General features: G+C 51.4%; 3 protein-coding genes and 2 long non-coding RNA genes across 8 annotated transcripts; 1 reads left to right on the top strand and 4 right to left on the bottom strand.

The window, feature by feature from the left end:
• Positions 1-15,145: 15,145 nt before the first annotated feature.
• ZBP1 (Z-DNA binding protein 1) lies at positions 15,146-29,123 on the bottom strand. 3 transcript variants are annotated; one of them, XM_061437062.1, is made up of 9 exons: positions 28,882-28,970; positions 28,268-28,674; positions 26,096-26,305; positions 25,270-25,335; positions 24,698-24,871; positions 23,356-23,517; positions 22,095-22,298; positions 20,867-21,079; positions 15,146-19,584 (listed from the first exon to the last, which is right to left on the bottom strand). In XM_061437062.1, exons 2-9 carry the CDS (start codon positions 28,290-28,292, stop codon positions 19,433-19,435), a joined length of 1,206 nt encoding a protein of 401 aa, XP_061293046.1. In that variant the 5' UTR covers positions 28,293-28,674; positions 28,882-28,970; the 3' UTR covers positions 15,146-19,432. The 3 variants fall into 3 exon arrangements, with proteins under 3 accessions (XP_061293046.1, XP_061293045.1, XP_061293044.1); XM_061437061.1 differs by lacking the exon at positions 28,268-28,674 and having other exon boundaries at positions 23,356-23,514; positions 28,882-29,123; XM_061437060.1 differs by lacking the exon at positions 28,268-28,674 and having other exon boundaries at positions 28,882-29,121.
• A 19,422-nt stretch (positions 29,124-48,545) lies between these two features.
• On the bottom strand, positions 48,546-105,044 carry PMEPA1 (prostate transmembrane protein, androgen induced 1). 2 transcript variants are annotated; one of them, XM_061437059.1, is made up of 4 exons: positions 104,854-105,044; positions 56,340-56,494; positions 53,236-53,289; positions 48,546-52,733 (listed from the first exon to the last, which is right to left on the bottom strand). In XM_061437059.1, exons 1-4 carry the CDS (start codon positions 104,945-104,947, stop codon positions 52,185-52,187), a joined length of 852 nt encoding a protein of 283 aa, XP_061293043.1. In that variant the 5' UTR covers positions 104,948-105,044; the 3' UTR covers positions 48,546-52,184. The 2 variants fall into 2 exon arrangements, with proteins under 2 accessions (XP_061293043.1, XP_061293042.1); XM_061437058.1 differs by having other exon boundaries at positions 104,894-105,011.
• Positions 90,573-104,429, bottom strand: LOC133259490 (uncharacterized). Its single transcript, XR_009740425.1, has 2 exons — positions 97,508-104,429; positions 90,573-97,415 (listed from the first exon to the last, which is right to left on the bottom strand). It is a non-coding gene; the product is annotated as an uncharacterized LOC133259490 (long non-coding RNA).
• Positions 105,045-113,763: 8,719 nt separating the features above from the next.
• Positions 113,764-117,579, bottom strand: LOC133259488 (uncharacterized). Its single transcript, XR_009740424.1, has 2 exons — positions 117,073-117,579; positions 113,764-114,896 (listed from the first exon to the last, which is right to left on the bottom strand). It is a non-coding gene; the product is annotated as an uncharacterized LOC133259488 (long non-coding RNA).
• An 18,653-nt stretch (positions 117,580-136,232) lies between these two features.
• LOC133259487 (uncharacterized) lies at positions 136,233-137,435 on the top strand (the record flags this gene model as incomplete). The annotated part of the gene is made up of 1 exon (XM_061437056.1): positions 136,233-137,435. A coding segment is annotated over exon 1 (1,032 nt), but the record flags the coding sequence as incomplete, so codon positions are not given.
• Positions 137,436-141,659: the final 4,224 nt, after the last annotated feature.

The raw sequence follows: 141,659 nt of genomic DNA, 5'->3' as shown, positions 1-141,659 counted from the left end.
CCATTCTGTGCTTGCTAGAGTCTGAGGACAGAATGGTAAACACTGCTGTTTCTGGAATTCAGGGTGAGGTAGACAGTTGTCTCCAGTGGGAGACAGACTATGAACCAATAAACAAGGAAATGGATGTGGAGGTTCTAGAGTAGGTGGGTTAGGCTGGGAGTGAAAGGGGAATGGGAATTGAGAGGGATGTGTTGGTGGTGGTGGGCTTTACAAGAGCAGTAGGGAGGCACTCCCTGCGCAGGGGACGGTGTTGAAATGCAGGGAGGAGGGGAAGAGGGGCTGTGGGAGCTGGGAATGATGCTCTGGGCAGAGGTCGCAGCCAGGGCAAGGGCTCTCAGGCTGGGCATGTCAGGGGAGCAGGAAGCTGGCCAGGGAGGGGCAGCAAGCCTGGAAGGCGATTTGATTAGGGCTCAGTTCATGGGGGGTTACGAGGGGAGCTGAACTCCATGAGCTCTTCCCCATGCTCTGTCTGCCAAGGCTGGTATTTTCAGGATGTCCTCATGTGCCCCTAGCTCTCTCCCAGTAGCAGCTGTGACTCTGAGTGCTGGGGGCTTTCTGAGGCCACTGGAACTGCTCTTCCCACTGTGGGGCAGGCTGGTTAAACTGCCCCGCATCCTGCTGGGGGCAGCCATCAACCCACAGCTCCTCCTGTTGTTGGGTAAACCCCAAGTCTCCCTCACCTCCTGCTGGGAATAAACTCCATCTCACAGTTACCAACAGTGTGTCCTGCATGGGGTCCTGGAGCCCCACTCCCCACCACAGGGCCAAGTCCAAGCTGCCCCTGAGGATGACCTACCTCGTCCAAGCCCCTGCACTGCCTGCCTCCTGCTTCCGGTCTCCCTTCCCTACTCTTCCCCTGGGGCTTCCAGAGTCACTCCCATCCTTGTCTCTAGTCTGCTCTCGGGAGAACCTGACCCAGACATAGTGCTAGCTCATTCAATCCTCACAAAACCCTGGGAAGGAGATGCTATTATTGCTCCCATTTTGAAGAGAAGGAAAACGAGCTGAAGCACGGAGATGTTAAGCCATTTGATTAAGGACACACAGAAAGTGGCAGAGCCAGGGCTTGAGTCCAGACAGTCTGGTTCCCGAGTCTGTGCACTAACCCCTGCCCAGCGGGGTATTGGATGTATGGTTCTGCTTTTGGTTTGAAGTCAGCACAGGGCCCCATGCAGCAGCAGCAGCAGGACTTGGGGACTCGTTACCAAGGCGGTCTTGGGAGCCCCACTCCTGACATGCTGAATCAGAGACTAGAGGTGGGGCCCAGGACCACTCCCCCCATTCAGACTCTGGCCCACACTCAAGTTTGAGAACCACTCCCAGGTGGCGCTAGTGGTAAAGAACCTGCCTGCTGATGCCAACCCAAAGGACTCTGGTTTAACAGAGCAGGGCCTCCCTGGTGGCTCAGAAGGTAAAGAATCTGTCTGCAATGCAGGAGACCCGGGATTGATCCTTGGGTCAGGAAGATGGCTGAAGACAGGAATACTGGGCAACCTAGTCCAGCATTCTTACTTGGAGAATTCCATGGGCAGAGGAGCCTGGTGGGCTATAGCCCGTAGGGCCATAAAGCGTCAGACATGCCTAAAGCGACTGAGCACACACAGTGCAGACAGTAGTGTAGACGGTTTTCAAATGTTCCTTCTGGCTGTCATGTGAGAGATGGGTGAGGGGGACAGAAAGGGTCTCCATCCTATGGAGGAGGGGCTTCAGCAGAGAGAGGAGGGTAGAAAGAATGTGTCAGATTCAGGCTACCTCTATGGATAGGCTGATGGTGGGACACCAAGAAGGACCGAGGATGCTCCCTAGATTTTTGGCTTCAGCCAGGCTGTGGTGTAAGTTCTAGAGTGGAGAACACTGCAGGTGAGGCTGGCTGTACCCCTGCTCAGGAAAAAAACTCAACAGCTATGTCCCACAGTTGCATTCCAAGCTTTAAAGTGATGGTTGTCCACCCAAACGTGGAGCCCTCCAAGGATGACCACATCCTGGCAGTTCCGAGGTACGAAGGGGGCTTTGTCTGGGACACCGGTGGGCTCACCACAGTGTCCATGTCGGAGAACAGAGTTATCCTGATGTCAGAGCCAACTTAAAAACCAGATGATAACTTTTAATAAGCGCTGAAAAATAATTCCATTATCTACATGCTTAGGAAAACAATGTCTGATGCCGCCCGAGGATGTTCATGCAGAATGGAGAGGAGGGGAGAAGTGAGCGTATTTGGGACTTGCAGAAATCTGGAATTAAGTGGAGAGCGGTGACAACAGGCAGATGCGGCAGGAAGGAGCAACGTGGGAAGGACCACATTTGGGGACCGACTGGCCTGGTGGCACCCTGAGCTCAGAAGATGCCTAGGGTTGAGCTGTGGAGTAGCCCATCAGGCTGGGCAGAGAAGTTCAGGTTCACTGAACATAGGAGCTCAGAAATGTCAGATCGAGGACGAAAACAGATGCTTATCTCTGGACAAGGCTTTGATTGTGTGTAACCTGATCCAGCACATATTAACTGAGTACCCACCAACTTTACACACGTGTAGATACAATGGCGGAGCAGACAGACACAGCCCTGTCCCCATAGAGCACACAGTCCAGTGGGGTGGCCTAGCTAGGGGTCATCATATGAGGTCATCCTTGAGAAATTACTCCCTGGGGGCAGGTTGAGGGCACCCCAGGGGCCTCCAGTGTCTGCTGGGATAGCTGGGAGGTATCTCAAGCAAAGAGGACTGAACAGTACACCCTGTGGATTCTTCCAGAAGAAGGAGAGACACATTTTTGCTGCCATAAGGGACCTATCTGTCTCCCTGCCTCTTTCTCCATCCAAAAAGGAGGCTTCTCAATTTGGGACTGACTCTTGAAGAGAGAGTACAGCGGGCCCAGAAAACTCCTCCTCCTTGGGTGTCCCTGTGCCTGTTTCCTATGTTAAGACTGAGAAGGTGATGGATAGGATTTAACCTTCTTTTTTCATTGGAGCTATTCTGCTTCAGCTCCAAAGTGCAAGTGAAAGTGTTAGCCACTCAGTCATGTCTGACTCTTTATGCCCCCATAGCCCATACATAGGATTGTTTACATAGGACTGTAGCCCACCAGGCTCCTCTGTCCATAGAATTATCCAGGCAAGAATATTGGAGAGGGTTGCCATTCCCTTCTCCAGGGGATTTTTCTGACCCAGGGATTGAACCTGGGTCTCCTGCATTACAGGCAGTTTTTTTACCTTCTGAGCCACCAGGGAAGCCTTGCTCTGTTAAACCAGTCCTTTGGAGCCATGGCTGCACCTCTTTAGAAGCAGCTTTAGGGGATGCTTTGATCATCTAAACACATCTTTGGAAAAGAGTCTCATCTTCAGACCAGTCAGTCTGTCCTGAGATTTCTTGCAATCACAAACACACTCTTCCTGAGAGGAGCCCTAGTAAATATGGATTTCTCCAATTTGTCACATTCCCACCAAAGTTCTAGCACCTGGGGAGTTGAGGCTCAGAGATGTGTCTCAACTCACTCCTTAATTGGTTTCTGCTGCTGCTGCTGCTGCTAAGTCGCGTCAGTCGTGTCCAACTCTGTGCGACCCCATAGACGGCAGCCCACAGGCTGCCCCATCCGTGGGATTCTCCAGGCAAGAACACTGGAGTGGGTTGCCATTTCCTTCTCCAATGCGTGAAAGTGAAAAGTGAAAGTGAAGTCGCTCAGTCATGTCTGACTCCTAGCAACCCCATGGACTGAAGCGCACCAGGCTCCTCCATCCATGGGATTTTCCAAGCAAGAGTACTGGAGTGGGGTGCCATTGCCTTCTCCCAATTGGTTTCTGACTTAAACCTAAATCCTTCAGCATTTTCTCACCTGGTGTCTCTTCACCATGCTATGCAATTGGTCATATGTATCAATACAAAGGGCTTCCTAGGTGGCTCAGTAGTAAAGAACCCACCTGCCAATGCAGGAGACATAAGAGACACAGGTTTGATCCCTGGGTTGGGAAGATCCCCTGGAGGAGGGCATGGCAACCCACTCCAGTATTCTTGCCTGGAGAATCCCCATGGACAGAGGAGCCTGGTGGGCTACAGTCCATAGGGTTGCAAAGAGTCGGACATGACTGAAGCTACTTAAAACACAGCACACATCAATGCAAAGTCACAGACTCATGCAATTCAGGCCAGGAAGGGACATTTATGGAAAAACCAGCACATTAGGGTGCTGTAAGCTTGACGCTATGGTAGACACTTGACCTGGACTAACTCATTTATCCACCCACTCCCACTGTCAAACTGCCACCTGAGGGAACCATCAGTTCACCTTCTTACCCAGGGCAAGCCACTGCGAGACCATAGACAATGGAGTGTACATTCCTTGCTTGATCTCATCCCGGGATGGGAAGCTTCCTCCCTCTTTCCCAAGTAGCTGCAGAATGGCTATATCCAAAGGGGTCAAGAGCCAGAAGCCCCTCCGCGTCCTCAAGGGCTTTGTGTCTATGTCCCAGAAAACATTGAGCCCTGCAATTCCTCCTTAGATCCTGCTGCCCTGGTGTGGGTGGCCCCTCCCTTGTTTACCTCACACAATGCCTGAAACAGACCTGGTCTTCCAAGGAGGCTTCTGGGGTTTAGCCTGCAGCATCCCCGTGTTGCTTCACATCAGTCTGGGAGTTGGAAGAGGCAAGAGGGGAAGAAAGGCATCTACGACAGTGAGCTTGGACCCTCAGGCTGACTCTGCGGACACTGGTATGTCCTGGGGTGGGGCGAGGACATAAGTAAAACCTACAGTCCCACCTTGGGAATAGTAACACGGGTGCCCATACAAGGCACTCTCTGTTGCCAGGAGTGTTTTAGCTTCTTAGAAGGACTAAGCCACATTCTCTTCTTAGCAGCCTGGGGAGGTGTGGCCCTCCCTCCCCACACCTGCACAGACTAGGCTGTGGTGAGAATTAAATGAGATAAGACACTTTTGAGAGTCCCTTGGACTGCAAGGAGATCAAACCAGTCAATCTTAAAGGAAATCAACCTTGAATCTTCATTGGAAGGACTGATGCTGAAGCTCCAGCACTTTGACCACTTGATACTAAGAGCCAACTCATTGGAAAAGACCCTGATGCTGGGAAAGACTGAGGGCAGAAGAAGGGGATGGCAGAGAAAGAGATGGTTGGATGGCATCACCGACTCAATGGACATGAACTCGGGCAAACTCTGGGAGATAGTGAGAGACAGGAGGCCTGGCGTGCGTGCTACAGTCCATGGGATGGAAAGGAGTCGGATGTGACTGAGTGACTGAACAACAACAAATATACATGAACAGCTTAGAGCAGGGCCTGGTAACTTCTAAGCACTCGAGGAGTGCAGACTGTTACTATTTCTGTCTAACAGAAGAGGAAACCAAGGCCAGAAAGCACAGGTGGCTTATGATCAATATTCCTGAGCCCTGGGCTGAACCCTGGATATTAACCCTGGACACTAACCTAGACCTTCTAAGGAATCAAGTCAAGCACATGAATGGTGAAAACGAAGATGCTTCTGGCGACTGGCCCAGAGTCGCTTTCGGATCACCTCCCATAAGAGGAGCTGTCTTTGTCCTCATTACAAATGGGGACACTCTGACAAGGGAGACTAGACCTGCTTGAGGCCACATAGGGAGGCAGGATTTGAACTCAGGTCCCAGGAGGTGCTAGTGATAAAGATCTTGCCTGCCAATGCAGGAGACATAAGAGACATGACTTCAGTCCCTGGGTTGGGAAGATCCCCTGGAGCAGCGCATGGCAAGCCATTCCAGTATTCTTGCCTGGAGAATCCCATGGACAGGGAAGCCTGGTAGGCTATAGTCCATAGGGCCTCAAACAGTCAGACAGGACTGAAGTGGTTTAGCACAAACATGCATTCCCAAATAGCGGAGCCCCTGTAATTAATAACCACACAGTGCTATTCTTACTACTTCCTCCTCATGGACAGAAAAAGCAGGCTCCACTCTGAGCCAGCATCCTTTACACTGACACCCAGGGTATGCCTGGAAGTGGCTGTAGTTCAGACAGCATCTGCAGGAGGGCAGAGATTCTGGTGATGGCTGGGGGAGTCATGGATAGATATGTGGACAGCATTCCTACAGGGCTGTTTCCCAGCTGTGTGATCCGTGGCCAGTGGTCTCCCCGCTTCGAGTGCAGCTCCCTGAGATGGATTATTGCCCATTTTTCAGAGAACATCATGACACATCTGGGGTTGGACTCAGCTGGGAAAGGCTCCCAGTCTGATTTGGCTCCTCCCTACCACCCTTCTCTACCCTTGGGGCTGTAGGGAGGAGGAATTGGGGCATATCCCAGCTGGGCACACAGCTGGCCTGGCCCAACCTGACCCTAAGGGGCTGCACTCTGAATCAGGACTGTGGCCCCAGGGGAGAGCTCGGAGGTGGGCTTATCAGTGCAGAGGGCTGAGCTGGGGGAGCCAGGAGCCCCAGTCTGCAAACAAGCTACCCGCTCCCCAGGAATGGCTTCAGGTTCAGAGCCAGTCAAAGAGCACAGTCAGGACTGAGGACAGTCTCCCTGCCCCATTGCCCCTTGGATGCCACCAGTTCTGGGGAATTCTCCTTTCCTGGCAGGTGGGGGGAGTTTCCCCCCCCTACCCCGGTGTCCCCTGCACTGCCCCTGCCCTGCTAGGACAGGGTTTTGCATGCCTGATTTTGCTTTACCAAAGTCCTGGGCAGTGGGGTGCAGACCTGCTAGGGTAGGGGCGGGCTGCCACAGCTAATCCAAACCACTGTTTCAAAGAGCTTGGACGTTTCCAGCCAGAGATCCAGCCCTAGCCAGCTCCATTAATCATTCCCTGTCCATTGGAGTCCTGCCTGGAAGAACTTTCCAGGCCCCAGCTAGCCCAGGCCCCAGCATCATGCCTGGCTGTGATCAGTCCCGTGGGGTGTTTTGTGACCTGCCCGAGGAAGGGGGAACTTTGGGGTCTGCAGGGAAGGCCTGAGTTCCTATGGCTGGGGTCACACTGTCTCACACTCCTTCCAGAGCCAACAGGCGGTGGGATGAGATTAGATGAGAAACAGGGGCTGGGGCACAGGAGCTGGGCAGCTCCAGAGACCCCCCACTTCCTGCCACAGCCTATAAAGAGGGCCAGGGTCTCCTTGGAGCCCAGGAACCGTTGTTTACTCACTAAACACCTGCAGAACACCTGGTGGTATGAGACACCAGGGGCAGACACAAATGTGAAAATGAAATCTTGGTAAAAGGATGTTGAAATTAACAAGGAAATGCTCACATTTTTTGAGCTTTTACTACATATCAGGCTTATTTCCAGGCTCTCAACAACTGCCCAGCTCACCCTGGCCCCCTGTGTGGGGAGATTACCATTAGCTCCACTCCAGGGCAGCCTGAAGCTCAGAGGGGTCAGCCCCCTGCCGGGAAACGGCAGAGCAGGTAAGCTCTGAGCCCCTTGTCACCTGTAAGCCAATTGTGGGCAGGCCTGGGATGGATAGCGACACGGACATGTTCCCTTGGCCAATGGCCAGCTCCCCAGCAGGTTATGTGGGGGTGGCTGAGGACTCGCTGACTCGCAGACCCAGAAGGGCCACCCGGGGCAGGGCTGAGACCTGCTACCATTAGCTGGAGTGAAGAGCTGGGTGGGGGAGGCTTCGCTGGGAGGGGACCTGAGCAGCAGATGGAATATGTCCCCACGAGCGCCTGGCAGGAACTGGGTCCACCCACTCTGCTCTGTCCCGGGGATACTCACAGTCTCTGGTCATCCCAGGCCCACTCAGTGCAACACAGCTGCCTCCAGTGGAGGCCAAGTGCCAGTCCCAGGGCCACATGCAGGGCCAAGACAGCACCTCGACGGGGAGAGTGACAGGAGCCTCCTGCCTGCAAAGAGATGTCTGAGCTGAGCCACATGAAGAAGTGGGAAGGGCATCCCATAAGAGGGAATAGCCTTGTGCAGAGGCTTGGAGGCCAGGGTGAGGCCGAGGCATGTGGGGAAGAGAAGTGGTAGTTAGGGGTGGTGGGCTGAGCTGGGGGTAAGCAGTGGGGAGAAGAGGCAGAGGGGCTGGAGGGCCGGTTCTGGCTGGCCTGAGGGCCGAGTTTGAGGGGGCAATGGGGAGCCACTGAGGGCTGCAGTGGAGGAGCAGCAGAACTGGAGTAGCATTTTCCAAGTCTCTTGGATGCCGGGTGGAGAAGGGGCAGAGAGGTGAGAGAGGGGCGGTCAGTGGAGAGGCTCCTGCAGTGTTTGTAGAAAGATGGTGGCGTCCGGGCCGGGTGGATTTGGAAGCAGGAGGATCTGGTGGGTTTGAGGGCTCTACTGGGTGAAGGTTGTCTCTCTCCCTGGGGAGACTGCTCAAGAGAGATCTGTAGGGTCCTGGGAAGAATGTGATGAGCAGGGGTTGGGGATGCCTGGAGCCGCCTGGCCAGGCCCTCCCCTACTTCCGGGGCACTGGGAGGGCGGAGACCCAGAGTGCCAGGCCTCACCCTTCAGGACTTCTGTCTCACCCAGGAGGAGCCGGGACCACCTCAGAGCAGTGGAAGGGGCAGGGAAGACTGGCTCAGCCCACCCCCCCCATCCCTCACAGAGGAAGGGCAGGCTGGAAGAGGGGGTGGGGGATCAGCCTGGAGGAGAGAGACATGGTCAAAGGAGTTGGGGCAAGAGGGAGGGCAGCTTGACGCCAAGGGCAGAGAGGAGGTTTGGTCCGGGCTTTGAAAGCCAGAAAAGGAGAAGCTGGGTCTGGGGTGGGAGGGCAGCCCCCACCTCAGGTGGAAAGACTCTGAATCGTTTCTGTCATGTCTGGCCCCAGCAGTTCCCTTAGGCGTCCCCTGTCCAAAGCCGGAATCAGCCAGGACCATCAATGCTTAACCCAACAGGGACATCAGCCACGGTGTCAGCACTTGGACCAGGCCCGGGGTCTCTGTAAACACCCCAGACCAGAGCGAAGTCCCAGCCCAAAGTCCTGGCCCGCCAGTGGGGTTCAAGTCCACCTGCTCGACTCTGTGGGGTGCTTAGCAGCCAGGGCCCCAAGAGTGGTGGGTGCAGAGACTGGGGTTCCTGGGGCACCTGACCTTCCTGCATTGTGACTGTGGTCCCCTGAGGAATCTAAGATGCAGTCCTGCTGGGACGGACTCCCCTTATAGGGCGAGGGGACAGGATCGTCTGGGACTGCACACAGGGACAGGGTCCCCAAATGATGGCACAGTTGCTGTCTTCAGATCTCACTGTCCAGTGGAGAGAACAGGCGCTGAGCTAAGTCCCTCCCTGCCGTCCAGGTGGGAGGTGGATGGATGAGGGTCCCTGTTATGACCTTGGAGGGTCCCCAGCACACCCGCCCTTCTGCCTTGTGTGTTGTACGGGGACTGGAAGAGTTGCCCACTCTTTGGACTGTTTCTTCTTCAGTAAACGGCTCTTGCCTCTCTGTGTCAGGCTGGTTCAAGCACGTCAGGTGTCTGGGCTTCCTGAACCACCACAGCAGCCTGTGAGCTCAGTGCAGGCGGGAAGCCGGGCAGAGAGAGGGTGTGCATTTGCCCCGGGCTGCACAGCCTGGGAGAGGGTTTGAACTGCTGAGGCTGCTCTGGGACAAAGCGCCTGCCCTTGGGACAAGGTGGGCAAGGAGGCCTCTATTTCCCCTGCTTGCCCTGGGTCCTGCAGAGGGCAAAGGGCAGAGAGCAGAGGGCAAGAGCTGCTCCTTCTGGGTTTGGGCTCCTGGCTTGGTAAGACATGAGTCACTGAGCTCAGCCAACCACCAGCCCACATAAGGTCCCGGAAAGCAGGCTGCTGATGCTGATTCCCGGGCTACACTCATCTTGCCCCTCTTCGTCAGGGGCCCCTGAGCCAGCATTTCTATGGAACCCACACTGGGGTCTGAGGATGATCAATACAGGCCAGGTGCCTGGGGGTGCTGCTCCTGGAGAAAACAGCAAATGCCCTGAGAAACCCATAAAGCATGGGGTGGAGTTTATGGGACAGAATGATAAATATTGACTCAAGGAACAGTCCAGGAAGGCTTCTTGGTAGAGTCCAAAGTTAGGTGGGGCCTTAACAGTGAGTTCTATGGCAGAGTTGAGAGAGCACCCAGGTGGAGGGCACTGCCTAAGCCAAGGCTCAGGGGCTGGAAAGGGTGACCCTGGACTGGAGTGATCAGGTCTGGGAAGCACCTGGGGGAAAATGCAGGGAGTGAAGCCCTGACCTTCAAAGGCCCTGAAGGGCGGGCTAACTGACCAGGTTCCAGCCCTCACTGGGCATCAGTCACCTGGGGGTGTTCACTCATTCATTTATGAATTACAAACATATTGTGTCATATATGAGAGCCAGATATAGTTCTTGACACTGAGAGGATCTCAGACAAACTGATGGACGAGATCTCTACCCTGGTAGAGCAGAGAATGTGGTCCAGGGAGAGACGGTAATGAAAGAAGCAGGGACACAAGGTATGGCAGATCACTCTGGATGCTTAGGTGGAAATAGCTCAGCGAGTGTGGCAAAGAGGGCCTGAGGTTGGGGGGAGACTCTCTAAGGAGGAGACACTTGAACTGAGACCTGGAAGGCGAGCCAGGAAGACACAGAGACAGGATACTGGAGGGAGTGTGTGTGCACAGGCCCTGGAGCAGGAGGCCTGGGGTAAATTCAAGGCTATGCAATTTGAGGCCAGGGAGGGAGACAGAGGGATGTCAGGAGAGGAAGGCGAGGGGCCGGCAGAGCCAGGTCAGACCCACAGCCTAGGCTGGCAGGGATCTTGAGCAGTGAGCTCACCACGGAGTGTTTGCAGCTGATGAGATTTGCATGAAATGCTGATTCCAGGGTCCACCCGGACCTACTCACCTGAATTCTCAAGGGTGGGGTCTGGTAGTCTGCCTGTGCAGACACCTGGACTTTGCTGGACAGTAAGATTTCATGTGGTAGGAGCGGATGCTGAGAGGCAGACAGAGGCAGAGAAAGGAAATCAGATAGAAATGCTGAGAGACAGGCAGCCGAATACAAGAGCTGATGGGGCTTCAGGCCTGCATGGGGTGTGACACTGACCAGAATGAGGGGGTCAGTGAGGGCTGGGAAGGGGCCAGGACAGGTGGGATCCCTGTGGGGACTGAACACAAGGTCACCTGAAGGTCACTTTGAGGACACACACACCTCTGGGCAGAGGGAAGAGATGTGCAGGGTGGTCGCCTTGCTCTATGGAAGAACCACTGACTTGGGTGTGGCGAGTCCACAGAGACCTCCTACCCACGTCTTAGAGTCTGAAGCTCTGGATCTCAGGACCCAGTCCTGACCCTGGGTGTCCTGGGCTCACTAGAGGCAGAAAATTGGATCCCATGAGCACTTGCCCCACTGCCCCATTAATTCCAAACTTGGGCTTGATTTGCAAAAGAAGATCGGGGGCGCCACCTGGTGGTCAGAGCCCTGGCCATGGCCCACGTCAGGGCCCACAGGGTCGGGGGGGGGGGGCCCAGGAGGCCCTATGACAGATGTTTCCTGTCCTGTAAGACCCTCAGTCATGTCCAACTCTTTGCAACCCTATGGACTGTAGCTGGCCAGCCTCCTTTCTCCATGGATTCTCCAGGTAAGAATAATGGAGTGGGTTGCCACGCCCTCCTCCAGGGGATCTTTCCAACTCAGGGATTGAACCCGCGTTTCCTGTGTCTCCTGCATTGCAGGCAGAATCTCGACCACTGGTGCCACTTGGGAAGCCCATGTTTATAGTTACCCAATTAATGCACTCGCCCTGCAGGGAAAGCCGAAGACGCAGGTAAAGCAGAAAGAAACCAAGCACCTGGAGTTTCAGCCAAGGAGAGCCTTTCTTCACGTACACACATACACCGACTTTCTTCCGTCTCTTTCCCATGCATCCAGATACTTTTTATCCAAAAAGTGCATCACCCCCGACACGGAGCTCTGGGACCTGCCGGGATTGTCCCCACACACAAGATGCTGGGTCTCCTTCCGTGTCACTGAAGGTTCTTTCACAACATAATCTGAGCAGCTGCACATGCCCTCTGGGTGTGGCCAAGGGGTGATTCAGGCTGGCTGAGCACTGTAGGTTGGATTTATTAGGGCAAAGTGAGTTTTCCAGGGTTTCTCACCCCTTGAGGAAGATTGAAACTTCAAAGCCATTGGCTCTGTGATGAGAAGGGAGTTTTGGACATTTGGACACACACCTCATGGCTCTGGGGACCAGGCCCACCCAGCCTCCTAGCATCATCTATGAGTCACCCCACAACCTGCCCCAGGCTCTGCCTATAGTTGGAGGGTCCTGACCCACCAGGGGGCCGGTCAGACCGAGATATGATCTTTCCTGGGCCTCAGTTTCCTTATCTGTGAAGTGGGCAAAATCTCTTTGTGCATTTCTTAGGGCTGGTGTGAGGGCTGAACAGGTGACGTCTGTGTGGAGGGACAGCTCAGCATTCAAACGCAGAGTCACAGGCTATGGGATGAGGCCTGGCCTGCTCTCGTCCTCTGCAGACGGGGTCGGGATACCTCCTAGGAGGGGCCTGAGCAGCACATGGCATTAAGTCACAGCAGCTTAGGCTCGCTGTTTGCTGTCACTGTGGCCATGGCTGTGTGGGAAGCTGTGAGCACAGGATCACAGCAGCCACGTCCACAGATGTCCGCGGAATGCTCACTGCACGCTGGACACTGCCACGGAGCATGTGTTAACCTCTGCTTTGCAGATGGGGAATCCGAAGCTCAGAAAGACTGCACAGTGTTTCCAGGGCCAAGCCTCTGCTAAGAGTATGAGCCCTGATGGTCCCAGGCCTGGCTACCCCTGGGTAGGCAGGAGGAGGTGATATTGCCCAGAAGCGTGTGTGTGTGTGTGTGTGTGTGTGTGCGCACGTACCGGTGGGAGGGGGCTTCCCTGTCGGGAGGGGCACCCCTTCTGTCCTGGGCCCTGAGCTGTGTGTGCACTGTGGAGTTGAGGTGCTGAGGCCCGAGGTGGCAGATCACTCAGGGTGAGTCGTAGCCCAGAGGGTGAAGCTTCTGCCTGCTGGGCCTGACGGGGCTTGCTAGGGGCGGTGCAGCTTCTGACCATCCTGTCCACACTGATGTTGGAGTAAAACCAGGGGCTATACCAGGATTTGGAGGAGGATGGGGGCCTGGGGGTGGGCAACATGGAAAGGGGCAGCCTTTGAGATGTGGGTCTCCTAGGGGGCCATATGGGAGGGCCACACTTATCAACAGCACTGACACAGGGGCTTCTGGTTCCTAAGAACCAGACACTGATTTCATCCTGCAAACCATTTTGTGAAGGAAGAGCCATGATTAGCCCATTTCACACATATGGAATCTGAGGCACAGACAGACTAGACATCTGTCCAAAATCACACAGCAGGAAAGGGAGTGGCTGAACTCAGAAACGGGGTGCCCCTGAGCTTGTTCCCTTCAGCCCTATACTGTTGCAGAGACATGGGGGCATTCACCTGCGTGGTGGGCCTGCCTGAGGACAGGTGGCTGACTGCACTCAGGTGGGGGAAGGTGGGAGCCACCCCCACCTCCCAGACCAAGGCATTGCCCAAGCATGTGGGCCTGCCATGTACAGAGGTTTTCTTTTACACCCCGAGGGACTGTTTTCACCCACTTTGTCCCCTGGATTGGATGCTGGCTGTGTGATCATGGGCAAGCAGCTTAACCTGTCTGTGACTCAGTATTCCCACTGTGTGAAATGGGATGAGAATTCCCTTCTTCACAGGCTGGATGGAAGGATGAAGTGAGTTAGTGCAAGTAGGAGTTCCACAAACGTCAGGACTCAGAGCTGTGACGCTGTAGACCAGGTCCCTGGGATTCCCGCAGAAGTTGGGCTGGGATCTTCCAGGGGGTGGGGGTCGGTCTCCAAGCTTATAGGGGTATTCCTCTTGAGGAAAGAGAATCAGCTTTTGTGGGCACTGGGTTGTTGATTTTGGAGTGCTGGCAGCTGGGGGAAGGGAGGGCAGTGCAGGGACTTAATCTGGGGTCTGTGGACAAGTTTAGGTTGTGAGGCAGGGCCCCAGATGTAAGTCTGGCCACTTTAATGGGAGGGAATGGTCCCAGCCCACCCCACCCTAGACTGGGACCCTGGAAGTTCACAAGCCCAGCCTGGTGGGGGCTGCAGCCGGCCAGTGGCCAAGTTGTCTGTCGCCAGCAGGTGGCGCTCAAACCAAAGCAGTGAAAGGCTGAACCCGAATCCTCCACAGCCCAGACTGAGGGCCACCTGGGACCTGGGACCCTGAACCTGGCTGGGACGTGGCTCCCTCTAATGCTCTCCTGCACCAGCCAGAAGGTGATGCTGGGTGAGGGATTTCTGCGGTCCTAACAGCTGTGGTCTGTTGGTGTCCTGGGTATATCCAACTGGAGCCAGGCAGGGATATCTCAGCCCCCAAGGGTCTCCTTGGGATCACAGAGGAGCTTTAAAAAACATACCCCAGCCCAGGCCTCTCTCCCAGACTGTCATCAGTCGATTTGGGGTGGACTGGAACTCAGCATTTGTTAGATGCTCTGAGAATCACTGTGCATGATACCCTTTCATCCTTGCAGGGTGTGGAGGTGATAAAGGACCTTGAGGGGACCTTGATAAAGGACCATTATCCTGGATGGGCAGACAGTAATCACAAGGGTTCTTAGAAGAGGTGGAAAGAGGAGGGAGGGGAGAGAATCGAAGATGTGATGCTGCTCCATTTGGGGATAGAGGGAGGGGCCGTGAGCCAGGAGAGCAGGTGCCCCTGGAAGCTGGGAAAGGCAAGAGAACGGTTCTCTGCCGAATCTCCGGAGGAACCGACTTTGCTCAAGCCATGACTTTCACCCAGTCTGCCTCCAGGACCAGATGCTGAGTTTGTGTTGTTTTAAACCCCTCACATGCAGCAATTTGTTACAGCAGCAACGGGAATCTGCTCCCCCACGCCAACCACGACACATACTGCTATTTCCTTTCAAAACTAAAACTAGAGCTACCTTTTGACCCCACAATCCCACTCCTGGGCATATATTTGGAGAAAAACAAGATCCGAAAGGATACGTGCACCCTAACGTTCATTGCAGCACTGTTTCCAGTAGCCAAGACCTGATGCCACGTAAACATCCACTGACACGGGAATGGATACAGGAGATGTGGTGCACAGGTACAACGGAACGTTACTTAGCCATGTGTGCAATGGAACATTACTCAGCAAAATAATGCCACGTGCAGTAACATGGATGGACCTACAGTGCATCATACTGAGTGAAATAAGAAAGACAGAAAAAGACAAATACATAACATCGCTTATACTTGCGATCTAAAAGAAGGGAACAAATGAACTTATCCACAAAACAGAAATAGAGTTACAAATGTAGAAAACAAGCTAATGGTTACCAGGGAGTAAAGAGGGTGGGGAAGAAATGAATTGGGAGGCTGAGATTTACAAATACATGTCACTATACATAAAATACATAACTAAAAAGGACCACTGTATAGCACAGAGGAACTCTACTCAATATATTTTAATGGCTTATAAGAGAAAATAATCTAAAAAAGAGTGGGTATTTATTTATGTCTAACTGATTCACTGCTGTACAGCAAACTGACACGTTGTAAATCAACTATATTCTAATAAAATGTTTTTAAAAAGAAGGAAAATAGAATCATGTTTGTGAGCAGGTCATGGTGATTTTGGAAAATTGCTTTTAACTCAAGTAGGAAATTCTTCCTTCCCCATCCCAACCCTCACCCTATCCCACTCCAGAGGCTTCAAGTTCTGTGTGCATAAGAATCATTGAAAAACCTGGGGCAATGGATGAGCTAGTGAGAGCAAAAGGCTGGGGATAGATGGACTTAATCATTCTTTGTATTAATGGTAGCTAGTTAATTTCATTCCTGAAGAGACCAGCTTTGACCTTCACCTCCAGCCCCCATTAACTGCTAACAATGCTTTGTCAGCGTGTTTACACCAAATTAATCACAAAGAGAGGTGAAATCTCACAGGAAAATTGAGTGCTCTGGCCTGGGCTGCAGGTGGGAGCTGAAGTTGAGCTCTGAGATGATTTTGATCACCCGCCAGATACAGGCCTGGTTAACCACAGACACCGGGCAAACTTTGAGGCAAGCACTTAGTTTTCAGCTCACTGCAGAGGGAAGACAATGCCAGAAGCAAGGAGCCAAACCTGATTTCATGCCCCTGACATCCTGGTGGCATGTTTGCAAACCGGTTATCCCAGGCAGGAATGATTTTGGAGCCCTAGATCACCGGGGTGGTCGAGATAACTTTGTCCCCTTGTAGACAGAGCCATTCCAGTCCACCAGACAAAAGCCTGCCTTCCTTGTAATGAAGCCAACTTCCTTGTTCTCCCTGAATATTTGTGCAGGTGGAGCGGTGCTTGTTCAGAGCTCAGCATCAAGTCCAGATTCCCCTCCAGCTGATCTTCCAGTTGTGTTTTTTTTGCACTGGGTTTTTCAGCAACACCTACACTGCTGTGCTGCTCTGAGTAAGTTGTCTTAAGTAAGTTGAGGAAGTTCTGAGCATTGTGTCTTTGCTCAGGCTGAGCCCTTACCTAGAACATCATTCCCTTCCCAACCCCCTCCTTCTGCCAGGTGCTGCTTTCTAAGGCCCACTTGACTTCACATTCCAGGATGTCTGGCTCTAGGTCAGTGATCACACCATCGTGATAATCTTGGTCGTGAAGATCTTTTTTGTACAGTTCTTCTGTGTGTTCTTGCCACCTCTTCTTAATATCTTCTGCTTCTGTTAGGTCCATACCATTTCTGTCCTTTATTGAGCCCATCTTTGCATGAAATGTTCCCTTGGTATCTCTAATTTTCTTGAAGAGATTTCTAGTCCTTCCCATTCTGTTGTTTTCCTCTATTTCTTTGCATTGATCGCTGAGGAAGGCTTTCTTATCTCTTCTTGCTATTCTTCGGAACTCTGCATTCAGATGCTTGTATCTTTCCTTTTCTCCTTTGCTTTTTTCACTTCTCTTCTTTTCACAACTATTTGTAAGGCCTCCCCAGCCAGCCATTTTGCTTTCTTGCATTTCTTTTCCATGGGGATGGTCTTGATCCCTGTCTCCTGTACAGTGTAACAAACCTCAGTCCATAGTTCATCAGGCACTCTATCTGTCAGATCTAGTCCCTTAAATCTGTTTCTCACTTCCACTGTATAATCATAAGGGATTTGATATAGGTCTTACCTGAGTGGTCTAGTGATTTTCCCTACTTTTTTCAATTTAAGCCTGAATTTGGCAATAAGGAGTTCATGATCTGAGCCACAGTCAGCTCCTGGTCTTGTTTTTGTTGACTGTATAGAGCTTCTCCATCTTTGGGTGCAAAGAATATAATCAATCTGATTTTGGTGTTGACCATCTGGTGATGTCCATGTGTAGAGTCTTCTCTTGTGTTGTTGGAAGAGGGTGTTTGTTATGACCAGTGCGTTTTCTTGGCAAAACTCTATTAGTCTTTGCTCTGCTTCATTCCGTATTCCAAGGCCAAATTTGCCTGTTACTCCAGGTGTTTCTTGACTTCCTACTTTTGCATTCCAGTGCCCTCTAATGAAAAGGACATCTTTTTTGGGTGTTAGTTCTAAAAGGTCTTGTAGGTCTTCATAGAACCATTCAACTTCAGCTTCTTCAGCGTTACTGGTTGGGGCATAGACTTGGATTACTGTGATATTGAATGGTCTGCCCTGGAAACGAACAGAGATCATTCTGTTGTTTTTGAGATTGCATCCGAGTACTGCATTTCAAACTCTTTTCTTGACCATGATGGCTAGTCCGTTTCTTCTGAGGGATTCCTGCCCATAGTAGTAGATATAATGGTCATCTGAGTTAAATTCACCCATTCCAGTCCATTTTAGTTCGCTGATTCCTAGAATGTCAACGTTCACTCTTGCCATCTCTTGTTTGACCACTTCCAATTTGCCTTGATTCATGGACCTGACATTCCAGGTTCCTATGCAATATTGCTCTTTACAGCATTGGACCTTGCTTCTTAAAAATCGGCTATTAACCTGCAAAACCTGTCATCTCTCCCTGGCCTGTCGGGAGTTGTTGGCCCGCTGCACTTGCAGTGGTCACTTTATCTCTGCTCTTTGTTCTCAATGGATAATGCAATGGCAACCCACTCCAGTAGTCTTGCCTGGCAAATCCCATAGCAAATCCCTCCTACCAGGAGGAGCCTGGTAGGCTGCAGTCCATGGGGCCGATAGGAGTTGGACACGACCAAGTGACTTCACTTTCACTTTTCACGTTCATGCATTGGAGAAGGAAATGGCAACCCACTCCAGTGTTCTTGCCTGGAGAATCCCAGAGACGGTGGAGCCTGGTGGGCTGCCATCTCTGGGGTCGCACAGAGTTGGACATGACTGAAGCGACTTAGCAGCAGCAGCAGCAGCAATGCAGGAAACCCCAGTTCAATTCCTGGGTTCTGGAAGATCCGCTGGAGAAAGGATACGCTACCCACTGCAATATTCTTCCTTTGTGGCTCAGCTGGTAAAGAATCCACCTGCAATGTGGGAGACCTGGATTTGATCCCTGGATTGGCAAGATCCCCTGGAGAAGGGAATGACTACCCTTCTCAGGAGCCAAAGGAGACCCCACAGGGTGGGAAACCAGCACCATCCAGGCAAGTCCTTTTTTTTTTCCCCACTGCTGCCACACGACTTTATTTGTGAAACCCCGGGCACAGCCCAGACACACACAGAGCACATGGGAAAAGCACAGTGTGTCACGGGGCGCTCCCAGCCCAGCCCAGCCCAGCCCAGCCCACCCCCACCCCAGGTCCTCAGGCATGATAGGCCCTGTCCCTGCCCTCCTCGGCTGGAGATCCAGCTTGGGCCCACCCAGATGCCCCCTCCAGCATGGCTCGCAGACATCTCAGCAGCCAGAGGAGGCCCCACAGGGTGCAGGCCAGCACTGTCCAGACCAAGTCTAGTTTCCAGACCCCAGTGTCTGCCCCCTAGCTTCTCTTCCTGTCCACACGCTGTGGGTGCCAGTCTTGCCCTCTGCGCCCCCCCACCCCCACCCCATGGCCCCAACCAGAGCAGTCTCTGCCCATCAGGCTGAGGGGTCGCACAGCGGGGATGGATGTTAGGGGCAGGGGTGGCCGGAGGAACTGAGTCTGGTGACAGGAAGCAGAGCAGCCATCGAGCGAGCAGCCCCAGACAGGGCAGGACAAACCTGGCCACAACACAGGGAGGGGACAGCACTCGGACAGCAACTGCCCAGGCCTGTTGGGACTTGACGGCCCACTGTGATCGCAGTGCCCACATTATTTCTGGTCTTTGTTCTTAATAAACTCACTCCTTTTGGCAGTACTCTGGGTCTGGAAACTCTATTCCAAGCCGCACTCAGACTGCCTCGACATAGCCCTCACACCATGCCGGGTCCAGCCCAAATGCTGACCCACACTGGTCGTGTGTCCGGAGGCGAGAAGGTAAAAAATGACATTTATGGCAGCAGAGAGCTCACCCGCCCCCAGGCTCTTTCTGTGTGAGTCTGCCTCCAGGCTGTTTGCTCTGAGTCCCACCCCACCAACCCTTGGGGACACCAGCTCTTCGGGTCCATCACTCAGCAGGTGTCTTCTGTCCTTTCGGAGTCATGCCTCTCAAGGGTCATAGCTGTCAGCTTTTCTGAGATGAGCGTCTCAGCGCTGACGGGGTTGGCCTGACTGCCAACAGGAGGGACCTCGCTTCTGGATGGTGCATCTCGGTGGGGAGGCTCTGGGGAAGAGAGGGGACACCAGGAACACGTCAGCCGCCTCCCCATGAACAACTGAACAACCGAGGTGACTTGGTTCATGGTTGCTGAAGCCGCTGCCTGGGGTGCAGGCTTCATGGGTGGATGACCTCATGTCCCCATCTCCGAAGCCCCATCCTTTCTCCCCCAGACCACTGCTCCCACTTCTTCTGCCCCCTTTGATTTCAGATTATCTTTGGTCAGACTTTTAAATTGTGCCCCACATCATGTTGCCCCCTGCTCCAACCCCCCAGGCCACCCCAGCTTACTTCAGATAAGACCCAGACCTTTTTCTTGGGCTTCCCAGCAGGGAGAGACCCAGCCTTGCCCATTGGATCACATCCCTCTGCTCCCTGGGCTCATGTGTGTGCTTCTGGACCTTGTTCCCATCTCAGGGCCTTTGCGATTGCTGTTCCCTCTGCCTGCAGTGCTCTTCCCACATCTATGCTTGTCTGGTTCCTCCCTTCCTGCAGGCCTGGGCACAGATGCCACCTCATCCTGAGCTTCTCTGTCGGCCTGGCTAAGGCACGTCTACTAGGTCACACTGCTGCCTCCCGTTTTATAGTTCTTTTTAGTGCTGGTCTCAAAAGGCTAGTCTCTACTCGCTACTGGACTCTTATCTCGTGAGTGGGGTGTATTGGTCTCTTTGTGCTCTTAGCTGTATCTCCAGGGATGGGGAGAATTTGCGTGCAGGAGTGGGGCCAAAGTGGGTGAATGAATGAATGAATGAATGACTTCTTCCTAACAATTGAAGACGTGGGAGAAGCGTAAGGTGGCTACAGTGTTATTTGTGGGGAAGAATTAGTGAGCTGGGTGACTAAGAATAGAGGAGGGATCGTGTTCCAGAAGGTTCCAAGGCAGCCCAGCCTCATGGCATGTGGCTTGGGTGGCCACACAGGCCTTCAGACGGGCCTGTGTTCGGCTTACCACTCTCGTGTCTTTGTCTTGAAATTCTTCCTAAGTTTTAAACAAGGAGCCTTGCTTTTTCTTGCCACACCGGGCCCCACAAACATGTCACTGGTCTGGTCCAGGTGCCGCAGCAGTGAGTGGAGTGCATCCAGTCCTCCCCACAGCCCAGGGGCCATGGGCTCTTCTAACCCTCAACTTATAGATCGGGAAGCAAAGGCTCCCAGCTGAGTGATGGGTTAGGTGGACTCCACTTCTGCCATGACTCTCCTGCCTCCCAGACTCCAGGAAACGGGAGATTCATGACTGTTGAGTGAATGAGAGAAAGAGCATGGGGGCCCCGCCCTGCCCCAGGCTCACCTGCGTCCCCTCCTGTTTCCCCAGGCCTTTTGACTCCCTTGACATCAGCTGCCCCTGGGTGGACCATCATCCTGTTGCTGTTGCCGACGGTGGTGTCCTCGAGGAAGCAGGAGCGAATGTGGACTCTCTGGGACGTGACCCCTTCGGACTGAGGTCCTGGTTCAGGGATTTGAATTTCGATGGAAGCGTCTGGGCTGGTGCCCAGGACAGAGGCTGCAGGTCGGTCATAGAAAGGGATTTGGGGAGGGGTTGTGAGCAGCTGGACAGCAGGCCTGACCTCCGACCTGGCTCCCAGGTCCTGCACAGCTGACCATCCTCCTGGAGCCTCCCTGCAGTGGTCCGTGCCGTGCTCTGTCATGCGCAGACACGTGGCCTCACGTGGTGCCTCTGTATGTTCCTTTCATGTGCCTGGGCTGCCAGTTCTCTCGGCCCCTGGGTCTGCCAGCTTGAGTTCCCCTCCTCCTGCTGCCCATCCCCACTGACCTGGTCCTCTGTGCCTCCCTGGGCACTGAACCACTGCCCCCGCGGACCCTTGTCCCTGTCTCTCTGCTGTCTGCCTTCTGGCAACTCTGGAACACCATCACCATCTTCAGTTAGAATCTTCACGTGGCCCCCGGCCCAGTCCCCAGCCCCTGCCATCTTGCTCCTGCCTCCCCTGCCAAACTTCAGAAGAGAGCTGGCCACGCTCTGTCTCACCTCCTTCCACTGCCCTCACTCCTTCTGGCCCCTCAGGTCACTGCAGACCCCTTGTTGCCAGATCCCGTGACCCTCCTTTGATCTCACAGCCTCTTCTCTTCTGGAAACTTGTGCCCTGGCATCCCCAGGGCTCCTCCTCTCCCAGGCCTCTCTGCTGCATCTCCCCCAGCCTGGATGCTCAGTGCCAGCGAGGACTTCGCCTCAGCCCTCTGGTCAACAGCACCTAGGTGGCTCCTTAGATGCCTTTCCAGCCCAGCCATCTCCTTTGTCTCTGCTTCATCTGGCCCAGGAAATGATCCCTGCCCATTGTAGAGATGAAGACATCGAGGTTTCCTAGGTGGGTAGCAGGAATGGGAACCCTAGTGTTAACTCTGCCAGACCCCCTTGCTCTACTCTGTGGACAGCCTCCTGGTGGGATGGAAAGAATTTCCCATCATGCCTCTCTCCCCACAAGGACTGGCTCAAGTCCCATATATCGAGGAGGCCAGATGGGGTGGGGTGGGGGCAGGATGGCAGCCCGCTGTCCCATTACCTGGGGGGCTGTCACAGGCGCCGTGGGCAGAGCCCTTGGCTGGGTTGCTGTGAAGTCTCATCTCATTGCCATGTCCCATCTGAACTCGCCTGAGCACAGACTTCTCCATCCGGATGTCCTGGGGCCCCCAGGATCCAGCCTGGGAATCCAGAGTTGAGGGATCAGCAGAAGCCATTGGAGGGAGGTAGCAGGGAGCTGTGGAGCCTGGTAGAGGACACGGAAACATGACCCTTAACCCCCACCCTCTGATACCGCTCTTCCCACCCCCTCCCCACCATGCACACAGATAAATCCTAGCCAGACAGAGGAAACAAGACTCTGAATTCTTTCTGGACACCAGCAGACTGGAAGTGACTACTTTAGGCTCTGAATTGAAGAGCAGGTGGATCGGCAGAACAATTAGCATGGGTTTCCAGGGTTTTATAACTGGGATGCCTGGGGTGTCAATGGGGCATTGAAAACCCAAATACTGAGCTCGCCCTCTGTTCCTAGCCATTCTCACCCCTCTGGCCTATTGGGAAAAAGTCTCCTTGGGGTGACCTTCGTGGTTTTCAAGGAAATGCTGTAAAAGTTTACTTTAAAATGAATTTGAGTAGAATAAAAGGTAAACCATTTAGCAACACCAAGTAAACAGTCAGCCAGGGACTCGGCCAAAATTACAGAAGGTGGAGTTCAGAGGACTGAAGGTGGGGGAAAGGTTGATTTAGAGTCTAGAACAAAGTCCTCATTTCACAGTTAGGGAAATTGTGGCCCAGTTTGGGGAAGGGCTTTCTCGAGGTCAAGGGGGTGTCCCAAATTTGGGGTCAATGCTTTCACTCATGTCCCATAGCTGGACTGAGAGGTGGCCCTGTCCCCTCTCCCCACAGTGCCTGGTACGGAGTAGGTACTCACTTGCTTACTGTTATTTCATCAAAGCCAGGATGCACCCAGTAAGAGGGATCCCAGTTTGTGAAATGTTAACATGAGGGAAGAAACAGTGTCTTGGAACAAACACAATGTTACAATGATGCCTTGTGCCATCTTAGTGAGAGAGAATGAATGAAGTTGTTTCTTGTGGAAAATGTGGCAAAAGATGGCAGAGTAAAGGGAATGCAGGAAGGGTTTGATCCAGGCACAAGGAGAGACAGCCTGATTCTTGGGGAAGCCAGAAAGGACCTTGGAAATCTGATAGCTGCCCTTTCTCTCTGGAGACATGCACCCCCTGCTCCTCACCCCACCCAGATGGACAGGACCCCACTCCCAGGCATCTCAGAGGACTCACCGTTTTCCGCAGAGCCCATTTGTCTCACTAGGAGATTCCCATGTCCAATCTGGATATCTTCACAGTTCTGGATGGAAATGTGGCTGTTTGGTCCCTTCTGACAGATCATGTTGATTGGATTTTGCTGGTAAATAACTGGGGTGGACTGATTTCTAGAACCTTCTGCAAAATAATATTCTACTCAATCCTTTTGTGCCTCTCAAGGGGACAGAAGTTCCAAATACTAGTCTATAGCACCAGAATCTCCTGGGTGGGTGGGGCGGGGGTGGGGGGTGGGGCTGGTTAAAACTCGAATTCCCAGGGGCCCACCCTGGGGTTCTGAGTCAGTGGGCCCAAGTGGGCCCCAGGAGCCAGAGTGTTTACCAAACGCTGCAGGTAAACTTGTACTTTGTCCCACAGGCCACCCTACCCATGTGTCCTCTGCCACTGCGGGAGGGCAGCTGGTGCCTGCTTGCACCCTCTGCCCCCTCCCACTGCAAGGAAACCACAGCTCTAACCTCCGCTTTCCTATAGGGACCTTTCCTCTCGGGACCTTTGCTCTCTCCCTTTAGGGAGCTGTCCACGGGCTGCTTCTAACCATGGGAAAAGCTTTGTTTGGTTCACAAGGCATTTTTAATAATTTGGAGTAGTCACCACTGTTTAACATCTAGCATTTAAGATGCTGAGACTCTCCTTGAGTGCCATAAGCAGGGGTGTTAGCTCCACGTGGGCTCCACACAAAGGGCCACATTCCCACCTTCGTGGGCCCTTAGCTCTTGTGTCTTTGTGAGCCCTCAACTCCATAAAAAGTATTTAAAATTGCATTTAATGACTGTGTTTGGATAAAGGCAAATATAAATCAGCTGGAATTATTAGCTATTCATTCTTACTATGATATCCATTTTTTTCTTCCAATTTAAAGAGAAATTGAAGCATTTGGTGATCTCCTAAAAGTACTGGAGTCTCTAGGCCTTGGGCCTGCTGTTTGTAATGCCTAAGTCAGTTCTGGGACTCCACCTGTGGGAATGTAAGCCCAGCCTAGCCGACTCCTTCAACAACTTTAAAACTCCAAGTTGGGCAAAATGCTTACAGAAAACTGTTTGCAAACTCAAACTGAGACCTGTGTCCCAGGGTTGATACAGTCAGGGGTGGACCCCACCTCCAGGAAGCCCTCCTTGGTTACTCCCACCAGCATTCCCCTCCCTCCTGGAATCCCCTGCCAGGGACAGGTCAGCAAGACTCCAGCTTCTGACAAGGTGGGGCAGCCAGAGTACTTAGCAGGAGCCCGGCAAGGACCAAGGCTTGAGTGTTACAATTTCTCTTCACAGCTCTGCCCTCTACCCTGTCCAGAGTAAGGGCCTACCTGATCGATAAATTGTCCAAGAGTTTGATTTCTGGTCAAAGTCCAGGAGGTGCTTGTCCCTCATTGCATACAAGTCTGGGTTGACTTCCTTCGCTGTCTTCATCCCCAGGGCCTTGGCGATCATCAGGGCTTTATGGGGCCCATGGGCTTCCAGAAACTGGTAGATCTCTTCCTCTGGGAGGTGGGAGGCCAGTGGTTAAAGAGGACCCTGGAGGCTGGATCTACTCCCCTGCTTACCAGCCCCTGTGCCCATTTTCCTCATCTGTGAAATGGACACAATAATAATACTGCACCACAGAGGTCGTTCTGGGGGTTGGGAATTCTCTTCAGGGGCTCCGAACAGTGCCCGCCCACGCTAGGTACACAGCAAATGCTAACCATTCATCAGACAAATGATTTCTCAGTCACTTAGCCTCTCCCCAAGAGACAGAGCCTTGCCTCTGAACACTGTGTGCAGTGGAGGGACCTTTCAGTGGGTGTGGTGGTTGTCGCTGGACACATGTAGCTTCCTGAATGACCGTGAGAGTCTGGGGGCAGAGGGAACTGGTGCTGAATGAAACCAGGATGCTTACCCTGTTTACTGAGCTGGGGGCCTGGCTTCTTTGGAATTGCAACTGTATCTTGCTGGGGCCTCTCCGCTGGAGAAAGAAAGACAGTCAGAGGGTGAAGGAACGGGAGAGGGGATGTGGATTCTGCCAGACAAAGGCGGGCTGCTCTGTAGAGGACCCAGCACATGGGTCTCCAAACTCAGATTCTAGAGTTAAAGGAACTTAGCTTCAAATCCTGCCCCATCCACTTCTGGGCTTCCCTGGTGGCTCAGACTGTAAATATGGGAGACCTGGTTTCAATCCCTAGGTTGGGAAGATCCCCTCGAGAAGGGAACAGCTACCCACTCCAGTATTCTTGCCTGGAGAATTCCATGGACAGAGGAGCCTGGTGGGCTACAGTCCATGGTGTCGAAAAGAGTTGGACATGACTGAGTGATTAACACTTTCACTTTCAGCCCCCCCTCCCCCAACCCTGGTCCTGCAACAGCTTTTTGTAAGTACTTGACACATGTCAGCTGTTTAGGTCCATGGGCTGCAGAACCAGAGAAGTAGATCTCATGCGATGCTAAGACTGTTCAATTATTATTGTGTCATTGGTAGTGTCATAACCATTATTATTAAAGTTTTGTTGAGCATCTACTATGTGCTGGCATGGGCTTAGCCCTTTGCATCAAATCCTCTCGCCTCCATTGGCCAGAGAAAGAAATCAGGATGCAGTGAGAAGACTGCATGCACCCTCAAGGGCAGAGCCCATACTTGAACCCAGGTCCAAATCTGGGCTTGGCCGATACCAGGACCGCTCATGCTGGGTCCCGCACCCCCACCTCCCCCGCCTGCGGTGACAGGTTACCCCGCTCTGTGGGAACCACTTCTTTGGTCCCGCTGTCGCCCAAGCACCACGTCGCAGGGCCTGCGAGCATAACTCCTTTTGACTCCTGCTTCATCTTGTGGAGGAGCTGGTTGAGCTTCTTCTTGGGCACTTGGAATTTCTTTAACAGTTGGGCGGTCTTCACAGGGGAGCCAGCATCCCTCAACACCTCCAGAATCCTCTGCTCAAGGTCTGGGAGAGCAAGACAGGGGCAGAGACAGAACTGAGGTCCCCACGACGCAGCCTGGGCCGTCGGGAGCCCTCAGAGAGGGATCCAGGGCAGACGGAGGAACAGAGGTCAAAGTAGACATCCATCAGTGTCTCTGTTCAGGGAGGGGTGCGTGGGCTGCTCAGAAATGACCTGGGCCGGACAGTCTGGTGGCCAGAGGAGCCACCAGGCCTTCCGAGTGTCCCCCGCCTGTGTGAGCACTGGAGGACAGTTGGGAACGGTCAGCTCTCAGGTGTCCTCAGAGCAGAGGAGAGTGGAGGCCGCAGGATGCAGGAGGGTAAGGGCGGAGCAGAGGAGCGGGGGGAGTGAGGCCTGTCCCTGGTGCTCTCCATCCCCCATCCACCCTGCCTTGTGGAATCTACTCCTTGGGCTCACCATCCACAGGGGCGATGTCACTGTTCATCCCCATCAGAAACCCAGCAGGCGTTCAGAAACAGAGCTTTCACCCTGCTGCCCAACCATGGAGTCCTGGTGGTACTGCTCCAGACTCTCTCAACCCCTTCTTCTCCTTTTCTCTGCCTCCACTCCCCACTCCTTGTCAGCATCCCCTCAATGACAGCAGTTCCACCAACTCCAGGTTCCCTCCAGTCCACCCTCCTCTTGGCTGGTAAAACGGGTTCTGCCAGCCTCATCTTTACCCACCCTCAACTGCCCTTCAAGTGCCAACCTGTTTGAATTCCTTTCAGTCATACTCACCCCTGGGCCTTTACACATGCCGTTCCCTTTGCCAGGTGTGCTCTTCCCCCCCTTTCCACCTGTCCACTGTGAGTTCTCACTCAGACTCCAATGCTGGAAGGCTGTCCTGAGTTCCCTGATCAGGTGGGATGCTGGTCCTGTGTGGGTCCCCTGCAGAGTGTCCCCAGGGATCTGCTGCTGTGATTGCCAGATTCACTGTAGTGGTTCTGTGTCTAGCCATGGGCCAGGCATGCAGTAGGGTCTCAGGAACTATTAACAGCATTTGAGTGGAGGAGGGACTGGATGAAAGAGTGAGTGTCCACTACTGGGTAGTGTGTGCTCAGATGGCCTGGGCAGGGGATGGGCGCTCCTCCAAGGCCCCTGTTTCTGCCTCCCCTCTGCCAGAGTTAATGGTCCTAAGCAGGATGCCTCGAGGCTCAAAGAGGAACTTTCCAAATGGCCCCAGTCCTCGCAGGCAGGCTCCCATAAACCCAAGCCAGCTGCCCTGCGGGGAGTGAAAGAACTGGTGGACGCAGAGCCAGCAGTGCATGGAGCTGGGAGAGAAAGTGTCTGCCCCTGAGAACACCGTGGGAATGCAAAGCAGGGCCTTTCTTGGGAAGACCAAGTTACCCTTCCAGGGCAGCAGCCCAACCCTTTGACCTCTGGGTTCTTGCTGGATTCTGAGTGGGCAGCACTAGGGGATGACCTGTTTACCAGCTCTGGGCTGGGCAGTGTGGCTTGCTCTTATGAATGGAATGTTTGCATCCTTCTGGGGGCAGGTGATGGGTATTACAACCCCTGGGGTCACCCAGCCTGAACTTCACTCACTAAACACTACCCCCGAGACTGTCATACCCATCCAACCCACTGATGCTTTGCCTAGCCTTGAAAAGAGTTTTGATTCCTGAAAAACCTGCTCCTGGGTGAGCCTCTCTCTCTTCCTCCTCCTGCAGTCCCCTGACCTCAAAGAGGAAATGGGGTCCATGCAGTGAAGGCTGGGCTTGCCTCCCCCACTGAGTCTTCTGGCTGCTGAACCAGAAATTGAAAAATGGGATGAGGGATCAGTTAAAAGGAAAACCTGCTGGGGAACAAGTTAAATTCAGTTACCCAGTGCCCCTGACATGTCTCCTTTGGAAAATATAACAGGAACCTGGGAACCAACCAGCCTGGGATCCTGTGCCACTCCCAGTTAACCCCCCTCCCTGACACAGCATATTTTCCTGGGTTTGAGCCAAAACTCTGCCACCTACCAGCTGTGTGACCTCGGGTCTCCATTTCCCCTTCTTTGAAATGGTGAGATTCGTGACTACTTCAGATCGTGGTGAGGTTCAGATAGTTACTGATCACAGAACAAAGACAGACAAAAACCACCTCAGCCCCCAGCCCACATGCTTTCAGTGGGGACCCTAGAAAACAGCTCTGTTCAGTGTCAGTTAAGTTGCATGTGTGCTGTTCAATGAAAGAACAGTAGCAGGGGGAAAGCCACGTATAAGCACTTGCCACTCTTAGCAAAGCAACTTCTCTCCTTCTTCAAAACCAAAGTGAAGACGGGTGTTCAGGCCCCAAGCTCAGCCGTGGTCCCCTGAGTCATTTCACCTGTGCCGCCTGTGATTTCAGGAGTGAGGTGGGAACCTCAGCGGGCTTCCCCTGAGGGTTCCTGCAAAACGCACACGGAGCGTGTTGCAAGATGCCTGGTGTAGAGCAAGGCTCTGAACCCGATGCAATGCTCTCTCCCTCTCTTTCTTATGGTTGTGCCTTCAGATATTAGCCTATCGTGGTTGTCATCTGAACCAAGAAAAGGAACCAGAAGAAAATTTAAGTCCCACCCGGGCACTCCCATGGGTCCTTAGAGGGAAAAAAGTACCTGTGTCTCCTGGGTCAGCAGGGACCTCGGCCATTCTGGCAGCAGCTGCGAGGGGCCTGGGAGACTTGGAGTCAGCAGCAGGCTCTGACCCTGGAGCCTGCAGAAGGTGGGTCCGGTCAAGGCTGGGTGTACTCTTGTGGGCCAGGCTGGTGCTTCTGGCAGCTGTGAAGACACTCCAGCTTCATCCGGACAGCTGTCGGCTGTCAGCTGTTCACACCCCGGAAATGGGGCCCTAGGCAGCCAACCTTATCAGTCTCTGGAGAAAATGAAAATGAAACTTCTATGTGTGGTTTTTCAGAGAAACAAAACCGAAAGCTGAATTGAGCAAGACACAGGCCTTCTACTAGATATTGGTAGGGAGCTGCTGAGATGGAGGAGACCAGAGCTTCTTCTGGGGCTGAGGGGTTTCCCACTGCTGTCCACCTTGACTCCCCTAGCCACAGGCCAAGATACCTGGGTGGGTGGGTGTGTGGCTGAGCACCTGTGATCATCAAAACCACACAAGTGTGTGCATATCAAACCGACGACAGTGTTGATGTATGGCAGAGACCACAACTTTGAAAAGCAATTAGCCTCTAGTTAAAAAAAAAAAAAAAGGAAGACTCTCTTTAATGAGTACCTATTATGTACTTTCCAACCTCATGTGCCCCTGACTCATCTACAGGTTAGGGTCTAGTTAGGGTCTCTTTTCTCAGGAAACTGAGGCTTGGGTCAATGAGGCCACTTGTCCAAGGTCACAGAGATGCTCAGGTTCTAACTCAGCCCCACCATTTACTGGCTGTGGGACCTTGGGCAGGTTATTTTACCTATTTATGTCTTAGTTTTCTCATCTATGAAATGGGCTAATAAAAGGAGTGACCTCAAGAGGTGGTGGCGAGGACTAAAAGGGTTAATTCAGGCACCTCTACAGCCATGAACACAGCTGGGCACCCACTGACCTGGTTCTAGAAAAAAGACCCATCGCTTCTGAAACTTCTTACAGGGGCCACTGATCTCCCCAAACAGTTCAGAGACACTGCTCAGTCCAGGTGACGGAAGGGGAAACTGAGGCCAACAGAGGTGAAGGGCTTTGTGCGAGGCAGCCCAGAGGGTCAAGGGCTCAGGGTCTCAGCTGAGGCCAAGGAGTGGGTGCCAGGGGGACACCATCCCCAGCATTTCTGCAAAGGGAGGCACTTGGGAACAAGTACAGCCATGGAAAGGGCCCCGAAGGCTTATCTCAAAGTTGTCTTTGTGTTCCCGAGTCCAAGTTCTCCCGGCTCACTGCACAACCGGCCAATGAATCAGAGACGAGGCGTTGAGGCAAGAAATACAACTTTATTTGGAGAGCCAGCTGACCGAAAAGACGGCATACAATTGTCTTAAAATAACCATCTTATGGGGTCTGGATGCTGGGTTCTTTCACAGATCAGAGGTGGAGGGAGATGAGGAAACAAAGTAAAAAGGCCACTAATCTTGCAAACATCTCCTAGAATGGCAAGCCTCAGGCAGGGGATGTGTTTATTTTTTCCTTCCTGCCATCTACAGGTGGACAGGGTTCTGAACAAAGGCACTCTAGTTTAACAGTCAGGCAGAGGGGGCAGGATTCTGAGGCAGGCCAGTATGCGTGATTGTAACAACAAAAGCAACAGAGAGCAAACTAGAAACAGCTCCAACGTGGCGCCAGAAGTGGTTTATTCCTGCAACATTTGCAGAGCAAGCAAGAAAAATCCCGATGCCCTGTCCACTCTCAGACCAATTAAGTCCCCATCTTGGGAGGCAGGGCTGGAAGTCCTAGAGGACTTCACTTGAACCAGAGGTGAAGTGTTGGACAACTCAATAAAAATAGGAAGCCGCAATGATGTTTTTGCTCCTTTTTAATGTCAGGTGGAGAAGGGGACGACAGAGGATGAGATGGCTGGATGGCATCACCAACTCGATGGACGTGAGTCTGGGTCAACTCCAGGAGTTGGTGATGGACAGGGAGGCCTGGTGTGCTGCAATTCATGGGGTCGCAGAGAGTCGGACACGACTGAACGACTGAACTGAACTGAACGGAACTGAATGTAAAACAGAAGAAACGTGTGTCTCTATGTGCGTTGACAACGTTCATTTTAAATGAGGATTAATTGGGTGTTTTGGGAGAGATTGTCAGGTGTCTTCTGAACTCAGGCTCAGGCTGAGTCACTGTGGGCGGCTGGGAGGCGCCACGCCGGGACTGGCCACTAGGTGGCGCCCGTTCACTGAGTCCCGGCTCCCTTTGCCCAGTTCCTCTCATTTAGCGGGGGTGGCTCTCACCTGCCCCCATCCTAGGATAACCCCAACTCCATCTGACCATATTCTGGCTTCTCAGCCATGTGGTCCTTAGTGTGGACACTCCGACTTGAGCCTAGACCTGAGTGCCTGGGAGGTTTGCAGGTCACACTAGAGTCTGATCTGAGGGTCAGCTGCTTCTGGTGTGTGTCTGTATGCACATGTTCGGGTGGCCCTGTGTCCCCATAACCCACCTCTGAGCTGCAACCCTTCTTCTCCCTAACAGTGTGTCGCTTCCTCTCTGAGCCTTGGTTTAATTATAAAACAGAAATAACAGATAAGAAAAAGCATGTTTATCTGTCACTTAGTAGGTGTTTATAAAATTTGCATCATTTAGAAAGTGCCATGTGGTTGATAGATCTCCATAACATAACTTTAGACACTGTGCTGTGCTTAGTTGCTCAGTCGTGTTTGACTCTTTGCGACCCAATGGACTGTAGGCTGCCAGGCTCCTCTGTCCGTGGAATTCTCCAGGCAAGAATCCTGGAGTGAGTTGCCATGCCCTCCTTCAGGGGATCTTCCCAACCCAGGGATCAAACCCAGGTATCCTGAATTGCAGGTGGATTCTTTACTGTCTGAGCCACCAGGGAAGCCCAAGAATACTGGAGTGGGTGGCCTATCCCTCCTCCAGGGGATCTTTCTGACCCAGGAATTGAACCAGGGTCTCCTGCATTGTAGGCAGATTCTTTATGAGCTGAGATGCCAGGAGAGCCCAAGTTTAGACACTAGGCAAAAAAAAAAAAAAAGGCAAGTGAGAAAGAGGAAGGAAAAAAAAAACAATTTAATGTAGATGGGTCCTCCTTCCTTTGCGTTCCATGGTACACCTGGAATGGAAACCATGAACCTGCTGTGAACATCTTACCACATTGAATGGAGTTCTTACTTTTAAAGTTTTAATTAGCTTGCATTTCCTCTTCTCTACTTAAGAGAGTTTCAAGGTAATTTTGACTATAAGGATGGTCTTTCACTGAAATATCAGTGACTTACACTATACAGAAACTTCTTTCTTTCTCCTATAACAGTCTGGTAGGTAGCCCAGCACCACAGTGTTGAGACCCAGGCCCCTTCTATTTTGTTGCTCTGTCATTTGTGGGCTTTATGTTCTAAGATGGCTGCTCAAGCTCCAGCCATCACAACTCCATTCCTCACAGGAGGAAGGAAGCAAGGGAAGAAGAATAAGTATCTCTCCTTTAAGAACACTCACAAATTGCACAGACATTTTCCTGACATCCCTCAGTCTCAGAGCCCAAGAGGGAGGCTGGGAAAGGTCTTTATTCTGGGCTACATTGTTACCTAGCTAACACTGGGGGATTGATTAACTTCCAAATAGGGGATAAGATATTGGAAGATACTTAGCTGTCCCTGCCATTTTGAAGCTGTTTTCACCCCAAGAAAGGAGCAGGGAAACCTCCTCTATGCTTTGAAGCATATCTGTTCAGCGGAGCTTCTGTATTGAGCAGGTCTGAGGCTGGCTCACAGGTAGTTCCTACACTCTCAGAGACTCCCGTCCAGGGTGGAAGACAAAAGGGGAGAGGATGCTAGGGGCTCCCTGCTCTCCCTGGGAAGGACCTCAAAGGCCACAGGAATTTCAAAATGGTGCCACTGCCTGCTGGAGCCCAGGTCCCTTTTTGCCTTGAAAAGCACACTCCTTTTTCATTGCTTGTGTTTTTCTGGAAACTATTAGAATTCTCCACCCCAACCAGATGATAATTACATGTTACTGATCTTGAGTCTTTAAATTTCTCTCTCTTTCTCCCTTTTAAAAGAGAGATATTTTTGCTGCACATTCTGTTGGCAAAACGCAGTCTCCTTTCTACCAGGCAGCCTGAATGTTATGATCATGGTTTCTCTGTGAATTCACCTCACGGGGAGGGAGTGGAAAGGTCTGAAGGCACCAAGTGGGGACAATAATTACTACCTTTGTCCAGGGGCAAAGGTCAGAGGACCAGAGGTGGCCAGAGGGAGACAGAGATTACGCAAGATCTCAAGAGTTATGGTAGAGGGCGAGGAACAAAGATCAGACCAGGGGCTACGGGAGGCAGCACGTTCTCTGTGCAGCTTCCGAAGGTTCTGCCCCTAAAGGCGTCTTCCCCAGGCTACATTCACTGCCCTTCAAGGAACAGGTCAGGGAGGCTCCTTGGGCCATCACTGTCTCCTGGAGTTGGACAGACTTGGGATTCTGATCCGGGGTTCTGATCTCGTGGCTCTATGCCCTGAACCCCTCACTACTTTTTCTGGGCTTCAATTTCTCCCTTGGAGAAAGGGGATCGTAGCAGCTCTGCCAGGGGTCTTTCTTTGCAAGCTTCCCTAAGATCATCCCCCGGAAGGTCCCAGCAGAGCACTGGGAGCAAAGTGTGTGCTCCAAGAGCAGGCACTGTTGTGTCTTCATACCGTGACCCCCATCTGTCCCTCTCTGAATGACAAAGCAGTCCCATTCACTCATCTGGTTTTGCATCAAGTGATTCCGTGTGCCTCCTTTATCCCAGGCTATGTGCTGGGTGGTAGAGCCGGGAGGGAGTGGGGGTTGCTAGTCCTCTTGCTAGTTCCTGGTTCCACTTCTCATTTCAACTGCAGAAAAAGCCAATCTGCTCAATCGAGGTATTGATGGGTGACTAAGGCCAAGTCCTGAGTCCCCCACCACTCCTGGAAGTGTTGCCTGGTAAGAGGAGTTGAGCAGCTCAGTTCAGTTCAGTCGCTCAGTTGTGTCTGACTCTTTGCAACCCCATGGACTGCAGCGTGCCAGGCCTCCCTGTCCACTCCTGTCCTAGAATTTACTCAAACTCATGTCCATTGAGTCGGCGATGCCATCCAACCATCTCATCCTCTGTCGTCCCCTTCTCCTCCAGCCTTTAATCTTTCCCAGCATCAGGGTGTTTTCAAATGAGTCAGTTTTTCACATCAGGTGGCCAAAGTATTGGAGTTTCAGCTACAGCATCAGTCCTTCCAATGAATATCCATCCTTTAGGATGGACTGGTTGGATCTCCTTGCTGTCCAGGGAACTGTCAAGAGCTCTTCTAACTAACACCACAGTTCAAAAGCATCAATTCTTCAGCACTCAGCTTTCTTTATAGGCCAACTCTCACATCCATTCATGACTACTGGAAAAACCATAGCTTCAACTAGATGGACCTTTGTTGGCAAAGTAATGTCTCTGCTTTTTAAGAAGTTGTCTAGGTTGATCATAACTTTCTTCCAAGGAGCAAGCGTCTTTTAATTTCATGGCTGCAGTCACCATCTGCAGTGATTTTGGAGACCCCCAAAATAAAATCTGTCACTGTTTCCACTGTTTCCCTATTTGCCTTGAAGTGATGGGACCAGATTCCATGATCTCAGTTTTCTGAATGTTGAGTTTTAAGCCAACTTTTTCACTTTCCTCTTTCACTTTCATCAAGAGGCTCTTTAGTTCTTCTTCACTTGATATTTCTCCCGGCAATCTTGATTCCAGCTTGTGCTTCTTCAAGCCCAGCATTTCGCATGATGTACTCTGCATATAAGTTAAATAAGCAGGGTGACAATATACAGCCTTGACGTACTCCTTTCCCGATTTGAAACCAGTCTGTTGTTCCATGTCCAGTTCTAACTGTTGCTTCTTGACCTGCATACAGATTTATCAAGAGGCAGGTCAGGTGGTCTGGTATTCCCATCTCTTTCAGAATTTTCCACAGTTTATTGTGATCCACACAGTCAAAGGCTTTGGCATAGTCAACAAAGCACAAATAGATGTTTTTCTGGAACTCTCTAGCTTTTTCAATGATCCAACGGCTGTTGGCAATTTGATTTCTGGTTCCTCTGCCTTTTCTAAAACCAGCTTGAACATCTGGAAGTTCATGGTTCACATACTGTTGAAGCCTGACTTGGAGAATTTTGAGCATTACTTTGCTGTGTTAGGTGAGTGTAATTGTGTGGTAGTTTTAGCATTCTTTGGCATTGCCTTTCTTTGGGATTGGAATGAAAACTGACCTTTTCCAGTCCTGTGGCCACTACTGAGTTTTCCAAATTTGCTGGCATATTGAGTGCAGCACTTTCACAGCATCATCTTTCAGGATTTGAAATAGCTTGACTGGAATTCCATCACCTCCACTAGCTTTGTTCATAGTGATGTTTCCTAAGGCCCTCTTGACTTCCCTCTTTTGCATTCCAGTCCCCTATAATGAAAAGAACATCTTTTTTGGGCATTAGTTCTAGAAAGTCTTGTAGGTCTTCATAGAACCATTCAACTTCAGCTTCTTCAGCATTATTGCCCGGGGCATAGACTTGGATTACTGTGATATTGAATGGTTTGCCTTGGAAATGAACAGAGATCATTCTGTCATTTTTGAGATTGAATCCAAGTACTGCGTTCGGACTCTTGAGCAGGAGAACACAAGTCACGGGGTGGGCAGGGATCAGGGCATTGAAGGCTATGATTTGCAACTTGTGATTTTCCCTGAGGGCAGAAGAAGCCCCACTGGAAGGTGTTCATCCAAGGTGAGTGGGGGATTTGGAGAGGTCTCCTGGGTGCTGGAGAGTGTTGGCAGGAGGTCAGCAGGGGAGGGGGCTGCCACCTTGAGGAGGCTGTATGAGTCCAGGGGAGGGGGCTTTGCCAGTATCAGGCTCTTCTCCCCTTCTTCCCCCTGCCCTGACTCTTTTTAGAAAGTCCTTCCCCACATCCCCCCAAAATAGATTGAAATGAATTCACATCTAACTCGTATATAATCATCTAACTTGTTTATAATCAAAAGATTTTTTTGATAATGCTGCTTCTAAAATGCTTTGCCTACAAGAAATTCATTTAATTATAATTGGCCACAACTCCTCCACCAAGGGGTCAGTATTCTTGGGCATTCTTGCACAATGAAGAGATCTCACCTATAAATTCGTTTCAGACATAATGAAGTATCCTGAAATTTTTATGGTGATTAAATGGAGCAATTAATGAACCTGACATAATGCTATGTCTTCTAGATGTTTAATTAAACAAACATCTGATTTTGCAAGGTTTTCCCCCATATTTTGGAGCTCAAGCATTTTCATGGGCTCTTGAAGCATCTATAGGTCTGAGGTACTAAGACTTCTATACCTAGAAGATAAAATGGGGAAATGCAGGGACTTCCCTGGTGGTCCAGTGGCTAAGATTCCATGCTCCCAATGTAGGTGGACCTGGGTTCAGTCCCTGTTGGGGCAAATAAGGTCCCACATGCCATAAGTAAGACCCGGCAGAGCCAAATAAATAAATATATTTTTAAAAAAGGCCTTCACCTTTAAAAAATAAAATAAAATGAAGAAATTCAGAGAGACAGACCATGAGGGCCAGGGTTCCTGGTCTTTGGGGGATCATGGCCCCAGGAGAGTTGTGCTCTGGGGTGTTGTCAAGCATGTGATGGAAGATGGGGCAACGGCAGAATCTTTTACATGTTAATTCATGACTTCTTTTCATTAAAAAAAATGGGAGGAATATGCGGAAAATATGCAGGTAGAATATTGTTTTTTAAAAGAATGAGTAATTAAAAATGTGTTGTTTTAAAGGCGGCTTAGTTGAAATTTCCAGGTGGCTCAAGAATCCGCCCTGCGGTAAAGAATCCACCTGCCAATTCAGGAGCGGCACGTTCCATCCATGGGTTGGGAAGATCCCCTGGAGGAGGAAATGGCAAGCTACTCCAGTATTCTTGCCTGGAAAATCCCATAGACAAAGAATTCTTAACAGACTATAGTCCATAGGGTCATGAGTCAACATGACTTAGTGACTAAACCACACTCTACAATGTGACCCAAAGATGTTTCTTAAAAGACTTAGCAACTGGATAGCAACTGATTTATTAGTGCTTATTATGGACCTTATTTCCAGTGTTTTACACTATTTTTTTCAATTCTTCTAGCTATCTTATTGTTGTATTTGTTCAGGCACTAAGTCGCGTCCAACTCTGTGACCCCATGGTCTGCAGCATGCCAGGCCTCCCTGTCCTTCACTGTCTCCCTGAGTTTGCTTAAACTCATGGCCATCGAATCGGTGATGCCATCCAATCATCTCATCCTCTGTCGCCTCCTTCTCCTCCTACCTTTAGTCTTCCCCAGCATCCCATGAAACAGTGAAGTGAAGTGTTAGTCACTCAGTCATGTCTGACTCTTTGCAAGCCCATGGACTGTAGCCCACCAGACTCCTCTGTCCATGGGATTCTCCAGAAAAGAATACTGGAGTGGGTTGTCATTTCCTCCGCCAGGGGATCTTCCCGAACCAGGAATTAGAACCTGGGTCTCCTGAATTTCAGGCAGATTCTTTACCATCTGAGCCACCAGGGAAGCCTGGTTCTTAGATGCTATCTTCTCAATGTGCCTTCAGCAGGAGGGAGGGAGGTGGAGCAAGCTCTCTTGTGTTTCTATTATAAAGGCCCTAGTCTCAGGATTTCCCTGGTGGCCCAGTAGTTAAGATGCTGCCTTCCACTGTAGGGGCGGGGCATGGATTTGATCCCTTGTGAGGAGGTAACATCCTGCATGCCACACAGAGAAGTCAAAAAAATACATGAAATGAATAGCTTTTTTTTAAGACAATCCTATTGTGGGAGCTACCCCCTCATGACCTCATTTAATCCTAATTACCTCTAAAAGTCTCCACCTGCTAACACCATCACGTTGTGGGGTAGGGCTCCAACAAATGAATTTATTGAGGGGAACCAAACATTTCACTTCCCACTTCAGTTCAGTTCAGTTCAGTCACTCAGTCGTATCTGACTCTTTGTGACCCCATGAATCACAGCATGCCAGGCCTCCCTGTCCATCACCAACTCCCGGAGTTCACTCAGACTCATGTTCGTTGAGTTGGTGATGCCATCCAGCCATCTCATCCTCTGTCTTCCCCTTCTCCTCCTGCCCCCAATCCCCCCCAGCATCAGGGTCTTTTCCAATGAGTCAACTCTTCACATGAGGTGGCCAAAGTATTGGAATTTCAGCTTTAGCATCAGTCCTTCCAATGAACACTCAGGACTGATCTCCTTTAGGATGAACTGGTTGGATCTCTTTGCAGTCCAAGGGACTCTCAAGAGTCTTCTCCAACACCACAGTTCAAAAGCATCAATTCTTCAGTGCTCAGGTTTCTTCACAGTCCAACTCTCACATCCATACATGACTACTGGAAAAACCATAGCCTTGACTAGACGGACCTTTGTTGGCAAAGTAATGTCTCTGCTTTTCAATATGCTATCTAGGTTGGTCATAACTTTCCTTCCAAGGAGTAAGCGTTTTTTAATTTCATGACTGCAATCACAATCTGCAGTGATTTTGGAGCCCCTCAAAATAAAGTCTGACGCTGTTTCCCTGTTTCCCCATCTATTTTCCATGAAGTGATGGGACCAGATGCCATGATCTTTGTGTTCTGAATGTTGAACTTTAAGCCAACATTTTCACTCTCCTATTTCACTTTCATCAAGAGGCTTTTTTAGTTCCTCTTCACTTTCTGCCATAAGGGTGGTGTCATCTGTATATCTGAGGTTATTGATATTTCTCCCGGCAATCTTGATTCCAGCTTGTGCTTCTTCCAGCTCAGCATTTCTCATGATGTACTCTGCATATAAGTTAAATAAGCAGGGTGACAATATACAGCCTTGACATACTCTTTCTCTTATTTGGAACCAGTCTGTTCCATGTCCAGTTCTAACTGTTGCTTCCTGACCTGCATACAGGTTTCTCAAGAGGTAGGTCAGATGGTATTCCCGTCTCTTTCAGGATTTTCCACAGTTTATTGTGATCCACACAGTCAAAGGCTTTGGCATAGTCAATAAAGCAGAAATAGATGTTTTTCTGGAACTCTCTTGCTTTTTCGATGATCCAGCGGATATTGGCAATTTGATCTCTGGTTCCTCTGCCTTTTCTAAAACCAGCCCGAACATCAGGAAGTTCACGGTTCACATATTGCTGAAGCCTGGCTTGGAGAATTTTGAGCATTACTTTACTAGCGTGTGAGATGAGTGCAATTGTGCGGTAGTTTGAGCATTCTTTGGCATTGCCTTTCTTTGGGATTGGAATGAAAACTGACTTTTTCCAGTCCTGTGGCCACTGCTGAGTTTTCCAAATTTGCTGGCATATTGAGTGCAGCACTTTCACAGCATCATCTTTCAGGATTTGAAATAGCTCAACTGGAATTCCATCACCTCCACTAGCTTTGTTCGTAGTGATGTTTTCTAAGGCCCACTTGACTTCACATTCCAGGATGTCTGGCTCTAGGTCAGTGATCACACCATCGTGATTATCTTGGTCGTGAAGATCTTTTTTGTATAGTTCTTCTGTGTATTCTTTCCACCTCTTCTTAATATCTTCTGCTTCTGTTAGGTCCATACCATTTCTGTCCTTTATCGAACCCATCTTTGCATGAAATGTCCCCTTGGTATCTCTAATTTTCTAGAAGAGATCTCTAATCTTTCCCATTCTGTTGTTTTCCTCTATTTCTTTGCATTGATTGCTGAAGAAAGTTTTCTTATCTCTCCTTGCTATTCTTTGGAACTCTGCATTCAGATGGATATATCTTTCCTTTTCTCCTTTGCTTTTTGCTTCTCTTCTTTTCACAGCTATTTGTAAGGCCTCCCCAGACAGCCATTTTGCATTTTTGCATTTCTTTTCCATGGGGATGGTCTTGATCCGTGTCTCCTGTACAACGTCATGAACCTCCGTCCATGGTTCATCAGGCACTCTGTCTATCAGATCTAGTCCCTTAAATCTGTTTCTCATTTCCACTGTATAGTGTCCATATGAGCTGAGCACTGTCCTAAGTCCTTAGAGGGGCAAAACCCTGACACGTTAGTAGGCAAGAGTCTGATATTTAAGACTGGTGTTCTCATTAACAGTTTTTACATTCTTTCCATGTTGAAATGGTATTTTGGATATATCTGGTTGAAAACAAAACTTGGTGACTGTATGTCCACACCTGAGCAGACACACAGAGCCCTGAACACAGACACACAGACACACACACACACACACACACACACACACAGGTCCGTCCATGCCTTCTTCACAGGGGACCCGTCTCGCCAAGGTGCTCTGACCTCACATTACAGTTTGGTGTCTTTTGCCAGCACTTTACAATTTGTTGTCTGAGCCTGGGAGCCCCAGAAGCACACCCTGAGGCACAGAGTTGAATGCAAGTAATTGTTTGGGAGGTGATGCCAAGAAACCCTGGGAGGGCAGTGGGAACCTGGGGCAGGGGAACAATGGACCAGTTGCCAACAAGCAAGCCACCTGGGTACACTTGGGGGCATTAGGAATACTGGGCACATGGGGAGCATCTTCTTGGGGTTCCCTACAGAGGTGGGGAAGCTGACGTGCTTACCCTCCACTCCCATCCCTGGAGGAGGCTGCTCACAACCGTGTAAGTCCCCCAGGCTATCTGGCCTGCAGTATGGCGGGCAGAGAAGCTTCTGGACCACAGAAAGCCTCAGGCACCAGGGCCGAGGAGCGCTGGCTGGAAGCTGGACCCATGTGGATAGACATGGAACTGGTGAAGCAGTTTTCCATACGATGGGGAAACCAGTGGCATTTGCTACAGTTCTCTGGACAAGTCACTTTTCTAGGGACTGAGGCCCCAGTGGGTTAACTACTGGAAAGGGACAAAGGGCAGATGAGATGATTATAGAGCCAGACCCTGACTCCATCCTTTGCAGCTTCCCCTGCATTTGGTCACGCCTGAAAAGAACAGGCAGGAGTCTAACTCCATGAATTTTAAAAATTCATTTTTGCATTTGCTCACTCGATCAAGTTAGATGCTTTTAAAGACAAATTTAATTATTTTGAGCTCAATAAAAGCCTTTTAATAAGCTGAACATCAGAGTTTCAGCCTTCTGCTTTCAGGGTTATCAGTCATGGCAAGGAGGGGGCACGAAGGGGAGGGAGACAGGTGGTGGAGGGACGTGGAGAGGGAGAGGGGCATATCACACACATGGGCATGAACATACACACACACACCATTCACACATACACACACGGATGGATATTTATTTTAAAATTTTATTTGCACATTTAAACCTATAATCTGCTCTAAATCATTTGATTGTATAGCTTTTATAATATTTTGTTTTATTTTTAGAAAAAGTTCTTTTACTTCAGGACAACTGAACAAAGTGTTAAAGAAAATGCGATGCTGGTTTGGCACAGACTTCTTGTGTGTTCTGTCTCTCCCGTTGGCTCACACACTCTTCCTCACTCTGAACGTTCCGTCTATGCCTGCGACTGAGACAGGAAGCCAGACACACATGCTGAAATAATTTCAACAAATATCAACTCTAAACCAACTTCAAGCAGTCAAAATGGCAGGGCTGGTTCAGGCACTGCTGCCTTCCCCAGCTTGGTGCAAAGGACACAGCATGGACCACACAAGGCAAGAATGTTGCCATGTTCATAAAAAGCTTTCTTTTTTCATTATTCATGCATTTACTTGTCCAGTGTAATGGCACCTACTGGTTTCGACTGTCCAGCACCCAGCCCCCTTCTTCTGACACAATCACTCCAGTTTTCCTTTGGTGAATTCCCTCACTCCCATCTCATCCACAAAAGATGGGAGTAAGTTGACCTCAGCTCCAGGGCCAGAGCAGGGCGTACAACTCAAACCAGGCCAATCAGAGCACTCTCTTCTTGTGACTGCAGTGATTGGCTGAGAGATCGGTGCATGACCTGAGCCAGCCAATAGGATTCTATTCCGGGACTTATGATGGAAGATTGGGAACAAATTTCTTCTCACTTGACTTAGAGCTGTAAGGAAATGAATCTGGAGAAAAGGCAGTGAGAGGATAATCTGCCTGAAAAAGAAATTGGGAGAGATGATGACCAGTTTGATGGAGACAGACACCTTCCTAACATCATGGTGTGTACATCTGGACCTGGTCTAAGCCCTGCTCCCAGCCAGTTACAAGAGTCAACAATTCCGTCTTCTGCTGAACACAGTGGCAGTTGGTTTGAGTCACTTGTTTTTGGCCACCTGCATGGCATGCAGGATCTCAGTTCACAGACCAGGGATTGAATCTATCTACCCTGTGTGGAAGGTCAGAGTTTTAACCACTGACCCACGAGGGAAGTCCCTGGGTCACTTATTATATAAAGAATTAATGAGAGCATACATTATTATCAGACAGAAAGCTAAAATACTGGAGGACCTGATTCAAGGCCACTTGGTGGGCATCTAGGGATGGAAAGCACTTTTGAAGGAAGAGGGAGAGGACAAGAACCCTTTTGCCACATGCTTGGTATGTGGCCTCAGCTTTTTCACCCTCAGTTTGGAACACTCTGTTCTGTAACAACATTAATATTAGGTGCTTCTTTCTTTTACCCTGATGAGATAATATTCCCTATTGTATGCATGAACTATTCATCACAATTTAGTTTATAAAGGTATTGTTGTTCAGTCGCTCAGTCGTGTCTGACTCTTTGCAACCCCATGGACTGTAGCACCCAAGGCTTCCCTGTCCTTCACCATCTCCCAGAGCTTGCTCAAACTCATGTCCATTGAGTTAGTGATGCCATCCAACCATCTCATCCTCTATTGCCCCTTTCTCTTCCTGCCCTCATCTTTCCCAGCATCAGGGTCTTTTCCAATGAGTCGGCTCTCTACACCAGGCGGCCGAAGTATTGGAGCTTCAGCTTCAGTCCTTGTAATGAATATTCAGGGTTGATTTCCTTTAGGGTTGACTGGTTTGATCTTCTTGCATATATATATGCAAGATATATATATATATATCTTTATATATATATAAAGGTGAAGGAATTATAAACCTAGATGTCCAACCAAAGGGGACCAGTTAATTTGGAAATCTGTACAATAGAATGTTCTGGACATATGAAAAAATGTGATATATAGAACTGATTTATGGAGAAAAGTGTTCATATTATATTAAAGAAAGATGTTTATAAAACTAGAGTATGATTCCATTTTTAAATACATGTGATTACATATAACACAGAAAAGTGCCTAGAGAGAGTATGGATTATCTTTTAGCAAAACAGATGATTTGTATTCCATATTTTCTAATATTTTTCTACAATACATGTGGATTGCTTTGTATGTCTTGTCCTCTGGGGCTGCCATAACAAAATATGCAAAAGAATGGTGGGGAGGAGGTGCTTAAAGAACTGAAATTTGTTTTCTCACAGTGCTGGAGGCTGGAAGTCTGAGATCAGTGTGCCGACCTGGTTGTGTTCTGGTGAAAACTCTCTCTTCTTGGCTGACACATGACTGCTTTCCACCTGTGTCCTCAGAAGATTGAGTGAGAGAGAAAGAGGTAGAGAGAACACAAGGTGGGAGTTTGGGGGAGTTCTCTGGTGTCTCTTGTTATAAGGACACTAATCTCATCCTGGGGGCTCCACAATCACTATCTCACCTAAACCTAATTGCATTTCAAAGGCCTCATCTCAGGGGTTGTTGTTCAGTCGCTCAGTCGTGTCCTGTTCTTTGTGACCCCGTGGACTGCAGCACATCAGGCTTCCCTGTCCCTCACCGTCTCCTCACCTTCTCCTCAAGTTCATGTCCATTGAGTTGGTGATGCCATCCAATCTTCTCATCCTCTGTCATCCCCTTCTCCTCCTGCCTCAGGCCTTCCCAACATCAGGGTCTTTTCCAATGAGTCGGCTCTTCGCATCAGGTGGCCAAAGTATTGGAGCTTCAGCTTCAGCATCAGTCCTTCCAAGTTTTCAGGGTTAATTTCCTTTAGGTTTGACTGGTTTGATCTCCTGGCTGTCCAAGAGACTCTCAGGAGTCTTCTCTAGCACCACAGTTTGAAAACATCATTCTTCAGCACTCTGCCTTCTTTATGTGGGTTAGGGGCTCAATATTTGAATTTGGAGGTGGGGGACAAAATTTAGTCCATAGCTCTTTGTAATAAAAAATAACAAAACAGTCCTTTTTACTGAATGAGACTTTGCAACACAATGAACAATATACATGTAGTCACAACAATGTAAAGAGCATTTACTGAGTTTCAGTTTTAGGATCAACTCACAAATAAAGCACAGAGGACTGAATTAGGATACAAGGCAGAATAGGAATGTCACTTGTCTTGATAAGTTGGAAGTAAAAATGGAGAGAAGGCAGGTAGAAAGGAGGTGAAAGAAGATTGGGAGGAGGGGGTGAGCTAAAGACCAGGCCGGCGGCAGCACAGTCTCAACTTGCCAGGTGGGGAGTCCAGAGATCCTGTCCCCTGGAGGGAGCACAAAATAGTGTAGATAACAGTAGTTGAAGTCACAAAGACAGTCATAAAAGGAACCCAAAATAAGAACATCTTTATGGGAAGTAGGGAGATGTGCCCATGTGTTAGATCCTCATTTGTCAAAGCAAGAAGCCAGTAGGTAATGTCTAGACTTTGGAAAACCACAGACTTAGAGGCAGAAGATTATTGTTTTGATGACAAAGTGGTCATTCTCAGAAGGAAGAGGTCTAAGGACTGTCGTCACCTCCAAGAACTGGGCTGTGAGTTTGGGAAAGATGGAGCATGGGCCATTGCTTTGGACTTGCTGTTTTACTTTGATTAAAAATGTAAAATATACACAATTTAAAAGAACTATAACTTCGCCTGTTACAGATGATAAGGGACAACATCCTGCTGATCTCAGGGGGGCTCTCAGTGAGGGGACAGGACTCACTGACTCACCCTCCAGGCCTGTTTCCGGGACAAAACTAGGATTCAGATTCATAAAACAACCCACGTCTGCAGGACCTTGGGGGGTGGGTGGTGAAACAGGTGAAAGAAGCCCAGGGGAGTTTCTCAATACAGTGAATCTCTTGTGTATGATACTGTCCTGCTGGATACATGACACCATGCATGTGTCAAAGCTTGACAATATAAAGAATGAATCTTGAGGTATGTAAATTAAAAAAGAATTTAGGAGGTCAGAGGATCCCAGGATGGCAGAACATGGCAAGACAATGTAACTATCTGACAAATGTGTGTCACGGCCTCAGGGAAACGGGTTGGGGGAAGTGGTGCTGACCTGAGTATCTTTGGAAATGTGTGACCAAGGGGTTGCGGGAAACGGTGCTGACCTAAGTACCGTTTCTTTGGAAATATGTGACCCTTGATAGGATGTGATAAGAAGGGCACTTTACCTCTGGAGTCCTCCTCCCCAAAAACCATCACCCCAGTCTAAACCATGAGAAAAACATCAGGCAAATTCTGATACATCAGACATCCTACAAAGTACCTGCCTAGCACTCCAAACTGTCAAGATCATCAAAAACAAGGACAGTCTGAGGCTCTGTCACAGTGAGAGGAGGAGCCTGAGACGTGATGAATAAAAGTCATGTGGTGTCCTGGGTGGCATCCTGGACCAGGAAAAGGATGGTATGGAAAAGCTAAGGAAATCTGAATAAAGTTTAGACTTTAGTTAATGATAGTATATCAACATTCATTAATTAACTGTAGCAAGTATACCAGGCTGTACAAGATGTTAATAATAGGTGAAGCTGGATGTATGGAAACTCTACTATTTTATCAGCTTTTCCATAAACATTAAAGTGTTATAAAAATAAGGTTTATGTTTAGCTTTATGTTTTTTAATAAGATGCAAAGGAGAATGGGATTCTTTTTCACCTCTGAGTGTGATGCCTGGAGCTGCAGCCATGTGACGTTCTAAAGCAGAGACTGAAAACTTTCCTGTAATGGGCGAAATAGTAAATATTTTAGGCATTGTGGACCATTTAGTCTCTGTAGCAACTGGTCAATTTTTTCAATTGCACAAAAGCAGCCAAAGATGATGTGTAACTAGACTGATGTGGCTGTGTGCCAATAAAACTTTATTACAAAACCAGGCAGCTAGGGATTTGATCCCTGGATCATAGTAGTGTAGAAGGCACTGGCTTTGGATCATGAGGATGGTGGGTGATGAGGCGACCAGTTGACTTGATTTTTAGGTAACTGCTGAGGCTCCAGTCTCTAGGAGGGCCCATTGCCCGCCCCCGCCCCATCTCAAGTCCATGTGAGACCTACTGGAGGCCAGGGAGGGGCTCTTCCTGTTTCCTGCAGCACACACCAGCCTTGGGGGTGCAGAGGGCAGGAGGTATCTTGTCACGTGTCCCTGGCACACGGAAGGTGTGAAATATCTGCTTATCAGATTGTCTCTAAATGAAACTTTCACTCCTCTCTTGGTCACGTGGCCCACCTGGTGTTCCTAACCCTGCTGGATTTCTCTGTGCCCCCACGTCCACCTTGTCCGGTGCTCAGCCTCCCCCCTTCCAAGGCATCACATTGCCTGGTGAATCCCCTTGCTGCCTCTGCTCATGCAGTCACCTGGTTTGGTCTCTACCATCCTGGTCTTCCTTTCTCATGTCCCTAAGCTCCAAATCCAGCCTTCATAAAACTCTTCTGGCTTCGGACAGTCCAGTCTTCTTGCCCTCACTGTCCTGGGCCATGATCCTAGGCTGTGACTCTGTCTCTAGAACCAGAAGGTGAGCTCACTGAGTTCAGGATTAGATCTGATGCACCAGCAGCCTCCAGCGGGGCTCAGAAAATGCCTTTTTTTTTTTTTTTCTTTTTGCAGGGGCCGAAGGGCAGTGAGTGCAAGGTGAAGCTACTCCCTTCACTCAGATCTTAGCATCATGCTTGGCAGCTTGTAGATGCTGTTGTTGTTTTTGTTTAGTATTGTTGCTGTTGTTTAGTCACTAAGTTGTGTCCGATTCTTTTGTAACACCATGGGCTGTAGACCTATTCTTCTGTCCATGGGTCTCTCTAGGCAAGAATACTGGAGTGGGTTGCCATTTCTTTCTCCAAGAGATCTTCCCGACCCAGGGATAGAATCCGGGTCCCCTGCATTGAGGGCAGATTCTTTACCACTGAGTCACCTGGGAAGCCCTTCAGTAAGTAACAGCTATAGAGGTTTCGGCCATTATTGGGCCAATACAACAATGTCTGCTTTAGCTAAACTCAAAGTGGGGAGGAGTGTCATCTTTTTGGTTAGAACTCATGACTCCCCTCTCAGGTGGGGGACAAGCTCTACTCTGACACTATAGCTTGGGGAGGTGGTGTTGTCTGTGTGCTTGGGACCTGAAACCTAATCCAGAAGCTTCGAGGGATATTCAGTGATATGAAAACTGTCCCAGAGAGCCTGTTATTAATAAGTGGCTAATACTTACGTCTTCCAGGCACCCTTTGGCATTATCCAATCAGACTCCACCTCACAAGCACTGCTGTTAACCCATTCTGCAGACCAGGTGAGCAAGGGTCAGCAAGGGGAGTGGCCACCAGAGAGAGGCACTTGGGTTCCAGAGCTGGGCTGGGCACAGCACCATGGTCCCTGCTCACACCAGCCAAGAGTAATGAGTTCTCTTGGTGTCTCCCCAGTTCTTTATAATCTGAGGCTTATCTTCACTAGATAAGAGGAACAGGTAAGGCAGAGGTGTGTTCTGGCTTGATCATAGGGCTCTATGGCCCAGAAGATTACAAAACCCTGGAATGAGGCCAAAGTGTTCATCCCTGGAGATCGACTCAGTTTTGGCAGATTAAAAAAAAAAAAAAACAAAACTTTGACTAGACATGAAAAGTGTTAATCGCTCAGTTGTGTCTGACTCTTTGTGACCCCATGGGCTATAGCCCCCCAGGCTCCTCTGTCCATGGAGTTTTCCAGGCAAGAATACTGGAGCGGGTTGCCATTCCCTTCTCCAAGGGATTGAACCTGGGTCTACCCACATTGTGGGCAGATTCTTTACCATCTGCGCCACCAGGGAAGTAATAAGAAGTAGTAGTGGGCACTGCCTCAGCCAGACCCTCTGGCATCTTGTCCCTGGTTCCACGTGAGTGGCTGCTAAGGGCTTGCGCCTGGCAACGTCTTCAGGGGGCCACCCTGGGACCTGGGGGACCCCTCTCGGCCCCACTCTTAGGCAGGAAGAACCGGGAGCATCTGAGAGCCTGCTTCTCTTGGGGGGAGGGGAGGTGGATCTGCAGAGCTTGCCACAGACCCCCTGGAGATCAGCCTGAGGCTGGGGCTTTGCCTAAAACAGTCCCCCTTGCACAACTTTTCCCTCTGCCCTTTTCCTGACTCCCTTCATTGTCTCACTTGGGAGCACAACCTGGATACGTGCCTTCACACAAGTATACGCCTCTGGGAAGAGCCCCACCTGAGAAAGTTTCTTGCAGCCCTTATCAGAGCTTTCATCATGTCCTGGCAGATGATATCCCAAGAGGAAATATACAATGTTTTGTAAACTCTTTACCCCCACGAGGCCCAATGTACTCCCTGCCTGTGCAAGTGCTTTCTCTGAGCGCCCTGAATGCTGCCTGAACTAAAACAGAGAGGTCAATGGAATTGCTTAAGGCCACAGAGCAGCCCAGCAGAATTTGCTTCCTGCCCTCGAAAGCCATCCAGGGTTTGGTGCTGAGAGCGGCAGAAGGGACAGGGGAAAGCAATGCAGCTCAAGAAAGCGGAAGAGCCTGGCTCCAAAGAATTGTAAAATTTATTGTATAAGTATTGCAGCTTTTCAGAATGTCATCATTGCCACTAATGATTACTGATACACAACAAGCGATTTCATCAGGCCTGTGGATTGGCATCCAAATACAGAGTCTTACGCAGCAGCAACGTGGGCACTGCACCCAGCGTGCCACGGAGTTTACACACATGTAACTTGAACAGAACTTGGGAAACGGGGCTGCAAAAGAGAGCGGTTCCAACACCAAGGGAGCAACGTAAAAGCGTCGCCATCAGCACAACCACCGTGGAATCAGGCAGGCAAATGAGAGCGCAGCGGGTCCTTCTGAGCTCTATAGTACAGCAAAATGTGAAGCGCAGTTTCCGGAAAACCAAACTGAACATTTTTCTCTCCTTTATCACCAGGATGTTTTATGGATCTGGAAGCTTGGTGTTGCATGTAGAAAAAAAAAACAAATTCTCTGAAACGTACAATTCACAGAGCAGACAGACAAGGAGGGGAATGGGTTCGGTCCTTGGCCTGCCCCGGTGTTCGCTAGACGTGGAGGGGAGTCGCTTTCAGCTCCTGGCAAAAACGTGAGGACGCGGACGGCTCTGAGTGCACTCTGCTAAGGCCGTCTGTGTAGACCTGGGCTTTGCGGGGGAAACGTTTCCTCCAGAGGAAATGTGATGATGGAAATAAAGGGAAATAACGTGAGTAGAAAAAGCTGAGCTCCGCCACCTTCTCTGAGTGCAGCCTGGTCCCCCTCCAACCAGCCACTGCCGAGGACCCCTCCTCTTCAACCTTCTCCTGGAAAAGTGGGCCCTCCCAAGGGATGCTCAAAGGCCTTTCAAGAATAAGAGCATGACAGCCAACACCCAGAGGAAGGCTGTATCCTCAGGGCTCTGGGTTCGGCAGGGAAACCAAGAGCTCTGCAGAAACGCACCCATGGTCTTCTTGGGAGATGCCCTGGCCCTGACAAGTTGCTCCACCATGAACTTCTGCAACTGTCATTTGCTGGGCACGGAGCCCAGGCATTATCGATACTGTGGCATCGAGGACTGGACTACAATACTGGGGCACAACAAGGAAAGGATGCTCTGCCCTCAAGCCAGCTGAGGTCAGTAACCCCCGCCCCTGCTTCCTTTTCTAATTCGTTGCCCATCTGGCAAATGCAGACCACACCTTCCCCCCTACAACCCCAGTAACAAGATGCAAGTTTTAGCTCAAGAGGAAGGACCTCGGGGACCCCTTGGTCTGGCCTTCATCTAATGCTGGAAACAAGGTCTGCATCTAGGTTCTGACCCAGATGGGAGTTAAGTACTGACAGGAGGCTGGAGGGGTGGCCTGACCAAGGGAGGCACAGCCAGGGTGGAGGGAGGGTGGGTGGGACACGGCACGAGGGTGATGGGGGCGTTTTTAAAGCAGTCACCTCTGTCGCCCACGAGTGGGAAAGGCAGGCCTGGGTGAGTTAGGGGCGCTGTCCTGGAACACTGCTGCCAGGGGACAGAAGGGGTCAACCGCTTCCTCAGTAAGGCACTAGGGAGACGCTTCACATAAAGGAAAGATACGTTTTTTTTAAAAAACTTTATAAATGTGTCCCTGTACCTTTCAGGACAAACTCTAGGGATGTCTCTGCATGAATGATCTTTACAAAGAATCTTCAAGAGAGAGGCAGAGGTTAGGCTGAAGACCCCACAGAGAGGCAGGTTTTATTGTCAAGGGACCAGAACTTTCTGCCAGGCTGGTGAGCGGGCACTCAGACACCTCAGTCACCTATTGGTCACCATGTTCTTACAAGGTATATAATAGAAATAGTTCAAATGGTCAGAACTTCAAAACTGTTCTCAAGTTTTTCAAGCAATAAAAAAGGTTGTTTAAAACAATAGTTATTGCCTCTTATCCTTTTCTTTTCTGTTAACCGGCTAGTTGGGATTCTGTCGAAAATGAAGAGACAGTTCTGCAGGATGGGCGGGGTGGGGGGGTGCTACTCTCTTGCCAGGGGTGTCACCCCATGGAATATTAGCCCGTCCTTGGTGGCAGGAAGGACTCTCATTTGCTCAACTCTCTCCCGGTCATCTCCATCTGCACACACGCACGCCACCAGCGAGGGGTCCCACCAATATCTAAGCAGTAAAATCCTGGTAAACAAGAGTTGTGTCTGACAAAGACGCTTGTGAAAACACAGACACACAAAGACACTAAAAACGATGGTTTCCACGGGGAAGGGAATGAAAATGCGAAAAGAGAGAAGGGGAAGAATTCTGCTTCTACGTCCTAAAGCTTGAGTTTGTGTTGGTTTGACAGTTTTTCTCATTTTCACCCTTTCGCAGTGTCCTGGGAGAAACCTGGGCATACCGCTCTTTCGTCTCTGGTCTTCTGGTTATGGGCCTGTTACGTGAGAACCGATATAAAGACAGGGGTGAGGTCATGCGGCTAGTCCTTTGGGCCTTTCCTACATGCCAGCAGGCTGCACCACTCAGCTGGTGCAGTGTGGAGCCGGCTGAACTGCCGAAGCATCCTGCAAGCCTGAGCCACCTAACTGCCTCTGGCAGGGCTCTGGCAATGCAGGCAGGGAGCACCTTGGCGAGCCCCTTCCTATGGGGACCTTCATGGTTCAAAAAAGAAGAGAAAAAAAAAAAACACCCAAAAACTAAGATTCCTTCAGTAACAGTTAGTCTTCATTTCGGGAAGAGCAAAGCCCACCTTCCTGGAACTTGGGGCCTGGAGTTAATTTTTCCTATTTCATTTGCGATCCAAAGGCTGTCCTGGCCCAGAGGAGGGCTAAACAGGTCTCCTTCAGGAGGGAATGTAGACCGAGGTAATTACCTATCACTAGATGAAGGCTTCCACTCTGCAGGAGGTCAGCCCTGGGGAGCCTCTCTCCAGCCCCAGCGTGGAGCCCACGCTCTGCCTGAAGTCGACCGGGATATTCCGACATTTCTCCCTTAAAAGTCTTGACACACGTGGATAGAAGTTTCCATCAAACAAGCACTGACATATTTATATTAAAAAATAGTGCAAAAGCTCAACATTTATATAAATAACTCTAAACCCCTGCTTTGTAGTTTTTTTTTCTTTACAAGGTAATACACACTTTCTCAGTTGGCACTCAAAAATTGCCATTTTTTTTTCTCTTCTAGTTCAGAAAACAACTTTTTTTTTGTAATAGGCCTCTTCTAATACAAAAATACTCCTGCCCTCGCACATACAGTTTCTCTTATTTTATATATATTTATATATATAATATTGCAGATCTTTAAACAAAGGTTTTGTGCAAATATGTCTTTAAAGTTAAGTGAAATCATCATAAACAAACAAAAGAAAGTAAGCATTCACGCACGCAGCTCAACTAGAAACAGAAAAGACTAGTGTAGAATATTTTTTTTTCTCTTTTGCCTTCAAGACACAGCTCAACAAAGAAACGTGGGGTTGTTTTTTTTTTTTTTTGCTTTTTTTTTTTTTGCAAGCTTTCTTAGCTTGTGCATTCAGACCAGACAGAACACGTAAATATTTATACACAGAGAGGTGGGGGACGGGGGGAGGAGGATGGTTACGCGTCGCATTTTCTGTGTGTCGCCCCGGCCTCCTCTCTCTTTTCTTTCAAGAAGTGCGGAGTGATTTACGGTTTTTACCTACTGCGGCCCCGGCCCGCCCTCGGGACTCCTAGAGGGGGTGTCCCTTCTGTTTATCCTTCTCTTTGCTCCAGGCCGCTGTGCTCTCCAGGGGGGCGATGTGTGCGGGGTGCAGCCGGGTGCCCTCCAGCAAGGAGGCCGGCCCGCTGCTCTGCTGGTGCTGGAAGGTGGAGGCGCCGGGGTAGTGGCCGATGACCTCGCTGTAGGTGGGGGGCGGCCCCTCCATGCGCCCGCCGCCCCCGTAGCACGTGGCGCTGATGCCCGAGTTACTGCTGGGGGGGCAGGGGCCGCCCAGCATGGCACTTTCCATCAGGTCGCTGTCGAAGATGGTTCTGTTCGGGGGTGCGCGCACTGACTCCCGGTTCAGCTCCAGCTGCTGCTCGGGGTCCCGCAGCTGGAGCGTGCAGGGGCCCTGGTAGGGTGGGGGCTCCTCCCCGTCCGACAGCGAGATGGTGGGTGGCAGATCGATCTCGTGCTGCAAGTACGGGTAGGTGGGCTGGAAGCGGTGGAAGCGGTCCCGCTGGGCGAAGGCGGGCACAGCCAGGCGGTCGGTGGGCCGGGGTGGGGCATACACCTGCGGCTGGAGGGCAAGAGCCAAGTGAGGGTCCTTCCCCCACGTGCAGCAGGGCCCAGCGTGGGGGTGGGGGTGTTGGGGAGTTGGTGGAGGGTGCTGCCTATGACTCTGCTCTCTGGGGAGTGAGGATGGGGGTAGGGAGCGGAGCCCGGAGTCCAGCGCCTGATGCCTGGAGAGCCCTGGAGTGTCACACAGTGGCGTCACACGGTGGAAAGAGGGGCAGCCCGAGTCCTTCGGTGTCGCAGAGATTAAGGGCTGCTTGCTGGGGCTGGGGACCGCACAATGTCCTGGCGGGGACCATCCCGGCTGCCCAGGAGGGTTCTTCAGAGAAGAGTAGGTGTGGGCCTCGAGCAGCCACTCTACTAACAGGGAAGGTGCCTCCGGCCTGGGGAAGGGAAGCTACTGGGCAGAGGGGCGTCCACGACAGCGGCCTCGGGAGCAGGGGACGGAGGGAGTCCCCCTCCATCACTTGGGAGAGTGATGGAGGGTAGGCAGTGCTAGGACTCACCTCTGGAATTCCATTGCCTGACACCGTGCTCTCTGAAGGCCACAGGCATCCTTCCTGTATGGGTAGAAGGCCACAATCAAGATAATGAACATATCCATCACCCCAGAGTTTCCCTGGGGACCTGTTTTCTTGAGGATCCCCAGATAAGGCGGTTATCACCGGCAGTCTTGGGGGGTGGAGGGCGGGGGGCGGGGCGGGGGCGGGCATCGCCTGGAAGATTGTAATTTCTGATATGGCCGTTAGGGGGCTCTGTGAGTCTCAACACCATCCCATCAGGAAAGCAGTTACCCCACACAGACTCACTGGGGTCTAGTTTATTCCCGGCGTGTGGATACAGAGAGCAGATACATACTGTTACTGTTAATATGGTCACCCAGGGCCCTTTCGGTACTGATGTTAGGAATGCCTTGGTGCCAGGCACTGTGCTCAGCTCTTTAAAGTACTAACTCAATTCTACCGACAAAACACCATGGAGCTGAACGGCATCTGCCCAGCTGCTAAGAGGCAAGGCTGGGATCCAAACCTTTTCTGCTGCCTCCAGACTCATTCCAACTCAAGCCGGCCCTGGCAGGCTCTGTGGCCCCCGGGTGGGACCCTGGCACAGCCCACATGGGCATCAGGAAGACAGATGAGGGCACACCTACCTGCTCCCCATTTAAGTTGGGAGCCCTGGAAAGAGGTGCAAGCAGCCAAGGTCAGCTTGGATCAATGTGAACTTGCCTAAAACCCCTCTGTGAACCCCTCCATCCAAGGTTCAAGCCATGTCTGCCCACCCACTAGCCCAGGGAGTCTCCACTAGGGAGCTTAGGAATACACCAGTCAATGCTGCGAGGCCCCACTGCAGACCCCAGGATCACCGCCATCCTTGTCACCTGACTAACCCCAACTTGTGCACCTGGAGGTCACCTCCTCCTCCAGGGAGGCCTCCAAGGACCACCCACCCACCAGAGGCCCCTCCCCAGGCTCCCACAGCATCTCTGCTCCTGTGCCAGCCCGGCCCTGCTGTGAGTAACCCGGCATCAGCTTGCTGCCCTGCACCTGCCCCCGGCTGAGTCTTAACTTACCCTGTTCCCTGACTCAGTGAATGGCCCTGACACCTTTCCAGGTCCCAGTGCCAGGCCCACGCGCTGCTTCTGGCAGCTCCTTCTCTCACCCCCTCCACTCCCCAACACTTCCTTCTCTTCCTAAAAGCATCCCTTGAAAGCCTGTCCAGCCTGCTCATGGCTTCTCCATCTAGATCAGGGGTCTTAAAGCTGACTCCATCAAGGGCTGGGGGGTCTGTCACACCACTAACACGGCTGCTGCCGGTGAAAGCAGCCATGGTAAGAGTCCAAGGGAATGAGCCAGGAGAATCTGATGGAGCGGGCAATCGGCCCAGGTCTGTCTCTACCCAGGTGGCCTCCGACCTGCCCTCAGCTGCAGACTTCAGAGCTGCGATCTGTCACTGCAGTGGCTGGCATCTCCGCTGTCATCATCATGCGGTATTTTCTAGCTTCTCTGGCGCAGCGCCAGCTGGGACGTGCGGTCTCAGGGCACAGGGCTTACCTGAACATGAACCCCACCCTCTGACAGATGAGGAAATGAACTCCCAGGGGTCGCCCTGAAAAGAGGCCACAGCAGGACAGCTATGGCAGGGGTGGCCCCTGTGCCAAGCAGACAACGGCTGTCTCTGGGTCTCTCTGGGAGGTCATGGGGCCCCAAGATTGTGCAGATGTGCCCTGTCTAGCAGGAGCCCCAGGGGACCGCTACACGTATTTCAGGTCTAACAAGCCTGTTTACACCCAGCCGGGCATCCCCAGGGGCCCGTGCAGGTGGCTGGTAGATGTCGAGGGGTACTTTCTTTTAGCCTCAGATGTTCAGGAACCAGAACCTGGATCCTGGCCTCCATCTGGGCATGAAGTCCCAGTGCTGCCCACATGGCTGTCCCCTTTCCATGGTGACCAGGATCCCTCACATGGGAACCTCTGCCATCTCCCCAGCTCTCACCACTAACATCACCCTTCCTGTGACCATGCGGGGGGGTGGGCAGGAGAGAGGCTCGCCCCTCCCATTTTACAGATGTGCACACTGAGGCTCAGAAGGGGTGAGATGCCCCGCCCTGGAGCACAGCTACCGGGCTGCAGTCTTCCCATTTGTCCAGAATACCCTCTTTTGCACCAGGATCTGAGAGGGGTAAAATAGGCCTCAAGCTGTTGCTTAGAAGCTGTGTGCTGGGGCTGCTGCTGCTAAGTCGCTTCAGTCGTGTCCAACTCTGTGCGACCCCATAGACGGCAGCCCACCAGGCTCCCCTGTCCCTGGGATTCTCCAGGCAAGAACACTGGAGTAGGTTGCCATTTCCTTCTCCATAGAAGCTGTGTAGCTTCAGGCAAATGTTCCCGCCTCTCTGAGCCCCAGTTTCTCCTAAGATGGGCAGATCACTAAGTGCAGATGTGGCAGTGCAGCTGCTGGCTCCGTCCCTTGGGCAACAGCACATAAACACACAGGTGAGCCTCAGATGCTTCTGAGCAGAAGCGCAGTGCCCTCGGGCACACTGGGCCTGGGGGTTGGGGCACCCCGTGTTCGCGGTTCAGGGACCTGAGCAGACGTGCTCCTTGCCCTGGCAGCCTGGCGACGTACACAAGCAGAGATGCCCGAACCCGCCAGGGATAGGCCTGCCAGCCCAACGTGACCAGAGACGTCCCTCAGAGCTGAGAGGCCACGCTGGCCGCCCCGGCCTGCTTCTGTCACTGCCCCCCCAACACAGGCTCAGGGACGTGCTCCCCGCAGAGCCCCGGGGCTGCCCTCTCTGTGATCTGCAGCCTGCCAGTCACGCACCTGCTCCTGTCCAGGTTGTTACACTCCACCTCACAGGTGTGGAGATGGAAACTGTTTAGAAATGGACTCTGCACCGCCTCCTGGTCCATTTGCTGAGCAACACCCACCGGCAGGCAGGGGTGGCCCGAAGGCGCAGGCGAATGAGGGGGGACGTGGGTGCTGAGATCTGGGGGAGGGCGAGGGCCCATCCTGCTGGGAGCCGCTCTGTCTGCCCCAATTGTGAGCACTCAACCCCAACACCACACGCACTTGATGGGGGCATCCAGGCCCCTGGAAGCTCAGGCACTCACCGAGGACAGGGCATCTTCCCTCCTCCTGCTCTGGCTGTGCCGGCCGATGAAGGAGCGAGCGGACAGCTTGTAGTGGCTCAGCAGACACGTGATCACCACCACCATCACCATGACCACCACCACGATGATGGTGATCTCAACGAACTCCAGCTCCGCTGCAAGACCAAGGGGACATGTGAGACGTTGGGGATCCCAGAGCAGGCAGGGGCTCGGGGCCAGCTTTCCTGAGCACCCATACACCCCAATACACACACACACACACCAGCACACACACCCCAACATCCCTATATGCCCCCAACACTCTGCCACACCCATACCCACAAACACAAACACAGATAACACACCCACGCACAGACATATTTATCACACACACGACGCACAGCGACACCACCCTCGACAGGATGGGAGGGTATGAGGGCCACCCCCACCTCAGACGGGAGGGTATGAGGGCCACCCCCACCTCCAGGAAGAGGCCTCAGAAAAACCACATTCCGGGAGGTTGCAAACACTGCAACTCTCATTTCTTTTTTTTTGGGTTGTTTTGTTTTTTTCCCCCAGAAAGCGGAAAAACCCTCAAGTGCTGGAAAAGGAAAGAGGTTATTTTGATCCTGCCAGAGTCGGGGCGGTTTCTGCTGACTCGAGCGGGTCTGTGTCGGGGCTGATCGGCAGCTGGCCATGCGCCCTGCCAGCAGAGCCCCCAGCAGTGGCAGGTGAGAGGCTGGGGGCCCGGGCAGTGACCTGGCTGCAGGGGGCTGGGGGGCACAGCCAGCCTCCCCTGGTCCGAGGCTGCCCACGGACAAGCCAGGAAATGTGTCTCACCAGATCCCAGAGGGCAGGCAGGAAGACCCTCCCCGCCCCCCTGCCCCTTGGCACTGACAAGCAATTAGCCGAGGTCTCCCCAGGGGTACAGGTTCAAGCTCAGGGCCACTGATTCAGCGCTTCCTCTTTTCAGACAGACACAAGGAAGCTGGAGGAGTGGGGGCGGGCGAAGGGGGGCCTGGAAAGCAGGCAGTGAGGTGCGCTGTGTCCCGTGTGCCATGTGCCGCTCACTCGGGCCCTGGCCGGGGCCTGGGAGGGCAGCCCCTCCTGCCACCAGCCTCTGCTTCCAGCGGGAGATCGACGCATCCCGGGTGGACGTTCCTGCTGGTTCAGCAGAACCCCTCTGCACGCAGCCCGCCCACCGCCCTCTCTGGAGCCCTGGCCACCCCTTCTTCCTACCCAGGCTCTGCGGGACACCCACCTTCTCCCACCATGTTAAGCCTTTTTGCCCAGACGTGCCAAAGTCTGCCTGATGCTGTTAGTTGAGTGGGTCTGCCCCCTGGGGGACCCGTGGCAATGTCTGAGGACACTAGTGGCTCAGACTGGTGGCACTAGTGACACACTAGTGACACAACCGAAGGCGCTCCCAGAATCTAGAGGGTGAGAGCCAGGGTGTTGCTTAACAGCCTACAGTCCATAGACCACAGGGACAAAGAATGTGCCGGGGCTCAGCGTCTGTGCAGCGCTGAGCCTATATACGGTTGCCTTTTCATCATCCTGCCTCACAGGTGAGGGGACCCAGGTTCAGGTCACGTGACAGACTGCTCGCTGGTGACTCCCTCATTGGATATGGGGGTGGGAGCCACATCCTTATCTTGCCCTGGGAGGGACCAGGAGGGACGATGAAGTAGCCAGGGACTTCGGTGAGTCCCTCCTGATGCCCTAGTAGGCTGGGCCCCGCCTGGCGGGAAATAGGACAAGCCTCAGACCCTCAGAGGGACTCGTTCCCTTTCCCGCCAGGAGGGTGCAGGGCCTGAGCTGGCAAAGGCCAGGACGTTGGCCTGGAACCCAGTGGCTGTGGCCACACCTCCTGCCTCCCCAGACAGGCTGGTCCGGGGCCTGTGCGCTAGGGCCTGGGATAAAGCTGCCCATTCAGGGGACACACAGGCTGGCTTTGTGCAACACCCACACCCCCTCCTCAGAGGGGCCTGCAACCCCTCCTCCAACACCGTGCACTCTTCACCCCAGCCCGGACTTGGGGGTAGGCACCCTTGCCCTCCTCCGCCCGTCTCCAGGGGCCCTGCCCACGCCTGGCCTGAAGCAAGGGAGGTGTCTGCGTCTCCGTCCCAGGCCTGGTGGCCTGCAGGCTCCTGGCCAGGTCGCTGCCCTCCTCCAGGTAACATCCAGTGAGGAGGTAACAGGGCTGGAGGTGTCCTATTGGGGCAACAGATGAGGCCCCACGGGCCGAGTGGGCGTGAACAAAGCCCACAGCTCTCCCGACCCCCAAAGGGCGGGAGGACCTGATTTCTGGGGTGCAGTGTCAGAGTGAGAGAATCACCCCCAGAAAGGAGCCCAGGGTGCTGAAGACACTAACATGACCGCACTGGTTCCTGGGCCACAACCCCACACAAATCCACATGGGGGACGATGGGGCGAAATTCTCAGGAGACCACGAAGTGCTTCCAGGCTCTATTCTGGAAGCCAGAGGCCTGGGGTCGTGGCCAGAAGGGAAGGGAGACTCCTAAGGGTTGCAGAGTCCCTGAGGTGGCTCCAGGGCCCGGCACAGCACTCCATGGGGACGCCCAGGCTGGCTCTGTGACCCTCACTCACTCTGAGTCCATCCTGGTTTCCCCACATGGAAGGGAGAGGCTGTGTGGGGGCCCACATGGTCAGCACTCAGGGAACACTCCCTCAATGTGACCATGGTTAGTAGGGGCTCCCCAGCACACCACCCAAAGCAAACAAAGACAGTCCAAACCCATATGTCTGAAGACAGAGGGTCAAGCAGGACCCAGCTGGATATTCCAGGGTGTACAAAGACACGGGGTCTTCCTAGGTGGTGTTAGTGGTAAAGACTCCACCTGCCCATGCAGGAGACGTAAGTGATGGGTTCAATCCCTGGATCAGGAAGATCCACTGGAGGAAGGCATGGCAACACACTCCAGTATTCTTTCCTGGAGAATCCCATGGACAGAGGAGCCTGGCAGGCTACAGTCAATGGGGTCACGCAGAGTTGGACACAATTGAGTGACTGAGCATGCGCAAAGACATGGAGACATGGGGACAGGGAGATTGAGGGGGTCAGGAGAGGCCCCCCAGCCAACAGGTGATACATCCCAACCCATAAGGCAAAAATAAGCCTAGGCTGGGTGTCTTGACCTTGGCCATGGGGTGAGGGGGCTCTGGTCCCCTGGATAGCACAGTGAACTTTCACACTCAGGGTGCTCCTTCCTAGAGACTCTGCCTTCAGGGGACATGAACTCACCTCTTTGGGACATGCATCAGAAAGCATCTGCTGGAATACGGGGCAAATGGGGGCCTGAGGGCATTTGCATCCACAGTCCCGTCCCCACCGAAGCAACAAACAGAGCTGTGGGTGGCCACCCTCTTAACACAGGCTGTGCTGTCCACTTGCCCCAAGCTCCACCTGGGCCCTAGTTCTGCTTGACCTCATCTGCCTGGCCCCTCTGGATCTTCGTGCTCAGCTCCTCACTCCTGCTCCCACTGCAGGAATACACTAATTGAGCAAGAGCTCCTCATCAGGTCCACAGGGTGCTCCAGACATGCACTGCTAGCTGAAACCCCAGCAGGCCAGACAGCTCCCAGGCAGGCTGGGTCAGTGCAGCCATAATTCCCCATCTCTCCAGAACCTAGAAACAGTTGGTGAAGCTGCCTGGCCTTTAACGCCGGCAGCATATTCAAAGAATTTTAAAAGCAACGAGAGGCCAAAGTCTGCAGGATGGGTGGCTTCTAGACTTACAGCCAAGAGAGGAGTCCCCAAGACACAGAGCCACACTGATCCTGCCTCAGCGTCCTCAATCTCACAGGCTCCCTTTACCTGGACGTGGGACCAGGTGCCCAGCACACTGGCGGAAGGCATAGGTCCAACTGCTGCCCTCCACTCAGTTCAAGTCTCCTGTGACCACGGGGCTCACAGCAAAGCCTGGTCACAAACAAAGGGGAATCAGAGCAGGAGGGGGTGGCGGGCTGGTCCCCAGCCCAAACTCCCTGTTGTCATAGCAACCACTCACTGGGACTACAGTCAGGATGCTAACATGTACAACACGTGCACCACCCTGTGCTGAGCCCACCTCCCCCAGGTCTACGAGCGCCATCACCATGCTATTGTGTAGACAAGCCAACCAGGGGACAGACAGAAGTTCCTCCAGATCAAAGGGCAGGGCCGGTCCCAAATCCATGAGTGAGAGGGGAAAGGGCCTTTATCTCCTGATAAATGCTCCCAGCTTTCCCGAAGTATCTGTCAGTTCTCCCACCTATGTGGGAACACCTCAGAAGATGCCTATCCTTCCATCTGCCAGCTGCTGGCCGTGTGACCCTGGGCATATGCATCCCTGAGAGCTCCAGGAAAGATGAAAAAGTACATGTCAAGGGCTCAGAATGGGGCAGGAGACAGTGGGTGATCCACTATCACCACCGTCACAACCCCTACATGCCTTTGGGACAGCAGGCTCCCCTCATCCAGGCTGATGCCCTGGAAACACTGAGCATGCTTTCACGGGCCTCTGTCCCAGGGTCAGTCAGAAAAGGTCACCCAGGGTGGTGGCTGGACTTAGGGGCACCAGTCCCGGCTTAGAGGACCTGTGCAGAGAACAGGAGTCTTTGGGGAGGAAGCATCACACTTCCCTCATTCTGATCTGGGCGTCAGGTCCGCTTCCCATGGGGCAGCGGTCCTGTCATTTTTCTTGGTAATTTCCCCTTTGGGGCGGGTGATGGATGCAGCAGGTTCTCTGGGGGTGGCCAAGCCCATCTTCCACATGCAAAGTAAGGTCACTCTTATTTAATTGAGGGTCTTCTTTCCTCATGAATAACTTCAAATTAACAGCTTCGTCCGCCTCATTGGAGCAGCCTGACTGCTTTTGTGTCTCCTCCTCCAGAGACGGATGCAGTCACTTTGAGGTGTGCATACGGGCGTCTCTGGTCCTTTTCCAGCTCGCCTGACACTAGTGAGGGGTAGCGTCTGGGAGCCCCCTCAGGGCCAGGTGTGGCCCGAATCTCTTTGGGTATCATCATATTGAATCCTCAGCTGCATTCTGTGAAATAGACACTAATATGACCCCCGCCGCCAACTTTACAGATGAGGAAACTTGAGGCTGCGAGACGGGAGATGACTGGCCAAAGGCCACACAGTTCAAGACCCCAGACCCCCAAGCCTGTGCTTTCAGGGATGGGTTAGGCCAACAGCCCCACACCCAATGGTCCTGGGTACCGTGGTCCCAGAATGTCAGGAACAGTGTTGGTTCAAGTCAGGCGCTTGTGTGGAATGGGACTGGTTTCCAGGGTAGATCGAGACTGCCTAGAGGATCACTTGCCATGTGGTCCACGAAGCCAGTATCTTGCCCAGTGGTCCCCACCTCCCCACCAGCACAGAGGAAAGCCACAGGATGGTTGTTAGAAAGGCCTCATGCCATGCATTCGGGGGAGCTCTGGGCACCTCCCACGAAACTGCATAAAGACACAGCTGCCTTCTCCTCTGTCTCTATCTGAGTGCCAAGCGCCTGTCCAGGACAGGACATCCTTCCCCACTTAGTTCCCACAAACCCCCGAGGGGCAGTGTCGGTCCCGTCAGGCCAGGAGTCAGAGACCAGTCCTGACCCCATGGCTTCCTTCCCTGGCAGCTGGGGGAGCCAGGATGAGCTCTCAGAATGCGTATTTTAAAATAAAATTAAACTGAATAAAAATTCACGTGAGGCTTTAAAAGGAACCCAACTCTATCAAAATATAGTTCTCAAACTCTCAACCAGACTTTCGATAAAGAACATACAGGACCACACAAGTGACCTGGGATACTAGCACATTAAATGCGACCAGGCAGGTTTCCATGGATAGGAAGTCTGTGGTTTCTACTGGCGACCGGATTGCAAGTAGCTGCTGATGCCCTGTGGTTTGGTACCTGTGTTCCTGTTAGGGGTGGTTAAGGTGAAGATGCAATTCTTTTGCAACCAAGTTTATGGCTCCCTGTTCTGAGTGATGGAGCCAGACCAAAACCAAACGCAGGAGCCTCAGTTCAAACCCCTGTCTGGCTGCTTCCCGGCTGTAAATGGGGAGAGGGCTGGTGCAGAATTTGCCATGCAACGTGTGGGCACAACCGTCACTGGGTTTTCAGTTAATCATCAGAAAAGCAGCCGGATGTTGGAGATCTTTTCTCTTTCCTTGGCTAGAGAGCTGGGCCAGAGTCCACCCAGCTCCTGCCAGCCCACAGGAGGTTTCCAGACCAGACGACCCCCCCTACCGCCCCCCGCCCTGTGTCTGCTCCGGGCAGAGGGGCAGCCGGCGTGCTCCCTGGTTAACAAGCAGTCCGTGCAGGCGGCCCTGTCTGGCCTCCTGGCTGCACACTGAGGAATTAGGAATTGGCACTGTCTGAAATTTATGAAAATCTAATCTCGTTAGGCCTGCCTGGATGAGACTGGCCGGGGCAGGCCTCATTGTCATTCTGAGGAGCCCCAGCCAGCCTGGGGTTCCTGCCATTTCATTTACTGCCCCTCCCCCCCACCGCATTTGAATAAGAACCCAGCTCCTTTTCCCCCCTGGAATTTCAAATAAAATTGAGCCAGACGTCAAAGGAATAACTTTCTGATCACTCCTGGTGCCATTTCAAACACCCCTGATGGTACATTGATTTCTTAGGGTAAGACCGTTTGTGAGTAAAAGAACGGATCTTTCTCTTAAGGTTCGGGAGGTGGGCAGAAATCTAGGCCAGTTTTCTCATTTTTAAAGACAGACTGTACGCTTACCCAGCCCCTACTCTGTGCCAAGCATGCAGCTGGGCGCCAGGCGCCTGATAGCGGAGCACGTAACCATGAGTACTGTCCACGACGCTGTCCAGTGTTGGGTGCAGGGCGGCGGGGGAAAGCCTTGCCCTGGGGCCTGGGGCTCCCCGCACTGCTGCTCACGGCAGAATTCGGAGCACTGATTCAGAACACGAAGTGTGCCCCCAAGATTCCTGGGTTCAAATCCCAACTTTGCCACTTTAACTGTGACCTCAGGCACATCACTTAGTGTCCTCATTTGGGGGAGAAAACACAGAGGGCTGACCCAGTCCCCATCCCATCTGGCTGTGGTGAGAACTGTATGGGTCAGTTTGCAGCCACAGACTCAGGTTGGCAGCGCCTCTGCGAGGAAAACACCCGGGAAGCCTCATTATGTGGAATCCGGAACCCCACGCCCTGGGCCACACCTATCCTCTGCCCCACACAGACCTGAGCTGGGCGGTGGAATCACAGTGGCTGGAGAAGGCCCAGCAAGGCGGATCCCTCTGCCAGCACCGTAGCTGACAGATGGTGCAAGCTGGGAGCATCTCTGAAAAGCAAAGTAACAATCTCTCAAAACTTTCAAGCGAGAACTCCTGACCAGACAAATCACCTCCTGGGTATTTATCTCCACACGCAGGTTTCCTGGGATTCTCTGCCTTTAGCTCTCTGCTCTAGTGAGGATTTTGTTCTGTGCTCTGTGAAAAAAAGTGAAAAAAAAAAGTGAAAGTGTGAATCGCTTAGTCATGTCTGACTCTTTGCGACCCCATGTACTGTTGCCCACCAGGCTCCTCTGTCCATGGGATTCTCCAGGCAAGAGTACTGGAGTGGGTTGCCATTCCCTTCCCCAGAGGATCTTTCTGACCAGAGCATCTCCTGCATTGCAGGCAGATTCCTCACCGTCTGAGCCACCAGGCAGGGAAGCCCGTGTGCTCTGTAAGAGGACCAAATACAGCCCACTCCAGGGCCTTTGCATGAGCCCCTCCTTCTGTCTGGAATGATCTTACCCACGAGCCTGTGCTTGCTCCCCCCTCACCTCCTTCCTGGTCTCCATTCCAGTGTCACTTATACAGGAAGCATGCTGAGCATCCTGTCTGCATCAATGTCTGCCCTGGTCTCTGGGACCCATGTCCCAAGCCTGCTTCACGGTTCTCTGTAGCCCTCATCAGGGGCTTGTGCCTCTCCCTCCCAGAACGCCAGTGTCCATCGCTCATTCTCTGTGTCCCCAGCACCTTCCCTAGGGCAGGCACACAAGAAATGCATGGCATAAAGGATTACAGTGTTCTCAAGTATAAAGAGGAGCGCAGGAAGGCCCACTGCAGGTGAAAAGGCAAAATCCCTGGGAACCACTTGAAGTCCGCCCCCTCCAAGGGGCTAACACAACCTAGGAAGGCGCTGCTAGCAGATTTGTGTACAGTGACAAATTACACACAGATTTGTGCTTCTTCCTGAGCAAGAGAAGCTATCCAATGAGACGGGACCATCCTTGTTTAAAAAAGCACAGACGTGTATTTTTAAATAAAAGTGATTCGTGTGAGGCATATGAACTTCTGTGAGTGACTACATGCAGCTACATGGCCCAAGGGCCAGGCATGGTTACCCTGGGGGTGCCCGAGAGGGGATGGCTCCTTCCTTGTAATACACACTCCTGCACACTCACCTTCGAGCACGTGCAATTACATTCACAGTAAAAGAGACAAAGCATCTGTCGATCTCCAAACCAGGTGGCTGGTCCCTGGAATGGGGCTTCCCAGAGGTCTCCTGGCAAGGATGCTCTCATCTTGGGTCTGGCAGCATTTCTCGGGGTTGGGGGAGGCTGGGTCAAGCCCTCAGCCTGGGATTGAGGGCAGTGGAGCCCTGGCCTCAGGTGCCTCTGATGGGCCCTGGGAGTTTAGGTGCTGATCTAGGGTTGCTCTTCGTGGGGCAGGCGAGGTGCCCTGGCTGAGGAGCCCAAGGTGATAACCAGGTGCCAGATGGTTGTCTAGTCCCCTCACCTGGAGAGGGGAGACAAGTGTGGCTGAACACAAAGCTGCCCTGTGAGACTGTGTCTCTCGACTCTCTCCAGCACCGGCTGAACTGACAGCCGCTCTGGGGATGAAAGTGTTGTATTGTAGAGCAAATGGGACGACAGAAGATGGGCCACACTCACACCTCTCCCTCCGTCCACCTGAGCCACCTCCAGCCTTTCCTCCCCTGGCTGACTCCTTCCCTCCCTTCCCTCTTCCCCCACTGGACTGCGCCTGCGTGCACAAGTATGTATGAACACACACACACTTTTCTGCTGGGCTTCCCCCTGACCCCTCCCTGAGCTCCCCAGCATGCGGGCATCACTCTCTCAACTCTTGTCTACCCTACTCTGCTCAAGAGCATCTCAGGATGGGAGGACCAGATGTCAGCTCTGTGGCCTGTCCAGTGGAGCCTAACAGAGAAGGCTCCACACTGGCCTGTCCCGGTGTCGGTGGAAGCATTCGGAAGCCCAGGGGACCATACAGTCAAGGTGCACTAAATAGCCAGCAGATACAGGGCCAGGTTTAAAGGATGTGAACGATAAGTCTTCAGTCCCACATACCCTTCTGTGCTGTGCATCTCCTTTAACTAGTAAGACACCTAGTCCTGCATGTAGGCGAACTGCCTTCTTGAACCCAAGTGGCAAAGTGTGCAGAGCTTCACTCATTTTGGGGCTTCAGCCCACACATCCCGAGGTCACCTTGCAGGAGGTCACCTGAGAGAGGGCTGCAGCTGGGTGATGGGTGAGCCCTGAGTCTCAAAGTGTGTGTGTGGGAATGGGGAGGTAAAATCAACTCCAGGGCGAGCAGAGGGCCTGTGTAATCATTTTAGAGCCTCGTGATTAAACGCTCCTTCAATAAGGAAAGACAAAGCCGTGCCTTTTATCTTTCTTGCTATTACCCAAATGGAAAGAACTAATGGGATTTTTTTTCCTATTGTCACCGACATTGAACATCTTTAAACACCCACTGTCAGCAAAATATCAATCACCGTTCGAGAGTTATTGGCAGAATGGAGTGAATTTGCGGTGAGAGAGAGCGGTTTCTGTCAATGGACATGGAGCTGCAATGGAAAGTTATTTAAAATAAATCAAATGCGCTTTGTTAATTGAGGAGAGGAGGAGTGGGTGAGTGAGCTGTCTGTGGTGGCAGCGTCAATGACCGTAATCAGCTTGGAGGGCGTCGTGGCAGGACCTATCAAAATCTAAAAGGCACGCTACCTTTCCAGCTTGCAATTTTAACTTCTAAGATTGTACCCAACAGAAAAATCCGCAGAAGGACCTGAGAGCATACACGTATAAGGACACTTCTGCGGGGTTTTTTGTGACGGTGACCAACCAGAGACCATCTAAATTCCACTACGCTAACCCTCGTATATATGTATCTCACTGTCTGGGCATTATGTGACCCCCAAATCCCATTCCTGGGCATGTATCCAGAGAAAACCATAATTCAAAAGGATGTATGCACCCCAGTGTTCACTGCAGCACTATTTACAACAGCCAGGACATAGAAGCATGTCCATGGACAGAGAAATAGATAAAGGAGACGTGCTACATACATACCATGGAATATTACTCAGCCATCAAAAAGGAACATACAGTGCCATTTGCAGAGACTTGGATGAAACTAGAGACTGTCATACAAAGTAAGTCAGAAAGAGAAAAAGAAATATCATTTATGCATGCATGCATGCTCAATCATGTATGACCCCAGGCTCCTCTGTCCAGGGAATTTTCCAGGCAAGAATACTGGAGTGGATTGCAATTTCTTCCTCCAGGGGATATTCCCAACCCAAGGATCAAACCCTGTCTCTTGCGTCTCCTGCATTGGCAGGTAGATTCTTTGCCACTCTGCCACCTGGGAAGCCCGTATCACTTATATGTCGAATATAGAAAAATGGTACAGATGAACGTACTGGCAAAGCAGAAACACAGTCACAGCTGTAGAGAGCAAACTTATGTGTACCACTGTGGGAAGACGAGTGGGACGAATTGGGAGACTGGGATGGACATACACACACTATGCATAAAATAGATAAATAATGAGAACCTACGGTTTAGCACAGGGAACTCTACTCAGTGATCTGTGGCGACCTCCATGGGAAGGAAATCTAAAAAAGAGTGGATATGTGTAGCGGTATAACTGATTCCCTTTACTGTATAATAGGAACTAACAACACTGTAAAGCAACTAAACTCCAATAAAAATTACGCGCACACAAAAAGACAGGTAAATCCTACAGTGGGGTTTCCCAGCCTTGGTACTACTGAGATTTGGGGGCTGGATAATTCTCTGCGGTGGGGCCTGTGCACTGCAGAATGTTTAGCAATATCCCTGGCCTCTGCCCACTAGAAACCAGTAGCACCATCACGGTCAAGTTGTGACAACCAAAAGCGTCTGCCGACACTGCCCAGTGTCTCCTGGGGAGCACAGAACCATGCCTGGCTGAGAACAGCTGACCTATATAGGTTTGAGGATGGATGGCTATTTTTGCAATTATTGCCGAGCAGAAATAATGAAACTGGAACAGTATCTATAATATGCACCCATTTTTATAGCAAAAACAAGGATAAAAATCAAATTGTTCATGATGACTACTATGAAAGAAGGCATCTATCCTTTATACTTTTTGTATTTCTATGTTGGTTGCATTTTTTATAACACAAACGGACAGCTTTAGTTTCACCAATCCTAATTTACATACGAAAGAGACCGGGGCGCGTGCGCTTGTGTGTGTGTGAGTTTCCGAACATGGTGACAACGTGACTCTGGCTTGCCCTCGCCACTCGGGAGTCACCGTGTGCTCCTTGGAAACCAGCAGTGTTTCTCTCAATTACTGATTTTCAAGAGCCTGGTGTTTCCCAACATGAGCTCAGAGGGGCTTGGGGGCAGCGCCAGGAGAGGGGATGCGAAGGGGGCTTGGTCTCCAAGCCTCTCTGACAAAGAGCTCCGCTCTGAATTGGCCCACAATGCGGCCGGGATTGAGCCACTTCTCAATAGCTCCTCCATCAAAACGGCGGCCGCGTGCTGGGGGCCTTCGGGGTCGGCGGGACCGGTTTGGTCAGGATGGGTCTCAGCGCCAGCTGGGGGTGCCCGTTTCCATTAGGACCACGAACAGCCCAGCTATTCTAGGTCTCATCCAGGGCAGAGGCAGGAGATGCAATGATGGTCAAGGTCACATGGCAGGAGAGGCCGGAGAAACTGCGAGGGCAGAATGGGTTCTCCTGCACCCCTGGGCTCTCTGGAACGGAATCGGATTCGGCAAACACCAGGAGCAGGGTGAGCAGAAGCCCTGGAGCTGGCTGCCTGGGCCCAAACCCCAGATCCACCCGTGGCCAGACGTGTGACCTAAGGACGTGGCTAAATTCCTTATCAAGTGCCCAGTACATGTCAAGTAGCCCATAAGCATCAGCTGTTATCCACAAGGACTTGCATGACTCTCCTGGGACCCGGGCCTCCCACTTTTCACGACAATTGCCTCCTGACAGCCTGCACGGTCCTCTCGGCCCGGCAGCATCTCAGCTGCCCTCTGAGCAGAACCTCTGCTTCCCTCTGGCAGGGCCTTTGCCCAGGCTGATCCACCTGCCCGGGACACCTTCTCGCCTCCTATTCCTCCTAATCCAGCTTCTGATCCCAGGTCCAACTGCCCCTGCGGCCACTTCCTTCTCTGGCTTTCTCTGGCAGTTGTAAGCTCTCCCATGTAACTGGAGGCTTCTTTTGTAAACAGCACCCAGCTTATCTGCTATGACTTCCAGGAAAATGCATGTCATGACTTAGCCATCCCTTGGTCTGCGTCTTACTGTCACTGTCCATCTGCCCATCAGCATGAGGTCTCCTTGCCCTGCAGCCTCCCCACAGCCAGCATGAGACTGGCAAGCAGGAGCCTTTCTGCCCAGTCTTTGAAGGACTCCTCTTCAACCCTCAAAGCCCAGCTATGGTTACTCCAGAGCAACTTTTACATACTATTACAGTGCCGAACCCTGGCCATCACCATGTGGGACTCCCAGCTCCAAGGAAGGAGGCTATCCCCTTTACTGGTCTCTCTCTGGTATCTGGCCTATCCTGGTGCTCAGGCAGCAAAGAAACTTGCATTGGTCAACACACAGTCAGGCAAGCAGCCAGAAGCCTGGAACATCCAGAGCAGTGCAGGGGCTCGAGATGTAGACCTACAGTGGGGGGCTGGTGCTAAGATCAGCCAACAAGGAGTGGCAGTTCTCACCTGCCTTCCCAAATCCTCTGCTTGGAGCAGAAGGATACCTTGTATTACGCACTGAATCTGTCTCCCCACCCAATCCCATATAATACATTCAAGCCATAACTTCCAAATGTGGCTGTATTTGGAGATGGGGCCTCCAAGTAAGTGATTAAGGATAACTGGGGTCACAAGGGTGGAGCCCTGGTCCTATAGGATTAGTGTCCTTATGAAAAGAGACATCAAAGGGAATTCACTGGTACTTCAGCGGTTAGGACTCGGAGCTTTCACTGCTGGGGCCTGGGTTTAATCCCCAAGTTTGAGCAAGCTCCGGGAATTAGTGATGAACAAGGAGGCCTGGTATACTGCAGTCCATGGGGTTGCAAAGAGTCAGACATGACTGAGTGACTGAACTGTGAACTGCACTGGGGAACTAAGATCCTGCAAGTTGCAGAATGTGGCCAACAGAAAAAAAAAAAAGGAAGAGAGACCACAGAGCTCACTTTCTCTGCACACATGCCAAGGAAAGCCCATCTGAGGACATAGCAAGAAGGCAGCCATGTATGCCTGAGGAAGAGCCCTCACTGGCACCCTGAGCTTAGACATGAGCTCACTAACTAATAGTAGGAACTGATGTAGGGAGACTGGCTGGCTGCAAGCTGTGGAAGTGGCAAACCTGCCCTGCGTGGGGGGCAGATGGCTGGGGGGTGGGGGGTGGGTCTGTGGAGACACAAATGTACCTGTGGGGATAGCAGCAGCCTGCCCACAAGCCCATGCATGACGCCCAGGGCCTCTGTGATCTTATTTTCCACGAGGGATGTTCTTTTCTGTGGTCTACTTCCAACCTCAGGAACTCTGCTGTCCCACACGATCATTCTAGGAGCGCATTCACCAAGCATCTGCTATGTGCTGGGCCCAGACCCTGAGAGCTGAGGTTTCCCAGGGTGATAAATAAATCCTGCTCTCCACAGCAAAAGGGTTCAGACCTGTGCTGCCAGAAACCTGGCTAAATTTATTTCTGGTACAGATAACTGATGGTCTGGACTCTCCCAAGGCCATTCATTCTAACAACACACCTACAACAGGCATGGCCCCAGCTCCCAGGGCTTCCCAGGTCTGAGCTGTCATCTCACGGACCTTTCCCAGCAGCTCCAGGGTTGGGGGGCTTAGTCCTGTGGCACTCTTGTCACACGGACAGGGAACCTGAGATTTGGAATTCACACAGATCTCTTCGTGGGGCCTGGTATCCTAACTGCTGTCCTCTGGACCAGAAACTCAACACAAAGCCGCAGCACAAACCACCACCTCCCGGCAGCCCCAGCTGAAGTGGTCCCTCACTCTGGCTCACTTCCTCTGGTCTCGTAGCAAGAGCAGCAGCCGGCAAAGGCCGATCCACCAGGGGCCAGACTGGACCACAAAGTGACACACGCACCACATGCTGGCCAGGGAGGTAGGATGGCTCATCGCCTGGACGTGGGATGGAGGTCCAAGGGAGCGTCCGGACCCAGGGGGAGAGTTTATTTATAGGCTTGGGGGGTTGGGTGGGGGCTCTAGGAACCAAGGAGGGATATACTGACAGTTGGCCACTGCATGGACCCCCTGGCTGAGAGGAGCTCAGGTTGCGGGGGTGACTGCACCCCTGCAGAACCCCGCCCCCCACACTCCAGCAGGTGGAAGTATTAGCGTCTGTCTCTGCCTCTCTCCAAGGGCCCACAGGTCAGGGTTTGTCTGAGGGTGTCTGTGCATCTGTTTCCCACTGTTGACTTCCTGTGTCCATATGTCCTTCTCTTTGAGCTCTCTGTCTTTCTGAGGGTCTTCTGTGGGTGCATGTGTGCACGTGTGTTTCTGTGTGTGTTTAAGATTGTCTGGTGTCTAAATCTGTCCAGTCTTTCCCTGTGGTGCTCATGAATCCCTTCCTCTTTCCTTTTTGGATGATGAACGAAGCAAATCCCCAGAGGGCAGTGACAAGCCTCCCAGACGCCAGACGCCTCCCCAAAAGCGGTTTGCCGCTCCATGGTCTCCACCCCACGGGTGAGGCTACTCCAGCCCTTGTATCATTTCCTCTTGAACATCTTCCAGCAGCAGAGAAATCCCAAACAATGGGAAGAACAAGGTTCTCTGAGGGACGCAGAGGCTCAAGGTAGGACTGAGATGTGGACCAGCAGGGCAGTGGGAGGCAAGCGGCCTGGTTTCAGACTTGAGTCCAGACGTCCCACCTCCTGTGTGTGTGACCTTGGCCCCCTGCTCTGCTTCCCTATCGTAAAGCACGGATCAGTAACAGCGTCACCTGCCAGGATGACTGAGGACTACCTGAGCCAGTGTTCATGGGGTTCTCAAGGCAAGCATACTGAAGCAGTTAGCCACTCCCTTCTCCAGTGGACCATGTTTTGTCAGCAAATTCTGACATTTTGAGCAAACTCCAGGAGATGGTGAAGGACAGGGAAGTCTGGTGTGCTACAATCCATGGGGTCACAAAGAGTCAGACATGACTTAGCGACTGAACAACAACAACACTAGCACCTCAGAGAGGCCTCCCAGTGGCCCCACCCCAAACATACTCACCTCTCACCTCACTCTGTATCTCCCGATGGCCAGTCTTGGCCACGAGGGGCAATGCAGTGTATGTTAGGAGCCTGGATTGTCTGCTCTTTCCCACAGGGCTTCCCAGGTGGCTCAGTGGTAAAAAATCTGCCTGCCAATGCAGGAGACGTGGGTTAGACCCCTGGGTCAGGAGGATCCCCTGAAGAAGGGAATGGAAACCCACCCCAGTATTCTTGCCTGGAGAATCCCATGGACAGGGGAGTGTGGCGGGCTACAGTCCATCCAACTCTGCAACCCCATGGACTGTAGCCCGCCACACTTCCCTGTCCATGGGACTGCAGAGTCAGATATGACTGGGCACACACACATGCACCATGGCTCTAGGGGCAAAGGACAGTCCCTCCCTGGTCTGCTCGAGGACAGTAATGCAGCTGCAGAGTGCCCAGTGTGTAGGACAGCGCCTGATAAGAGTAACTGTCTTTATTGACGTGCCTGCCTGCTGACTGCTGATCTCACCTCAGCAGCAGGAAAGCTCCACGCAAAGACCCTTGTTTATCTCGTTCTCACTGAATCCCTGGAGGGCAACACCATGCTTGGCACAATATGCTGCCTTCAATTAATAATTGAAGGAGGAAGGAATTCACGTCCAAGGTCCACTCTCCAGGACTCACATCTCTCTCCCAGAGGCCAGGGGATAGATGGGTGTTGATGAAACGTGGAAGGTCTTTTCAGAAAACGAAATCTGCAACTACCATATGACCCAGCAATTACGCTCCCGGGCTTTTAGCCCAGAGAAACGGAAACTTATGTTCACACAAAAACCTGTGCGTGAATGTTCATGGGGTCTTTATTTGTCTCAGCCCCAACCTGGAAGCAGCCCAGATGCTCCTGGGCAGGTGAATGGTCAAACTTACCCTGGGTATCTCCGTGGCACAGAAACAACAGAAAGGAATGAACTATTGATACATCGAATGACCTGGGTAGATCTTTAGAGTCATGCCAAGTGGGAAAAAAACCCATCTCAAAAGGTTACATACGGTATGATTCCATTTATATAACAGTCTCAAAATGAAAAAATTATAGAGATGAACAGATTACTGGTTGCCAGTGGTTCATCTGATAAAATTGCATAGAACTGAGCATGCACACAGGCATCCACAAATGCACGCACACACATGCTCACTCACTCGGATGAATGAATGTACACGGGGGGAACTGGAACAAGGTCAGTGCATGTCAATTCCTGGTTGGGATACTGAACTATCACTATGGAAGACGTCAGCACCGGGAGAAGCCGGACGATACACGTAAGAGTTCTCCCTGTATCATTACTCACAACTGCATGCGAATCTACAGTTATCTCAAAAAGTTTAAAAAGAAAAGTGAGGCCGTATTGGGGCCCCGTCCGGTAGAGGGCAACACCAGCTACTTCAAGCCACCCCTGGGGTGTGCACAGCCCAGGCCTGGTGCTGGGCGAGTGGTTTACTTGTGGATGGGGGGTTAGGAGCCGAAACAGAAGCCGCTCCCCCTACCCCGCCAGCCTCCCTCCGTCTCCCGCTCACAGCATCTGCCATCTGGCTGTTGCAGCCAGCCAAACGAAACCATCTCTCGGCTGTCATCTTTCAACTTGCAGGTCTGGCTCCCAGGTTTGAAGATTAAATTCTAAACATGCCATTTAAAATTTAGAAACGAAGAAAGAAGATTTTAAGTAACCTCTAAGCCCTGTCTTCCCCCCAGCAAAGAGCAAAGCACCTCCTACTTCTTTCCCAAAGGGAGGGAGAGCAGCTGGAGTTCCCCCAAAGTATCACCACATCCCCAATACAACCCAGGACCCCAATTCTGCAGGTCAAAGTGTCACATGTCCCCAAAGTAAAGAAGCACCGCTAAGTGTCAATGTGTTGCCAAGGACGAAGTACCTGCAAGCTCTGCTGCCAGTCACCACCTCAGGCACAGAGCAGTCAGGAACTACAGGGGTCTGTGAACAACAGACCAGGGCATCTTGGGAGACACCTGAGTGTCCTCTCAAATACTGTTCACCTGTCTTCTCTGGAAACTTGGACTGGATCTGGAGTTGACCTGTCATGAGCGCTGGTCCCTCTTCACCTGGGGTTCAGTCCAGCCCTGTGGTAGTTCTGGAAAAGCTAGAACACTCCAGTATTCTCACCTGGAAATTTCCATGGACAGAGAATTCTGGCAGGCTATAGTCCATGGGTCTGAGTACCCAATATTTAAACTAATTATGATGACAGGGAGAGGAAGGGGTGGACACCTAAGTGGTTCAGAGAACCTTGCAGCGATGGGGGTCATGAATGAGGCTGGCTGAAAACAAACCTACGAGATGCTGGGCCTCTGGGGGAGGCAGCAGCTTGGAAACCCCCAATATGGTCAGACACAGAAACGACAGACCACAGAGGGAGGAGGGTTACTCAGAGTCACATAGCTACCTGGGCAAAGCTGGGGGTGGGGCCAGCATAGGCTTACCAGTCCCTTAGATATCAGCTGCCCACACTGGCATACCTGGCTGGGGTCAGCACGATGCACCACTCCAGAGAATAAGGGACATGATCTTGCCTGTCTTTCCATGAGCCTGCCTCATACTCACTGAAAGCCCCAAGGAAGCCTGGTGTGATGAATAAATGGTAGGCATGACTTCTGCCCATCAGACACACCAGTGGGGAGCATTTTAGCTTCTATGACTTGGCTGGGCTGTGCTATAAGCTTTAAGTGCAAGCTATCTATCATTCACCTATCTACCTACCTATCAATTAATTATCTATACGTATCTATCATTCATCTATCATGTCTATGCCTTTCAGTCATCTATCATCTATCTCTATTATTCATCTATCATCTATCTGTCTGTCCATCTGCCAATCAAGGCTCCCAAGCAGCCACATGTCCTCTGTCATCACCTACCTGGACAGATGCAGAGACCGCCAGCCTGCCCACAATCACACACTACCTTGAGGGCAGGCTCTGAGGGTAAAGGCAGTGGTTCTCACTGGGGATGATTCTGCCACCAAGGGACCTCTGACGATGCCTGCAGACACTCTGGTCTTCCCACCTGGAAGGGGTACTGATAGCATCACGGGGGGGAAGGAGCCAGGGATGCTGCTGAGTACCCCAAAGCACACAGGACAGCCCCTCAGAGGGATTATCCTGCCCAATGCTGCTAGTGCCGAGGTCCAGAGACTCTGGAGTCACAGTGCCTGGTACATAAAACCTGCTCCCTAAACAGCAGTCAGGCAGCACAAGAGTCCTCGTTTAGGCTCAGCATGAAGACAGTGGCAAGGACGCGAGTTACACGTGGCTGGTTTAAGGACTAACAACAGCTCAGTCTGTAAATGTGATGTGAAAATAGACAAATGATGGAAAAGCCCTTGCTCAATGAACACCTGGATTATACGTTTCTGAGGGTTAGAGATGGAGCAACTCCCTCTTGTCCTAGGCACACAGTAGGTGCTTCATAAACGCTTGTAAAAGATGCATGTGTGCTCAGGTGTGGCCGACTCTTTGTGATCCCATGGGGTTCTCCAGGCAAGAATACTGGAGCGGGTTGCCATGTTCTCCTCCAGGGATCGAACCCACATCACCTGCACTGGCAGGCAGATTCTTTACCACTGAGCCACCTGGGAAGCCCTGTGAAAGAGTACATGAGTGAGCATGAGAGAAAGCAGCCCGTGTTGTTTCCAGGCTCTTCTCTGGAGGATGGAGAATGAACCAACTATATGTGGGGCCTGTATCAGTGATAAAAAGGATCTCTAGATGAGATGTCAACCCGTAGGAAAACCAGGGTTTCTGACAACGTCTGGCTTCTGCCTTTTACACAAACAGCAGTCACTATCTGAGAGCCCTTTTACCCAAACACAGAGAGACTGTAAGCCCCGGTGCCTCTAAGAAACCCAGTGTCTTCACTCAGTCTTGACAGAGCGCTGCAATGCCCCGGGTGGCCTGGGGTATAGCCTTCAGATGTAAAGCAGGGGCCCCTGATGGCTGGGGAACTCGGCATGGCCATCTTCCTGGCCAGTCTTCCTGAGCCTTGAGTTCCTACTCATCCATCCCAGGTTCTACCACCAATGGGGTGAGGCTGTGTCCAGGCCTACAACAAAGTGTGCCATGATCGATTAGTGATGTCTGCCCCTGGCAGGACACACAAGAGACGCTGGTTCCAACTTCTGGTGGTTACAAGAAACGCTGCCTCACTGGGATCTACTATGCCCTCCAAACCTGCTGCCTACCTGAGACCCAAAGGGCACCCTGACCCTGGCATGGGTCTCCTTCCTGCCAGGGCAGTAAGGGGCAGTGGGCAAGCTGCCCTGAGCCTCTAATTCTAGACTCTACAATTTGCAGGTGAACATAAGTTTTTTTTTTCTTCTTCTTTTCTTCTTCATCCTATAGAACGGCATCATTTGTGGCTTTCCCAGGTGAATCAGAAACTTCCCTACCTTTTAGTCAATCCTTGTTTTACAGAGCAAGGACTAAACCCTGATTCCTCCCTGATCCAGGTTTCACAGCCAGAAGATCCCCATGCCCTCACCATCACCCTTTCCCTGAGATTCTCTGCTCCACGTCTTTCCATTGCTGGCTGGGTCCACCCTTCAAGTCCCAGCACACATGTCAGCCTCTCTGAGAGGCCTTTCAACTCCCGTCCAGCACAACCTCTGGCATGGTCATGTGACCCTGTTTTAGTTCCTTCCTGGCATTACCACTGAAATAACTACTTTCTGCTCTCCCACTAGAGCCTGAGCTCCGTTGAGCATTGGCACAGACGCTTTTCAGTCACCACTGTCCATCTATAGCTGCCTCAGGGGCACACACAGTAGGAGCTCAACCATCTGATGGATGAACGCACAGTGTTCAGTGCCCCAGACACTGGGGTTGCCCCCCACCTCCCTCCACAAGCCGCATGGACACAGGCACCAGGCTATGTTTGGCTGGGAGTAATGGTATGTGGAAGGCTGAAGTTGGGAATGAATGCTTGAGTAGAGTCTGAACAATCTGGGTCATTTCTGGAACCAGCCCCAGAGCCAGGGGACCAGCTCCACCATCAATTTACCACCTGACCTTGGGCAAGCTGCTTCTCTCTGAGCCTCAGTGTTCGCATCCATAGAATGGGGAACGGACACCCATGTTTCCTTACAAACCTAAGCACGAACTCCCCACTGGTACGAGGTCCAGATCCAAGGTCTTCATATTAATGCCAGTTGCTTGCCCAGATGGGTCCCCCAAGACCAGCCTCCAACTGCCCCTTCTGACAAAGAGCTGCAAACAGCAACAGCAAAATGGGGTTCCTTAGCAAACAGCCCACTCTGAGAAGACCCAATGATGGGGTGAAGTACAGCTGCTGTGCCACGCTGGCATCCCCCCATCCTGCATTAAAAAAAAAAAATTCCTTACAAAGTACCCACTGCCTACAAGAGTCAGTGTTGCCAGTCGCCAGGAGAAACCAACTTCTGGAGGAAGAAAAGTTCAATTGACGAGCTATAAATATTTCTGTTCAATTCTGCTGGGGAGCTGGGCTCTCTGGCTGAGCAGGCCCCACTGAAAAGAAAGGCGGCCCACCAGATTTGTTTCGAATTATGAAAATAGATGTTGTCTCCCAGCCACATCTGTTTTGCCTGACAAATGAGCAGCGATTCGCGTCCTAAATAAAGCCGCGCACCAAAGCAGTCTTGAAATTCCAGCTTCCCCAAGAAAAAGAAAAAAAAAAAAAAGGCCAGGCCTCCCAGATTTGAGACTCCGACACGAGACTTTTTTCAATCTCGTCTCTCAAGCTGCAGGCTCTTGGGGCGTCTGAGCCACGCGCACATCCTTAAACTCGGCTTTCAAAGCTCACATCTCCCAGTGTGAACAGAAGCTGCTTATATTAGAGGGAATGGGGTTCCCGCTGTTCTTTAAAAAGAAAAAGAAGACCAGGAGACATATGATCAAGTACAGAAATGCAACAAAAAAAGTCCCCCCAAACTCAAGCCAAGAGTGCATTTTTGATGTGCTGGAAAAGGCCAATTTTTGGAGCGTACATCAATAGCGGGGGCACTCGTTTCTCTATGCCACGCTGGCTTGGTGACTGGGTTAATATCATCATTTTCCTTTAATTACTCCAAGACAGACCCAATTAAGTGCAGACATGTCTGCCAGCCCAAGGATCCGATATTTAATAGCCCATCCTTCTTTAAGGACCATCCCTGCTCAGAAGCTTGGTAAGGGGAGTGGGGCCAGCAGTGTGCTCGCAGGCAGTACAGACTGGTGATACTGTTCTGGGCTCTCTCTCTTATTTTTAAGAGGCCCCTGACCTTCCTTTTGGATCGTTCTCCTTCAAGATGGATGTTATAGTAATGTGGGAGCAGGTAGAGACCCCAGTGACTGTATAACTAAAAATATTACAGTTCAGCCGCAAATCAGAACTTACAGATCGGGACTCAGAGACTTGCAGGGTGAGGTGACACACAGGACAGATGGCCCTCTTGTTCCCCTTCGGCACTCAGTTCACCTGCCCCCACAAGGCCGGTAATAAACCAGTGCCAGGCACAAAGGGAGATGCCGTGTCACGGGCCACTCCTGCCTGTGGGTTCTGTCTGTTTGGGGGAAGAAATAAAAGGATTGGGCCAAGAAGCCAGATCTCCCATCTCTTGCAGATGAAATGTCCAGGCCCACCCACCGCCCCCTCCCCAACCTGCCCAAAGAAGTAGATCGATGTGCTGGATCTGCTTGGCCTGGCAAAAATGAGATGCAGTTTAGGGATCCCAGGGGACATCTGGTCGGCTGGCCGGCCCCAGCCCCCTCCTTTTGTGCCCCCTACATGTAAAACCCAGAGGGCAGATTGATGAGTGCGGGGTGGAGAGTGAAAATTTACAGCTTGGCAGCCAGGTCAACAGTGATGACAATAGTTCTGGAGGTGGGGGGAGTTGGGTTTGGATGGGGGAGGGGCGGGAGGCAGGGCAGCGGGCTCTCCATCCAGCAGCTCCCACTCTAGAGGGGAGCTCTGGAGTCTGCCTCCCTCCCAGCCTAACTTTCAGCTGGATGGCAGTTACACTCCATTTCCTAACTCCTGGGCCTTGTGGCTGCCCCAAAGGGGAGGAGCGCTTGAGAAGACTCCTCAAAACACACCCCAACTTGCACTGCAGGGTTAGGAAACCAGAGCGGCCACTTGCAAACCACTGGCAGGACAATGTCTGTTTGCAGGTTCAGGTCCTACAGGGCTGGCGATTGGCGTCTGGGGGCCCAAGACCCTCCGCTTCACAGGCTGCCCCCACTTCACTGAGGCAACAATCACCTAGTCACTATGGCAACGAGGTTAATGCATGCATCTATTTCGAATAACTAAAACCCGGGACCCCACTCAAGTTGCCCTGATATTAATGTTTTCATCCTCAAAAAGCTAACCTCTGGTGTTTCATTAGTCTGTATGTGCCACCAAAAAAAAAAAAAAGAATGCAAAAGAGTGATAAGAAGTGGGGGAAGTTGTAGGGAGGGGGTGGGAGGGGTCTCCGCTCACTCTTCAGAGAGGAGAAAACCTGGATGTCACTTTCTCTCTTTTTTTGGTGATGGTATAAAATTAGCACAGTCAAGTAAATGTGTTATAAACACAAAGACGCTGCCAGAAGGCGAAGTGCCTTAATTTAAGAGAGGGAAGATGGCGGAAGAAGAAGGTTCTGGGCAGAGGGGGGTGAGGAGGAGGGTGAGGGGGGGGGGTGGGGGGTAGGAGAGAGAAGGTCGGTCAGATGGTGGGAGGGGTGGCGTCTACAACCTTCCTACTCAGCGTCCCGTAACCAGAGGGAAAAGCCATTCCCCCCCCCCCCCCCCCCACCCCGGGAGCGCACATCTGCAGGGCGTCTAGACGGTCATAAAGAGGACAATTAAAGAAAGAAAAAAGCTGCAAGCCCCAGTCACCCCTCGCCTCCTCCTCTCCAGGGCACCCGACTGCAGCCCGCTCACTGCCCAAACAGGCGAAAAATTATAAAAACAAGAAAAGCCAGCGTGGGCGAGGGGGAGGCTAGGGCGAGTGGGGTGGGGGGAAAGGGGGGAGTCTGGGCCGAAAACAGTTTATGAGCAAGTGTTTTGAAATTCTGCTTTAAATAAGCCGGTAAATGAATTCAACCTTGTCAGATCTCTCTCCCTCACGCAGACCAAATATCCCGCTGGCGTGCTGTCTAGACACAGATAACAAAGGACTTTTTACGGCGCCCAGAGACGCGCTGACAAAGTCGCCATTTAAAGATGCAGTGTTGCTTTCTCCGTCGAAACCATTTGTCAGATGGACTTCAATGGAAATGCTAAGTTAACGGTCTGGTTCGGGGTCTGCGGGTGGACGGGGCGGGGAGCGGGGTCAGGCTGCCCCAGGAGAAATAGAAAACGCATCCTGTCTGATTGGGCCGTCCTCCAGGTTGCGCAGAAAAGAGGACTGTTTGACAGTCCGCGGCCCGCTGGCAAACGATTCTCGATCTTGTTTGAAGGAGCCGGCTGCTAAAATCTGTCTACACCCAGGCTGGGCAGATTCTGTGCGCTGGAAGGGTGGCAGAAACACGGGGTAACGTGGAAATGCCCAGGTGGGGCTGGGGGGCCGGAGGCGGTGGGATGAGAGCCTGTCTCCACCCGCCTCTGGGGGACACTGAGAAGAAGTAGGGGGAGCGGGGATCTGGAGCACTTCTGACTGCGCTGTGCAGGTGCGCCTTTGCCCCACCGCAGAGTCAGGCAAAGGCAAAACGTCCTCCCTTCCCATGCTGGGACGGGGATGGGGGTGGGGTAGCCACAGGGGCGCATGCCCGGCACACAGGGTACTCCAAACACCTCCAAAAGCCAGGGGACGTGTTTCTACTCGGCCAGCCTGCGTCAGAGAGAGGAGACACCGCACCTGAGGTCTTGGGCCCCCGCCCAGGGTGTGGGCAGGACCTGGGGGGGCCTGATGTGGGGTGGGGGGGGTCCCCAACATGGGGTGTCTGGTCTCTTCCATTCAGATTTGCCAACTTCTAGAGGAAGGCCTGGCGCCTGCTGGGAGCCCAACAAAGAGTCATTCTTTCCATCAACCCTCACTGCCTTCTCTGCCAGGGTGCTGGGGTTCTGGTCTCTTTGAGCCTCAGTCTCCCCACCTCTGAAAGGGGGTCCTGGCCACCTGACCCGAAGGGCCGTCCTGAGTATTAAATGCCCCCACCACTGGCCCCACACCCTGCAGGCCCACTCTCTGGTCTGGGTCTCACTGCCCTCACCTGGGAAGTGGGTACAGCCTTACTCGTAGGCAGAGAGGGGGAGGCAGTGGGAACACACAGAATACCACCAGGATCGGGGGTCCCACAGTCTATACCATCCACTGGGAGGACAGTGTGCAGATGACATAAAGCCTCAGTGGCCTCCCCTGCTGGTACTTACAGGGACCCCAATCCACTCAAATAAAGGAGGGGGGTGTTGATTGTGGGCTACATGTCAGAGGACTCATGACAAGCACTTCCCCCTGTTCTGTTTTTGGTTTCCAGACTCATCTTTAATAACTGCTTTTAAGAGGCTGCTTCTAATCTCTGCTCTTCCCACAGCGAACAGCCCACGGGCTCCGCCGACTGTGGGCAGAACCCCTGGTTTCACCCAGACACACGGATGTGAAGGTTCTGGAAGACACCCACTGCTGTGGGGGATACGACGCTGGGGTTTAGAACAGTGTTCTCTCTGGTCAAGAGTTCAACCAGAGCAACAGGAAATGGGAGCCCATGGTCTCCTGTGCCCAGGGCAGGGCCAGCGCTTGGTCAGCACTGCTGTCTAACAGCTGGACTCCAAGGCTATTGACGATGTGACTTGGCCGGGTGACCTATGCAGGACTAGAGAGAACCCAGACGCTTCCTGCACTTGTGAGTTCCTCCTACACACACCTGCTGCCAGTCTCATCCCGCAACCACAGCAGACATTACTAATCAATGAGTGCGCTTCCCCCCCAACCCCTACCCCCAGCCCAGGCCTGGGGAGATTCCTGTCCCCAGAGTCCCAGGAAGTTAAGTGAAACATTTTTCTGCAAACTCTTCTCCAAACATAGATGTAGGGAGTCTTTGAAAGGAAATGATAAAACATGGGGAGTAACTAGAAGTCCTGAAGGACAAGGTCTAGGGAGCTGGGAGGACCACTGATGGACTGACCCCAGGGATTATCACAAACACCCAGACACATCTCTCCGAACCTTTGCCCACACAGGCCCCTGCTGTGTGGGCTCCTGCCTCTCCATCCCGTTCCACTTTCCCAGACACATCTCAGACCCTCAGGGCCTCCCAGATGGCTCCTGAGAAGGAGCAGTTCTTCCCATGAGTGGAGGAAAGTGTCCAAGGGAAAGAAGCCTAGTTCCCCTCACCACGGCCACTGACCCTGACCATCCCAGGTCCTCTGTCCTTCTGTCTTGCTCTCAGCTGTGACCACCTCGAGGTCAAGCTGGTGGTCCAGGGCCTTCACCATAACCTTGACCCTGCCCTCCCTCCCCTTACACCAGGTCCAACTGCCGTCCCTGGTACCCTGGAACATGGCAGGACCACCTCTGCCCTGTCTCAACCCCATTCTCCACGCTGCAGCTGGAGATGGGTGTCCACTGGCCTCTGTTACCCCTCCCCCTCCAGCTCTAAACCCTTGCAGGCTCCCCATTACCCCAGCATCAATTCCAAACTCCCCTGAAACCTGGTGAGATCAGACCCCATCCTCCAAGCTCTAAGGGCCCCCGCTTCACCCCTCAGCTCCAGCCATCCTTGTGGCTTTGAAGGTCTCAAAGGCAACTCACAGGCTCTCTGACCTCTGCGGGAACTCTTCATCCCTGGGATGAAATCTTGCTTCTCCTTCTGCAAGGCTGCACCAACAGGTATTGTGGCTTGAATGGGTGATGGATACCGTGTGGCATCCCCATTCTAGGAGCTTCTCCCCAGCACAGCAGAGCTGGGAGGGGTCATTCAGAGCAAGCGACTGGCTGCATCACACAGCAAGTCCTTGGCAGGGCCCAGCCCCACTGGGGTGATTCTCATCCTGGGCACATCACCCCAAACCCAGCCCCTGGCTTCCCCAGCCACCCCCACCTCCCGATGCCATCCTGCACCCTAAGATGCTTCTCTTCATGACTGCCATGGCCTCTGCCCGGGTTGTCTACTGGCTCTGAATTCACCAGGGGGTTAGGAGGCTCTATCCCAAGACGAACAGCATCACAATTACCAAGGTCAAGAGGGATGGCACTCAGGGAGCTGAGTGGGTTAGCTGATGGGTTAGCTCATGTTTGCCCCAATTTACAGATGAGGCAGCTGAGGCTTTTAGTGCCTACAGACCTCACTAGTTAAGAACTAGGCCTAGAATTAGAGCTTCCAACTGTCTCTCTCCTTGGTCAGCGCCAGCTCCCAGGCAGAGACGCCCTGAGCTTCCTGTCACCAGTGGTCACAGACAAGGCGTCTTAGGGACATTTTGGTCTACTCCACCCCGGATGAAGCACCCAGACATGGGGAGAATACGGGGCAGACAGAGCCTGGAGGCTGGGGGATGTGGTAGGGACACATCTCTTCCCACAGGGTTTCTTGGGCTTGGGCTGGGCCAAGCGCTACCCTTGGGATCCGGCTGGCAGCCTGGCCCAGATCTCCTGGCATGGGCTGTGGGGTTTTATTTAGATGGTGTCCGCTGGGCAGCTCTGGGCACACAGGCCCAAGTGGGCGTAGCTCCATCAGGTTTCACGGCGCGTCTCCGCTGGGAGCAGCCTCCAGCATTACAAATCAGTGCGTGTTTTGCTGGGAGGCTGGTCACTGGCTGAGGAGGGGAGACAATGGGCTTCCTCCTCTGAAATGGGTGTCCCTTCACCCTTCCCCTCCCCTTTCTTCTCTGGGGGAAGATTCGGCCCAAGTCCCTTTCTCTGGGGCCTCTCTCCAACCCCTGACCCTCCAGAACAAAAGGGAGCGTGAGCGTCTAGACCGCCGGTCTGAACGTGAGAAGAGGGCATTGTATAACAGGGACGGAGGCCTGCCTCCCGGGTGGAAAGGTCGGGGCACAGCAGGGGCCGGGAGGGGTGTGTGAGGGCCCAACACCTCTGGGGTCCCCCCTGCCTGCCCTCCTGGGGGACAGGGATGTGGCCAGAGCTCAGTCCCGAGGATCCGGTTTGGGTGGCTGCCAAGGCTGGATGTGCCATCTCCAAATGAAATGCAGGGAATCCCTTGGCCCATCACTAAAAAACTAATTCACTCGAGGAACTAATTCACAGGAAGCCCTAGGAGCAGCACCTGAATGCAGGCACGTACAGAAATGTCAGGGGCTTCCCAGGTGGTTCAGTGGGTAAAGAATCTGCCTGCCAATGCAGACACACAAGCAGACACAAGTTCGATCCCTGGGTCAGGAAGATCCTCTGGAGGAAGGCATGGCACCCACTGCAGTATTCTCACCTGGAAAATACCATGGACAGAGGAGCCCGGTGGGCTACAGCCTGCAGGGTTGCAAAGAGTTAGACATGACCAAAGTGACTGAGCCTGTAAACACATGCACACAAAAGTCAGCTGTTTATCATGACCAGTTTAGAAGCTTCAAGTGCGTTCCGGGCTGAGGTGACCAGGCTGGGTTAGCAGGGACCCTGGAGGTGAGGAGTGTCTTCCTGCATCTGGAAGAACTTGCTTCGAGTAGCGGAGGGGATGTGTTCTTGGACATCTGGGCGGCAAACACTGGCTGTGTGACTCTACCTTCCTACTCACCCTCTCTGGGCCTCTAGGACACCTTTGTAAAAAGAGGCTAGAGTAAGATCTGTGGTTTCTCAGACTATGTTTTACCAGGAAGACCTCTGCTTTAATAGAAGTCTGACTCAGGAGCTTTGATCTATCGAATGGATGCAGAGGCAGCACTGCTTGGCCAATGTGAGGCCTGGAGGTAAGAGACTGTACAACCACCCCCCATAGCAACTGGGGTCCATCAGACACCCTCTTCATTCTGGGCACTGGCCCAGCCTCTCCAATGGGCATCAGCCCGTTTGAGACGTAAAGGCACAGGCTGCTACCCAGGCAGCCAGGATGAGCAGGAGGTCCCCACGGCAGTCTCAGACTCCACGTCTCAGGGAGGAGACAGGGCACCCAGAGGGGACGTCTCCCTCCCCCTCCCCAAAACTGCTGGGGCGTGGTGGGGGCCCTGCACCCATCTCTCCAGCCACTGCTATCCCCGCTTTATCAGCCTGCACTGCAGGTGCCTGGAGACAGGCCTGTGGAACAAACTAATCTCCATGTGACGAGGCTGTGAGCATTTAGACGTCTGTCTCTGTCATTTATCAAATTCTTTGAATTTTTCTCAAATAAGGAGCATGTATCACTTTTTTTCTATCAGAAGAATCAGGCTATTTTCACTGTGAAATTATCATTATCTCTTTAGGGCGGGTAAACATTGCTTTGGGCATTCCAAGAGGTCTTCATGGAAAGGCAGAAGCCTGAAAAGCAAGCACATGGCTGGGCTAGCCGGTAACTCCTCTGCTGGGCCTCTGTCCTAGGAAATGCTCAGAGAGGGCACAAGGGCTTCAAGGCCAGTCCTGACCCACCACAAACCCTGGGGGTGGGCCCTGGACGCCGGCATTGCTGGGGACCCTGCTCATCAGAATCCAAGACCATGGGGTTTCGAATCTGTATCTCCTACAAGAAAACATAAAAATTCTGACTCCGGGCACACCCCCAGTTTCCAGATCAGCGCCCCAGTGGGCAAGTCCAGAAGTTTCTGTTTTTCAGTTCCATGTCTGAGTTAAGAACCCATGCATCTGATAAAACGGGCTGCACTCGTCCTATGGGACACCCGCGTTTACAAGGCTGATGGAAAAGCAGAGGAAACAGAGAAAGCCAGTCCCAGCCTCCAGGCCCGCCTCTCCCCAGTCTCTTCCTGTGGGACTTGGGGAAAGCTGTTTCATGTTCACTGGTTCCCTTACTTCCTGTCTGCCCCACTCAAGTGGGGCTGCCTTCTCATGGCTGTGAACTTCTAGAGCATTAGACCCAGCACACAGTAGGTGCTCAGCGTGGCGCCTTGTGTGTGCGTGCTCTGTCACATCTGACTCTTTGCGACCCCACAGACTGTAGCCCGCCAGGCTCCTCTGTCCATGGGATTTTTCAGTAACTGTTCCCTTCTCCAGGGGATCTTCCTGACCCAGGGATCGAACCCAGGTCTCCTGCATTAGCAGGCACTTTCTTTACCAGCTGAGCCACGTGGGAAGTTAATGTGCTCAGTAAATGTGTTGAATTCACGAATGAAATACTGAGGCAAACTACCCATTAGTGAGGCTCCTACATGAGCACAAAATAATAGATGACACACCCACCCAGCCTTCCAGCACACCTGTTAGTTAGGATGGGCTGAGGGCTCCTTTCCTACACCCACAGAAGAGCTTTGAGTGGGGGGCTGGGCAGGGGCCTGGGGCAGGCTCTGAAGGGGAAGGGGCAGATTCACGGGGGTCAAGGTCCCCCACCGTGCCACAGGGCTGGGTCACCAGGGTCTCTTGGGAAGGATGGGACAAGGGTGAAGGAGGTGCCCGGGGAGCCCAGGTAAGCAAGGCAGGGTCTGCAGGGGGGCCCCCTGTTAGGCAGCAGCTCCCATTCCTCAGAACTCTTCTCCTGGCCCCTGGGGGGAGGGTAGAAGGAACTTTCCCCCGAAGAAAGCACTCGTCTGCAGTGGAAAATGGAATGGGTCAGAGTGGAGACTGGAAGATGCCAGCACCCTCAATCCCTCCCTGAGCAGGGAAGACACTGGCCTGAGGCTAGAGAGCAGGCTGAGGCCAGGTCCACAACTCCAGGTCTGGGTCTTGTCCACGACACACCTACCACAGGTGGCTCAGACCACCTCGCTGGTACCCAGCCTCAGTACTGATGCCACCCCCACTGTGCCTCTACTTCCTGTGGACAGCGGGGTGAAGAGAACCCTGAATGTGCCTGGGAGGGGCTGGTACCTCTAACCTTACGGGAGAAAACTTTCCCTGGGTAGAACGCCTACTCATGCCTCAAAGCCTTGTCTAACTTTCCCCACTACAGCCAAGGGCTTCCATGCCACTCCTTCCTCCCTTCTCATGGGCAGGTCCTAGGGTTCCCAAAGCCATCTCTCCCTCAATACTGGCCATGTCTTAACCATAGGAGAGGCCACATTGGTGGAGCATCTACAAGGCACCCATCACTCAGTTGAGCAGGTCTTCTCTCCCGAAGTCCTCACTATGACCCCATAACGTGGGTGGCTCTCACCACCCCCATTTTGCAGGGGAGGAAACAGAAGCTCAGAGAGCAGCCACCCCAAAGACATTCTCCTAAGCTTCAGAGGTCAGAACCTGGCTTTCTTCTTCTTGGATCTGGATCCTCTGCCCGCTCACTCCCTGCACGCCAGGCCTGGCCTCACAAGGACTCTGAAGGCTGCTCCCCTTCAATGCACATCAGATGTGCCCCTGGAACCACAGGGTGGGGCTGATACCCACGGGGCAGCCAGGATCAAGGGCCTGGTCCCTCCCCCAGAAGCCCCCCTCCTCTGCTCCTTCAGGGAAGCTGGGTGTCCATGTGGCCTAAGGCTGGAAAGAGATGGACACGGCCAGTCCTGGTCACAGAATTCCTCGAGGGCCGAGGCTGCCAGATGGAGAAGAGGCAGGACGGCTCTCCCACACTGGCAAGCACCACTGGCTTGAAACCCACTGACGGGGTGACCCATGGAAGCTGGAATCAGTCAGCCTGGAGTCTGGGGCCCCTCTGCCCACTGCCACCTCACCTGGACACTCTTCACAGTCGAGAGAAAGGGTAGAGCTCTGCGACCCCAGGCCACCCTGGACTGGCCAGGCCAGTCCCTCCTGGCGCTGAATGGCAAGGCTGACCAGATCCACAAGGACCATAACCATTCCCTGGCCAAGCCCATAGCCCACACAGATAAGTGTGGGAGCCAGACTGCTAGGGTTCAGGGCCCGGCCCACCACTCACCAGCCATGAGCCCTCAGGCCGCGCCCTCCCAGCTTCAGCCTGTGCGTGTCTGTACAAGGGACCTAGAGATCACAGTCCTGCCGGGGGCGTCGGGAGGACTCCACACTACAGCGCGAGCCCTGGCCCTCATTCTCTGGGACACAGTGCGGCTGCCTAAAAGCTCTTACTCATAGGACTAGTTTCCTGGCTTTCACACCTGATCACAATCAGCTCCTGATTTAGCCCCTGGCATGGGTTAAGGTCTCAGGGGAAGTGATCAGACCAAAATCTACCCAGAATCAAGGAGGTGGGACCAGGGGGTGCAAAGGCCAGACAGGCCCCCGGGGCAGTGGAACTACATTGGCCCAGCTCACCTGTGAGCAGGCCAGGGGCCGCTGAGCCTGCATTCCCACCCAGGGGCCAGGACCCATGGGTCTGACGCCTGCCACACGCCCAGGATCTTCCACATTCCAGCCAAGCTGCAATGCCTCTGTGGGCTGCAATAAAAATTCCTAGACAGGTAGTCAGGGAGGCGGCAGGCCCGGATGAGCAGAGGGCAGGGGAGCCGGGGCTGTGTGCTCCCACAAGTAAGGCCAGCGGGTTGAAAGAGCGGCCTCTTTGCCCTTTCCTCTCAGATCTTTCCGGCTGGCCCCAGGCCTGGGATCTGAGACTTGGAGTGCAGGGGCAGGAAGGTCCTTGAGTCTGAGGCTCTTTGGAAGGAAGCTTGGTTCTCCCCATCAGACCAGCTTCTCCAGTGGGGCCCACCAGGGAGCTGTGACACCGCCGAGACACTCAATACCAGCCTCAGAAGGGGTCTTCAAACAGCTCCCTCCACCATCTGTCACATGCTTTGACTGTTTTGAAAATAGTTGAAATGAACACAGCTCTGCCAACCCCCAAGTCAGACAGGCGGCAGGACTTCCTCCAATGCAGGGGCGTGACCCAGACATAATCAGGGGATGGTGGGGGCAGTGCAGCAGATGGCCGGTCAGGAGCCCATGCCCCCGTGTGAGGCCCAGGACGGAGCTGGGACCCATGGGACTCTGTACTTCCCTTATGCCTGCCTCTCCCCAAAGGCAAAAAGGTGCACTGGGCGCCTACACAATAAACCAGGTCTATTCTGCAAAATACCACATCATTCCAGGCACTGGAGGGCAATTAAGCTAGGGAGAATTTTTTTTTCTTTTACAAAGAAAGAACACAGAAATCTTGATTCCAACACATACAGAGATCCGAGGACACACAGCTGTGTGGAGCAGGTCATGGATGCCAGGGCAATGGGTTGGCTTCTCCCCACCTTCCTGAGCATAAAGCCAAAGCCTGTCACCTGCAGGAAGCTGCTTGGAGCTGTGTGTCTAGGGGAAGGATGGGGGCTTCCCCCTCCATCCATAACTCCATGCCCATGAACTATCCCCTTGGCTTCCCGCCTCTGACATGACCCTGCGACCTTGATTTCATTAGAACTGAGTTGACCCCGACCTTCAAACGGCCGGCTGACCCTAGTAGGGCAAAGAGCAAAGTGCTGTGAGCCTATAATTGCTTATTAAAGTCCCCTGAGGACTCCTTGCGAAGTGCACCTTAAACATCACTTCAACCAGCCTTTCTGAGCTTTGCCATTTCCAAATACCCTGTTACAGGAATTTACATTTCTTGATATTTAAAAAAAAGTAAATATTCAATCCCTTTGACTACGCAGCCTTGTTTTAAGCAACACTCATGAAATCAATGATGCACTTTGCTTGTCCCATCCTTCCTAATTTACATTCAACATCTTTTAACCTAAGGACATAACTATTAAATCTAAAATGCCCGTCCACATGCCATCTAAGGTTTTCTCACGGGCTGCCAGTCGGCTTTGGGTCTGTCAACTTCTCTGAACTTACAAAGTCAGGAGGTTATGACTCAAGTGGTGTCAAGGGGTCCCAGATCCAACTCAGCCAAGTATCCTCGTGTGTCCTTGGGCAAGTGATTCCTGTCCTCTGAGCCTCAGTCTGGCTGCCCATCTGAAAAACAGGTCTAGTAACAGCAGCTCCTGCAAAGCTGCAGGTAGCATGGTGCCTGGCATTCAGTAAATACCTATAAGTGAGCTGTGTGTTGTCACATGCAGCCCAGAGAGTCAGCACACTTACTAGCATCCCCATTTTACAGATGAAGAACTGAGGCCTGGGGAGTGACAGAGCCGTGATTCTAAACTGGCATTCTGTCTCTAAAGCTACTCGCGAGGGTCGTTTCCTTCTTCAGTAAACACTCGAGTCCAAGTGTCAAGGACCCCTTTTGCCAGCTCCACACTCTCCAATGAGGCATGCCCACACAGCTCTATCCCAAGGTCCAAGCTGTCCATCGGCGTCAGCCAGCAGGAACTCAGCCTCAGTGCTCTCTGCCTCTGAGTAACCACCTCCCCAGACATGATTCACACCTGTCTGGGGTCACCCACATCCTCATTCCTGGCAGAGGAATGCGGGCCAGGTGAAGCAGGCTGGAGGACTGGGCTCTGCGGCTGGTGCAGTCGTGCCAGGCAGCGGCAGAGGTATGGACTGCTGAGTTTCCAACGCCTCTGCCACTATCCTGAGCCCCCCGTGCTGGAGCTGGACAGACGCCCAGGTCCTCGATGCCCGTTCAGGGGCTCAGATTCAGGTTATAAAACCTCTTCCCCATGAAGGCTCCTGGAATTCCACCGTTAAACAGTCATTCCTTTGGGTTCATGTACCCCTTTGACGAGGCTTTCCCCTGTGTGAACAGCAGCCCTGTGGTTCATCCATACAATGGAGAGCTGCTCAGAAATAAAAAGGAACCACAACTGAGACACACAACACGGATGGATCTCAAAGTCAGGAGGCTGACTGAAAGCAAGCAAAAAGAACATACGGTGTGACTCCATTTATGCAAAGCTCTCCACTTGGAACATTTAATCTCTGGTGATGGAATCTGCAGTGACTGCCTCGGAGGGGCAGGGGCAGAGGGGCAAGGGGCAGAGGGGCTTGTGGGGAGCCGGAAGGACCTTCCTCTTGACCTGGATGGTTGTCACAGACACAGACACTTATCAAAACTCATCACAGTGTACACTTACGTCTGTGCACTTTGTGCGTATAAATTATACCTCAATAAACACATCACAGCAGGGGAAAACACAGATTCCAAAAGGATGTTTAACAACTGAAGGGAAGAGAAGGGCAGCTGGTGAGATCTGACTGGGCCTTTGCAGTATCTTCCTTCTCACAAGAACCCCGGGTTTCAATTAAGCCTGTTTTACAGAGAACAAAATTAAGAAGGGAGGAGATGGGGAGAGATGGTAGGGGACAGAGGTAGGAGCAGGGCTCATCGGGGGCTTCAGTGATGGGAAAGCCTTAAGTCTGGAACATTCTGCCTTTGGCTACAAGCCCACCAGTGCCCTGTGTGAGTGATGTCCCTTCAAGAAGCAAGGTGCCACCCCCAGTGAAGCAGAAAGCCACACAGAGGCAAACCAAGAATGCCGGAGGCAAAAGGAGAGGGCAGATCCAGTCGAAGGCCAGGTTTCAGGCCGTGGCTGGCAGCCACAGGAAGCAGAAGAGGAAGCCAGGACACCAGGTGCTTGTCCTCATCCTGGCGAAACCAGGTGCCCCACCATTACCCAATAGACAATAACATACAGCCCCTGGCTACCACTCCAGCCACCAGGCCCCAGACCATCCCCCTGCACCATGGCGGGCAGAGGCCTCAGGTGTTGCCCGCCTGTTCAAGCACCTGGCCCAGAACGTCAGACGGGTGCTGGAAGGCGAGGCCCGGGCCCCATGGGCCCGGCTGCCCGACTCACGGTGCAGCTTGCAAGCGTTGCTCCAGCCTGGCTCACGCGGAGTCCCGCCAGCCCGCTGTCCTCACGGTGATGACATTATTAGTGGCAGTGCTCCCATCAGCCACAGAAGGGTTTCGTGCCCAGGTTTCCTGTACTTCCTCAACTGGATCTCAGTTTCTCTATCTGCAAGCACTGCCGGGTGGGGGCCAGCCCAGCGGGATTTGCTGCACCCTGGAATTCCCTGGGAAGTTTAAAGAAGCTCCGCTCGCACCCTGGGGTGCGTCTGAGGGTCAGGGTTGCAGAGGTACTGTGGCTGTGGCTTCCACGGTCAGCAGAATGGAGAAGGGCAGGGTTGAGAAGGGGACTGGAGAGGATCCTCAGTGGAATGGTCTCCGGACCCTCTTCTCACCCTTCTGCCAAGCAACCTCGCCAGAAGCCCAGTACCCCACAGGTCATCATGACCCCTTTCTCCTGTCAACGGCAATCCGACCCAGGACAGAGCTCTGCTCCCGCTGGCCCCGAGCCCCGGGATGACTGCCCATGACCATTCCAAGAAGGAGAGTGCGCAGAGGAGGGAGGAACAGGACGCCAGGCCAGCTGCAAAAGCCGGAGGGCAAAGGCAGGAGGCCTGGAGTCAGCCACACCAGCACACGGGTGACAGGTGGTTATGAAGCTGGGGGGAGAGACTCTGGAGCCCTGCGGCCCAAGATCAAGTCCTGCTCTGCTCCTGGCTGGCGATCTCTGCACCCTGGCACGTGCCCTGGCTCCACCTCCTCCATGCCAATGAGGCTGCCACAAGGGCGTGCATGATGCTTGGTGAGCATCTGAGAGCCACAAAACCACTAAGGAGATCGCCAAGAAAATAAAACAAACAAAGTCACTGGGGGCTCAGCCCCCAGATACTGACTGTCCAGCTTCTCTCCTCTCCTGCTCTTTTTTTTTAACCCCATCCCCATCCAGAGCTCATTCTCACTAGAGTGTAAAGGAATGCCACAACGCACATTCAAGGTGAAAACAGAGGTTTCTGTGACGTTTGAGTTGGTGACCCCGACTGTAAAGAAAGACAACTGAAGTACTGTCTGGGGGGGCAAGAGTAACATGGGTAGGGGTCTTATTCCAGATCTCATCAGGAACAAGTCCAGAGAACTGTGAGGAACCCAGGCCTGACAGCTGAAGCTGGGATTTGGGTCACATCGAGGTGGCGGCACAGCCTTAGATCTGACAGTAGGGACGGTTCCTGACTTGTCAGGCAGCCCAAGGGCCTCCATGTAACATGCTGAGCAGATGGGGAGTCTCGGTGGCTGCGTGCAGGACTGATTCCTCCTCTTCCAGGATTTCCGCAGCCCTTGATGCTTCCCCGTGCTGGGACTGATTAGCAATGTCTGCCACGGGCAACAAGCGGAGTGCTGCCTCAAATGCCATGTACTCATTCTTGATCCACACGGTGAAAGTCGCAAAGCAGCTCAGTAAGTACCAGCTAGATTCTCTTCTAACTGTGTTAAAGACATAGAGGAGCTGGGAATCCACAGATACCTGAGCTGATGCAGAGGACAGGAAACAATGGAGCAAGTCACACGGACAGAAGAAACCGGACAAGAGGACATCGGGAGAAAGGGCTGCAGGAAGAAATATTCCTTATCTCAATAGACCAACTTCTGGATTATGCACTAGCAGCCAGGGCCTAGATTTATGTGGACGATTGGAGGTTGGAATCTTAATTGTACCTCTAGGCCAAGTAGCAGGTGACTCTAATCACTCTCCAGATGGGAGGACAGTGATATTTTTATTTAGGGCCAAAAGTAACTAATAAAACTAGACAAAATAGTGGCTCCACATGTAAGTCTCCAAATACTTAAGGTTAATGCAAAGCCTTGACAACCGCAAACAGCTAGTAACTATCCTTGTTAGAGAAATGGAGAGGGGATAGGCGTGGCCCCTGGCCCTTGAATGTGTATTGTGTGTATTCAGTCACTAAGTTGTGTCTGACTCTTGGAGATCCCATGGACTGTAGCCTGTCAGGCTCCTCTGTCCATGGGATTCTCCAGGCAAGAATACTGGAATGGGTTACCATTTCCTTCTCCAGGGGCTCTTCCTGACCCAGGGACTGAGCTTGCCTCTCTTACACTGGCAGGCAGATTCTTTACCACTTGAGCCATGTAGGAAGCCCCTTAAGCCTGGATATTTAAACTGTTCCATGGTGGACCCAGTGCAGAGACTTTTTAAAAAGGCAACATTCTCTGCCTTTGTGGCTTTTGGGTTGAAAACTCTGCTTGAGGCTTGACGGGGGTGTCCTTACATGTCAGCCTGCTCAGAGATCGGCAACCATAAATGTGGGAGAGATACACCCGAGATAGGACTGCATTTAGCTGTGGCCCATCAAGGACCATCAACAGTAGCAAATGCAGGGACGCTCAAAGGGCTGGCCGGCGCTATTTGATCGGTTATACTCACCAATGTAATTGACACCCTTCCCATCACTACGATACAGCCACCTCCCTCTCCCATATCATAAACAGATGAGGAAAAATCATTTCCCTATGGCCGTGACCCCCGTTGGCTGTTCAGTTCAGCCCCGTATGAATCAGTCTGGGCTCACCGCGACGGCATTCTGAAATGACTGCACGATAACGGGGCGGCACAGACACCAATAAATGAATCATGCCTTCCCCAGGACCAAACCTTTGGCTTTTACAGACACCAATTACAAAGGAGAAAGAAAAGAACAAAGAAATTACTCAGGGTGTTTGCGCAAAGTTGATTCATAGGTTTACAGAATTATTACCGACTAAACTGTTTTCAGGAAGGCAATTAGACCTATGACCAGCCTGAATTCTCAGACTTGGGAATTTGCAAAATGGGGGCCCTGGCAGTCACCAAATTCCTGCAGGGCTCTCCAGGCTGAAAGGAGCCTCCCTGCCCCCGCTTCACTTTCTACTTTCTTTTGGACATTTATTTAAGACCTTAAAATGTATAGCCACATGAGCTGTGTCTGGATGTAAGCACATATGCACTGAGTCTTACCAAATGTCTTGGTATTAACGTTTATTTCATTTATCTAAGTGTAGCAACCACAACAGACCATACAGATTCTCCTTTCCCTGATCAGGGTTTTGAAACACATGACCTACAGTCACCAAACTCTTCTGTCACTTCTCAACTGACATCCACTGGAGGAATATCAGCTACTCTACCTGGTATAAAATTTAGGTTGATTCAGAAACAGTTTGTGGTGGCCACGTGCAAATTCTGAGCTTCGCGAGTGGAAGTGTGGCCTCTGGGACCGATCACCCCACAGGGCTTGGGTTGATGCTTGCTGACCAGGCATCTGAACCTTTTGTTGTTGTTGTTCTTAGTTGCTAAGTTATGTCTGACTGTTTTCCGACCCCATGGACTGTGGCTCCCTGCCATGCTCCTCTGTCCATGGGATTCTCCAGGCAAGAATACTGGAGTGGGTGGCCATTTCCTTCTCCAGGGGATCTTCCTGACCCAGGGATCGAACCTGTAACTTGACACTTGTGGGCCAGGCATCTGAACCTTATGGGGTAGCTTGAGCACAGCAGAAAGCATCCCCCTCAGCAATGTCTGACTCTGGTGGGCAAAGTCCCATGAGTGAGAACAAATCTGAGCTCACCCCTGGCTGATACTCTCAGCAGCAGCCTATCTTACCAGCAGCTGCCTGGACCAACTCGGGCAATGCAGAACAAGGGGGCAGCGGGGCCGTCCTGCCAAATCCACTCTGGATGAACAGTTGGCAACCAGGTACCCAAGACGAGTGGGGCTGAGAAAACCTCTTCAGAGAAAGGGCGGTTTCTTTGCCACACATGTGCAGGAAAACGGACTCAGCACCCACTTCTATTGCTTCCGAAGGTTTCATCTGCAAGGGAGCCCAGGGTAAAGCCAAGGAAAGCCTCAGGTTCAGTCCTAGCACACCTGCAGGCAGAGGTGGGGAGGTCCTCCCATGGCCTTGAGTAGAGGGATCTCAGAGATGTCTCCTAGTCTTGGGTGGAATGTACCCATCTTAAAATTTTCTGCATGTTTTATACTATCAATACATGTATGTATATTTCTTATATCCAGTGATACATGGTTTTATGGGCTTCCCTGGTAGTTCATTGGTAAAGAATCTGCCTACAATGAAAGACCCATAGGAGATGTGGATTTGATCCCTGGATCAGGAAGATTCCCTGGAAGAGGGCATGGCAACCAACTCCAGTATTCTTGCCTGGAGAATACCACAAACAGAGGAGCCTGGATGGCTACTGTCCACAGGGCCAAAAAGTGTCAGAAACAACTGAAGCAACTGAGCACACGTGCATGAACATGGTTTTATATATTAAAGCATATATTTCTGTATCCTTAACCACTGACACCCAAACAGATTCATGGCTGAATGTGTCACTTTGTCCCCACCTGCAAAGCCAGGCATGGAAACACCAGCTCCTATAGACCTTAAGGACCAACAGAGACTCTCCTGTCCCTAAAGCCCAACGTGACCTGCACGTGTTTCCCCATCTGTATGGTCAAGGTTGGCAGGCAGGCCAAGGGCCCGGAGTTTACAAAACCTCACTGTGGGCTCCCAGCAGCCCTGGGGGCAATGAAGGAACACCATAATCCACTCTTTCACCCACTGTTTCATTATTTATTGAACATCTACTCTGTGCCAGTATCACACAGAAGTGGTATCCATCCCAAGTAGAATGTGGCACTGCTGCCAGCCCCCATCACCACCAAAGGCCATATCAGGGACAAAAGATATGGGACCACTTCTCCAAACATCGAAGGGAAGCTGGTGTCTCAAACCCACGTGACTGCTTAATGGTTCAGTTGTATCTGTCCAGCCCCGGGGAGCCGAGCCCTGGCGCCACGCATGGAGCACCAGGAGGTGTTTCTAGAGGACAGTGGACAGTGGGACATTAAGAGCTGGCTTGTGGAGGTCAGAGTCACTCAGATTTTACACTCATTACTAAATAAGTAAAGCTCTCTTTTGGGCCAGGAGAGCCGTTTCCCAAGCCCACTGATACAACAGTGCATGACTGTAGTTACGAATATATCTGAGGGCTTCCCTGGTGGCTTAGATGGTAAAAAAAAAAAAACCGCCTGCAATGCAGGAGACCCAGATTTGATCCCTGGGTCAGGAAGATCTCCTGGAGAAGGGAATGGTAACCCACTCCAGCATTCTTGCCTGGAGAATCCCATGGACAGAGGAGCCTGGTGGGCTACAGTGCATGGGGTCACAAAAGAGTCAGACATGACTGAGTGACAAACACTTTCACTTTTTCTTTCCATAAATACATCTGAAGAGAAAGAAGAGAAATCAGACTCCACATTTCCCGAAGCTTTCGACATCGGAGCAAGTGCACTGCAGAGGCTCCGACAATAAGTCCAGAGACTTACCCCTTCTTCCTTCCACCCCTACCCCAATGAAAAACAAATGCATTATCAGACTGTGCGGGAAAATTAGGAAGATCCACTCACTACCTGGAACCTCACAGTAGCTGCCTCACCCCTTCCAATCTACGGGTCTCACAGTTACGTTGGAGCCAATGCCAAACGGAAAGGGCAACCAAAGCAAGTGTGTGCAGAAAAGAGTTACCCTAGAAATCCTCCTTCTGGGGATGTGGGGCAGGTCCTGGTGATGTGCCTTTGTCACTTCTAGGCTCTTGTGTGTGTGCTCAGTCATGTCCAACTCTTGTGACCCCATGAACTGTAGCCTGCCAGGCTCCTCTGTTCATGGGATTCTCCAGGCAAGAATACTGGAGTGTGTTGCCATTTCCTTCTCCAGGGGATCTTCCTGACCCAAGGATTGAACTTGAGTCTCCTGCACTGGCAGGCGGATTCTTTACCACTGCGCCACCTGGGAAGCCTAGTGGCACTAAAGTGACACTGAGAGACCCCCAACCTCCCTGGGCGAGACGGCGGTGGCAGGGGAGTGTCTGCGTGGGCTTCTGCACCTGCCCTCATGACCCCCAACCTCCCTGGGCGAGACGGCGGTGGCAGGGGCGTGTCGGCGGTGGCAGGGGCGTGTCTGCGTGGGCTTCTGCACCCGCCCTCACGTAGGGCTCTGAGGTCTTCAGGAGAGATGGTGGGAGGAGGATGGGAGGGCACACAGCTTCCTGCCCCAAACAGTGGAAATGTCTCTAGTATTCAAAACGGCATTTTGTGCTAGAGGTGCTGTTGATTGCTGGGAGACTGTCTTGACAATTTCTGAAGTGGGTGTTAACCTCCCCGCTGTTCTGCAGAGGGGCAAGCGGAGGCCCAGGATGGAACCCCAAAAGGATGGTCTTGCAGATCTACATCCTGACCACATCCTGTCCTGCCTGGAATCTCTTAGGAGTCTGCCTGTCCTTCCCTTCCATCCCCCTTCATATACAAAGTACCAACCAGGTTCAGAATATAATGAACAAAACTGATACTATCTCCAACCTCTTGGCACTTGGCAACCAGAAGAGAGAGAGATGACACAACTCATTACACAACATTCAACACTATGGATAGGTCTGGAAGGAGAGACCCAGAGAGGGCTCGCAGAGCCCAAACAGGAATGACTAGTCTGGGATGCTCTGCTCCACGCAGGTCCCCTGTAAAGTCTAGATAATCATCATTTCACCAGGCCAGAAGGCTGGCATGCCCAGACCCCGGACGACCTGGAAATCCTGGAAAAGTAAAGATATGGCCCCTCCAGGGACAGTCCTGGGTGACTTTCCAAGCCCCTGACACCAGATCAGATGGTGGTAGTTTGGAGGTGGGGGAAGGAGCTGGAGACAGCGACAGCCTGATGCAAGATACATGTTTGATGCAGACCTTTCCAATGAACAGTCAGCCAGCGCACTGCTAGAGTGAAAAGGACACAACTGTGTGGCCTGAGATTTGTTGGTGCTTCTCCCTAATGAATGGGAGTTGCTGTGGTGTCATGGGGAAGAAATCACAGGAGCATGGGCTGCAGGGTCAGGGCACTGAGATGTGAAATCCCAGCAGAACATCAGTTCCTGGCTGTGTGACCTGGAGCAAGTGTCTTACCCTCTCTGATTCCCACTATTTGTATCTGCAAATTGGTGACAGCAACAGCTCTCTTCCAGAGTTGTTTTGAAGATGGAGAAAAATGCGTCACTAGTGCCTGGCACATAATAAGCTCTCCATATCCAGCTAGGAAAGGGAGTGGAAACAAAAATCCATCAGTCACCCTGGAAACAGAAGACAGAAGCTGCTCTGTGGCTCTGGGAAAGCCTGGGGATGCCCCAAACCTTTCTCGGCCTCTCCTGGGGTGCCGAAGCCCCAGCTCCTGTTGGCAAGCCATTCTGGGCCCTTTCCCAGCTTGCCGACAGACACCTCACGGATGCCTGAGGAGGCCCTGGCGAGACCCTGCGGTGTCAGGGTTTGGCTTTGTGGTGTCACCCAAAAGAAAGAGAAGTTGACACGACTTCAGATGCTGGTGGCTCAGAGGCTGAGACTTGAGACAACCCCCCACCCCCCGGAAAAGAAGAATGGAGTATCTATATGATGGCCACCCCCTGACCCCCATACAGTCACTTGTTAAAAATGGAAATGAATTTTCAAAACAAGAGCCTCACACCCACATTCTGAGTCTCTGGGCTGTGAGCTCCCATCTTAAGGAATGGATCCAGTGGGTATCTGAGGTCAGGGTGGTGCTGACTTCAGGGCTGCACACAGCCCCAGAGCCCAGCTTCTGCCTCCAAAGTGGGCTGTGGGCTCCAGGAACCCAGCAGGGGACCCTAAGAGATGTCTGGAGCTTCTAGACCAAGGGCGGATGTGCTGGGGGTTTGCCAGCCAGGGACAATGACACACACAAATATTCAGTCACCTCCACTCTCAAGGTCATGATCCCGCATGGGCCTGTTCATTCCAACATTCCCAGCCAATTCTGGCACCCCAGGCTCAGAGTGGGGAAACCCTCTTCTGAAGGTCTTCTCAACAGGTGATGGGCCAGAGTGTGACTGCTGGGGACAGGACAAGTAGGTCATCAGGCCAAGTCCACCCACTGTCACTGCTGACCCCCAGAAACACACAGTGCAAACAGCAGGCCAGACTCCTCGAGAATCCTCACAACACCCCAGCACACGGGAGCTGTTGTCACCCAGCCTGACAGATGGGCCGAGGGACATGGGACATAGCCAGCATGCTGATACGGGGGCGGAGCTTCCATCCCTCTGGCTCTGAACCCACTGTGGTCCTCGGGCTGGAAAGGGTCTGCAAGCAGGTGAGAAAACAAGAAATAGCTTGTACTTAAAATCCAGGAGTTTTACAACAAAATCTAGCTCGGTCCCCTGAAACTGGGAGATCTGGCCTCATGGGGCACTTCTGCCCTTGGTTCTCTGCAGCTCCGCCCCCCCCACCCCGAGGACAACAAGTTTGCCACCCTGAGCTGTCCTCTTCGGGCCTCGGGAAGCCCCCAAGCAGTGGGTACATCCTTTCTGCTCCACGGGCTCACAAAGATGAACGGGCATGCGGCACACACAGCACCCAGCCCTACCCCAACCAAGGGTACCTCACACGCACACACAGGCACACGTGCATACAACACCTTTTAAAAAGCACAGAATGGGTCCTCAGCCTTGATCTGCTACTCAGCACGTGCACCAAAGTGCCCAAGGCCGGCAGGAGTATAGCTTCCAACACTCAACCTGTCAGAGCTCCTTCTCTTTGTTCAGGATCCCAGGTGCCCAGCTGCCTGCCAACTTCTCTCTGGGTGATAACACCAGAGGAGACAATGCCACGCAGGCCTTCCTGGTGGGGGTCCACCACCAGCACCCTCCTCTCCAACACTTTCTTATGATTTGACAATTGCCAGATCCATAAGCGTTTAAAAACCCTGGCCCTGGGCTAGATGAGGTGGGGCAGGTACATGGAGGCGGGTACTTAGGCACACCTGAGCTGGTTGCTCTGGGATTACTGGGGTGCAAATGGATCTTTCGCATCTTGCAGTCCCAAACGTAAGAAGTGCCTGCCCCACTCCCTGCCTCCAGCCTCCTCTCCTCTGCAGCCTCACCCACAGCTCCATCTCCCTTCTCTTTCGAAGGGAGAGTGCATATATTTGCACAACTCATCAGGTGGAAGTGTGTGTGCACTTTTTTTCCTTTTTATTTTTCTCACATGCCCAGAAGAAGCTGTAACCATTCCCAATACCAAGAGAAGCTGGTAGGAAAGGCAGAAAGGGCTAGCAGCTGACTATGTGAACCCATATGTGTGCGTGTGTGTTTGCATGCCGAGGGGTGTGTGTGGACATGCACATGTGTGCTTGTGTATGCATGTGTGCACAAGAGCCACTAGTGGTTCTGTGTTTGGACAAACACTAAGCTCACCCCTGACCTCAGATCACACTAAGCGATGTAGCTGGCTTGACCCAGGCCTCCTGGGAGGCCATGGCCAAGGGCCTGACCTGAGATCCAGTCAAAACTCAGCCTCTTACAGCACCTCAACCTAAAACCCAGGCAGAAAACATGTGGGTTAGAAGTCCCAACTGAGAGGGCCCACGGGTGTAAAAGCTGATGTTGAATCAATAGTTTAACCAGAAACCTGAAATATCTGTTTTCATGGGTGCCTGCGTCTTTCCTGGTGGTAAAAGCAAATTTAAGGCGAAAACCGGAAATTTCATCAAGAAGGAGCTCCAATCTTCCCTGTGTGGCACACAACAGGTGCTCAATAAAGGCTACGTGGATGAGTGGCAGATGCCAACTTGGGCTTCATGGGGACTGATTTCGGAAGGGAACTGATGATCATCTCTGTCCTCTTCCCCCACCCAGTCCCCTTGGAAAAGCCAGTAACTGATTATAACAGTAGTTGTCAGCCAGGGACAATGTGCCTCTCAGAGGGCACCTGCCAAAGTCTGGAGACATTCTTGGTTGTTACAACTTGGTGGGGGAAGGACAATCCTATTCCTGATCTCTAAAGGGTAGAGGCCAGGATGCTGAGTAAAACGCCAACACCCAAGACAACCGTCCCCTTCGTCCCAGCAAGGAACTGTCTGGCCCAGGCATCCTAGAGCCCGGGTTGACATTCCCCGGCATTCAAGTGTTACACATGCATAGCACACGTGCCACACAAACTGCCAGAAAACTGGGCTGTCCTGTGAGCTTCTGAGTCTCTAGTGCTGAAGAAGATTTTCGGGATCGGAGGAGAGGTCAGAGAAGAGGAATCAGGGACTTATGATGCCAGTGTTTAAAAAATAAACGCTCCCACATTAGACACTGCTGCAGAGATGCAGGGTAGGGTTAGGGCAGGGGCACCTCCCAGGATCCTCCTGAAATACTGCCACCAGAACCAACAGTTGGTTATTGTCTGGCCCCACAATTCAGCCTGTCCAGAAAGCAGAGTGGGCACCTGGCTGCCCCCAAAAGTCTCAAGCAGAAGCTGGAGGAGAAAGGGGGTGATTTCTAACAGGCGCAGAAGAACTAAACAGAGGTCAAAGAATGCCAAGAAAAATGCAAACGTATACCAGGAGGAATCCTTTCCTCAAAAGTCAGTGCATCCGACTCCTCAGCGATCATCTCCAGTGGGCTGTCACTCGAGCTGGCTGTGTCTGATTCTAAGACCCCTGGCTCATTTACAAAATGGGTGTATTTTTTCAAGGGGTGTGTTCTGGGAACAGTGAATTCCCATCAGACAGCAGCCCTCACCCCTCAAGGCTCAGAAAAGATGGGGGCCCCTGGAGAGTCTGGGCAGTGTCTTGTCAAAGTCAAGATGATCCTCAGAGCCCACCCAATTCCCAGTCTCCCGGGGGCAAAGGAGATGCTGCTGATCTCCAGCCCACAAGGTGAAGGTGGACCCCTACTCTGGGGCCCCCATTCCATAATCAAGATGGTGTGTGCATTCCACGAGTACCTACGTCTAAGCGTTGACTGGGGGCCTGGGCAAAGCTTTTCATTGTCACTTCCCTGCATCTCTAAATTGAGGGTATGAACCCCGGTTGTGAAATCTGGTGCCACTGACGTCCACACCAGGGCCCAGCACTATTCAAGCCAGACTTTGGAGGGGAGAGGTCTCATCTTAAAAGATGGTAGAGTTTGTTTGTTTTTTCAACCATCATGGTCTCCTTTTTCAGATGAGAGAGCTGAGGCCCAGAGAACTTAAGGGACTGCCAAGGGACATCTCTTCATCTCTAGAAGAGGAGCCACCTGGACACTGCCCTTCAGCCCACTTCCAAATCCAACTCTGACCTACTTGAACCCCCAACTCAGGCCACGGGAAATGCACAGTGGCCACTGTCCATTTCTTTCCTTCCTTTCATCCTTCCTTCTTTCTTTTTGTATAAAGAAACTCCAGGCCTTAAAGGCTTCCTCATCAGACCATTTCTGGGAAACCTGATTAGCACTTGCAACAAACTGTTATATTATACCTGCGCTTTAGAGACCGCTTCCCTCCCTGCCCTGGGCTTTCTTCCAGGAAGCAGGGGCCATGTGTAAAAAATACACGGAATATGGTGACTAATGGGCCACCTCGGGGCCAGCTGGAGCAGGCCCGGGTTCCAGGCGCATTAACCTCAAGGGTCCCTCTCGGATGCCGATGCACAGCAGTCACAACAGGCAACGGACTTAACAGCCCCTCCGTGTCAGCCAAGATACTGTCAGGGCTAGTTAGCCCAAGAAGGCACAGAAATAAAAATGAATTTTTTAAAAAGTCCTGAACACAAAGGAAGAAGAGTGGAATGTCTGACTGTGCCCAGCCATCATAATGGATAAGTTCTGGCTGACACTGCCGACCCCTGGTGGGGCAGGGGGAGCTCCCTAAGGCAGCTTTACAGGAGGGGGAGAAATAAAGCACCACAGAGGGACGAAGCTCTCCAAACGTGTGCGAACATATTTTAATAATATCCTCGTGCATTTCATTAGCCTCCCAAGTTCACAAAGGGCCTTTGGAAGCAATGTGGTTTAGTGCAACTCAATTCCGCAAACGCTGGCTCTGGGCAGGTTCTCCTGGCATCTCGCTGGCCTGGCGTGGGGCAGCTGGGAGGGGTGGGGGGGGGCGGAGCAAGGCTTTCAATTCCAGGACTGGAGGGCGGGGAAGGGGGGGCACGGGCAGATGGAAGGACCTACCACCAAAGCCAGCCAGCCTGCCCCAGCCTGGCCAGTCACGGGTTATTTTTACCTCTTGCGCTTCACTGTACAGGCTCAGGGGCCGAAAACTGTGGCAGCCGCCTGCGGAAACTGGCTTATGAGTCACCCAGTGACTGCCCTCGCCTTGGTGGCGGCTGACTCTGGACTCCTGGTCCCAGCTGGAAGGCTGGCCCTTGCAGGGAAGGGCTGTGTGCCACCCCCGCCTGGAGTGACTGGGGGCAAAGACTGGGAATCTGAAGCTCAGAGAGGCAAGAGGTCCCCAAAAGGATGGGCAGGGGTAGGGAGTATAGGCTAGAAGGCAGTCCCCTGGCAGTGGCAGTCAATTCACCACCTAGACCAAAGCCCACATGGGTGGGCTACGGATGTTGGGACTCCAGGCTTATTCCCCTCTCAACTCCTCCGAGTGCAGGGCCAGTCAGCATCAAGCTTCAAACACTCCCCTCCCCACCCTAAGTCTACCTCCCCCTTTCGGAGCAAGGCAGTCCCAAATACAGACAGCCCCAAACTTTGACTCATTTGTAACCACCGTCCCAGCCAGACTGAGCCAAGCTGTCCAGACAGAGGCTATTTATAGGTGCGTCGGGGACACAGACACTCACACAATGACACACACTCAGGATCCACGTCTCGCCAGCGCTGAGCCCTGGACTCGGAAACCTGGACACAAATGGTCCCCAGACCCTCAGAGAGACGCACACACTCAAAAGAGGTACCCAGACCCGGACACAGAGGGACTCAGAGACCAAGAAGACTCGGGCACACACTCCTGGGGCAGCCAGACACACAGAGAGGGAAGCCGAGACCCAGACAGAGACACACAGTCACAGCACACTCCACGGACGGCACGGAAACCCACTCCCATAGACCGAGACCCACAGCGCCACGCACACTCCAGACACACACCCGGAGCTCCAGACACCGCGCAGGCCAGACAGTGTCTCACACGCCGGACTCCCCCGCTGCCCCCAAGCCAAAGTTGATAAAGAGCCGGCCTAATTGCTCCATTGCGACTGCCCCTTAGGGAAATAAAATGGAAACTTCACGGATCCACCCGCCCCAGCCCTCCCGCGCACGGCGCCCTGCCGCCCTCTGCGCTGCTCGGCCCCGGGTCCGAGTCCCGGCGGGCGGGGCGCGGGCAGCGGGGGCCGTGCCAGGCTCTCAGCGCCGCGGGACAAAGCCGGGCCGGCCGCCAGCTGCCGCGAGCCGGGAGGGCGCGCCCGGGGCGCGGCGGGCGCAGCCGGGGCGCAGGGCGCACAGCCCGAGGGGGCGCGCACGGCCCGGGCCCCCGCCCCGCATCTGCATCTCGATTCGGGGTCCGAACCTGACGGGGCCTCCGGGGAAGGGGGCGCGGGGTCACTCACTGATCTCCATGCTCTGGAACAAAGAGCGTTTGCAGTTGCACGTGCAGGAGACATTGGGCTGCCCAGCGGCGGCGGCGGCGGCGGCGGTGCTGTTGACCCCCATCAAGCGGTGCATGGACGGCGCGGCGGAGCGGCGCGGGGCGCAGGGGGCTCGGGGGCGGCCGGGGGGGGCTCCGGCCGGCGCCCGGCGCTCGGGCCCCGCATGCAGGAGGCGCGCGGCGGGGAAGGCGCGCCCCGGCTAGCCGGGCTCCGGGCTCTGCCAAGTTACCGGGGCGCCGTGGGACTCAGTGCTCGGGGCCGCGCTCCTCTGCGCCCCCCCGGCTGCCCCTCCGCAGCCCCGGGGGCGTCCGCAGTGCCCGCGGGTGGCGTCCGGGAAATGGGCTGGCAGCCGGGGCGCGCGCTGCCGGCGGGGCTGAGCCTCTGCTGCTAGCTTCCCCCAGCCGAGCGCCTCCGCCGCCGCCGCCTCCTCCTCCTCATTCAAGTCCAAGGAGATCGGGTTTCGCTCCGAGACCGCGGTCGGAGGCAGGCAGACGGTCTGACGTCAGCGCTAGACGGGGCTGCCGGTTCCCACCGCGCGGGGGCCGGGGAGGGGGCGCGCGCTGCGCCAATCCCCGCCGAGGTTCTCCCGCACCCCCTCCCCGGGCCGCGGGGCGGGGTGACGGGGAAGGGGGCGGGCTCTTAAAGGGCCAGAGCAGGGCGGTCCGCGTAGACCCGGGACCCGCGAAGCGAAAGAAGGGTGCAGCGTCCCCTCCCAAACGGCGGTCAGTTTGGAAGCTCTGACCCTCTCAGGCCAGGCCCGGGAGAGCGGGATTGGGTCCCAGCCTTTGTGGGTGCGTTCCCCACTCGTTCCCCACCTCGGGGTCCTTGACCGAGGCTTTGGGGGGAAGCTTGTCCCCCTTCAGAGGAGCACGAGGTCCCTCGGACTCAGGTCAAGGGAAATTAGGGAAAGGCGGGGAGCCCTTCAGATCATCCGTTACCTGATTTCGCAGTCAACTCCCCGATTCCAGATCTGCAGCTCCAAGAGGCCCCAAGCCCACTGCGCCCCCCGCGCAATTTATCTCGACCTAGAGGAGGTCGACTGGGGAAAACTAGAACTCCTGTAGACACGCCCCGGACTGCTCCGAGAAACGCCCGGGAACCCTTGTCATGTAAATACGTGTTGGGGACTTGCACGGTCCCGGCCAGCGAGGCCCGGGGCGAATCCACACCCTACGTCTGCTGCCCAAAGGGCCACTGGCCTGTGGTGGGCGATGGGGAAGAAGCGGCTCCCGAGTTCTAAAGACGGGGGAGGAAGTGTGGGGGTGTACTTTTATTTCAAGTTTTAATTACACAAGTGCTGCAAGAACAGTCTCCTGGAATTAAAAAGATATTAAAATATTATGTAAGAGGCCCCCCTGCCTGGCACACCTCCATCCTCTCAACAATTCGGTGTATCCTCTCCTAGACCCTGCCCTGAGTCTCTATTTATTTAACAAGTACTTACTACCTTGTGCCAGAAACTTACCAAACAAGAAGGCAATCAGACACCTACTCTGAGGGGCAGGTATATTATTGTTCCCATTTTACAGACACGGAAACTGGCGGGGTGGGGGTGTCACACAATGGAGGAGTTCTAAGCTGAACCCAGGTCAGACCCCCTACCCCAGATATTTTTAGTTCTTGAAATATCCTCCACATATCCCTGTACTGCCTGGAATGTTTTTAATAGGCAGAGACAACTTTTGCATTGGCCCGGGGGTGGGGGGTGGGGGAGGCGAGGGCGGGCAGGGACCAGGCGGGCAGCTTGGTGGGGGGAGGCTTAAAAGTTATGGAACCATAGCTGTATCTCGCAGAACTCAGAGAAAGCCAGCCCAGGAAGTGGTGAGCTCTGTTCTGCAACTGGGCACAGTGATGCCTCTTGCTTTCTTAGCACAAGCTGGAAGCTTTTTCTAGAGGGTTCAAGCTCAGAGTGACTTGCTGGTGAGGAAGCCAAGCCCAGGGCCCTGGAAGGGAGGGCCTGCTCAGGACTTACCATGGAGGGCACCCGTGTCACAGACTCATGGCAGTCTCAGCCCCTCCCTTAAAGAAGAGGCAGGTCTCACCAACACGTCTAAGGAAGGAGGGGGAAGGTCTTGCTGCAGTTTAACTTCAGCAGTTTAGAGGAAAAACAGGAGAGTCTTGAGCATTCCTTGGAGACAGGGCTTATGGGGGGAGGTAGTGAGAATGTTGTCAGGGCCTGGGAATGACCTTGAGCCCCATTCACGTGTCAGGCCACAGGGGGTCACCAGCATTTCCCCTCCTTTAAGCCATTCCTTGAGTCATTCAAACAACAGACATTCCCTGAGCTGTAGCGAGCCCTGAGTGCCAGGAACTGGCTGAGGCCAGGAGCGGCTGTCTCTACTATCCTGAAGTCTTGCAGCTGATCTGGCCTGTCCGACCACAAGAATCACACAGGTTGATTGTCTTGGAAATGGGGCAGCATTTTATACAATCCAGGTTAAACCTCTGGCTGGCAAAAATAACCAGTTAATTCAGTGGATGAAAAAAACAAATCCACAATACCAACCTCTGGTTGATCTGTCTGGGACAACAGCACGGGAACATTTAATGAGCACCTACACTGTGGACATGCTGTTTTGATGGTGTCACCGGGGACGAGTTATTGGTCTCCGTCCTGTTTGCAAAGTGAGTTTTGCCTGGAGGCCTTAATGCAGGATGTCAGTGTGATGGTGGCAACTGCACCTCCAAAGATGAGTGGGACACAGTCATGTGACCTCGGTGAGTACCTTCATCTCTCCGACCTCAGTTTCCTTCTCTTCAAAATGGGAATGCTAATAGTGTCTTTGCCTGGGGTGATCCAAAGAGGTGAAGGAGGCAGTGGCTTGGAAGTTGGTAAGAAGAGGGTTGAATATATATTAGCATGCATGCATGCCCAGTCACTTCAGTCATGTCTGACTCTTTGCAACCCCATGGACTGTAGCCCGCCAGGCTCCTCTGTCCATGGGATTCTCCAGGCAAGAATACTAGAGTGAGTAGCCATTTCCTTCTCCAGGGGATCTTCCCAATCCACGGATCGAACCCAGGTCTCCTGCACTGCAGGCAGATTCTTTACTGTCTGAGCCACCAGCAATGTATATATTAGCAGTTAGGCTACTTAATCCTCATAGAATCTTGGGAGGGGAGGAACTGGTATGATATTATTTTCTCTTTTACAGATGAGGGCATTGACAACTGGAAAGTCTTCCCACAATGACAGGGCCCCTGGCTGAGTAGGAAGCAGGCAGGGACAGAGGTGCTCTGGAAGAAGCAAGCACCTGACTACCCACACTCACGGAAGTTCTTGTGTGCGTGGGGCTGCCAGATAGATCAATGTGAATGTCAGACAAACCATGAACAGCTTGTTGTATAAGTGTATCTTGTGCAGTATTTGGGACATACTTACACTAAACATTTATGTGTTGCTTATCTGAAATTTAAATTTAACTGGATGGCTTGTGTTTTTATTTGCTAAATCTGGCAACCCTATGTGTGCCAGGCACAGCCCTACGTAATGCTGGGAATTCAGTGATGAGGAAGGGCAGAGCCCACTACTGGACCAGTCAGGGGATGAGGTGATGTGGGCAGGGTGGGAGAACTTGCCCTCTTGGAAGCGGGAGGTGGCCCACCTCTGTGGGACCAGCCTGAGTCCGTGGGAAGAAGACTGAAAGCTGGGGAAAGAATTTCCTTCCTTTGTGCCCCTCTTCAGTGCCAGGCACTGTACTGGGTCTAGTAGACACAGGGCAGCTACCCAAACAAACTCCCGGGGCTTCCCAGGTGGCTTGGGGTTAAAGACTCCACCTTGCAATGTAAGGGCCTCTGGTTCAATCCCTGGTCTGGGAAGATCCCACATGCCATGGAGCAACTGAGCCTGAGCACCACAATTATTGAGCCTGTGCTCTAAAGCCTGGGAGCCGAAACTATTGGCCCTACTTATCCTTGAGGCTGTGCTCCATAACAAGAGAAGCCACCACAATGAGAAGCCTGCACAGCGCAACTAAGAGTAGCCCCTACTCGCCCCAAGTAGAGAAAAGCTCACATAGCTACAAAGACCCAGCATGGCCATAAATAAAAAAATAGAAAAACAAACTCCCCACTCTCATGTGACATTGTGGGTGTGGGGGGCGGTGAGCAAGAGAGACTATAGACAGGCATGCAAACCCATAGCTAAACTAAGTTACGTCAGACATGGTAACAGTGAGATAGAGGCCGGGTTAGTAATCAGAGTAGCCCACTCAGAGGAGGCGGAGTTTCATTCAACTCATCTTTATGGAGCATCTTCCTAGGGGCCTCCTGAGGCTCAGATGCTTGCAGGTGAGACAGACAACAGATTTGTAAACATATAAGTCCAGGCAATGGTTTCAGAGGGACAAGAGTCGGAAAGGAACAAAAGGACTCATCCTGGATGCAGCTGGATCCCAAGGGGTCAGATGGCCCCTCAGCAGAGTGGGACAGCAGGGAAGGAACCCCAGGCTGGGGACAGCAAGTGCCCAGGCCAAAGTTCTTGGTAGAAGAGGAACTAAAGGAAATCTGGGACTTAGAACACATTTCCCAACCCAGTTACAGGTGGTGGGGTTGTGAAATGGGTGTGTGTTCCCAGACAGCCGCTGGGCACAGGTGTTTCAGGGCCTCCAAACAGCACATGCTGCTGTCTGCCCTGAGCAGGGGCTGGATCCGCCACAAGGAGGTTTTCAGATAGAAACCGTGTGGTCCAGGCCAGTAAGGACGCCTCACTCCCACTACAGGGCTGGGCTTCGTGCACACAGCTTCACGGGTGTGCAACCCAGCCAGGTGCCAGTGTCTTATGCTCAGAAGGGCCCGTGCTTGGTTTGATGTTCTATTGTCACCATCTTGAAATTCTTCATAACTGATCATTTTTGAACAAAGGGCCCAGCAAATCCTGCAGACGTCCTGCTTAGGTGCCAAGCCCAGGTTGGCAGCCAGTCGGGGACCAAGGAAGCCAGCGTGGGTTTTGGCTGTGGCTGAGGGTGGCTGGCCGTGTCCTGACTGTGCCTGCTGGGGCCTGCTTTGACAGCGGACAGAGGGGACAAGGCAGATCCCAGCCTCTGCGGTCCAGCTCTGCCCTCTCACCTCCTGCTACCCCCAGGCCTGTGGGACAGAGCTGCCTTTTCAGAAGCAGTCTCCAACGGCCTGAAGTGGTTTAACCACTTCTACTCCCAACTTACCACCTTTGGAAACCCCTTCCGGCTGAGTCACTTTTTCCCCCAGCTCCCTACCCCTTAGTCCTGCTGGTGGTTTAAGGGGCCTATTGATGTTCCCAAATTAGTATTTTGGGACTTTGTATTTTTATGATTTTTTTGGTCTTGTTTTGCTTTTAAACACTAATAAGAGCATTTATTGGAAACTGCCTGTGTGCCAGGACCTCTTCTGGCCACTTCATATTTGTCCATTTAATCACTCGACAAATATGCATCAGAATCCTACAGGGAGCCAGGACTCAGTCCTCTGGATCCCCACAGCAGTCCCGTGAAGTATAAGTTAATGGCATTCCCATTGGGTGGGTGGGGACACTGAGGCTAGTGGACCTAGGAGGGAGGTGGAGTGGAATGTGAATTCAGGGACTTTGGCCCACAGCCTGTGGACTGACCTCAGCAGGTAGTGTTTCTGCTTCCCTGCCCCATCCTCATTACCTCTGCCTGGGTCTGCCCTGCCTTTCCCACTGGACTGGGTCACCACTGCTCCCTGGGCTTCATACAGGCTTCCTTTGCCTGCTGCCGAAATCCCACTTGGATGAACTTTGCAGCCCACATCTCCTCACTGAAGCCACGTTTCATCTGCCCTTAAGCAGGGCAGGAACAGGATTTCATAGGATAGGGGTCTGGGGAGTGTTTCAAGGTCTCAGCACAGTGACCAGTAACATCGGACATGTGTTTACATGTTCACTGTCTGGCAACTGCTTACTGTTCACTGGCAATGCCACATGGGCAGGGCATTCTGGCTTGTCCCCCATGTGACTCCGGTGAGTCCATTGGTCAGGGTCTGGCATGCAGTGGGCAGCTAGCAAATCTCTGCAGAGTAAATGAGCAGTATCTGCACCTGTGGGGCTTCCCAGGTGGCACTAGGTAAAGAATCCACCTGCCAATGCAGGAGACTAGACTCGGGTTTGATCCCTGAGTCAGGAAGATCCCCTGGAGGAAGGCATGGCAACCCACTCCAATATTCTTGCCTGGAGAATCCCATGGACAGAGGAGCCTGGAGGGCCACAGTCCATAGTGTCACAAAGAGTCAGACATGACTGAATCGACTTAGCTCGCATGCAGGCACCTGCATATGTAAACAGATAAGTCACATGTGAGGCCCCCTTCCTGACAGGCTATCTCCTCAGGTTGCTCACCCACTCCACTCCCAGTCTCCTTTTGCCCACCTACTGCAAGCTTCTAACTTAGTATCCGGAAGCCAGAAACCTGGTCTGCACCTACCAAGAAAGAGTGCTTGCCTGGTACCAGAGCCTGATGTGGTAACCATAAAGATGTGAAGGGACTTCCTTGGTGGTCCAGTGGTTAAGGGACTGCCTTCCAATGAGGGGGCACGGGTTCGATCCCTGGGTGGGAAACTAAGACTCCACATTCCACAAGGCAACTAAGCCTGAATGTCATAACTGCTGAGTCTGCATGCTCTGGAGGCCGTGCACTACAACTAGAGACAAGCCCCATGTCTCAGAGAAGATCCTGCATGCCACAATTAAGACTAAATACAGTCAAATAAAAAAATAAAGATTTAAGAAAAAAAAGATGTGAGGAGGGTGTGTGTGTATCTGTGTGGTTTGTGTGTTGTGCATGTTTGTATTTGTTGCACATGTGTGGGGTGTATCCCTGTGCATACTCGTGCTAGGATGGGTGTGTGTATTGTATGTTTTGTTGTGGTTTGTGTGCTTAGCTGCTGATACAGGAGTTCAGCTCCTGGACAGATGTCACATCATTGAGCTCTCAAGCAACAAACCAAAGGAGCCCTGCTAAATTGGTCACAGATGCAACTAGAGGAGTCTTTCTCTTCAGTCCAGTTTCTCATTTCCCACAGGGAACTAGTTTCCATAGAGAAGGCAGGGCTTTGGGACCAAGGCAAGGAGATGAGGTGTGGGCTTGAAGGAAAGGACAGAAGGAAACATTTGAGTTACATTGTGTCTTCTGATAGGTGGGTAAACTGAGGCCCAGGCAGGGACATGACTTGGCTAAGGGCAAGCTGCTGGAGCAAGGCCAGGTTGAGCCAGCATCCTGCTCCCAACTCCCAGCCCTGCAGAACCTTTGGTTACCTTAAATAGCTTAGTATATCGACTTCCCTGCTGCAGGCTGTGCCTGAGAGGGGTTTGGAAGATTCCAGATGTTCAACTCATGTCTGAAACACTTTCAGAAAGAACTGTTTGTCATTCAAGTTGATTTCATGGACCAGAAATACCGGAGCAGAAATGTTCTGTGTCTCTGTTCTCAAGAGCCATACATTTCACTGTTGTCAGGAGTGATTAATAATGTAAACCTGTGATGCTTGGTGGCATAAAAGGCCTTTGTGCCAGGTTGGGTGGTGGCATTCTGCTGCTGGGTTTGGGGGGTGGGGGCTGGTGAAGAAGGAAGCAGATATGAGGGTATCGGCCAGGCTAGTTGCAGAGGGTGCCAGGAAGACTGTGTCTGCCTGGCTGGGCTGGGCTGACGATGGGCACCCTAACTGGCACACAGAGACCATGCCACAAGGTGCCCATGGCAAGCCAGGCTCTGCCTGGGCAGAGTTCACCCTCTGGGGGCTCAATCATTCAGTGATTCATTCCCCAAGGACTGAACTCTGCATACCCAAAACTGGGGTCACATTAGGTATAGGCCACCGCTGCTAAATGCAAGGCCTTGATTGGGAACATTACTTAATGAATCCAGGCGTCAGTTTCCTCACCTTTAAAATGGAGACCATCAAGGAACTTATAACACTATTGGGAGGATTAAATATGAAAACTCCCAGGCTTGGCTGGGAAGAGGCTCTTGAAAAAAGTTTATTATTATTTTTTTAATGTGGGCCATTTTTTTGTCTTTATTGAGATTTTCTTACAATATTGCTTCTGTTTTATGATTTGGAGGGTGGGGGGGGGGCGGTTGGCCATGAGGCATGTGGGATCTTAGCTCCCCAACCAGGGATCATACCCATACCCCTTGCATTGGAAGGCAAAGTCTTAACCCCTGGACTGCCAGGGAAGTCCCCCAAAGTTAATTGTTGTTATTACTTCATGCTCTGCGCTGCAGGAACTCCCTGTTCCATACAAAACCCCAGTGAACCCTAGAATACCCTCCTTCCCTTTGGAGAAGTTAGCCCAAATTGTAATTTTTAAATGAATTTGTGAGTTGCTTTGTTCAGTGTCTCTCGCTGGACTGTCCCTGCACGTCCTCCATGTTTGGTCCCAGGAAGGGACACTCAGAGGTCCCCAAGACCTCCAGAACACCAGACAGGAACCGTTGGAATCCAGAGGAATGGGGCATCATTATACCCCAACAGGCCCCCACCACCCAAGGATGTAGCACCCAGAAAACGCTCTAAGCCTTCCGTTTGCAGACCCTGTGCTGGAGCTGGAGACAGAACCTCTTCCCCTCTGCACAGGGAGCCCTGGGCTCAGACACATGGCTTAGGAACACAATGCTGGCTTCAGAGGTGATGAAACTGGCACAGTACTTTTGAAAGAGGTATGGGTTACGTATGTCTTGTTCTTTGCTGTATCCACAGCAGGAACTGGCAGGTATGATGGCTCAGTACATACCTGCTGAATGAATGTATGCAAGACAATTTTGCAATATGCATCAGGCCTTAAAGGATGAATGTCCTCACCCTCTGATTCCATTTCTACAACATATTTTAAGGAAATAATCAGAGAACTTGATCCTATTTATTTTCATTTGGAAAAGCAAAATTCAATGAAATTAAGAAAAAAATATAAGGGATTGGTTGAATCAGGAAGATCAAATATAACACAACTGTTTAAAACATGCTTTCAAAGATTATTTGACAATATAGAAAGAAGCCCTTCTTGGACTTCTTTTAAAGTAAATTTTAAAATGGGCTTCAAAACTGATCCCAGTTTTGTGCAAATAAAATTATATTATTAGGAAAAAAGACTAAATGATACATGCCAAAATGTTAACAGCAGCTAGTTTTATGTAATGGATTAAGTGAAATTAACATTTCTCTTATATGGTTTGCTGTATTTTTTACAATTAACGTTATTTTTAAAAAAACATTTAAAGGTTACTTGAAAGTGCCTCTGAAGCAACATGCACGTCTTCTCCCGTGCGGCTCCTTTAACTCCAGTTAAGACGCGGAAGAGGCGGGGGTGCCAGACACCGCTGACGTCAGAAGCAGCACGAAATGACACAGCGGACGAGCCAATCCCAAGTTTGCATTCTGGGAGCCCCTATTCGATTGGACACAAGTGCGGGCGGCCTTGCCCAATGGCGGAAGAGGGGCAGGAGCCGGGTGGCCGCGTGGGTTTTAAATCCACGTGGTGGCACAAGGGAAGGGAGGTGGCAGCGACTGAGCCTTAGGGGAGAGAGCGCTCTACCCTGGAGGGTGTGCATGGGTGCCACCCTCCATGCCTCCTGCGACGTGGGCCTGGTGCTCAGCCTCACCGCAGCTGTTTGTATCAGCAGGTACCTTATAGGATCTTGTGAGTATCCAGTGGTATTCGTTCACTGGACTGATGTTTGCTACCATCTACCGTGTTGCCAGGCAGGGCCCATGAGAGACACCCAAAAAATCCACGCTTCTGTGTAATTTCCAGCAAGTGGTTTATCGCTACCTCCATGCTGCTCTTCTCCATAGCTCTTACTCTGTTCCTCTAAGAAGATGTGAGCTTCACGGGACAGTGAGTGATGAGGAGATACCCTGTGCCTTGTGAAGTGTTCGCCCCACGTTCATGTTCAGTCTGTACTTGTGGAATAATTACTTCAAAGACCAGTTTTTGGCACAGTGCTTGCCACGTAGTCGGTTTGACAAATGGTAGCTATTTGCGGAATAAAGAACAATTGATTTTATCATTGATTAAATGACTATTAAATGCGTTCTGGGCACTAGCTATGTATTATTCATTTAATGGTTACAAAATTACATGTCTTATGTCATAAAAAAAAGTAGGTTAAGTACTATTATTATTCCCATTCTACAGATATGGAAAACCAAAGCAATGGGAGGCCAGGTATTTTCTAAGATCCTATAGCTAGGTGGTGATAGGGTTAGATTCAAGAGGCCCTGATCTTAACCACTGTGCCATCCCAGTATTTATCCAGTACTTGTCTTTCTTTCCTAAGAAAATTCTCGTAAATCATCCCTGTGCTCCTGGGAATCCAGAGAAAAGGGAGGAAGTAGCAATCAGGTGTGCGTGGCATAGCCAGGTGAGCTGGCATCCTGCCCTGTGCAGAATAGCCCAGCTTTGCTGTGTAGCAGAGGTCAGAGAGGGGTGAACAGAGAGGCTGCCTTTGGGGCATGTCAGGCCCTGTGCTGGGCTGGGCCATGGGTACATTGATGACAGACCCTCATGGGGCTGGTAGTCTAAACCAGCAACCACTAAATGGTGATCTGTGGGCAGCCTGCAGAAGTGCTTTAGGTTTTGCCTGCCTAATGTTTGTTACAATTTTTCTAAAATTTTCTAAATTGCCACGGTGTCCACCCCTCTATATTGTATCACATGTGTCTGCCTTTATTAACATGTCCCTACCAGCATCTGAGTCTCTAGCCCCTTGTTTAACCATGAAGGCAGGCCCCAGATGAGGCCCAGCACCTGAAGACCAGTCTCCCTCGGCTGGCACTCAGGTGGGAATTTCCACCTTGAGCCCTGAAGTTCTGCACCTCCCAAAGCTGAAAGGCCCTCCACTGGCTCCTGAGGTTGTGCAGCCCTCAGCTGGAATTTCTGAAAACTCTGGCAGTGAATGCCAACGCTGGCTTAGTTAACCCTGGATTTGAATCCCAGCTTCACTGCCAACCACTGAGTGTTGCTCAACCATAACAACCTGCTTCTGTTTCCTCTTCTGCAAAATGGGGATAACAATAGTCCCTGATCACAGGGTTATTGTGAAGAGTCAGATGATGCAGGGAAGATGCTTGGCACTCAGTCGGTGTTCATCAAACAGGCTGCTGATCTTTCTTTAGGAGGCACTGGCACTGGCAGGAAGTTCTTCCTTACATCTAGCCGAGTCTCAGTTGCTCTATAACTTCCTTAACTTCATACTCCTGACACCAAATGTGTGCTTCTCTTTCCATGGAACAGCCCTTCAGAAATCAAGGACCCAGATACACATAACAGCTTCCCATTCAAGATGTGTTACATAATTTGTGGAGCCCAGTGCAAACTAAAAATGTAGTGCCCCTGGTTCAAAACTTAGTGAGAGTGTCAAGGGGATGACTGCAGAGTTCAAAAATTCCTTCTAACTGCACTCCTACACACCCCATGGAGTGGGCCCTGCTCCCATGGGTGGTCCCCAGTCCTGTAATGTCCTGCAGATCTGCATGTTGCAATAGGAGGTCTGCCTCCTATTGCAGGACAGAGTAAGGAGAGTTTCCAGCTGCACCCAGGGGAAGGCACCGACAGGCATGGTCTATACTTCCTTGGGAGTTCTGGTTCACAGATCCTACCCAGCTACGTGCTCTACATCTATCTGCTGGCTCTCCACACTTAACTTTTTGTCTGTTATGATAGAACATATATCTAGAGCAAAGTGCACAGATCCAAAGTCTATAGCTGAATGACCTTTTATGTTGTGCACACCTACGTAAACACTTCTTCCCCAGTGGCCCAGTGGTAAAGAATCTGTAGGAGACGGGAGTTCAACCCCTGGTCTGAGATGATCCCCTGGAGGAGGGCACGGCAACCCAGGCATGGCAACCCACTCTATTATTCGTGCCTGGGAAATTCCGTGGACAGAAGAGCTTGGTGGGCTCTAGTCCAAGGGATCGCAAAGAGTTGGACTCGACTTAGAGACTGAGCATGCACATTCATGTAACCACCACCCACCAGTTCAAAAAGTTCCCTTCAGTCCCATCCTGGTTACCACCCACCCCACTCCCTTGCAGGGGTAGCGGTCATTCTACCTTCTTCCTCTGAGGATATGCTTCACTTGTTTTCAGACATCATATAAACAGGATCCTTCAGTACACACTCTTTTGTGTCTGACCTTTTCACTCACCATTAAGTCTGGGAGCCTCATCCTCATTGGTGTAATCGTGGTTTGTTTCTTTTCATTGCTCTGTAGCAGTTGTAACACACCACGGTTCTCATGTTGATTCTCCTGTTCATTTTGGTTGTTTTCAGCTGTTGGCATTACAGGCAGGGCTGCTGTGGGGAACTGGAACCGTCTCCGTGTGCTCACCGCATACATGCACTCATTAACCTGGGGTCATTGCCATGAGTGGGGATGTGGGTCAGAGGTGGGCCTGTGTTTATTGCCAAACAGTCTCCTGAGCTGGTTGTACCAATGTGTACTCCCAGAAGCAGTCACATGAGTCTTGCCGGGATTTCACAGCCACGCCGACACTCCACATTGCCGCTGTTTTAATTGCACTCTCCTAGTGACGTCACGCTTGACTTTTGGAACTGACCTAAGGAAGTTGAGTGCCAGAACTCACAGTTGCTGTTCCTTTCTGACCACTGACATTGAACCCTGGACGTTCACACACCCGCCCCAGAGCTCCCCTCCCCCTTGGGATCACTTGCAGATTTCACAAGCATGAACTTCATCTGAGTGACTGTTGAGACTCTGAACAGGACAGATCTCAGAGCAGGGAAAGCCCCAGCTTCTTCCTGGACACTCGTCTCCCCAGCTGGGTCTTAAGTCCTTGATCTCTCCTAACATGATCTTCATTTCCACATATTGAACAGGAAGGTATCCGATCTTTTTAAAGTCACACAAACTATTGAAGAACATCTTTGAGGGAGTGGAGGGGTTCAGATCAGATTTTAAATGTACACAGTGATTGTAGGTTGCAGCCAAATGTGTGAATGATTGTGTGTGTGCTCAGTTGCTCAGTTGTGTCCTACTCTTTGCCACCCACTGGACTGTAGCCCGCCAGGCTCCACAGTCCATGGGATTTCCCAGGCAAGAATACTGGAGCAGGTTGCCATTTCCTCCTCCAGGGGATCTTCCTGACCCAGGCTATGAATGATTAAAATATGCAAAAGAATGCATCTCAGAAACACAACAACAATTACTCCTAACCCTTATAGCACATTCACTGTGGGAGGCCCTGTGCTGGGGGCTTTATACCTGTACCATATCAATGTGAGCTTTCCAACAGCCCAGGGAGGTTGATTTTATTTTTTAATTAATTTTAATTGTTTTAATTAAAAACTTTTTTATTGGAGTATAGCTGCTTTGCAATGTTGTGTTAGCTTCTGCTGTACAGCAAAGTGAATCAATTGTACATAAAATTATATCAACTCTTTTTTTAAGATTCTTTCCCTATATAGGCCATTACAGAGTATTGAGTAGAGTTCCCTGTGCTACCTGCTGCTGCTGCTAAGTCGCTTCAGTCGTGTCCGACTCTATGCGACCCCATAGACAGCAACCCACCAGGCTCCCCCGTCCCTGGGATTCTCCAGGCAAGAACACTGGAGTGGGTTGTCATTTTTTTCTCCAATGCATGTAAGTGAAAAGTGAAAGTGAAGTCACTCAGTTGTGTCCGACTCTTAGCGACCCCATGGACTGCAGCCCACCAGGCTCCTCCGTCCATGGGATTTTCCAGGCAAGAGTACTGGAGTGGGGTGCCATTTCCTTCTTTGCCTGTGCTACCTAGTAGGCCCTTATTAGTTACTTATTTTATATATAGTAGTGAGTATATGTTAATCCCAATCCTGGGGAGGTTCATTTTATCACCCCATGTTATGGATAAGAACACTGAGGCTTGGAAATTGTAGCTTGCCTGAGGTTCACACAGCTGGTGAAAGATGGATTTGAACCTGAGTCCATCTGTCGCCAAGGCCTCAGCTGTTAACTCTCCTCCTGGACTGCTCCAGAGATGACCTTCCTAAATGCTGGCTGGGTTCTAATAGACCCAGTCAACAGGAGACGTTGGGAACTAGGGCTACCTATTGGATGTGTCTTGCTTGATTTACAGAACGCTTTAAATTTTTTTAAGTTAGTTACTTATTTAACAATGAGGATATTTCACCTTAACAAACCTGCATTTCTGACTGTTCCTGATAAATCAAAAGATGAGACCATCCTGGGTAAGAGCTGAGCTGGTGCTGTGTCCTAGGGGCGAAGACGCCTAGCTTGCCTCGTGTTCCCCACTCCCCACATTCCCAAGGCCCATCAGGTCTCCTGGTGGAAGATGGCAGTGTGCTCTCTATTCCAAGTGGACCTTTGCTGGCTCCCAGGAATCACTTTTTCTTCCTAGGCCTTTGGGGTAGGGCCCCTCACAGATCTGTCCTAGAATGTGGCTGTGGGGGATTCCAGGATGGTCATCTGATTAAGGGATGCCAGCCATGCACCTTGTTGGAAATCATGTCACTTAACCATCCACTCTTTGCAGATATGAGCAAGTTAAGGATCTCGAGATGGGATAGTTAGTGTGGGTTATCCAGGTAGGCCCAGCATAATCACAGGTGTCACAAGAGGCAGAGGGAGAGGTGACACTCAGAGAGAAGGCATGTGACCTCAGAGGTAGAGATTGGAGTGATTCAGAAACAAGCTGCAGCACAGCATGGCAACCAGAAGCTGGAAGGGCAGGAACCCATTTGCCCAAGGCTCTGGAGGGAGCCCAGCCCCCAGGACACTTTGGTTTCATCCCTGTGATACTTACTGATTTCAGACTTCTGGTCCCCAGGTCAGTGAGAGGAAGAATTTCTCTTACTGGAAGCCACCAAATTTGTGATAATTTGTTCGGGCAGCCCGGGGAAATGAATGCGAAAGGTTTGGAACGCTGTTTTTCCAGTGCTGGACCACACACCTCTGTATTTCATCAGCCACTGTGGGCAGGAGTGAGGGCATGCAAAAGAGTCCTTGCTTCTGGGGACTGAAAGCAACCGAAATATATTTTCTCATGGCTTTGGAGGCCAGAAGATCAAGATTAGGGCATCAGCAGCGGAATGCTTCTGGGGCTCAGGGGCCTTTATCCTGGCTTCCAGTGATTGCCGACACCCCTTGGCGTCCTTCGTTTATAGAAGCCACGCCAATCTCTGCTGTCTTCAGGTGGACTTCTCTTCTTTTTTTTTAAAGGATTAAAAAAAATGTTATCTGAGTATTTATTTATTTGCTGGCCAGGGATTGAACCTGTGCCCAAGGCAGTGGATGTGGGGAGCCTTAACCGCTGGCCCACAAGGGAAGTCCCAAAGTGGCCTTATAAGGACACCAGTCATCTGATTTAGGACTCACCCTAACCTGGGTCGGGAAGATCCCCTGGAGAGGGGAATGGCAACCCACTCCAATATTCTTGCCTGGAGAATCCCATGGGCAGAGAAGCCTGGCGGTCTATAGTACATGGGGTCACAAAGAGTCGGACACAACTGAGCTCATAATCTTTCCTAATCTAGTAGGACTTCATCTTAGCTAACAAGATCTGAAAAGACCATGTTTCCAAATTTGGTCACATTCTGAGATTGCAGGTGGACATGAATTTGGGGCCACCATTCAACCTGGTACCACCCCCTTCTCTTAAGAGACTAGCCCTTGGTTTCTGAAATGGAACACAAGTTGCCGTGGCTATGCACTGTCATGCAGGGCTCCCTTTGCTGGAGGTGTTCTTGGATTCCTGGCATGTAGCTCGCTCCGTGGGAAAGCCTCTGAGTTTGTTTTGCAGACCACCCGCACGGCCACAGCAGACACCAGAATCCACTGTTCCTCCCTTCGTTTGTTCATCCATGTCCGGGTCTCTGCTGATTTGGTTCTGAATGGAGCAGATGCAGTCTCTGACCTCATGCAACCCACAGTCCAGTGATCAGAAAGGACTCCTGAGTTCCCCCGACTCTGCTCATGCCTCCGAGAGCAGATGTCAGGGAAACACAAAAAACACAAATGCCCGTTCTGGACCAGATTTCAAATCTCACACCCTTTCCTCCTCACCCAAAGCCAGACAATGCAATCAGATTCCAAACGCATTGCCTGTGGATGAGAAGATCACCTTTCTCCCACCCCAGGTTGAATCTTGGGGACAGATGAAGCCTCCTGTCCGCCAGGGGCCTCCAGGAGCACCAGGTGAGGAGTCACTTGGGAGAGGCCGCTGCAGTGTTTAGACGCTTCTTCTCGCATTTCTACAAAGTCTGCATCCAGAGCTGGGCACTCAAGCTGCCTGTGACCTGCCCCATCACCTGCCCTGCCTGGTTTCCTCCTGCTGCTTCTTGCTGAGTATCCACAGCTATGTGACCTTGGACATGACCCCCAAAGCCCCACCCCAACCCGAGGTCTTGGCTCTTGTGTTCCCTCTGATGAGCATGGCCTTCTCATGGCCAGCTCCTTCTTGTCATTCAGGGGTGCAGCTCAAACATCATCTCCTCTTGGAAGCTTTCCCCTGGCCTCTGGTTATGTCCTACCCCATCACCCTGTTTCTTTCCCTTGGACCACCAGCAAGAATCCCTGAGTGTTGATGTGTGTCTTTGCTGTTCATATCTTTGCCTCACACCATAAGCCCACTGTAAGGGACCTGTCAGCCTTGCATGCTGCATGATCCCAGCTTCCTGCCCGGCACGGAGATGGCCAAGCAGAGCTGCCAAATGACTGTGTGTCAGCTGAACTCGAGAGGAGGCAAACTGGCCTCAGAGGGGATGTCTGAGCCTGCTGCCTTTTCCTGTGGGGATGGGTCATCCTGTTTGGAATGCCATTTGCTGTGGCCACTTTGGTGAGGTCCCAGGGTTCAAATGACTGGGGGAGCTTGTGTAGGGGGATGGGAAACACCTGTCTGAGGTCAGCAGGGAACCAGCCTTGCCCATTAGTCCTGGAAGGCTTCTAAGTCTAGAATCCAACCAGCAGAAAAACTGCTTCTTGGTTTGACAATTGGGGGCTTTTTTTTCCTTTGGTTCTGCACAGGCAGGCAGCCCAGGCTTCCTTTTCCTGGAGGGTCTGGTTCCTTTTGGGGAAGGTCTTAGTTGGTCAGTGTAGAAGCCGTACTGTGTCTGCCCACAGGGCCAGTCAGTGCTCCTCGGTTCATGGCCAAGGACAGTCTGTTGCTCTGGCCTGTGGGTCCTGACATCCTTTGGTCACATGGACTTGGGAGGGAGAGAGAGAGAAGGGCAGATGGCATTGTGGAAAGAGTGTGGGGTCTGCAGTTGGACGGGCTGGCTTATAGTCGCAACAATAGCAACTATGAATTCAGTCTGTGTTCCTGCTACGTGCTGAGCACTGTTCTCAGGTCTCTACCTGAGTTATTGCACAAATAATTGTGATCAGCACCAGCTGCCCGGGAGAGTCTGGGCCCTGGGGCAGCGGGGGACGGCAGGGCCATCTAAGGGGCAGCTCCCTTGGCTTCAGCCAGGGTGGGCATGGGGGTGTACTGGTTCAGGATGTGTCTCCTTGGCTGGCCAACAGCACGTTTAATGGCGCCCAGTCTGTGTGCTGGCCGCTGGTGCCTGGATACTCTGGAGACGACGCAAGCAGTTTCTAGATTTGGGGCCTCGCTCTGTGCCGACACCCCATGCCACCTTATGAGGTGGGAGCATCTTCCCTTTTGCTGAGCAGAGAAGGCAACTTCTCAGGGGCTCAGGGAGGTCAGATAGTGCACTTAAAATCTGTCCTGGGGTCAGGATTGGAATTCCGACCCGTCCAGCCTCGTTAGCTGCTGCACTGGCCTGCCATCAGGACAAAGAGAGAATGAGGCACTTGTCTGTCCCTGGAGCCTGGGGTGTCATGTCTTTTAAGATGACGAGTGATCCTGACAGCAGCAGTGGCAGCGACAATGTCCCGTGGCTTCTTTCTCGCAAATCTTTTATTTTTGGCCTGAGACAGCTAATGCGTGGCCAACGTATCCAAGGAAACCAGGATGCTTGGAGCAAGCTGTACCAAATCTCCATGCTAAAACCATCAGACGGCTAATTCGGGCCTCTCCAGTTATTTATTTATTTTTAGACCCCTGTGTATCATGTTACACACCCTCCTGACAAGCTTGACCGGCAGCCACACACGTTCAGGGCACGTGACAATGTGCCTGTTCTTTTGGGGTTGAGGGGGCAGGCGTGCTCTCTTTTCCTGGTTTCTGAGCTTCCCAGGGGAGGCACAAGCTGACCCAGGTCTCCCTCTGTTGTCTCTTCTCACTCTGAAGGGGCAGATCCAGAATTTCAACCCCTAGGGGACTTCCCAGGTGGCACTGGTGGTAAAGTACTGCCTGCCAAAGCATGAGACATAAAAGACATGGGTTTGATCCTGGGGTCAGGAAGATCCCCTGGAGGAGGACATGGAAACCCACTCCAGTATTCTTGCTTGGAGAATCCCATGGACAGAGGAGCCTGGCGGGCTAGAGTCCATAGGGTTGCACAGAGTCAGACACGACTGAAGTGATTTAGCAGTCACACACACACACTCACACAGAGGTCTACCTCTAGACTGGGGTCTGTCACTGTTGACATTTGGGGCCAGAAAACTGTTTGTCCTGGGGAGCTTCACCTCCCCCGTTCCAGATCCACAAGTCTGGGGTCACTCTGACACCTCCGTCTCATCCCTTATCCCCACCTCCAGTCTATGGGAAATCCTGGGTTTCTACCTCTATTCTAAAAAGTAGCTTTACTGAGTCGTTGTTGACAAACAATAGACTCCAAGTATTTGAAATGTGCAGCTTGACCCCTTTTGACCCAGGGACCCCTTGGTGACACCATCATCACAGTCGAGACCAGACATCTCTGTCCCTCTGAGAAGTTCCTGGTTATCTTTCTTACCCTCTTCCTGCTCTACGGCCACTGATCTGCTTCTACCACCATAGATTACTTTGCATTTTTCTAGAGTTTTATATAAACGGAATCATACAGTATGTGCTTTTTTGGGTCTGGCTTTTTTCACTCAACAGAATTAGCCCGAGATTCATGCATGTCGCTGTGTGGAGTGATAGTTCACTGCTTTTTCTTTCTGGGTAAAATTCCATCAAGTGGACAGACTGAGCTCCATTCACCTGCTGATCAACCTACGTCTTTTCTTACAATGAGATTATTTACTGATGTATAACATATATATGGGGCTTCTCAGGTGGCTCAGTGGGTAAAGAACCTGTCTGCAATGCAGGAGACACCAGAGATACGGGTTCAATTCCTGGGTTGGGAAGATCTCCTGGAGGAGGACACGGCAACCCACTCCAGTATTCTTGCCTGGAGAATCCCATGGACCTAGGAACCTGGCGGGCTTCGGTCTGCAGGTTGCAAAGAGTCAGACACCACTGAAGTGACCGAGCACAGCACAGCACAAAATACATACAGAAAAGTGTAACACATCCTACTTGACCAGATGAGTAAATTTTCACAGTGAACACGCCTGTGCAGCTAACACCCAGATGGAGAAACAGAATAGGAGCAGCAGCCTGGAAGACCCCTGCCTCCCATCCAGGGGGTCCCAGCCTGTTCCTGACACATAGATAAGCTGATGGTCCTGGAGCTTCATGTGAATGGATCCTACAAGATGTTCTTTCCTGTGTCTCTGGCTTTCTCAGTCGACATTATGATCAAAGCCTCCATCCTTGTCTTGTGTCAGCAGTTTGTTCCTTCTATTGCTGAGTAGCCCTCCAGCGTGTGAATACACCACAGTGAGTGTCCCTTCTCTTGTGAAGCACGTGGGGCTGTTTCCAGCAATCAGCCATTATGAACGATGCATCTGCGTCCAGCTTTGCTCATGTGAATCCCTTTCCTCCCTCCTTCCCTTCCTGCCCCCTTCCTCCTTCCTCCCTTCCTCCTCTCTTTCCCTGCCTCTTTTTTTCTCTCTTCCCCTCTGCCTCTTAGGCCACAACCCTCTTGAGGGGTAGGACTATATCTTACTTACCTTTGTAACTTGGTGCCAAGAGTCACAGACCCTCAGTCATGTTATATGGGGGTTGGGCTATCCCCACTGCCCTGGAGGGCATTGCATGTGAAACACCAGCCCTCGTGGTTGTGGCTGGGAGCCCTGGAGGCACGTTCCAGGTATGTACTGGCTGGGGAGAACTGACATGCAGACACACAGGGGCGCTTCACTTTAGGAACATCAATGTGACATTGAACATCTGGGGTTACAAAAGAGGAACTTGGGGTTAGGTCCTTGTCTTTACCTGTCTGATCTTTTAGGGCTATTCTCAGAGTGTTCCTGGGTTTGCTGTGCAGGCCTTTCCAGCAGAAGATAAGAGTATACACCCAGCTGTCCACTGTTGGGGTCTGCGGTAGGGGTGCCAGATAAAGGAAAGGACATTCAGCAAATTTGCATTTCAGTTCAACAGTGAATAATTTATTAGTGTACATCTGCCCCCAATATGACAGAAGACAAACTCATAGCACAGAATTCTTCATTGTTTAACTGAAATCCAAATTTGACTGGGCATCCCATGTTTTGTTTGCTAAAAGCAGACAACCCTGTCTAGCAGAGCTGAGTAGGGTGAGTGAATTACCCGGTTTGTTTTAGTTCTCTTTTACCGCATAACATTTTCCCATAAACAGCAGCACAGAACAATTCGCATTCACACTACCGTGTATAAAATGGATACATAACAAGGATGCACTGTACAGCACAGGGAACGACAGCCATCATCTTGCAAGAATGTTCAATGGAGGATAATCTGTAAGAATACTGAAGCACAATGTTGTACTCCTGAAACTAATTAATAGACTATTGTAAATCAGCTATACTTTAAAAAACAATCCTCATTCATCATCTCACAGTCTCTCTGTGTCAGGAGTCAGGTATGGTTTAGCAGGACTCTGTGTCAGGTTCTCATCTGGCTGAGATCAAGGTATTGACTGGGGCTGCGGTCTCACCTGAAATCAAGGGTTGAGACTGGGAAAGAATCAGCTTCGGGGCTCCTTCAGGCTATTGGTGGAACCGATTCCTTTGTGACTATGGTACCCAGAGCTGTTTGCTTCTTCAAAGACAGTGAGGGAACCAAGCATTTGGAGGGAGTCTGGTATTATAGCAAGACTGTGCTCAGAGCACAAGGTAAGTATGGCAGTAACACGCCCTCAGCTTTGCCACGTGCCATCACAGGGCTGATACCCCATCCACTGACTGTCCCAATGGGAAGGGTTGAGTAAGTAGCAACCCCTCCATACTCCAGAGCAAATGCAGTAGTCATAAAGAAGGCTTTCATTTCTATCTGTGGGTCCAGAGAGGTGCCCACACGATTTATCTTGAAGTACAGAAAGCAAGTTGTACATTTTTCCAAATGAAAAAGAGCTAAATCGGGTTTTACATCTCCACCCGCCCCCAATTATAAAAGCAATACATGCTCATGGCAGAAAATAGGGAAAACAGAAAATTATAAGGAGAAAGAAAGTGGAAAGAGTCCAGAATCTTACTGCCCAGAAACACTACTTCGAACGTCTTGATGCATTTTCTTCCAATCTCATTTCTATGCATATTTGCACACACACACACACATATATATATATTTAATATATACTTAAATATATATTGAAGCAAAAATAGACTCGCATTACGAGTGCTCTTGAGTGGCTTGCTTTTTTCTACTTAGCTGTCACAGCTTTCCATGCTAATGAACATAGATTTCTCATCATCTTGCATGGCAGCAGAGCATCCAGGCTTGGGTGCATTATATGTGATTTGAGCAATCCCCAGTGGATGGACATTTAAGTTGCTTCTGTTTTTTTTTTTTTTAATTATTATTACTGTGTACCTGATGCTGCAGAAAACATTGTCCTCTGTGTAGTCACCTGATTCTTGTCTCAGGATAACTCCCCACCCATGAAATTGCTGCCTTGAAGGGTATTCAGAAGTTCAGTTCAGTTCAGTTGCTCAGTCATGTCCGACTCTTTGTGACCCCATGGACTGTACTACGCCAGGCTTCCCTGTCCATCACCCACTACTGGAGTTTACTCAAACTCATGTCCATTGAGTTGGTGATGCCATCCAGCCATCTCATTCTCTTTCATTCTGTTCTCCTCCAGCCTTCAATCTTTCCCAGCATCAGAGTCTTTTCAAATGAGTCAGTTCTTTGCATCAGGTGGCCAAAGTATTGGAGTTTCAGCTTCAGCATCAGTCCTTCCAATGAATATTCAGGACTGATTTTCTTTAGGATGGATTGGTTGGATCTCCTTGCAGTCCAAGGGACTCTCAAGAGTCTTCTCCTACACCACAGTTCAAAAGCATCAATTCTTTGGCGCTCAAACTTTTTATAGTCCAACTCTCACATCCATACATGACTACTGGAAAAACCATAGCTTTGACTAGATGGACTTTTGTTGGCAAAGTAATGTCTCTGCTTTTGAATATGCTATCTAGCTTGGTCATAACTTTTCCTCCAAGGAGCAAGCGTCTTTTAATTTCATGGCTGCAGTCACCATCTGCAGTGATTTTGGAGCCCCCCAAAATAAAGCCTGTCACTGCTTCCATTGTTTCCCTATCTATTTGGCATGAAGTGATAGGACCGGATCCATAATCTTAGTTTTCTGAATGTTGAGTTTTAAGCAACTTTTTCACGCTCCTCTTTCACTTTCATCAAGAGGCTCTTTAGTTCTTCTTTGATTTCTGCCATAAGTGTGGTGTCATCTGCATATCTGAGGTATTGATATTTCACCCGGCAATCTTGATTCCAGCTTGTGCTTCATCCAGTCCAGCATTTCTCATGATGTACTCTGCATATAAGTTAAATAAGCAGAGTGACAATATACAGCCTTGATGTACTCCTTTCCCTATTTGGAAACAGTCTGTTGTTCCATGTTCCGTTCTAACTGTTGCTTCTTGACCTGCATACAGATTTCTCAGGAGGCAGATCAGGTGGTCTGGTATTCCCATCTCTTTCAGAATTTCCCACAGTTTGTTGTGATCCACACAGTCAAAGGTTTTGGCATAGTCAATAAAGCAGAAGTAGATGTTTTTCTGAAACTCTCTAGCTTTTTGATGATCCAACAGATGTTGGCAATTTGATCTCTGGTTCCTCTGCCTTTTCTAAATTGAGCTTGAACATTGGGAAGTTCATGGTCCACATACTGTTGAAGTCTGACTTGGAGAATTTTGAGCATTTGTTTGCTAGCGTGTGAGATGAGTGCCATTGTGTGGTAGTTTGAGCATTCTTTGGCATTGCCTTTCTTTGGGATTGGAATGAAAACTGACCTTTTCCAGTCCGGTGTCCACTGCTGAGTTTTCCAAAACTTGCTGGCATATTGAGTGCAGCACTTTCACACCATCATCTTTTAGGATTTGAAATAGCTCAACTGGAATTCCATCACCTCCACTAGCTTTGTTCGTAGTGATGCTTCCTAAGGCCCACTTGACTTCACATTCCAGGATGTCTGGCTCTAGATGAGTGATCACACCATCATGATTATCTGGGTCATGAAGATCTTTTTTGTACAGTTCTTCTGTGTATTCTTGCCACCTCTTCCTAATATCTTCTGCTTCTGTTAGGTCCATACCATTTCTGTCCTTTATTGTGCCCATCTTTGCATGAAATGTTCCTTTGGTATCTATAATTTTCTTGAAGAGATCTCTAGTCTTTCCCATTCTGTTGTTTTCCTCTATTTCTTTGCATTGATAACTGAGGAAGTCTTTCTTATCTCTCCTTGCTATTCTTTGGAGCTCTGCATTCAGATGGGTGTATCTTTCCTTTTCTCCTTTGCCTTTCGCTTCTCTTCTTTTCATAGCTGTTTGTAAGGCCTCCTCAGACAACCATTTTGCCTTTTGGCATTTCTTTTTCTTAGGGATGGTCTTGATCCCTGCCTCCTGTACAATGTCACGAACCTGTATCCATAGTTCTTCAGGCACTCTGTCTGTTGCATCTAATCCCTTGAATCTATTTCTCACTTCCACTGTATAGTCATAAGGGATTTGGTTTAGGTCATACCTGAATGGTCTAGTGGTTTTCCCTACTTTCTTCAGTTTAAGTCCGAATTTGGCAATAAGGAGTTCATGATCTGAGCCACAGTCAGCTCCTGGTCTTGTTTTTGCTGACTGTATGGAGCTTCTCCATCTTTGGTTGCAAAGAATATAATCAATCTGATTTCGGTGTTGACCATCTGGTGATGTCCATGTGTAGAGTCTTCTCTTGTGTTGTTGGAAGAGGGTGTTTGTATTCAGAAGAGGGAGTGCCTTGTGTATGTGTGATTATAACAATGGGTCCTGGAATCGAGGGCATGAGGGTAAATCTGCACTCTCCCCCTCACCAACCATTTTATCTGGATCATGTTCCTTAACCTCTCAGTGCCTCTGTTTCCTCATCTCTAAAATGGGAATTATAACTGAATGTTATAACTTTCAAACTGTGGTGCTGGAGAAGACTCTTGAGAGTCCCTTGGACTGCAAGGAAATCAAACCAGTCAATTCTAAAGGAAATCAACCCTGAATATTCATTGGAAGGACTGATGCTGAAGCTGAAGCTCCAATACTTTGGCCACCTGATGTGAAGAGCTGACTCACAGGAAAAGACCCTGATGCTGGGAAAGATTGAGAGTAGGAGGGGAAGGCAGTGACAGAGGATGAGATGGTTGGATGCCATCACCGACTCAATGGACACGAATTTGAGAAAACTCTGGGATATAGTGAAAGACAGGGAAGCCTGGTGTGCTGCAGGCAATGAAGTAGCAAAGAGGCATGACTAAACAACATCTAAAGCTCCTGGAGCTGCTGGGAGGGGTCCATGAGTTGAAGAGTACTGAGGACTTGTGTTGGCTGGCCCCTCGGGGAAGCCAGGACCACCTTGGATTTCCTCCTGGAAAGGTATTCTGGGGACGTTGGCAGTTTCCTAGAAGTGGCGAATCATAGTGTCATACTGACAGCTGACACTGTGGGTGTTTCCTGCATAGCCCACTGTTCGAACCTCCTTAAGAACTTATCTAATACCCAGAGGAGCCCAGGACCTGGGTGCCAGTGCCCACTGACAGTCGGGGGAAGATGAACTAACTGGGACTCCACAGTGGCGTGGTTCTGGAGCCTCCATCACTACCTTGATGCTGGAGGGGCATGCTTGGGATTAGAAAGGAGAACTGCTGTGGTTGGAGGAACCTGTGTTCAAATCCTGACTCTGTGCTGAGTGGCTGAATATCTGGAGGGTGGGAGACATGGGAGGAGACAGGGAGTAAAGGAGCAAACAAGCGAATGACCCTGAATGATGGCAGATTCTGGTACTCCTGGGGGAATGAGAAGGGAGCAGGAGGAGCCAGGGGCCTGCTTTGGGATCTGCAGGTCTGGGAGGGCCTCCCTGGGGATGAGACCTCCGTGCTGAGGTCAGAAAGACCAGATAAGAAGGACTTCCTTTTGAAAAGAGGCTGGAGTTGCCAGGAACCCTCAGGCCCATGTAAGGGCAAGACCTTGGTGAGTTTGAGAAACTGGAGAGGCCTGCTCTGGAGCACCAGGAGGGAGGAAACACATGCTCTTAGCAGACAACACCGGTTCCTACCTTGTGGGATTCTTAGAGTCAGTCATAATTATCTGAGTGAGAGCTCCAGGAGGGGGCTGTGTGCAGCAGCACAGGCCATTCCTTCTCATGACAGGTGATTCCTATCATCTAACTCCCCATCATCTTGCTTGGTGACCTTGAAGAAGCCATGTTTTTAGAATAGCCCTAGTTTTGTTCAGAAAACAATAGAGTGGGAACAATTGATCCCCTGATGTGCTTGCAGTCCAAGGGTGTGCTTCATGCATTTAAAATGCTACCTGTACTTGGTAACATTCAAGGAACACCTCCTCCATCACCCAGCATTCCCAGTGGGAGGAATGCAGCCTCCAGCTACAGGTGCCGCAGGGATCTGGGAGTGAGACTTGGAAATGACCTAAATTCCCTATAAAAAGGAACTGAGTATGTAACAGTAACAGCCACTCTGGGATACCTGGATACTGTGGAGGGAACTATCCACAAGGGTGAGGCTGAAGCCAGGCTCTGCTCATTACAGCCCTAGGGCCAAGGATGGTGAACTTCCTGTTTTTGTAAATAAAGTTTTATTGGAACACGCCATTTATTTACATATTGTCTATGACAGCTTTCAAGCTGTAATAGCGGAGTTGAGTAGTTGCCATGGAGACCACATGGCCTGCAAAACCTACAATATTTACTATTCGACCATTTTTCAGAAAAACTTTGCTACATTAAAAAAAAAAAATCAAAAACAAGGTGGAAGTCTCTCCAGGACTTACTGTCATATGAGAAAAATACCTAAACTGAGATGTGTGCATTCATGCATGTTAAGTCACTTCAGTCATATCCTACTCTTTGTGACCCTATGGACTGTAGCCCGCTAGGCTCCTCTGTCCATAGGACTCTCCAGGCAAGAATACTGGAGTGGATTGCTGTGCCCTCCTCTAGGGGATCTTCCCGACCCAAGGATGGAACCTGCATCTCGTATATCTCCTGCTTTGGCGGGTGGGTTCTTTACCACTAGTGCTGCCCTGGAAGCCCTGAACTAAGATGCACCACAGCATAAATAGAATGATTTTAACTCTGTAAAGAAGAGTGAAAGAACAATGAAACAACAAAAATTATAGAAACATGCATACATGTGTGGGCTTCCCTGGTGGCTCAGACGGTAAAGAATCCAGCTGCAATGTGGGAGACTTGGGTTCAGTCCCTGGGTTGGGAAGATTCCTTGGAGGAGGGCATAGCAAACCACTCCAGTATTCTTGCCTGGAGAATCCCCATGAACGGAGGAGCCTGGCAGGCTACAGTCCTTGGGGTCACAGAGAGTCGGTCACAACTGAGCACAGCACGGGGCAGGGCATGCATCAGTATTTTATAGGTGCACAAAAGTCTGAAAGGAGATATCCCTATCTACTGACAATGTTACCTCTGGAATTTAAGAGGTTGTGTACTTTACTGAGTGTTAACTAGGTGCTAAGCACTATGCTGAAGGCAAAGAGTCTCTCACTTAATCTTACAAGACTAGGAGGTAGGGGCTATCCTGACGCCCTTTTTACAGATGAGGAAATGAAGGCACAGAGAGGTGAAGTTGCTTGCCCAAGGTCACACAGCTCTCCAGTAGCATGCTTAGTTGCTCAGTCGTGTCCAACTCTTTGTGACCCCATGGACTGTAGCCCACCAGGGTCCTCTGTCCGTGGGACTTCCCAGGCAGGAATTCTGGAATGGGTTGCCATTTCCTCCTCCAGGGGATCTTCCTGACCCAGGGATTAAACTCTTGTCTTCTGCATTGCAGGCACTTTCTTTACTGCTGGGCATCAGGGACTTGAGTAGCAGAGCTGGGATTCAAGTGTGGGGGAGAAGGATAAACACTTATTATTTTACATAAGTATATATCGCTGGGCAAGCAGGGAAAAGACAAAAATGTGACTTAATTCACACAATTCCTATCAGGTACCCTCTGCATCTCAGGCTCTCTCCTAGCTCCCAGGGTTTTCTTCTGAGTGAGGCTCATGGATGACTACTGGGGAGGTCTCTGGGAAGGATCCCAGGCCTGCTCGCGAGATGGGAAGAAAGACTGGGAAGCAGCTGGGCTGGGGACAGATTCTAAGTGCCTGAGTAGCAGGGGCACCCTCGTTTAGCTTGGGGCCTACCAAACTGAAGATACAGTTCACAGGCAAGCTGAGTACTCACCTGTTCTGCCCAGATTTCCCACAGCATTGTGTTTCATGAGTGTTATCAAACGGTGATATTTCGGAAAGCAAGTCGTGGGGTTGTTGTTAATACTGATTTAACGGTGCTAAAATGATTAAGCATGGCTGGCTTTTAAACAATGAGGTTCATAAAAGGTGTTAATAACCTCTTAAGTGCCTGAATAATCTTCCTGCCTATCATAAACTGCTCCCAATTAAGCCTCTTCATTTCCCTTTACCCAAGGAATGAGTGGGTTTCCCTGGTGGCTCAGACAGTGAAAAATCTACCTGCAATGCAGGAGACCCAGGTTCAATATCTGGGTTGGGAAGATCCCCTGGAAAAGGGAATGACAGCCCACTCCAGTATTCTTGCCTGGAGAATTCCATGGACAGAGGAGACAGGTGGGCTATAGTTCATGGGGTCACAAAATGTTGAACACGACTACACAACAAATACTTTTCCTTTACACACTTTAAAGGAATGAGCCACAAGTTGGCTGGATGGCCTCTCCTACTTTTGTCTGTTGGGCTCACGATCTCTGCTCTGTGAGATCCCTCTGGGCCAAATTGCAGAGCCCAGAGCTGCTCAGGGTCTGGCTGGCTCTGCTGAGGGGGTGTACCCTCCCTGGGGCAAGGCTCTGGGTGGCCCAGACAGCCTGTTCCCCTCGAGCTTTGAGCCGAGGTCCTCTGGGTGGGGCCTGCAGCATGGCCTGTGAATGCCCTCGGCACAGAGCCCCGTCACACTCCTCCTCCCTGGGCCAGGCCTGTTTGCTTCTAATGTGTTTGGATTTCCAGATGGGATCATTTTAGCAATATTGCACTTTTATATTGTTTAAAGGGAAAGATAAAAAAAGGCAGTGCTTTCCTTCCTGCCCTTTCTCTCAAGATCTGCAAAGATGACATTGGACCACCAGCCTTACCAGGAGCCCACGAGTCTGCAGCCAGAAGGAGAAAGTCCTGGGAGATGGGGAGGAGTACACCCCCTCTCCCCATTTCCTGGGAAGGAAAATAAACTTGTACACATTAGCAATAAGTCATGTGCCAGTGTTCTTCACACCTTGCTCATTTGCTCTTCCTGGTCAAAGTTTTTGTCATTTCTTAGTGCTCCTGCTGCTGCTAAGTCGCTTCCATCGTGTCCGACTCTGTGTGATCCCATAGACGGCAGCCCACCAGGCTCCTCTGTCCCTGGGATTCTCCAGGCAAGAATACTGGAGTGGGTTGCCATTTCCTTCTCCAATGCATGAAAGTGAAAAGTGAAAGAGAAGTCACTCAGTTGTGTGCGACTCTTCGAGACCCCATGGACTGTAGCCTACTGGGCTCCTCCGTCCATGGGATTTTCCAGGCAAGAGTTCTGAGTGCATGCCAAATTGCTTTCAGTTGTGTCCTACTCTTTGCAACCCTACAAACTGTAGCCCACCAGGCTCCTCTGTCCATGGGATTCTCCAGGCAATACTGGAGTGGGTTGCCATGTCCTCCTCCAGGGGATCTTTCCCACCCAGGGATCGAACCCACGTCTCAAGTCTCCTGAACTGGCAGGGGTGTTCTTGACCACTAGTGCGACCTAGGAAGTCCTATCTCTGGGTAGCTCTTACTTAACTTCTTCTTTAAAACAACTTAGTTAAAAACATTTTTTATATAGTATTAAAAAATCATTTGTATTTGTGGAAAATTTTAAATACTTATAAGAGTAGCCTGAACAACATTGTATAAGATACCCATAATATATAATGCATAAAGCACAAACCATACATAACATAACATATTATATAAAATGAATACTTTTATATACCTGGAAAATGAAATGGCTATGCATTCCAGTATTCTTGCCTGGAAAATCACATGAACAGAGGAGCCTGGCGGGCTATAGTCCATGGGATCACAGAGTCTGACATAACTGAAGTGACTTGGCACAGTTATATAATACAATTATTAATTATATAATCAATAACATAACTCAATGTTTTATATGTAATTTATAATGTAAAGCGCAGGCGGCTGTGACGGGCACACCAAAGCATGGCCAAGAGGAGTCACCCCACATCTGAGGTCAGGAGCAGAAGCTGGGAGGACCCCATGCCTGAAGGGCGGCGGCCAAGAGGAATTACCCCACGTCCGAGGTCAGGGGCAGCGGCCGAGAGTACCAGACTGTGACGGAGCAGGAACGGCCGAGAGGAGCTACCCCGCGTCCGAGGTCAGTGGGGGCGGCCGAGAGGAGATACCCCGCGTCCGAGGTCAGGGGCGGTGGCCGGGAGGAGATGCCCCACGCCCCAAGCCCGAGGCCAGGGGTGGTGGCCGGGAGGAGCAACCCCAGGCCCGAGGCCAGGGGCGGTGGCCGGGGGGACCAACACCACGTCCAAGGAGCCGTGGCTGCGCGGGTGCAGGAGGGCCTAGAAGAGCTATCTCACGTTGAAGGTCAGGAAGGGCGGCAGTGAGGAGATACCCCTCGTCCAAGGTAAGGAGCAATGGCTGTGCTTTGCTGGAGCAGCCGTCAAGAGATACCCCACGCCCAAGGTAAGAGAACCCCAAGTAAGACGGTAGGTGTTGCAAGAGGGCATCAGAGGGCAAACACACTGAAACCATACTCACAGAAAACTAGTCAATCTAATCACACTAGGATCACAGCCTTGTCTAACTCAATGAAACTAAGCCATGCTGGTGGGGCAACCCAAGACGAGCAGGTCATGGTGGAGAGATCTGACAGAATGTCGTCCACTGGAGAAGGGAATGGCAAACCACTTCAGTATTCTTGCCTTGAGAACCCCGTGAACAGTATGAAAAGGCAAAAATGATAGGATACTGAAAGAGAAACTCCCCAGGTCAGTAGGTGCCCAATATGCTACTGGAGATCAGTGGAGAAATAACTCCAGAAAGAATGAAGGGATGGAGCCAAAGCAAAAAGAATACCCAGCTGTGGATGTGACTGGTGATAGAAGCAAGGTCCAATGCTGTAAAGAGCAATATTGCATAGGAACCTGGAATGTCAGGTCCATAAATCAGGGCAAATTGGAAGTGGTCAAACAAGAGATGGCAAGAGTGAAAGTCGACATTCTAGGAATCAGCGAACTGAAATGGACTGGAATGGGTGAATTTAACTCAGATGACCATTATATCTACTACTTTGGGCAGGAATCCCTCAGAAGAAATGGAGTGGCCATCATGGTCAACAACAGAGTCCGAAATGCAGTACTTGGATGCAATCTCAAAAACGACAGAATGATCTCTGTTCGTTTCCAGGGCAGACCATTCAATATCACAGTAATCCAAGTCTATGCCCCAACCAGTAACGCTGAAGAAGCTGAAGTTGAACGGTTCTATGAAGACCTACAAGACCTTTTAGAACTAACACCCCAAAAAGATGTCCTTTTCATTATAGGGGACTGGAATGCAAAAGTAGGAAGTCAAGAAACACCTGGAGTAACAGGCAAATTTGGCCTTGGAATACGGAATGAAACAGGGCAAAGACTAATAGAGTTTTGCCAATAAAACGCACTGGTCATAACAAACACCCTCTTCCAACAACACAAGAGAAGACTCTACACATGGACATCACCAGATGGTCAATACCGAAATCAGATTGATTATATTCTTTGCAGCCAAAGATGGAGAAGCTCTATACAGTCAGCAAAAACAAGACCAGGAGCTGACTGTGGCTCAGATCATGAACTCCTTATTGCCAAATTCAGACTGAAATTGAAAAAGTAGGGAAAACCACTAGACCATTCAGGTATGACCTAAATCAAATCCCTTGTGATTATACAGTGGAAGTGAGAAATAATAGATTTAAGGGCCTAGATCTGATAGACAGAGTACTTGATGAACTATGGAATGAGGTTCGTGACATTGTACAGGAGACAGGGATCAAGACCATTCCCATGGAAAAGAAATGCAGAAAAGCAAAATGGCTATCTGGGGAGGCCTTACAAATAGCTGTGAAAAGAAGAGAAGTGAAAAGCAAAGGAGAAAAGGAAAGATATAAACATCTGAATGCAGAGTTCCAAAGAATAGCAAGAAGAAATAAGAAAGCCTTCTTCAGCGATCAATGCAAAGAAATAGAGGAAAACAACAGAATGGGAAAGACTAGGGATCTCTTCAGGAAAATCAGAGATACCAAAGGAACATTTCATGCAAAGATGGGCTCGATAAAGGACAGAAATGGTATGGACCTAACAGAAGCAGAAGATATTAATAAGAGATGGCAAGAATACACAGAAGAACTGTACAAAAAAGATCTCCATGACCCAGATAATCACGATGGTGTGATCACTGACCTAGAGCCAGACATCCTGGAATGTGAAGTCAAGTGGGCCTTAGAAAGCATCACTACGAACAAAGCTAGTGGAGGTGATGGAATTCCAGTTGAGTTATTCCAAATCCTGAAAGATGATGCTGTGAAAGTGCTGCACTCAATATGCCAGCAAATTTGGAAAACTCAGCAGTGGCCACAGGACTGGAAAAGGTCAGTTTTCATTCCAATCCCAAAGAAAGGCAATGCCAAAGAATGCTCAAACTACCGCACAATTGCACTCATCTCACATGCTAGTAAAGTAATGCTCAAAATTCTCCAAGCCAGGCTTCAGCAATACATGAACCGTGAACTTCCTGATGTTCAAGCTGGTTTTAGAAAAGGCAGAGGAACCAGAGATCAAATTGCCAACATCCACTGGATCATGGAAAAAGCAAGAGAGTTCCAGAAAAGCATCTATTTCTGCTTTATTGACTGTGCCAAAGCCTTTGACTGTGTGGATCACAATAAACTGTGGAAAATTCTGAAAGAGATGGGAATACCAGACCACCTGACCTGCCTCTTGAGAAACCTATGTGTAGGTCAGGAAGCAACAGTTAGAACTGGACATGGAACAACAGACTGGTTCCAAATAGGAAAAGGAGTTCGTCAAGGCTGTATATTGTCACCCTGTTTATTTAACTTATATGTGGAGTACATCATGAGAAACGCTGGACTGGAAGAAACACAAGCTGGAATCAAGATTGCCGGGAGAAATATCAGTAACTTCAGATATGCAGATGTCACCACCCTTATGACAGAAAGTGAAGAGGAACTAAAAAGCCTCTTGATGAAAGTGAAAGTGGAGAGTGAAAAAGTTGGCTTAAAGCTCAACATTCAGAAAACGAAGATCATGGCATCCGGTCCCATCACTTCATGGGAAATAGATGAGGAAACAGTGGAAACAGTGTCAGACTTTATTTTTGGGGGCTCCAAAATCACTGCAGATGGTGACTGAAGCCATGAAATTAAAGGACGCTTACTCCTTGGAAGGAAAGTTAAGACCAACCTAGATAGCATATTAAAAAGCAGAGACATTACTTTGCCAACCAAGGTCCGTCTAGTCAAGGCTATGGTTTTTCCTGTGATCATGTATGGATGTGAGAGTTTGGACTGTGAAGAAGGCTAAGCACTGAAGAATTGATGCTTTTGAACTGTGGTGTTGGAGAAGACTCTTGAGAGTCCCTTGGACTGCAAGGAGATCCAACCAGTCCATTCTGAAGGAGATCAGCCCTGGGATTTCTTTGGAAGGAATGATGCTAAAGCTGAAACTCCAGTACTTTGGCCACCTCATACAAAGAGTTGACTCATTGGAAAAGACTCTGATGCTGGGAGGGATTGGGGGCAGGAGGAGAAGGGGACGACAGAGGATGAGATGGCTGGATGGCATCACTGACTTGATGGATGTGAGTCTGAGTGAACTCCGGGAGTTGGTGATGGACAGGGAGGCCTGGCGTGCTGCGATTCATGGGGTCCCAAAGAGTCGGACACGACTGAGTGACTGATCTGATCTGATGTTATAATAAATATATTAGCGTACTATAAATATTATATTATTATAAATCTGGAGTGGGTTGTCTATCCTTTCTCCAGCGGATCTTCCCGACCCAGGAATCAAAGTGGAGTCTCCTGCATTGCAGGCAGTTTCTTTACCAACTTTTAGTATATTAACTTTTTAATACATTTTATCTAAAATTATATATAAAACATATTTAGAATTATACTTAATATACTATTCTACCCAATAGCTTAGCATCAAAAAACTTCAGCTCATGGCCAATCTTTATGTACCTTTACTCAGAGTCTACCCTCATGCCCAGTTATTTTGAAGCGAATCCTAGACATCATGTCATTTCATCCATAAATATTTCAGTATCTGTCTCTAAAACACTGGACTTGCTTTCAAAACTGAGTTTATCTTAAAAGCGAACTTCAGTATCAAGACCTTAAAAGGAAATTTGGGGTCACTCTTTGTAAAGATGGAAAAAGAAATACAAAGAAAACAAAGCGTCATCAACATCTAGGGGGTGCTAGTCTGCTCTCTTTGTCCCGGAGGGAGCCTAGTAAGGGCTGAGTGGGGGTGGTGTTCAGGACAAGCCACAAGCTAACACCCCACGGAGAGTGTGTCCGTAACGGATCTCACTAGAAAAGATGAGAGACAATGGAAAGGGAAGAGCCCTCTCTGTGTAGTCTTTTACTTGATGCTGGGTCCAGGGACCCCTGACAGCCTCACTGGGGATGAGCTACTCTTGACCCCCTTCTACTGATGAAGAAACTGAGGTCTGGGGGTTTGTTCCACGTCCAAGGTCACATGCTCAGGAAAAGGTACCCAAGGATCGGAACCCAGGTGAGCCTCAGGCGTGGCCTGGGCCCTTCACGTCTCAGCAGCATCTCCCTGACAGTAGTCGGCCTCTGGTGGTCCTTGGCCTACAGCAGTGCCCTCTGGGCTGGGGCGGCATCGCTTGGGGTAGGAATGAGATGCTGTTGCTGAGACGTGAAGGGCCCAGGCCACGCCTGAGGCTCACCTGGGTTCCGATCCTTGGGTACCTTTTCCTGAGCATGTGACCAACCTTGGACATGAGACAAACTCCCAGGCCTCAGTTTCTTCATCAGTAGAAGGGGGTCAAGAGTAGCTCATCCCCAACACGGTTGTCATGAGGCTCAGATCGGCTTTTTCAGGCTAAGTGTTTAAAGCAGTGATGGGCAGGGTGAAACCTCAATAAACAGGAGCTGTTATAATTATTCTTGTTGTTCCTGATTTTGTTATGTTTAGCAGGTAAGTTTGCCACCTCCATCAATTCCTAAGTGGAGCCTAACCGGGGTGAGGGTGGAATCTCACCCCTTGCCCCCCAGGCATCTGGCCCCTGGGTGCCTGAAACCTCATGCAACATCTGGGGCTCTCCTGAACCCTTGAGCCCAGCCTGCAAGCCTGTGAGTCACTGCTGTCTACTGGGGAAAACCAAGCAGCCCAGAAAACATCCAGACTCCCATGGGTGTCCCCAGCTGCCTGCTCCTGGCATGAGCCGCACCGCCCCCCACCCCCGTCCCTGCCAGACAGTTGGGCAGACTGCCAGGCCCGCGATTCACACCCGGGATGGCAGCAGACAGCCCCCACCGGGCCGGGCTGCGGGCATGTGTGTTGCTTTCTCTCCCCTCTCCTCGGCTGGGTTGTTTTGCTCTGGGTTGCAAATTCATTTTTAGATCCCAGCCTCCTCCCTCCCCCAGCCCCGCTTCTATTCTTAGAAAGCAAACTGGGATGTGCTTGGGCTTCGCAGTGAAGTCAGACAGAAGTTTGCCCACGTGCTCCGGCCGCCTGAGATATGGAGCTAATTAAAAAGGGGGCTTTGAGTGGCAGGTTCACTGGCCGGAAACGCAGCTGGCTGGCGCTGACTTTGTGGGCGGGGATGGCTGTTCTGGTCACCCTGGCCTCCCAAGGCCCGGTGGGGGTGATGCTCCTGGGATGGGACTGCCCTGCCCAGACAGGTTGGGTTGACTGTGTGTTGGTTAAAAATGAAATCTTCCAGTGTGTTGGGCTGCTGAGAGGTTTTTAATTAGATAAATAAATTTTAAAGAGTTTAGGAGGTGCCTTCAGCAATGGGAGCTGGCTGAAATGCAGTGTGTCTTTGAAGGAAGCTGACCTTCCTTAAGGCCACTCTGGCTGCAGAAATGAGGGAAGGGAGATGGGGGCAGAGGAAAGGAGAGAGGGAGAAACCTACTGGATGAAGAGGGACTTGGGGGCTACTGAGGGCAGAGAGAGCACCCGAAAGGCCAGGCAGCCCAGTGAGAGGATAAGGGTCTGGATTGAGGAGCCAAACTTTGGGAGTTCAGAATCATAGTTCACCACTTTCCAGCTGTGTGACCTTGGGCAAGTCACTTAACCCCTCTGAGCCTCCATTTTCTTATCTGTAAAACTGGAACCCTGATCATCATAGTACTCCTCTCTAAGTTAAGACAAAGTGTTTCAGCAATAACTGGCTCAAAGTGGTGATTATTAATCAATTGATCTTGAGTTTAAAATTCAGGGAAAAGAGAGAAAAGAGAAGCAGGGGCTCCCACACTTATAGTTATTCTGTCTTGGCCCAGCACTTGCTCATGGCATTGAACAGAGGAGGGTGAGGCAGGTTCTACCAGGACTTATTCCTCTTGGATTAAGCAGGTGAGACCAAGAAGAAACCAAGAAGGAGGTGAGACCAAGAAGAAGGGCTCTCTCTAGGACTGTTCATCCATTGATTCAGGGAGAGACAATAGGCTCTGAGAGCTCAGATGCCTCCTTCTCCAGGAAGCCTTCCCTGACTGCCAGATCCTTTCAGCTGCCCTCCTATATCCTTTTACTGTTCTTGGCTCCCTTCTTCACACACATTATGCTGTATGGTGAAGTCTCTTGTCTAAAGTTGTAAACTTAGAACATCTTCATAGTTTTCAAACATTCTTATTATAAAAGATAAAAGAGATCCAGAAGCAAAGGGAGTAAAAAGAAGCAGTCTTACCCCCACCTAATCCTATGTCTCTCCTTCCAGTTTTGTATGAGTCTTTCCTGACCTTCACGAGGGTGATTGTGAGTGTGTATATGTGTATCCCTTTCTTTTGTCTATAAATGTGATTGTACTATGCATATGAAGCAAAACAAGTGAATTTCAAAACAATGCCTTGGCATCTTTCCACACCAGTGCTTGTCTAACTTATTCCTTTATTTTCAATTTTTATAAATATTTCCCTTGAATCGGTGATATAGACACATAGTGAAAAAAAATTGTGCAAAATGATAGAAAGTGAAATGATATGTCTCCATTTCCTGACAGCGTCCCCAGCCCCCATTTCGCCTCCCCAGAAACAAGCCTGTTACTAA

Source organism: Bos javanicus, chromosome 13, assembly GCF_032452875.1.
Source record: "Bos javanicus breed banteng chromosome 13, ARS-OSU_banteng_1.0, whole genome shotgun sequence".
In the NCBI taxonomy this organism is placed as follows: Eukaryota; Metazoa; Chordata; class Mammalia; order Artiodactyla; family Bovidae; genus Bos; species Bos javanicus.
The sequence above is the reverse complement of the archived record's forward strand: the minus strand, read 5'-3'. Positions and strand labels throughout refer to the sequence as shown.

Excerpts from the sequence above, each read along its gene's own strand:
- ZBP1 (XM_061437060.1), bottom strand. The coding sequence starts at position 28,915 with ATGGCCGAGGTCCCTGCTGACCCAGGAGACACAG. Across the intron at positions 24,872-25,269 it reads CCCCCAGCTCAGTAAACAGG|AGGAAGAGATCTACCAGTTT; the intron begins GTAAGCATCCTG and ends CCCACCTCCCAG. Across the intron at positions 23,518-24,697 it reads TTGGACAATTTATCGATCAG|AAGGTTCTAGAAATCAGTCC; the intron begins GTAGGCCCTTAC and ends ATTATTTTGCAG.
- PMEPA1 (XM_061437058.1), bottom strand. The coding sequence starts at position 105,008 with ATGCACCGCTTGATGGGGGTCAACAGCACCGCCGCCGCCGCCGCCGCC. Across the intron at positions 53,290-56,339 it reads GGGAAGATGCCCTGTCCTCG|GAAGGATGCCTGTGGCCTTC; the intron begins GTGAGTGCCTGA and ends CTACCCATACAG. Across the intron at positions 52,734-53,235 it reads CAGGCAATGGAATTCCAGAG|CCGCAGGTGTATGCCCCACC; the intron begins GTGAGTCCTAGC and ends CTTGCCCTCCAG.